This window comes from Myxocyprinus asiaticus, chromosome 15 (genome assembly GCF_019703515.2).
Source record: "Myxocyprinus asiaticus isolate MX2 ecotype Aquarium Trade chromosome 15, UBuf_Myxa_2, whole genome shotgun sequence".
Lineage (NCBI taxonomy): Eukaryota > Metazoa > Chordata > Actinopteri > Cypriniformes > Catostomidae > Myxocyprinus > Myxocyprinus asiaticus.
In genome coordinates, this window is record NC_059358.1 from 6,341,740 (window position 1) to 6,485,918 (window position 144,179).

Sequence of the window (144,179 nt, forward strand, 5' to 3'; positions counted from 1 at the left end):
CATGTGTGGACCCTCTCCATGTAGAATAAAACGGCTTTTATAAGGTTACTGATATGACTGGAGTCTTCATTTTAATGCGAGTGGTCATGATTTCCTACATATGTTTCAAAATTATAATTTGTTTCTTAAGAAGGAAAATATTACATAGTGCACCTTTAAGCTTATTATATTTATCATTATCAACAATGTTGCTTACAACACATTTTTTTCAGCAAAAGCTTTCTGACGGTATTCGGAGGGCAGAATTAAATAAATAAATAAATACTTAACTTGAAATAAATTTTGAACACAACATACAAAACCACTGCCAGAGAAAACAGATTTGTGTAACTGGAATTTATTATTTTTACAATACTTTTCATGATATAAAATATTCTACACTGTGCATTGAGGCTTAATGTTTGTTTTTACCATGTTGCTTGTCATAATGACACTAGACTAACATAACATACTTTTTTGTGAATATTCAAGAGGAAGAACATTTCCTGTTGAATTTCATCACTGACGGGAAAACAGCTCCGCCCACAACATGCGAAGGGAGAATCGATGCTTTCTGATACTTCGAATCAATTGAACCAGCTTTGCGAAATGATTCAAAATGAGTGCTCGAAACACGCACGCTGAGGATATCTGCTGGTCAAACGAAATGGAAACGTTGCTTTTGTGTTTACTGTACGTATAGGTGATATGCAGGAAATCTACCTTGTCCATCATCCCAAACTTGTTTGAATCAGTTTATGAACAATAGCATTTACAACACTGACTCGAGAACAGTTTGGTCATACATTTGATTCGACAGTTGGAATCGACTCCTTCTGGCGTCAAACGACTCACACTTCGAAACGAAACCTGTGCTGGTGATAAACAGGCTTCAAACACCTCGTCGATTTTGCTGAAACCACGTACCTTTCTCGGTTTGATTCGCTCTGAAGTCTTTCGAAATAGTGTTTTTCAAACTTTCCGAAGCGCTGTTTATTTCAGGATTGTTCTCCACTAAAAGAGTCGAACTTGATTCGTGACTGTTACATACAGAATTACACGCAAGGTGAGTCGGAGAGTGTTTTTGTTATGATCTTTGAAATATATAGGCTATTATTGGGAAAGAAGAATTCCGTGAATAAACATTGAGACCTGAATCTCGACAACTTCCTTGTAGCAGACGTAACGCTGGTAGAGTACGCACTTATTTTTTATCCAACAAACTTTAAGGCGGTGCAAGAGAGACTCTTGAAAAACAACAATCAACAAAGCTGTTTTAATAATCAGGCATGTTTAGAACTTGCTTAGCAATAAGGAATGAAATGTGATGCATTTCCATAACTATTTTGGCGATTAAAAAAAAAATAAATAAATAAATAAAAACACAAGACGGGGAAGTTGTCACAAGGCCTACTATATGTTGTTGCTATTTTAAAGCTGTTAAATCAAAAGTCCAAATGCACAAATGTTTTTTTCTTCTTTTTCTGGTAGTATGGTAGGGTCACAAAGGCACATCTTTTCTGGTCACAAATTGTATGAAGATTGAAAAACAAAATATATATATATATATTTTTATTCTTTAACGATGGAGCAACATTATTTGTTTGAAAATATATAATAACGGAAGGTTATTTGGAGGGTTATTTATTATTATTATTATTATTATTATTATTTATAAAAAAAAAAATGTAAAAAAAATAAATAAAAATAAGGCCTCCAGGGGGTTGCAGTGATAGTGTGTAAATACAGGGATATAAACAGTTATAGTGCACATTTTGTCCACTTGAGACAGCATGTTGCTTTTTTGAGTAACAAATGAAGGTGATTCTTATTGAACTACTTCAGAAAAGTGTTAACTATATCCTGTTAATTTCAAACACATTTGGCATTTCATAACATCTCAAGTATTCTATAAAAAAAAATGAATCTCCATTGTAATTGGATCAGTCAAGTTGAGCTCACTTTCAACATTTTTCATAACAAATCTGTTCGCCTCACTCAAGAAAAACAATGTGTTTTACTGGGGCTTTTGACCCCTGCAACAGTTTTTTTTTTTTTTTACCCCAAATACTATCCTTTAACTTATTGGACAGTTATTGAAAAACGTTTGATTTAATCATCTTGCACAAAACTGAAAATAACAAATAAGTATTTTGTCTCAAAATAAATGCGATAATTTCAGAATTTTTTATTAGCGACATAAATTTGCACGATTTTAAAAATGATTAAATATTAGATCAAATTACCTCAAAATCAACCTTTAGATGTTGCATGCAATGACCTCATGGATCAGGAAAATATGCAGTGCATTATAGCAAACAGGTGTTAAGGAAAGTTCTGTAGAAGTTTTTATTTAGTGTTATTTGAAAAATGTAAATAAAATGTGTCTTTTACCCTGGGGGACCTAGCCCCATTGTATGCTACAATCTCATACTTCAAAACCTAAATTAGGACATTTCTGTGAATTCTACAATCACATTGAGTTAAATAATTTAGTTTAAATAATGTATTGTAAACATATTGTAGATATTGTCAAATTGCTTTTTTAACTTGAGTTAGTAGATCATATTTCAAAAAAGGTTATTCTCATATAAGTGTCAATAAATTGCAGGCTTCCATTGTCACAACTTACCCCATGCCACTTCATGCACTGCTATGCCAATGTGTACTAAATGAACTGTATCTATTTTCTTTGGCAGTAATGGTGTAAATGTTCAATAGCTGTAGAACACCCTTCTTTCACGTCTAATTAAACTGTTGGTGAATGAGCTGTGCTTGTTTCTGCTCCAAAACCTGATCACTCGATCACTTCCGTGTGCTCACAGCTTCAGGATGTCTCTGACAATTGCTAAGGGTGAGGGGGTGACTGTCCTCACCATCAGCTCAAATCCAAAGAGCAAATGGCCCCTTCTGTGTCAGATTCTGGGTGTCCTGTGCTACAGTCCAGTGTATTCTGTATCTCGAGATATGACGGGGAAGTTGAAGAACACACAGACAGCTCTTGGGGTGAGTTAGACAATTACACTTATTATCTATTTAATATTTTCATAATGTCTTGGGATTTGAGGCTGGTTTGGATGTATTTTGGCACTTTTTCACTGCATGTTATGGTTCGACTCGACTCGACTCTGCTCGCTTTACTTTTCTGAGCTTGCTTTTCCACTGCAGTTTAGTGCCATCTCAACATGGGTGGGATTATAGGCTGATCGTCATAGTTGCGCCACCTCTACTGCCGTGACATCATCTTAAACGCGACACAAACATTACTGACCATAAACAATAACACGACCGCTAGCTGTTAGCTTCTAGCTCTTTGTGCTGCATAAAACAGTTGTTGCATGGTGATTTTACACAAGTGTAACAGTTAAATTGGCCTGGTTGTTTTAGAAGCAAGCTTTCCAGTAGCTGGTCAACTAAATAAAGTGAAGCTTTCAAACAGAATATAGAGTTAACTTAACAAAACGTTCCATCCTTCATCATGGACTCCAACAATGCCGAGTCCAGGGCACTCTATCCCACCCATTGCTCACTGGTCTGTTGCCATAGATAGCGTCCATTTGGTCGAACCACTTCCACTTTCTTCTGTTTGAACCACTTACGTTTTTTTAACTTTTCCCTACACTGTTGGTAGGTCCGGTGGTAGCAGTGTGCGGCCAACAGCTGAGACACTTCCTGAAAGACTTTTCGTTTGTGTCGTTTCGTTCGTCGCTAATGAGAGGAACGTCTGCACCTCGTTTATTGCCCACGGCGCACAGCCATTTCTTTTTACAATTCGAAAGTCACGTGAACAAATGATATTGCTGTTGCTAACTTTAAAACTAGCGGGTTGATGTCCCGTGTCGCAAATCCAATGACGCTGGTAGTGACGATTCTCTCTGACCAATCAGTGATCTGCAGGGTTTTGACGTCACATTTAGTATCGGCTCGGCTCGCTTGGAACCTCGACCGAGGTGGTACTAAAAAACGTATCAGGTAACAGGTACTATCCACAGCGGAAAACCCCAAAAAAGTGAGCAGAGTTGAGTCGAGTTGAGCTGTACCGTGCAGTGGAAAAGCCCCATTTGATAAATGTACCCTTCAAACCCAATAAAAAAAAATAATCAAAATTGGATTTTTGTAGCTTTTTGTCTATGCCTGTAAACGTTGAGGTCAGTAATGTGCAAGTGTATTTCTAAAACTTGACAACATGATCTTTTAGCATATATATGTTTAAAAAAAAAAAAAAAAAAAATGTAGTCTTTCTCTTCTGGGAAAAGGTACTAAAATATTGATTGATACCAAGTAGGAAAAACTACTGTGTCTTATTCCATAGATTGTGCAGATAATAGTTGGAGTCATCAATATCGTGGTGGGGATTTTCCTTGCAAGTGTCTGGATATTTAATGACCTTATGGACACTAAAGCTCCTATTTGGATTGGTAGTGTGGTAAGAATTATCACTCATTCTGCTCATTCTAATGTTTCTAAATCAGTTGATGTTGTGAATTGAAAGTAAATTAAATGGGCTAGTAATGATGACGAACTACATTTTTTTTCAAATATATTTCTAATACTTTAAAACAAAGCTGCTCAATACTTGGGTCAATTTGTTTTTTCAAAATGGTAATAAAAGATTATGAAAAAAATTCCATTTGATTTTATGGTGTCTTTCAGGATACCTGACAATTATTTTCACATTCGTGTTCATGTGCTGTTTGATTTGCTAGTGGTGTAGGTAATTAATTGAGATGGATGTTTTGTTTGTTTATTTTTTTTACAATAATGTGAAATCTGGTGGTTTGCATTTACACTTTAAATTTGAACAATTGACATGTATTTTGTTTGCTTTGCTTTTAGTTCCTTCTAGTTGGAATCATGTGTGTTCTCGCAGCCAAGTTTCCCAGTTCATGTCTGGTAAGTTTGCATCAAAGCCATCTTACGTTCCGATTTTTTTTGACAGTTCTGTTTTTTTTTTTTTTAAATCACCTGTTTATTTTGTTTATTACAGCTGGTCATTGCAATGATCCTGAACATTTTTAGTGCTGCACTGGCCATCACAGCTGTTGTACTTTGTTCAGTGGACCTGGCCATGGGAAGTAATCAATACTGTGAATATTATTCAGATTTTAGTTACCATGAAACACCTTCCCCTGAACAGAGGAAGGATACTGAGATGTGTCTGTACTACAAAAATCTGAATCAGGTAATGATTTTCTTGTTATTATTAGATGGTGTACTTTGCTGCATCAAATTTCTTGCAATCCAACAGTTATTGCATTTGTACTAGCTAGCTGTACCGTGCTATCAGAATACTTTAAGATTCACGTTCATTTCAGACTGGATTAGAGCTGGTGCTCATTCTGTGTTTCTAACACACTGGTCTTTTCTCACCTCTAGATGATCCTCGGAGGACTAGATATCATGTTGATTGTTTTTGCAGTCCTTCAGCTCTGTGTGACTATCAGTTTCTGCGTTTTGACTGGAAAAGCTTTATGCAAGAAGGGTGGGGATGCAAAGGTATTGTATTATCACCACAATTGCAACAAACATGCAAATTCACTCTGATCATGAAGATTTAAGAAAGCTGATCTGTGTGCCAATGCTTGTTTTTGGTTTTGCAGTCTGTGGAGGACCCACAAATTCACAAGCCACTCCTGGAAGAGGTCACTGCCAGTCCTGCATGTTAAAAAGACAAGATACAAAGCCAAGGATACATTGTTGTTAGAACATGTTTCCATATTTCTCTTAATACATACAGTCTACTACATCTGCAACACCATTATCAAGTTAAATGTTTATTCTTACTTTATTTTCTCTAAAATGTTGTTACTGCACAGTTTTTTTGGTATAAATAACTACATCACTTTGGCATGACCCTTGTCCATGTATTTTTATCCACACCTGCATACAAGTTTTCCAGTGAATTCATCTTTCACAACTGATTTTGGATAAAGCAGCTTCCTTTCATGATGTGTTAAGCAGGTTTAGCCCGGTCACTCGCCTCATTTGATGTTCTAGACATTACGTGTATATGGGACAGTGGGGTAAGATGAGCCACGATTGTATCGGAAAAGTATCTCCCTTTTAGTAATGGAAGGATACAAACATTATTTCAGAAACCAAATGACTTTCTTCTTACATTTCTTCTCTGGCTCTTTGCACAATTCTACCACCAGGTGGCATTAAGAGGTTTAAGTATCAACAAATCAGTGCCACTGAAGGAAGGAGAGGAAAATGCCAGAGGAGAAATGTAATTGCAGTGCCAAGGTAACCACACAGACGCCTTGAGCAAAAGATGATAGAACCATGACACAAGCGCATGAGGGTTCAAAACCTATGAGACTGACAAAAGGATCTCCTCCAAATTTAAAAATGCTGTTGGTCTTTCTTAGGCTGCTCTGAGGAAGCTCAAATATAACATTTTTTGATTTAGGTACACCATACAGTAATGGTTCAGTGATTAATAAATCAGGATTAAGCTGTTTGGCATATTACAGTAAAACCTCCCTGACTTTCCTCCCACGTCAGTTTGTTTCTGTGACTGGAGGATCAGAATTCTAGGCCAGGATTAAACATGGCTATTTTCAAACCATGCAGATATTAAGGTAGCTTTGGTTGCACCACAGGTATGTCTGAGGTTTTGCTTTTGTGGGATTACATTGATGGTACTGCTGAATCAGTGGGTGGGACCTTGTTCCTTATAGGATAGTCACTAAAGGATCTGAAATAGTCAACAAAAGCCAGAGCTTCAGAAAGTATTATTTTTCATTTGCTAAATTCAGGGTCTACTATCTTGAACATGATTTTAAAGGTTGGCAAGTCACTTTATCAGCATGTCAGTACAATATCATTGGCAGTATACAGTATGTTTAACATGATACACACAGGGTTGGGAGGGTTACTTTTGAAATGTATTCCACTACAGATTACAGAATACATGCTGTAAAATGTAATTTGTAACATATTCTGTTAGATTACTCAAGGTCAGTAACGTATTCTAAATACTTTGGATTACTTCTTCAGCACTGGTAGATTTTTTCACTTGTTTTGACTATAAAAACTCTGCCAGTACAGTAAGACAAAATACACGTTAAAAATACATTCTCTGAAAAACCTAAATATCTTATGCAGTGTTGTTTCAAAAAAGTGTTGTTTTAAGGATTTTTAGATATTTTTACAGGAAAACAATAAAAAAATTATCAAGAATACGATTTTTGACCTAATATCAAAGGTCTTACTAGAAAAAAAGAAATTATGATCTAATGTGAATTTTCTTGATAAAAAAAATATGATTGTGCCTGGTAACGTGCATGTAAAATGGCTAGAAAAAGCATTTTAGCTTAGCTTAAAGCTGACAATTTACACAAGGTTTATTTCTATTTCTTCTGCTCCAAACTTACTTCAAACTTACTTCTCTGTCTGCTCGTATGAATGTAACACATCATAAGAAAGTGTTTCACCGCTGTTCAAATGCACTTTGGATCGCATCATTTATATGTATAAATGTTTTCCATCTGAAAGGACTAAATATTAAATGAAATAAATGACAATAAAATGCAAAGTAATCTCTTCAGTAATCAAAATACTTTTTGAATGTAGCTGTATTCTAATTAGCAATGATTTAAATTGTAACTGTAGTGGAATACAGTTACTTATGTTTTGTATTTTAAATACGTAATTCCATTACATGTATTCCGTTACTCCCCAAACCTGGATACACAATGTAGAGCAATATAGCACAACCTTAAGTAGGTTTACTCAATAATACAAATATTAGGACACACATTTTCATCAGAATATTTTAGCAAAGTAATTGAGCACCATCTTTCCGCTAGTATAGTCCCATCGTGTAAACTTGTTGGACTCTTTTGGTGCTGCTCAACGATAATACAGGTGTGTCACATCACAGCTGTTTGTTAGTACATTTATATTGTGTATTTTAGCAAAGATGGAATGAGGCTTTGACCAGTGAGCATCCAGGACTGGAACTATTTGTTTTTATAAAATCATGAATGTACATCTGTAACTCTTAAACATGATTGTTAATGATGTCAACACCCACTTTGCACACACTACAATATTTTATTGTTTGACAAAGAACAGATTTGCATAACTCTCTGCACACTCTTCCTGTAAACCGTGTGACTTGCCGTCTATGTTAAATTCCTTTACAGCTATCTGGTACTTGCACATTTTGTGAAGTTGCGATTATACCATGCAGTTTATATGATCTGTGTGCTCTGTGTATTTATTTATTCAGCACATATGGAGTTTAAGCCATTCAGGGCATGTATCGAGAAATACAGGTGCATCTCAATAAATTAGAATGTCGTGGAAAAGTTCATTTATTTCAGTAATTCAACTCAAATTGTGAAACTCGTGTATTAAATAAATTCAGTGCACACAGACTGAAGTAGTTTAAGTCTCTGGTTCTTTTAATTGTGATGATTTTGGCTCACATTTAACAAAAACCCACCAATTCACTATCTCAAAAAATTAGAATATGGTGACATGCCAATCAGCTAATCAACTCAAAACAACTGCAAAGGTTTCCTGAGCCTTCAAAATGTTCTCTCAGTTTGGTTCACTAGGCTACACAATCATGGGGAAGACTGCTGATCTGACAGTTGTCCAGAAGACAATCATTGACACCCTTCACAAGGAGGGTAAGCCACAAACATTCATTGCCAAACAGAAAGAAAGTTGAGTGGAAGGAAAAAGTGTGGAAGAAAAAGATGCACAACCAACCGAGAGAACCGCAGCCTTATGATTGTCAAGCAAAATCAATTCAAGAATTTGGGTGAACTTCACAAGGAATGGACTGAGGCTGGGGTCAAGGCATCAAGACACAGACATGTCAAGGAATTTGGCTACAGTTGTCGTAATCCTCTTGTTAAGCCACTCCTGAACCACAGACAACGTCAGAGGCGTCTTACCTGGGCTAAGGAGAAGAAGAACTGGACTGTTGCCCAGTGGTCCAAAGTCCTCTTTTCAGATGAGAGCAAGTTTTGTATTTCATTTGGAAACCAAGGTCCTAGAGTCTGGAGGAAGGGTGGAGAAGCTCATAGCCCAAGTTGCTTGAAGTCCAGTGTTAAGTTTCCACAGTCTGTGATGATTTGGGGTGCAATGTCATCTGCTGGTGTTGGTCCATTGTGTTTTTTGAAAACCAAAGTCACTGCACCCGTTTACCAAGAAATTTTGGAGCACTTCATGCTTCCTTCTGCTGACCAGCTTTTTAAAGATGCTGATTTCATTTTCCAGCAGGATTTGGCACCTGCCCACACTGCCAAAAGCACCAAAAGTTGGTTAAATGACCATGGTGTTGGTGTGCTTGACTGGCCAGCAAACTCACCAAACCTGAACCCCATAGAGAATCTATGGGGTATTGTCAAGAGGAAAATGAGAAACAAGAGACCAAAAAATGCAGATGAGCTGAAGGCCACTGTCAAAGAAACCTAGGCTTCCATACCACCTCAGCAGTGCCACAAACTGATCACCTCCATGCCACGCCGAATTGAGGCAGTAATTAAAGCAAAAGGAGCCCCTACCAAGTATTGGGTACATATACAGTAAATGAACATACTTTCCAGAAGGCCAACAATTCACTAAAAATGTTTTTTTTCTATTGGTCTTATGATGTATTCTAATTTTTTGAGATAGTGAATTGGTGGGTTTTTGTTAAATGTGAGCCAAAATCATCACAATTAAAAGAACCAAAGACTTAAACTACTTCAGTCTGTGTGCATTGAATTTATTTAATACACGAGTTTCACAATTTGAGTTGAATTACTGAAATAAATGAACTTTTCCACGACATTCTAATTTATTGAGATGCACCTGTATGTGTTTTTGTATTTTTATAGGCCATTTTCCTTTAAGTCATCTGTGTGATTTTTACTCAGAATCTTCAAAAGATTCTCTATTTTTAGTGATATAGTCATGACGACCTTAGACACTTTCCTCTATATTTACTTTCTTAGATAAAACATTAACAGATTAGTTCTTGTTTGTGGGCCTATACTGACTTTGAACTGATAGTTCACCCAAAAAATGAAAATTCTCTCATCATTTACTCACTCTCATGCCATCCTAGATGTGTATGAGATTCTTTCTTCTGCTGTACACAAAGATTTTTAGAAGGCTTTCACATTCTTCTTCTGTTTTTGGTGATTGCATTCTTTGTGCATATCGGCACGTACTGGGCATGAGGAGAATTTATAATAAAAAAGTCTATCTGTTTCTCACACACACACACCTATAATATTGCTTTTGAAGATATAGTTTTAACTACTGGATTCGTATGGATTACTTTTATGCTGTCTTTATGTGCTTTTTGGAGCTTCCAATTTTGGTTACCATTCACTTGCATTGTGAAGACCTAAAGAGCTGAGATATTCTTCTAAAAATATTATTTTGTGTTCAGCAGAAGAAGGAAATTCATACACATCTGGGATGGCATGAGGGGGAGTAAATGAAATCTTGGGTGAACTATTCCTTTAAACTTGATATTCCTGTATAAAATGTATGAAAACCACTAACCATAATTAGTCCTTTTTGAACTAGATTTTTCTCAATTTAACGCCAAATCTGATTCATTTTCAAGCACATCCCAAGACAAGTTACCTCTAGAGTTTACTTGTTTCCAGATCTTATTAAGATGAGCCATGGGTTCTTCTGAAGGTAAACCAAGTTAACCCTCTATGTAGACTTTTTTCCTTTCTGTTTTCAGCTTGTTAGACCAGGAAGAACCTCAGCATATGGAAAATTTTCCATGTCTGCATCAAATCCTCTTTGGTTAGCTTGTGCATTGTTGGCGCCTCTCTCGTACACCCATTTACTGGTTCTTTTTCCAGATAAAATTGGTCTGAAATGAAATTATTTCAATAAAGACTGCATTAAGGATGAACTAAGGTAACATTGAGGCGATAAATGGCAGCACAATGTATTTCTGCATCTGATGCGAAACCGTCCTGGTGCACGTGATGTTTTTCTGCGTTCCTGAGGTCACCTGATGGGGCCGGCCTCAATGCGAGGCTCTGTGGCCAAATCATATTCATGGAAAAGTCATTTTGGTCTGATTAAACGAATCTCCTAAGCTATTTACAAGGAGGGTAGGTCAATGCCCCTCCCAAGGCTAAACAGATTGCAGTCAGAGAGGCACATCTTGAGCACTTCTGCACTTTCTTGGCAATTGGTTGGTCACATTTCTAGAGTATGCTACTCTGCCAATACATCTGTTTTAATCTAAAATAAAAAATTTAAGACTATTTCACTTGCAAAAGACTGGAACCTGTTGTTCAAAAATGAGATCTCTTGCCCTTGTCAATGAAGCCCTTCATTGACAGGAATATGCCCCTGTCCAATTTAATACAAGTTAGTTGAGTTAAGCTCCACCGACAGGATATTTGTAGCATAATGTTGATTTCCACAAAAATAAATAAATAAATAAATAATAATAATAATAATAATAATTTCATCTTGTCCCTTCTTTTCTTTAAAATAGCAAAAATCTGGCACTCACAATGGAAGTTAATGGGACTAATCTACAAATGTTAAAATACTCATGTTTGGAAAAAAGCCACAAGACACACAATATGCATGTTAACATCATTTTAGTGAGATAAAAATGCTTACTAAATGTTTCTGTGTAAAGTTATTGCCAATTTTACAACTTTGTTGCCATGACGTTGTAACACAGTAAACCCTGTAATTCTGAAAAATTACAATTCAGACAACTTTTACAGCTATTCATGAGTTTTAACAGAAGAATTAATGTAAGTGCTATAAAAGTTATAAGCTTCACATTTCTGCATTTAAACCCTCCAGAAATTGGCCCCTTTCACCTCCATGGTAAGTGCTCTGTGTTACCTCTTAAACTTTTGTAACCTTTTAATTTTTTTAAGAACTTCTGCCATAATTTACTCACCCTCATTGTACCAAACTATATTCTTATACATACTCTTATTTTATTTCCATGAAACACAAAAGGATACATTTAGAAGAATCTTTACGCAGCTATTTTCATGAATGTAGGACAGTTTATAGTGACCAAAAAGCCTTGAAAGAAGTCTGTACAACTTCAGTGCTATATTCCTAGTCTTCTGCAACCATACAAAACATTTGTGTGAGGGAAAGAACAAAATATATGTTGCACCAGCGTTGACGTCATTGATGTCAAACAGCACTGGTTCTTGCAATATGTTTAACACCGATCAGCCACAACATTAACACCACCTGCCTAATATTGTGTAGGTCCCCCTCGTGCTGCCAAAACAGCGCCAACCCGTATCTCAGAATAGCATTCTGAGATTATATTCTTCTCACCACAATTGTACAGAGCGGTTATCTGAGTTACCGTAGACTTTGTCAATTCGAACCAGTCTGGCCATTCTCTGTTGACCTCTCTCATCAACAAGCATTTCCGTCCACAGATCTGCCACTCACTGGATGTTTTTTTGTTTTTCATCATCCATGTGATTATCTAATCAGCCAATCGTGTGACAGCAGTGCAGTGCATAAAACCATGCAGATAGGGGTCAGGAGCTTCAGTTAATGTTCACATCAACAGTCAGAATGGGGAAAAAATATGATCTCAGTGATTTGGACCATGGCATGATTGGTGGTGCCAGATGGGTTGGTTTGAATATTTCTGTAACTGCTGATCTCCTGAGATTTTCACAAACATCATTCTCTAGAATTTACTCAGAATGGTGCCAAAAACAAAAAGCATCCAGTGAGTGGCAGTTCTGTGGACAGAAATGGCTTGCTGTTGAGAGGTCAACTGAAAATAACCAGAATGGTTCAAACTGACAAAGTCTACGGTAACTCAGATAACCACTCTGTACAATTGTGGTGAGAAGAATAGCATCTCAGAATGCTATTCTGAAATGCGGGTTGGTGCTGTTTTGGCGGCACAAGGGGGACCTACACAATATTAGGCAGGTGGTTTTAATGTTGTGGCTGATCGGTATATATATATATATACACACACTCACAACCACTTTATGAGGTACACCTACTTATTCATGCAATTATCTAATCAGCCAATTGTGTGGCAGCAGTACAATGCATAAAGTCACGCAGATACAGGTCAGGAGCTTCAGTTAATGCTCACATCATCCATCTGAATGGGGAAAAAATGTGATCTTAGTGATTTCGACCATGGCATGATTGTTGGTGTCAGATGGGCTGGTTTGAGTATTTCTGTAACTGCTGATCTGATTTTTACACACAACAGTGTCTGGAATTTACTCAGAATGGTGCCAAAACCAAAAAACATCCAGTGAGTGTGTGGCAGGGTGAGCAAGAGACAGACACAGTGGGTGTGGCATCAAGCCTCGGAGAGGCATTTATTGGAAACAATAATAAACGTAAAAGTGTCCAAAAGGGGCAATAAATTGTCCAAGGGGGAAAATATATATATATATATAGTACTGTGCAAAAGTTTGAGGCACTTGTGAAAAATGCTGCATAGTGAGGATGTCATTAAAAATAATGCCATAAACAGTTTTCATTTATCAATTAACGTCATACAAAGTCCAACATAAAAAAAGCTAAATAAATATTTGGTGTTCCAAGCTTCTTGGTGAATTCACCACAGTTCTTCTATCTATTTAAGTTTCAATTGCTTCTGTCTCTTCATGTAATACCAGACTGACTCGATGTTCAGTGGGGGTTCTGTGGGCACCATGCCATCTGGTGTAGGGCTTCCTGTTCTGTTTTATTCTATTTGCAAAATGAATATTTGGGAGTCTAAAATGTATATTTCCTATTGACCTGACATGTTCACAAATCCAAGTCAAGTCTTTGAGGTGGAGTCCAAGTCAAGTCTTAGTTTATTTTATTTATTTATTTAGGCTAATTCAATTTTGAAATATTGAAACTGACTACTTTAAGGGATTGCCTTGTTTATTTAAATTTGTCTAATAAAATACATAAGGTTTTACTTTACTCATGGAAACAATCAATAAACTATCTTTTTATTTTATTTTATTTTTTTTTTTGCATTAAAAGAGAACAGATTTTACACACAAGGAAAACTAGCTGTCCGTAAATCTTTAAAGCCCTTTATTCCATTTTGCATTTGCCCTTATGAAAATGTATTATTATATTATTATATATTAAATATAGCCTATTATAAATTTAATAGAGCTATAGTAGTACAGTCAATACAGTTAGTGTTACTATAGTAAATTCATGATAAAGGCGGTGATGTGAAAAGTATGCTAATTTATGTCTGTGCATGTCACAATATTTTCTCAGCATCAATGCTGTATTGTCGGGCCGTTTAATGTTTGCTCTCTGAGAGGTTTGCACCAGAGAATGCAATGTGCCGTGCTTCTCAATTGTCCTCACAGCGCTGTAACGTGAGATGTGAGGTTGAGAGCTCGAGACTGCTTTGTCCATTCAGAGAGACAGAGAGAGAGAGAGAGAGAGAGAGAGAGAGAGAGAGAGAGAGAGAGTTGGCCAACTCTGTAGTCACACCGGTGGGAAAAACAGTCACAAAATGACCTGATTTTGAGTCCAAGTCAAGTCTCAAGTCAATTGTTTACGAGTCCGACTTAAGAGTTTCCATCTCTGCTATTGACACACTAAAGCAGAAGATATAAATAATAATCTTAAAAGAATAGTTCACCCAAAAATTAAAATTCTCTCACACTTACGTCATCCCTGATGTGTACGACTTTCTTTTATTAGCTGAAGTCAAAGATTTTTAGAAGAATTTCTCAGCTCTTTTTGTCCATACAATGCAAGTGAATGCAGTGCCAAAATTTTGAAGCTCCAAATATCACATAAATCAGCGTAAAGCAGCCTAATCCACAAGACCCCAGTGGTTAAATCAATGTCTCAGAAGTGATATGAGGGTGAGAAACATCAATATTTAAGTCCTTTTGTTTTTTACTATAAATTCTCCTCCCTGCTAAGTCAATCTCAGTCATTTTCATTTTTGGGTGAGCTATGTTGAGAAATGTTTTGTGAAACATCTTATGTGCCTAAGACACACACACACACACACACACACACACACACACACACACAAAGTTATCAGTTTCTCTGGATTTACTATTTATAGGTATTTGTTTGAGTAAAATGAACATTTTTGTTTTATTCTATAAAGTACTGACAACATTTCTCCCAAATTCCAAATAAAAATATTGTCATTTAGAGCATTTATTTGCAGAAAATGACAACTGGTCAAAACAACAAAAAAGATGCAGTGTTTTCAGACCTCGAATAATGCAAAGAAAACAAGTTCATATTCATTTTTAAACAACACAATACTAATGTTTTAACTTAGGAAGAGTCCAGAAATTAATATTTGTTGGAATAACCCTGATTTTCAATCACAGCTTCCATGCGTCTTGGCATGCTCTCTACCAGTCTTTCACATTGTTGGGTGAGTTTATGCCATGCTTGGTGCAAAAATTCAAGCAGCTCGGCTTTGTTTGATGGCTTGTGGCCATCCATCTTCCTCTTGATCACATTCCAGACGTTTTCAATGGGGTTCAGGTCTGGAGATTGGGCTGGCCATGACAGGGTCTTGATCCAGTGGTCCTCCATCCACACCTTGATTGACCTGGCTGTGTGGCATGGAGCATTGTCCTAATGGTTATACGGAGACCTGGATAGGCCTACAAGCCACAGTGTCTCGCACCCACTGTGAAATTTGGTGGAGGATCAGTGATGATCTGGGGGTGCTTGTCTAAAAATGCAGCTGGAGAATCTGCAATACAAAAATGCTTAAGTTATTGATAATATGTCCTATACATCTGTGACTTTCAAGGCACCATAACGTCATGTCTAATGATCTAGAACAAATTCAGTTAAGCACTGAGAAAACCTACTGAATATTTAATGACTTCAAAGATTATTTCTCAGCAGAAGAGGAATAGGTTAAAAATAATAGACATTTATGAATTCATGTTTTTCTACTGCTCTTTCAGTTGCATTGATTTTTTCCCCTCCAACCACTGAACTGCACACACAGGACTGTAGCATATTGAAGCATGTTCTGCCTTCAGAAGCCACCAGATGAAGGCATCTTAGTAGACAGGATGTTACGAGAAAAATTACATTCGGACGTGCTTTGATGCTTTCCTGTTTCTGTATACTGCCTGTAGAGACAGCATTTTTCAGGGTTCAGACACAGCCATAGCCACTGTGCAAGGTAAAAGTGGCTATAAATAGTTAAATATATTTACATATACATTTAGTAGACTCTTTTATCCAAAGCGACTAACAGTGCATTTAAGGCATACACCTTAAATTATAGGTATACACAATGAAATACAGTACATGTAGCCTATATCATTGTGTGTGTTTCCTGGGAGTCAAACCCATGATCTTGCTGTAGTTAACACAATGCTTATGCAGTTGAGCTACGGGAACCAGAGCAAACACAACTCAGTATGCAAACAGATGAAAGAAAGTAGACTAATCAACATTCTCTCAACATAAGCAAATTGAAGATTTTCAAACTTTAACTGTAAAGTATGTAAGGGATAATGTACAGTCAGCTGGTTGTTATCGCACATTATTACACGGCTCACTGGAATACTCATTTCTGATTGGTCAATGGCGCCATCCAGCGGTCAGATATCACTTTGTAACAACCGCACATCCGGGGATTTAGACGTTTCAGACCGCTCATCCCAGTTTTGCATTCCATCTCTCCTGCTTCTCAGATCACTGTGCAATCTCTACAGTACAAGTAAGCTAATAAAATAATTTCCACTCAAATCAATTTTCATGTGCATTTATTTATTTATTCAGCAAGTAGTCTTGTAATAGTCTGAATAATGAGGAGTCAGATGGTCATTTTCACAAAATAAACACCAACAGAACTCTGATGTTTATGTCTGGGTTTATGTAAGGGCTAATGTATAGTCAGACGGTTGTTATCGCACAATAAACCCAGACAGGGTGATCAGGACCCCGACGCAAAGCGGAGACTCTTGTTTATTTTGTGATAACAACTACCTGACTGTACATTATCCTGCTTATTACATGGCTACTAACCAAATAAATACATGGACATAAAATATTTATTTGCGTTGAAATTATGTAATTTGAGAAGAAAGAATTCACTGAACAGCTGAAATTAACCTCCGGTTTGCATCGGAGTTCTATTGGTGTTTACTATGTGAAAATGACCATCTGACTCCTCATTATTCAGACTATTACAAGACTACTTGCCAAATAAACATATAAATGCACATGAAACACTGATCTGAGTTGAAATTATTTTATTAGCCTACTTGTAGAGATCGCACAGTGATCCGAGAAGCAGGAGAGACGGCTCGCAGAACCCGGATGAGCGTTCTGATACGTCTAAATCCCCAGATGTGCCGTTGTTTCAGAGCAGTATCTGACTGCTGGATGGTGCCTTTGACCAATCAGAATCAAGTATTCCAGAGAGCCGTGTAATAAGACATAATAAAGCATAACCAAAAATAGGTAGCACAGCTAAAGGTGACATTATCTAAAAAAAAAACTACGTTTGAATGTATGTTGTGGTTTGGGTTGAATTAAAGTTTAAGAATCTAAGTTCAAAAATTAGAGTTGGGAGTTTAAAATGAACCAGAATGTTTGAGAAATATCAATATAATGCGAAAAGTACGGTACGGTACAGATATTGAATGTTTCACTGTTCCAAGGAGCAGAATCTTTTCAGAAACTTTAGTGTCCAAATCTAATAATGAGGTGGGGAGTGGGTGATTTTGTATCTCTACCATGAATGCTTGAACAGTGAAAATGTTTAACACACAACACTTTAAAAAATTGTTTCATTGATTGTTTAATTTATTAAACAATAGCACAATCAAAAAAAATATTTTATACATTATGAAATTGAAATGTGTAAATCTTAAAAAAAAAATAAATAATTTGTAGTGCAAAAGAAAACGTAGGTGTTCTTCATCATGTCACGGCAATTAGTGTGCTCTCAACAAAAGCCAGAATTTGTTTTTTGCTTATATTATGTTGTAAACATTCAACTCAACATGAAATGAAATTTAGTGAAACAACATATTCAACAACAACAACAAAAAAAGGGTGGGACTTGATTTTGTCAACCAGAAATGTATTGGATTGTCAAAAGTGGGCATTATACACTGGCGGCCAAAGGTTTGGAATAATGAACAGATTTTGCTGTTTCGGAAGGAAATTGGTACTTTAATTCACCAAAGTGGCATTCTACTGATCACAAAGTATTGTCAGGACATTACTGATGTAAAAAACAGCACCATCACTATTTGAAAAAAGTCAGTTTTGATCAAATCTAGACAGGCCCAATTTCCAGCAACCATCACTCCAACACCTCATCCTTGAGTAATCATGCTAAATTGCTAATTTGGTACTAGAAAATCACTTGCCATTATATCAAACACAGATGAAAGCTATTTGGTTCATTAAATGAAGCTTAACATTGTCTCTGTGTTTGTTTTTAAGTTGCCACAGTATGCAATAGACTGGCATGTCTTAAGGTCAGTATTAGTTCAAAAATGGCAAAAAAGAAACAGCTTTCTCTAGAAACTCATCAGCCAATCATTGTTTTGAGGAATGAAGGCTATACAATGCTTGAAATTGCCTAAAAAAATAAAGATTTACAAAGGTGTACACTACGGCCTTCAAACACACAGGACAACTGGCTCTAACAAGAACAGAGAGAGATGTGGAAGACCAGATGTACAACTAAACAGGAGGATAAGTACATCAGAGTCTCTAGTTTCAGAAATGGACACCTCACACGTCCTCAGCTGACAGCTTCATTGAATTCTACCCGCTCAACACCAGTTTCATGTACAACAGTAAAGAGAAGACTCAGGGGTGCAGGCCTTATGGGAAGAATTGCAAAGAAAAAGCCACTTTTAAAACAGAAAAACAAAAAGAAAAGGTTAGAGTGGGCAAAGAAACACAGACATTGGACAACAGATAATTGGAAAAGAGTGTTATGGATCTTAACCCCATTGAGCTTTTGTGGGATCAGTTAGACTGTGAGGTGTGTGAGAATTGCCCGACAAGACAGACACATCTATGGCAAGTGCTACAGGAAGCGTGAGGTGAAATATCATCTGAGTATCTGGACAAACTGACAGCTAGAATGCCAAGGATCTGCAAAGCTGTCATTGCTGCACGTGGAGGATTTTTTTGATGAGAACTCTTTGAAGTAGTTTAAGAATTTCTGAACATTTTTTTCAAATTGTAATAGTAATTTTTCACAATATTAATGTCCTGACTATACACTGTGATCAGTTGAATGCCACTTTGGTGAATAAAAGTACCAATTTCTTTCAATAAGAGCAAAATCTGTACATTATTCCAAACTTTTGGCTGCCAGTGTATACCAAAATAGAGTCAGGTGATTGGAGTTCAATTGACATCAACAGAAAAGCAAAGGCATTTTAGAAGTGGATCAATTGATTACATTTTGATAAAAGATTACAATATGTAGTTTTTAATGTGCAAAAAAACAATTGTGCTAAACAAGACCAGATCGTGCATTAAGAAAGTAAACAGGGTCCATTTTGTTCTCATGTTGACTTTAATATATATTCAATCTGCAAAGACATTTGGAAGGACAAATGATTATATAATGTTCAAACATAAATATATTTTACAATTTTGGAACAACACTGTGTGGGTCCAAATTGGTGCTTAGTCAGTCTATTGTCTACTTACACAGCTGTTTTTTCTTTCTCTAAATCTTAGAGAACATTAATTGCAGGGAAATTCCATCTACATTAGTCTCACGAAGCCAGCTTGTTCTGGCCAAAAACCGCCCACTTAGACATGAAGAGACCATCTGACTACATGTAAAGAAACCAACCACAGTTTGGTTTGTTCGTACATGCCATTTAAGAGAGGTAAAAGATATTTTACCATAATAATAGACCAGTGCAGAAAAAAACTCCAAAATATAGAGCGGCATCCTGCATAAATGGCTGTATAGAAAACATTAAACAAGCATTTAATTAGCATTAAATATATGTAGACTTTGTAATCAGATTTCACAGGCATAACTCAAAGCGACAATTCTTCTAATCAATACATTGATTGCATGCTAATAAATGTGTCAAGTAAAACTCTAATAGTGTTTATTTCTTCCCCGACCCCGATTCCCAGAAGTTGCATTGTGGCTGGATAGTCCTATTGAAGCTTTGTGAAGTTTTGCATGCAACAGTAGTCTGAGACCACCTCTATCTGAATTCAAACTTTTGTATTACCATCCCATCTACAAAAATGATCTATCACCCAATAGATACATGACACTAATAAGGGAGTACAAAGCACAAATTTGATATATTAAAAGTGTTCAGTTACAGCTTTAGAAAACAAGCACAAATTAAAAGTACTACATAAAAATGTATATTAGTCATTACAATTTTAATTAAAATATCTTTCAGCCCTGTAAAAATTGTCCTTAAAGTGTAATTATTGTGGTCCATATGTTTGATAAAATATGTCGTGAACACTTTCTACTATTTCCCTGCTATTTCTACTATTTCCCTTCTTGCATGCTTTAAGCAGCATGCAGGAAGACATAGAAGTTCTTAAACTCTTCAAAGTAGTGCAGCTCATCAGAAAAGCTACAGGAGAAGCCCATGTCTTTGCATAAGGTCTTGACTGTGTGGACCACGCAGAGTGGAATTGTCTCAAAAAGCTGCTCCGCCACTGCTATCACCTTGGGATTCTTCTGTTCCGAGATCAGGTTCTGTATCCGGGTTTTATCTATGGGTTCAGGCGAGGAGCTGTAGGAGATCACAACATTTAGCTTCTCGTCTGATGCCTGCACCTGAAACCGACTCTTTCCCACCAAACCCTGGAAGTCTTTCTTGTTGGTGAACAGGCCAGTGGGTGAATTAAAGACACGGACTGACCAGCACACCCAGTCGTACTTCTTTTTCAGGTGTTCCACTATCATGTCAGCCAGTTGCTGGTTGCTCTTGTCACTGTGGTCTCTCACGATACGTTTCGAATCGAGCTCGGCCTGCGTCGGGAAGCTGTTGATGCAGTCTTCAATAACGACGTTCATTTTAGCCTGGACTACTTTCATGTTTTCACTCCACTCTTGAAGCACCTTCTCGTCATCATCACCTTTCAGTGTTGTGTATCCAAGAAAGGCGATCAAACCAATGCAAAACAGTTTCTTCAGTCTAGCGCAGAAGTCCTCCAACACCCTGCGGCTTTTCTGCTCATAATTCAGAATGATCTCCAGCACGGACTCTCCAGAAAAGTTATATCCTGTTACGGCATTATACAGAACGTGCAAGTTTTTGTCACCGTCTGCCCTAGCGAAGTGCTTCAGGAACTCGTTCTTCCTGACTTCTCTGAATTTAGGCTTCGCATTAAGGACATCCATAAATTTGCGGAACTGGTTGGTCATGTTCTCCTCCACTGAGAAATAGGTGGCATCTACCCCACTTTTCTTGATCTCCTCAGTTATCTGCTGGATCTCCTCAGAGACGACTTCCAGGTGATCTCGTACCTTCTGGAACTGCTCCTTCATGTACACGGCCTCTTTACTTTCCACATTATCCAAAGCCAGCTTCACAATAGGAGCTGCGATTGAGAAAACAGGGAACAAATCTCCAGCAATGCTGGCCACCACTTCTGCGCCCTGCTCAAACACTTCCATGACAGTCTCGACAACATCCTTCTTCTGTGCAACAAGCTTTTGTAGCTGCTCGGCCATCCTTCAAGTGTTTCAATACCAAAAATGTCTCTGTGAAAAATAAGATACACAATAGTTTTTAGTCCAGCATGATACTGATGTTAAAGCTGTTTTAATAAAATGGCCATTATTTACTAAAATCTGCTTGTGCAATTTTACAAATTGTGTGTGTTCTTTGTTGGCATATTGCTGGTCATTTACTAAGAATAATTGTACAAATAGCCACACGTCCAAATAGGCTGGACACGCATATTAAAAGAAGGCTTTTGTGGTTGCTCTTCTCACAAAACACTAAGGGGTTTCGAGAATGATGATTGATATGCAAAACACCATACTGAATTTGCACACACAGTTACCATTTATGAAGTTGATTTTTGAATTGATGAAGTACTTTGTAGGTGCAATTTAAACTATTTGCACAACTATTTGCACAGGCACTGCCCTTTATTTTACACATTTTTATGGAAGCCCACCCAAAATTACAAATTTATTGAGGTAAACCTACAAAAACTGATAAAGCACACTATTATACGTATCTGAAAAATGCAATCTTCAGTAGACTATCTTAGTAGATCAGCTTAGACATATTTGCACGTGCTATTAAAGGAATATTTCAGGTTCAATACAAGTTAAGCTCAATCGACAGCATTTGTGGCATAATGCTGATTATCACAAAAATGTATTTAGAGTCGTCCCAGAGAGTCACATGACGCCATGCGACACTTTGCTAGTTTTAATACTTTTTATGATATAAACAGATGAGATTCGATACACTCTGTTCAATTACTGTTCTAGGAGGACAATGTGTCAAAGAATTCAAAATCCTCGGGCTCTGGAGACATTAAAAGACACTTACGTGCCTGATACCCCTGAGAATGCCATGGACCAGGGAGCTGATTTGGTCAGAAAGTTTCGGGAAATGCGGCGAGAAATGTTGAACATGTCAGCAATGCTGATGAAGGTCATTGCTGACTTGGAGGATCTTGCTGTGATATGTCGATCGATCACTGCCATGGAAGTGAAATTTACTGATGTGGTCACAAGAGTGGGGGATGTCGAGAAATGGATCAATTATCTGGAGTCATCCGAAAGGGAATTATCTGCTAATCCGCTAGGGACCAAGGTGGGTTTGGAGCGTGTCTGAGAGAAGTTGGAGGACATGGAAAACCATAGCCGGCAGAATAATGTCCGTATTGTGAGAGTCCCGGAGGGAGTAGAGGGACAGAATATGGTGGAATTCCTTGACAGGCTCTTTCCGAGTCTGCTTGACATAGCAGGCCATAAGCTGGAAATCAAGCAGGATCACAGAGTTCTGGCTCGACGATCAACTGAGGGAGACAGTCCCCGATGAAAATCTGGCCAAATTTCTGAGATCTGGTGTTACGTGAGGCAAGGAGTAAAGGAAGGCTTTCTTGGAAGAACCACAGCATTTTCTTGTTCCCAGATTTTGCGAACTCGACAAGAGAGAAACGCGATCGATTCAAGGAATGCAAGAAACTTTTACATCAACGGAAGTTCATTTTGCACTGATATTCCCAGCCAAATTGAGAATAGATGCCAAGGATGGCCGTAAAACATTCACATGCCCACAGCAAGCGATATTCCTCAAAGTTAATGGAGTGAGTGAGTCGGTGTTGTACTCACATTGCCGACGGGTGGACCGACTCACTGAAAATTCGCTTGACTGTTTGAAGATTCTGCACGCTCTTTTTGTGCTGGTTCCGCCTAGCGGCTGGAGTTTATTTTGTAGAGCTACATCGAGGGGGCCAGCTCACTGAACATCTGTTTGACAGTTTGAGGAACCTGCAAATGTTTTGTGTGCTGGTGCCGCCTATCAGCTGGAGTTTATTTTGTGGAGTATTTCTTGCAAAGTCATTGGAGTGAGTAAGCCATTTGCTTGTACTCATGTTGCAGCCGAATGGACCGGCTCACTGAACATTCGTTTGACTGTCTGAAGAATCTGCGCGCTCATTTCGTGTTGGTTCCGCCTAGCGGCTGGAGTTTATTTAGTAGAATAATACACATTTAGGACAGTGTTATGGATGAAGCTACATGCTCATTGTGTTTATTCTGCCTATTGGCTGGAGTTTGTTTTATAGGTTATCTTTTGCTGTGTAATTGTGTCTCACAGAATTTGTAAAGAATCACCGGACTTGAGCAATCCAACGGCAAAGTTGTTGTGGAGGTTCTTGAAGGCATGCATGTACTGTTTGAGTTTGGAGGGATGGATGCCAGTTGGCACTGTTGTGCGCGGGGTTAATGTGCATGTTTTTTTGTTTTTTTCTGTTTGTTTGGTTCTGGGAAATGTTCGGGGTTGGACAGTTGCACTAATGTTGGAATGTGATCTTTATAATCCTGTTTTTGACACACAATCTATTTTTTCTTACATGTCAAAATGACAAATGTTAATATGAGTGGATTGTCTCTCTCCACGTGGAATGTGAATGGGTTGGGGCACCCCACAAATAGAAGGTTATTTCTTTTCTTAAGTGTAAGAAATATGATATAGTGCTTCTTCAAGAAACGCACCTTTCCCAGCAGGAAGCTGAAATATTTGGAAAGATATGGGGTGGGCATTTTTTTTTATAGTGCTGGCTCGAGTAAGAGCAGGGGAGTCATTACATTGATAAGTTAACATCTACAATTCAAATGTCTCAAACAGAGTAAAGATAAATTAGGAAGAGTCATTATAGTTTTAGCTGAAATTCAGGGACAAAGTCTTATTTTGGCAAATATTTATGCACCTAACGTTGATGATTAGGGCTTTTTTATACATCCCTTCCAATGTTGCAAGCCGCTGGCACCCCTCATGATATAATATATGGAGGAGATATTAATCTTTTGATGGACTCAGTCCTTGAACATAGCGAAGCAAAAGTGTGAAAGCACCCTAGAGCAAAAATCTTGGTCTTACAGATATTTGGAGACTTATGAACCCATCTGGTAGGGATTATAAATTTTTTTCAGTCCATAAGATTTACTCTAGGATAGATTTTGTTTTTATATATATCTAAGTCCCTCATTTCATCTGATTGCTCAACTGGAAACATTTTAGTCTCAGATCACACCCTGGTGTGTTTAGAGGTGTTGCCACATACGGAAAAAAAGAAATCATATAGTTGGCACTTTAATGTATCCCTTTTGCAAAATCCTGAATTCCAACAAATGCTAAAGGCTGAAATCAATCTCTATATGGAGACCAACTGGTCCTCAGTATCCTCTGTGGGTGTGGCTTGGGAGGCACTTAAGGCAGTTCTTAGGGTTCCGGATTATACAGTATGCCTCATTCACCAAAAAATCCAAAGCACAAGAACTTCCCTCAGTGAAATCTGCTGGTGGTGAAATATTTACCTCGGCCATTGATATTAATAATGCTTTTAAAGAATTCTATCTTGATCTCTATAGTTCCACGTCATCATCTACTGATAAAGATATTAGAAACTTTGTGGAACCATTAGAAATTCCTAAACTGAAAACTGAGCAAAAGAATTCTCTTGATTCTGAGATAAACTTGGAGGAGCTTTGCAAGGTAATTAAGGCCTTGCCTACAGGCAAGGCTCCAGGGCCAGACAGCTTTGCTGCTGAATTTTTTAAATCTTATGCTACAAAACTGGCTCCACTTTTACAATAAATTATACGGAATCATTAAAGAATGGAAAGCTTCCGCCAACCATGACACAAGCCCGGATCAGTCTGATTCTTAAAAAGGACAAAGATCCAAACGAGTGTAAGAGTTACTGTCCAATTTCCCTGATCCAGCTAGATGCTAAAATATTGTAAAAAATTTTGGTTAACCGATTAAGTTATGACATCTCTTATACAAATCGATCAGGTGGGGTTTATTCGGGGCTGTAGCTCTTCTGATAACATTAGGCATTCATCAATATCATGTGGTCAGTGGCAAATGATCAGACTCCGGTCACTGCCATCTCACTGGATGCCGAAAAGGTGTTTGATATGGTAGAATGGGATTATATTTTTAAGATTTTGGAAATATACGGGTTCGGGAATGCTTTTATTGGATGGATTAAGTTACTTAACAGACACCCAGTAGCGGTGGTACAAATTTTTTTATTAATTTCAGATTATTTATTCTGGATAGAGGCACCCGGCAGGGTTGCCCTCTTTCCACATTATTGTTCTGTCTTGCCCTGGAACCATTAGCAGCCTCAATAAGAAAGGAGCATGATTTTCCAGGGGTGGTGGCGGGAGGTATAGCGCATAAGCTTTTGCTTTATGCAGATTATATTTTATTATTCGTCTCCGACCTTACTAGAGCTATGCCTTGCCTCCACAGAATTATTAATTCCTTTTCTAAATTCTCAGGATACAGAGTGAATTGGTCTAAATCCGAAGCTTTGGCTCTGACAGCATACTGCCCGGTAACGGATTTTCAGCCTGGCGCCTTCCAGTGGCCCAAACAGGGCATTAAGAATTTGGGCATTTTATTCCCAGCAAATTTGTGTGATTTAGTTAGAGTTCATTTTGACCCTTTAATAAAAAGGTTTTCGAGCGATGTGGGCATGTGGGCTTCATTACATTTATCTATGATTGGGAAGGTTAATGTTATTAAAATGAATTGTTTTCCAAAATTCAACTACCTGCTACAGTCTCTCCCTGTAGATGTCCCCCTCTCTTATTTCAAGCAATTTGATAGCATAGCGAAGTCCTTTATTTGGAATGGTAAATGTCCCAGATTACATTTCAATAAGTTGCATAGGCCAACTGACAAAGGTGGGCTAGGCCTACCCAAGATTTTGTTTTATTAGACATTTGCTCATTGGTCTCTTCCACCTGAGAGAGCCCCTCCCTGGTTTTGTACTGAACAGGAAGTTCTTGCCCCATTTCCCCATTGCGAAACCTTTCTATCAAACTAACCGGAGAAGTTAAGTTACACCCTGTTATCTCGCATTTGAAATCGGTATGGACAGAAGTGTCCAGAGTGTTTAATTTGGGGCCAATCTGTAAACATTAAAATTCTCACTGTTTCAAAAGTATAACCACAAGATGTAAACGATATGCGTGTTATCATGATTTTAGTGTGATAAAGTCGCTTACCTTTTCTGTGTAAAGTTATATCCAAGTTTACAACTTTGTTGATATGACGACTTAACGGCATAAACCTAAAATGACTGTAATAACATTAAAACAACTTTACAGCTCAAATAATACATGAGTTTTAACAGAATTAATGCAAGTGCTTTTAAAAATGTAGAATTCATTTACATTGTAAGTGTCTCACTGTAACTTTGATTTTTGCTTTTTTTTAAAGAAAAGGAGGTACGAGTTGAAATCACAATTGCTGTCGAATGAGCTTAAAGCGGTCATGACAACATTTTCCTTGATCTTTTAACATATAAGAGGTCACTGTACTGTATAAAATAATTTAAGTTTCAGAACTGAAAACTTCCTCTTTAATAGAAAAAGAGCATTTATTTAAACCAAGCTGCTGAAACACCTCATTTGTAATTTGTGTAACTTTTGACGTCACAAGGACCAAATACATCTGCATATGACTGCCGACATTGACTCATCATCATTGCACCCTTGGCCCTGCCCACTGGCGCTCAGTCACACTCACACAGGTGAAGAGGGGTGTCATGGGAGATTCATCTACACTTTTAAGGGGACTTACACAGGACACCTTCATGTGCCTGTTTGGATTTAAATGTTTTTCTACATCATCTACATGCACCAGACGAACAACCTGAATGAATCTCGTGCTGCTTTCAAAAGATGCGATGTCAAGTTATAACTCTAAAAACCTCCATTCTGTTTCATCTGCGCTGTGTCTTGCTGTTTTGAAAGTGTCCTGGACCATTTTGCACCCATCTGTGCAATGGTTAATTGCTAGTCTTTTGTAAACATGCACTAAATGGACGTCTTTGACCATTTTGATGCATTTCCGGCGATGTGCGCCGCATTTTAGGAGCAGTACAAGTGTCTCATTCTGCTGCTAACATTGACTGGGAGAAACACATGCAGTCCTGTGTATAAACAAACATGGAAAATGGGAGATGTTGCACCTGTGAAGTCCAGCGTCTCTGCTTTGGCCTGCTGAAGCACTCAAAATCATCATGGATTGTATTATGTTTGCGTATTCAGAAAATTTCAGGGTGGATTGCTTGTGAACCAGTCACAATATGATTCAAGCTTTGCAAAGGAATTCTTATTAAAAGGATGGGGCAGTTAAAACACTTTTGACCTGACCACAAATCCTTAAGTAAACTGTTTCATTCACGAATGTTTCAAATATCATGACTGTTGGATAATTTATGGCGCTGCTGTTCTTGAGTGAACAGTTTGATACAAATGTGTAGGATGTACGTTATGTGTTGACCCTAAAATGTAGTTTTATAAATGATAATGTGAAGCTTGTTCATTTTCTTCCGACTGAGTTTCAAATATGGCTGTATTAGAGGGGCTGCACAATGTTAGCCAATCATAACAGTGGGTGTTTACACTGAAATCTTAAAGGGCTGGAGAGCTTAAAACCGAGCTTTTCAGAAAGACGGGGTGGAAAACTATTACATATTACTAAATTATGACTGTTTTGGTACAAAACAACTTTGCTAACATTTTAAGTGGATCTCAGGGAAGATAATTAAATTATTTAAAAAATAAAAAAGTATGTCATGACCCCTTTAACTTGTACTGAACCCGGAATATTCCTTTACGTTTGTATGTGTTTTATATGAACAAGGCTAAAGACCTTTCTTTCTTGAGAGTGGTGTACAAAAAAGAAACTTACATGTGTCAGTGCTGGTTTCCTCTCAAACTTGGAATAGATAATGTGAATCACTGAATAAGATAAAAGAAAAAATAATTGTGTTATACAAACCATACAACTGCTGCTGAACACATCCGGAAAGCAAAGCAGCAACAATACCTCAACAACATACACCAGGTGTACGTACACATGCTAAGAGAGGTAGGATTTCTGACAACCACACCTACAGATTCGTAAAGAAAATGGAACAGATGTATTCATTCAAACAAACACATTCAAACATACACTGAAAGAAATTAACCATACAGTATGCAAAAGTTCAAAGCTACAATGTGGAGGTAATGTGTTTCAATTGGAAACAGTGGGACCAGTTCACTTGGATACACTTACGTAACACAAAGTAGTACTACAAAGCTTGCCTTTTGTGTTCAAATAACAAAGTAGTGTGTTATAACTTCCTACTAGAACAAGTACACTACTATTAAAAAGTCTGAACACATTTTACTGAATTTACGTTTCTCATGATCTTAAAAAACATTGTATGTATTTTAAAGCATTATGCTAAAGTGCTTTAAATTAGTTTTGTAGAGAAATATAGGTTACATTTTGCCTATCTATACATTTATTTTCAAAACTAATCTTTTTAATGGATGAGTTGGAACAGAGAGTGAAACAAAAGCAGCAAACAAATTCTCCTTCAAAAAAATCCTTCAATACTGTTTTAAAAATGTGTAACTGTTGTAAAGAAGCTAAAATATAAGATAGTTTTGATTTGTTTAACATTTATTTGGTCTCTGCATAATTCACATACTTCCATTTGTGTTATTTTATAGTTTTGATGACTTTACACTATTATTCTAAACTGCCAAACATAGTAATAATAAAGAATGAGTAGGTGTGTCCAAACTTTTGACTGGCAGTTTAACACTGAATTGATTTGCAGAAATCTGAAACTACTTTAAACAGATAATTGTTTTTCTTTTTTTGTCTATGAAAATTAGAACTACTTATCAATACCAAGCTGCTTGAAACATTTATATAAACCAAATTAGATATAGTAGCCTCTTACATGAAGATTCAGAAAGTCTGAATAAATCTTTACAGTAAATTAGTTTGATAACATCCACCAAAACTGCTTAAGATTTTCCATTAACATTTTTCGTTTGTGCAACACCATAAGTGTGGACATGATTAACAGGGTAGTTCAACTAGCTGAACAAGAACACATTTTCCAAAGCACCACAGTAACCATGGAAACGAGACAAGGCAAAACATTATGTCTGCTTCTCTCTCCAGGCACTTACATTTACCACCAAAATTTTGTATTAAGATCCCTTTCACTGGGCAGTGTTTCGAGACAAAATATGATTGATTCAAGCAATAATATTCCCCCTTTTACAAACCAAATTAGACTTGTATGCATATTTGAAATGTTGACAATCTGTTGTTAGCGTAGATCAAACCAAATGTATGTCTAATTTGATACACTAAATGGACCCATTATCTTAATGCCTCACTTGAACTTTTCATTTGAGCTCTTAGCACAAGGCTGAAAGCCAGACCTTCCAAAGGGTAACAACACAAGACGACACCATTTTAATGATAACACACTGGTAGAAGAATACAATTTTGTGGTGACCCTCAAGGGAATGTTCTGGGTTCAATACAAGTTAAGCTATTTTGACATGTCCCTCACTTACATAAAAAAATAAATAAAAATAAAATAAAATCATGATTACAGTCACACCTCGTCTACACCAGACGCGAGTGGCGTGATGCGACAAAAGCAAATCCCTCCCATTATGATCAATGATGTGGTCTACACTGGTAGCATCTGTGACACCTTGTCGCGCCAGCATTAAACAGATGCCCCGTTCAATTTTGCACTGCATGCGCTGGTGTTACTCTTGCATACAAGACAAATAAACAGTTTAGAACATTCACTTTGATGCGTCCAGTATAGACAGCCTCAAGGCGTTGTGACGTGACGTCGCTCATATCCGGTGTAGACAGGCAAGGACGGATTAAGAACTGAGAGGCCCATGGCTGGTACACCATGGAGGCCCCCCCCATGACATGACTACATTCACCTTTATGCGCTACAAGACACATGGCAAATTTGGTTGGATTTTTCAAATAGATGGAAAAGTTTGGAGCATTGATTACACGGCCAATTATATGTATTTTTTCATTATGAACCAATCCAAAATCATGCGTTAATATTAGGGAAGTGCATGGTACCTGTATTCAAATACCAAAATCGCTATTCAATTATTCTACACGTGTAGAGGTCTTCAACCCAATCTGAGCCCGATGGTACCCTACAAACCTTCAGGTTTTGGGCCAGTTTTTCAAGTAGGCTCTAGGTGCTAGTTACGGGCTGTTCACATGTGCATCTGTGCTGTTTTTCTAAGGTTTTTCTATGTAAACACGCACTGGACGGACGTTGTGCCACATCTTACTTTTTCAGCATACTGCGCAGGACTGTCACATTATTTTTAGACTCTGTGTTAAGTTAAAAATAACTTCAATATTTATAAATGCACCTCGAGACACCTGCGTTCTGTTTCACCAATTGTTTGTGTTGCATCAAGCTTTTTCAGCGCTGGTGTCACAAATCGACATTCTGATGAAGTTCAGGTTGCAAAGAGGGCTTAATGTGACTGTTACACATGATTCCAGATTAATTTTTCACCTCGTAAAGTTTCAGCACTTGATAAATGGTGAGCCAATGTTTTTTTCCCTCTTTTGCTCTGGTGTGCAGACAATAATTACACAAGTTAAATGCTGAATCATTTAAAAATCAAAGCATCCCGAATAGGTTTATAAACTGTAGCGTTTGCTGCCTCATGGAAAGTGAACCTGCCCAGGCAGAATTATGTATTTTCCATTGATTAAAAATAGGCTTATTTTGATTATGCGGCTTATGTGAGATTATTTTTGTTCGACTTTAATGTGATTTTATAATTTGAAGATCTATGTATTGTGATAGTGTGCTATTTACGTTCACAGCTCATTGTGCACTTTACTTCCTGTTAATCTGAGTTTGTGTTTGACGCAAAAAAAATTTTTATTCCCAAATCCCGACAAATAACAGAATAACCGTTCGTGAACTTTCACGGTTAACCAAATATTACAAATGGTTACCAAGCACATATTTAGGGTACTAAAAGGCATCTTTCGCTTTATCATTAAACATGAAATGCATGCAGGACTTAAACAATTTAAAGTCCTCCATACTGTTGCACGAATTCTGTCGCTTATATGAATTTAAACCATCAGCTTTGTACACAGCCAGGGTAAACTGCACCTTATCTTTATGTTTGAAAGTGTTTTCTGAATCAAGGATGTTCTCTGTTGTCCTTTAAATAAACGCGCTGCACCTGTGAGACGCAGATTCCCTAAGCACGCACTCTAATGCCTGTGCTCGCACTGCTGTCGTCCAGCAAGCATTCGGCCGAACAAATGATATTTCACATAAGGTTGAAATTTATGTGGATTTATAATAGATATCTCAAAATAAATAAAATAAATAAATAAATAAATGATTTGGAGCTTGAGGCCCCTTGTGTTTAGAGGCCCCTGGGCAATGGCCCAATAGGCCCAGGTGGTTAATCCATTCCTGTAGACAGGGTGTAAGACACTTACAATGGAAGTCAATGAGGCCAGTCCATAAACATTCAAATACACACTGTTTTAAAAGTATAGCCACAAGATGAAAACATTATACATGTTAACATGATTTTGATGGGATAAAATCAGACAATTACTGCCGTTATGACGTTTCCAGATTACAGTGTTGCACTGTCATGGCAGCAAAGTTGTAATATTTTAAATAACTTAAATTAGTAAGCAAATGTATCACACTTAATCATGTTAACACATATAATGTTCATCTCTTGTGGCTATACTTTTGAAAACTGTGTGTATAACGTATATAGACTGGCTCCATTCATTTCCACTGTAACCACAATTTTTTTTATTAGGGGGTCAGACAGCGAAACTGCTGGAACCCTATTGTATCTGAACTGATTTTCTTCTTTTTTTTGTGTGCCCTATATGTGTCTGGGCGTCACAGACCGTAAGTTGTGGAGACACCAAACTTAGCAGGATGGTTCCAAATCCCTCCCACTACTCAGGCGCACAAACGCACACAAATCTGACCTTAAGTGGTGCTATAATAAACACTTTTAAATTTGGGCTCATATCTCCGCATCCGTAAGGGCTAGAATCAAACTATTACAAGAACTACAAATTAAAGTACCTCCGATTTCATTTCCGTCTGTAATTTATTTCAGCCATTTAGATTTGTTTGAAAATCCTACTTTTTCTAACTCCTCCTAAACCGTTAGTCCGATCGACACGAAATTTGGTATACACCATTTACAGACCCCCTGACAAAACATCAACAAAAGAATTTGATATGTTGAATCGTTCCGAAGATATTAACGACAGTACCTTCAGTTTAATGTGATTTGAGGAACTGATCAATATCTACTCAACGTAAACTCCAAATGTAACCAAACTCGGTACACATAGACAACAGGATTTTAGAAGACGTCAGCAAAGTTTCGTACATTTCCACCTCTAGGGGGCACTACAACTAAAAAACTGTTATAACTTTGCAGCCATTTGAGTGACAAAGTTCAAATTAAATATGCATCTTCTTTGGTTCAAATGCTAACATATTCTTCACAAATCTATTCAACAAATTAACAAAAATGGCCACCAATGGCCAATAAAATTTCAGCACCTTATAACTCATATTGAGAATGGCTGAGGCTATGCACAAGCAGAGTATCTACACAAAGCCACATATCAAATTTTGTGACAATCCGCCAAACGGTGGTGCTATAATTAGCTAATTCATGTTTTTGCTAATAAGTCTGGAACCGTATAGGCTACAATAAAAATGTGTAGCTTCTCTGAATCCACCAGTGCCCCCAAATCATACTGTCACTTGAATTTCCATTTCTGCAAGAAACGTTTTCTACAATTTTGATTTATTCAAAAAAACCTACTTTTTTGAACTTGTCTTAGGCCATTTGCCCATTCGCACGAAATCTACAGACATTCCTGACAAAAATGTATCAAAAGAAATCTGATATGTCATATCGTTACGAAGATATAAGCAAATATGTTTTGGGGTATGGCCTATTATGACTAATTGACCCATATCTTGTGAGCACATATTTTAAACTTAACAAAACTTAGTATAGATGCACAAAAGAACATTCTGAGGTAACATGCAAAATTTCATCAATTTGGCATGGCTGTAACATAAGAAATACCTAATTTCTCAACTGTATTTAAGGCCTTAATAGGCATAAAAGGCAGTACTGTTTGTCCACCAGAGGGAGCTACATAACTATAAATCATTCAAAGGGTCTTCAAAGAGTAATTAAAGGTAGACTAAGGGTGGGTTGCACCAACCAGGATTAATCTTAAATTTAGATTAAATCAAGGTGTATCTGATAATTCTGTTGCACCAAACTTTAAACGTTGTTTAAAAAATAACCAGGGTAACTGTTAAATCATCATTTTTATTAAAATTTCACAGTAAATCTGAATGAACTTTAATCCTGTTGCTCCATTACTTTAAACTCTGATTTAAATCTCAGTTATGGATTAACCAATTTAGTTGAGGTGGTTTAAATATTAAACTGACCTACAATACAACATGAATGACTTTGTAAGAGAACAGTGAATATGCTGTCAGCCCTCTGAAGGCGGTTAGGGTTTGAGTTAGGGTTCCACAGCATTTCCTGTCAAATCAGATTATTTTTGACATTTTTCCATATGTGCTTGGCCCCAGATAATTGCCGCTTGTGGCTATATTTTTGTATTTATTTTTGTGTCAAGATAAAGTGAACAGCTTTCTGATATGAAAAACGCGGACATTTCAAGTTCAGTGTTCAATAGGTCATTGAAATTTCATGTTACTTATTTTAAAAGGGGACAAATTGGATTTTATGTATTTTGACCATGATGAATGTGGAAAACTATGCACAATTTTGGTTAAACTTAAAAAAGTAAGTAACCTGGTTGCCTTAAAATGGTGAGTTCATTTAAAATAAAATTTGATAATAAAATAAAATAAATAATAGTTTGAATAAAAAGGTCTAGCAAACTAACAATTAGTGGAACTAACTATTTATTTATTTTACATTATATCAGTGCATTGCTATTATGCCATTAGTTTACTCAATAAAAACAGATTTTTATGTTATTTGAACAAATTAGTAAATCTAAGTTGATCTGGCAAAAATATAAAGTTAACAAATCATGGAAATATTTTTTTTACAGTGTGGTATATCATGCTCTATTGAATACTAGACTATGTCTCAATGAAATTCAAACACAGAGGTAAAGTTGATCATTTTTAGAAGTCTTCTGTTTCATCTTCAATGAGTTCATATGTTTCTATGTTGTACAGATGACAATGTGGCATAAAAGTGAACTAAACAAACATGTATAAACAATGAGGAACTATTGCATCTGACTCTACAGCACAGGGGTCCTGCCCTTTGCGCATCTTAATTTCATGGAATACGGTGAAGAATGATAACATTTAGCATCTAAAACCTATTTTATCATATGACACAAAGACATTCAATATTGTATAATAATGATAATAATAATTATTTTTATATATATTTATATATAGGACTATTTAACCTAACTGTTTGCATATCTCACATGGACCTGTTTTTCTTAATTACTACCTTTTTTTTTCTCCCCAATTTGGAATGCCCAATTCCCAATGCGCCCTAAGTCCTCATGGTGGCATAGTGACCCGCCTCAATCCGGGTGGCGGAGGCTGAATCTCAGTTGCCTCCGCATCTGAGAACATCAATCCGCGCATCTTATCGCGTTACCGCGGAGACATAGCGCGCGTGGAGGCTTCACGCTATTCTCTGCGGCATCCACGCACAACTCACCACGTGCCCCACTGACAGTGAGAACCACATTATGGTGACCACGAGGAGGTTACCCATGTGACTCTACCCTCCCTATCAACCGGGCCAATTTGGTTGCTTAGGAGACCTAGCTGGAGTCACTCAGCACGCCTTGGATTCGAACTCGTGACTACAGGGGTGGTAGTCAGCATCTTTACTCACTGAGCTACCAAGGCCCCCTTATTATTACCTTTTATTTTGATCAAGACTTATGCAATATGGTGCTCCTTTTCACTTGTTTACCTGCAAGGCGCAGTGTAATCTATGCTGTAATGTACTGTACATTTCTTTGCAGATATTTTATTATAAATGTTTATTTTTCCATGTTATTAATGTCATATTCTTATTTTAAATTTATTTCGGGTATATGTTAATACAACAAATGAGTAAATATTTGAGAAGGTGCTTCCTTTAGTCAGTGTGTAAATATTACTAGTGCGAGAGGGAGGGAGAGGGGGTGGTGGGCCGATAGCGCTGATGTACACAACACATACTGATTAAAGATACAATTATTGATTTTATTTGATTATCTGCAGGGATTAATTTGACTACTTTTCACCAGCATGTTATATTTTGTGCAGGAATTCCCACATTATGAAGGCCAAACTTTCAGGAACGTTTTACACTGTGCAATACAATCCCGCGCCTTACTTTGAAGCTTATAACAAATTATGATAATTCTCTTCAATTGCCTGGTTCAGTTCTTAATGGCAAAACTGACCCGACCAAGTAATCAGTAAAGGAAGATGAATGAATTGAAGCTGCTATTGCGAGCAGCTCCCTCTGCTGGTCAAAATAAACAACACACGGTAGGCTTTGCTGCTCCGGCTTTCTTGCAATGTAATATTCTACTATGAACGCTGTCTTGTACGCTCGGGGAAAACCGGGGACATTTACAGGGACAGCTCCAGTTGGGGACAGGCCACCAAAAACCCGGGACTGTCCCTGGAAAATGGAGACGTCTGGACACCCTATGTTAAAAATCATATGATATGAGCAGTGTTGGGTAAGTTACTCTAAAAAATAATAAAATACTAATGACTAATTACATCTTCTACAGTGTAATTAGATTACTGTACTAATTACTCTGTCTGAAAAGTAACTGCATTACTTATTACTTTCTAAAACCCTTATCATCCTCGACCAGATGAAAAATAGAAGGATAGACATGAAACTGTTCTTTTAATTCTTTCAAATAAATCATATTAAATCCAATAAATTATTCATGAACTGGCCAAAGAATTTAAGGGGGCAGCGTTAAATTAGGGTACATTTACACGATGTACTAAAATCGGAAAAGTTTTTCCTTTGCGTTTTTGAAAAGTTTCGCATTCACACGAATCCGCGAAAACGCTGTATTATGCATGCCAGGCCATTAGTTGGCGATATCACTTTGTGAAGAAACACTACGCACCTGCGCACATAAGCATTCTTCCACAGAGCGGTGAACACAAACAATGAAGATGGTGAAAGCAGAGCAATTTTGTCTGGACGGACGATGAGGCTGCTTTATTACTACAAGTCTTGAGCAGCACAAACACAGTCCTGTAGGCCGCCATTGTAGTTTTGAGGTACTCGCACACATGCCTATAGACTGAACACGTAATATGTGTGCGCATGACATCATCGTTTTCACAAATTCGCGTTTTTGTATGTTTACACAGAGACGATAACGGCATCGTTTTCAAAAACTTGCACTTTGAAACCCGTTTTCAAAAGTTTGCGTTTTCAGGCCCCAAAACGCCGCTGTCGTGTAAACGAACAGCCAAAACACATAAAAAGTTTTCCGTTTTCAGTTGAAAACATTGTCGTGTAAACGGCCCCTTAGAAAACATATTTTAACATTAGACATTCAATTTCGATTTTAAATTAACTTTTGTTTTATATAGAATTGTTCTATAGTCTATACAGTATTTAAAACAATTACATCAGAAGTAACTAATTAAATTACTGAAAAATTAAGAGTAATCCCTTACTTTTTTTATGAACAATTTAATTACAGTAATTAATTACTTAGTAATGCATTACATCCAACACTGGATATGAGTACATAAACAAGCCCACTTATGATGAGACAAAACAAACTTAAGAAAGGTTTAGATAAAGCAGCATTTTAATTCAAAGCGTTATTGTATTGTTTTTATATCAGTATATGATTCGCTGTCACGGGGCATAATGTCTGCATACAGACTCGTGCGCGCGCAGATGATAAGGTAAGCTGAAGTCTCCAAATACTGTACAGTCATGCTTAGTAGTTCATAACAACATAACCAACAGGCATAGATGGCATTTCCGTGCGTAGATCCATTAAAGTAGGACATTAACGTCATTAAGTTCATATATTAGGCTGGAAGAGTGGACAGAATGCTACATGCAAGCAACACTTCCTGGTTCAGACTGCATAGGATTGGTCTTTGTCAAACTAAACTAGCCCTCAGAGTTTTTGAGAACGGGTCAATAACATATAAAAAGAGTACGTAATCGATCAGCTACGCAAAGTCACGAGTTGGAGAAAATATCACAGACATGGAGAAAACTCTTGAGAAGAAACGCCCAAAACTTGAGCTCTCGAGCAAACACTGAGACTACCGTACTCAGACGAACTTACGTTTAGAGAACAAATTATTTCTAATACGAATGAAACTCACCTGAAACCGATCGAAAAGTGGCATAGAATTAAAGAAAGCAAAAGTTCGCACTGTTCTGTCTCACCCAACTTCCGCTCACGTGGTCCTTCTTGTCTCTCTCACTTGGTGACACACCCATCAGAAAAGCAATTGTAAGTATTGTCTAGGAAAATGTACTATAGTTACCATAGTTTCCGTCTAAATACCATATGTATTACTCTTATTGTTACCACTGTAAAATCATAATAATTTGGGGCCTCCTTAAAACAGACAAAAACATCAGAATCAAATACTGACAGTAACAATTATGTAGCAACTATGGTAATTTGGCAGACACTATGGTTACCATAGTACATTTAGCAAAGGAAGTCAGTTAAAGGAATATTCCTGGTCTAATACAAGTTAAGCTCAGTCGACAGCATTTGTGGCATAATGTTGATTACCACAAAAAATAATTTGGACTCGTCCCTCCTTTTCTTTAAAAACAGCAAAAATCGTGGTTACAGTGAGGCACTTACAATGGAAGTGAATGGGGACAATGAAAGCGAATGTGGCTATTTTTAGAATGTGAAGCTTATAATTTTATAAAAGCACTTGCATTAATTCTTCTGTTAAAACTTGTGTATTATTTGAGCTGTAAAGTTGTTTAAATTGTCATTTTTACAGATGGTTTTGGGTTTGTTGACATTACATCGTCATGGTACCGAAGTTGTAAAATTGGCTATAACTTTACACAGAAAACGTTTGTAAGTGATTTTATTACACTTAGATGTGTATCATTTATGTCTTGTGGCTATACTTATGAAACAGTGAGTTTTTTAATGTTAAAAAATCGGCCCCCATTCACTTCCATTGTAAGTGCTTCACTGTAACCTCGATTTTTGCTTATTTTTTTAAGAAAAGGAGGGACGAGTCGAAATACATTTTTGTACTAATCAACATTATGCCACAAATGCCTTCGCTTGGGCTTAACTTGAATTGAACCTGGAACATTCAAGCTCAGTCGACAGCATTTGTGGCATAATATTGATTACCACAAAAATGATTTCGAATCGTCCCTCCTTTTCTAAAAATAAATAAATAATAAAAAAAAATACTTATAAACGAGGTTACAGTGATGCACTAACAGTGGAAGTGAATGGGGTCAATTTTCGGAGGGATTAAAAGGCAGAAATGTGAAACTTATAATTTGATAAAAACACTTACATTAATTCTTCTGTTAAAACTTGTGTATTATTTGAGCTGTAAAGTTTTTAAATCGTTGTTTACCGGGATTACAGGGCTTATGTCGTCATGGCAACAAAGTTATTAAATTGGATATAACTTTACACAGAAATGGTTAGTAAGCAATTTTATCAGACTAAAATCATGTTTACACACATATTGTTTACGTCTTGTGGCTATACTTTTAAAACAGTGCGTATTTTACTTCTATTGTAAGTGCCTCACTGCAACCCAGAATTTTGCTTTTTTTGTAAAGAAAATTATATTAAAGAGTCAAAATTATTTTTTTGTGGTAATCAACATTATGTCACAAATGCTGTTGACTGAGCTTAATTTGTACTGAACTCGAAATATTCCTTTGACTCGTATTGAACCCAGAACATTCCTTTAAAAAGCCTATATTCTTATAAATGGATGAATGAGAATGCTGTCGAGTGATACATTGTAACCACCTTAAATTCAACAGAATGGTTTATTTGTGATTACATACCATGAATCTTAAGAATAAAATGGACAGGATTCCTGAGTTACATAGACTATATAACTGTATAGATTACTTGAATATATATTTTTAAGAATAACTTTTTTTCAGTACAGACTTTTGCCGTCTTTAAGACAATTTTAACTGAAATGTTTTTTGAATGGAAACACATTGACTAACAATAAATTCTACAAATCTGTGTAGATCATTGAAATTTTGTCCACCCAACCTCTCTTAAATGAATTTCTATATGATTTCTAAACCATTTGATAACAAAACTTGCAAATGACAGTTCTTTCAGATGTTTTTTTTTTTATGTGCACATTCATGTTGTCACAGACACAGTTACAGAAATATACTGTAATTTTCGTTATATGTTATTTTTATCCATAGACATGCGAAAATACAGTGAGCCAGCGGTAATAAACTTTTTTATTGTAGTTGCTCCGAGGGAATTCCCATATTTTTTACTTATCTAATGCTGAGCTAATACAATCTAATTGTTAAAAGCAGAAACATAAAGAAGAATGATTGCCATTTTGATGTTTTCAGTCTTTGCATGTCTATTCAGAATGAATGCAGAGGTATGCCCTTCTGTGCATCCCAAAGTAGTAGCATTCCGGTTGGAAGTTGTTTTTCTCTTCTACTTTCTTATAGCGACTAACGGCATGCACTACGGTGTTGGGAAGAGTGTTGCACAGAGTCTGAGCCACAGACACCATGTTTCCCTTTAGCTTCTGTGACTCAATTTGATCTAGCAGCTGACTTTTGTTGATCGGTTTTGGATCGGCACTGAAAGAAACCACAATTCTGATGTTGTTCGAGGTCAAAAGGTCAAAAAAGTTGCCACCTCCCCCTCGTCCGTGGTACTTTTTGCCGGCGAGCCAATTCCAGAAGAATATGCCACTGTGGTTGAAGACCCGAACGGACCAGGAAACCCAGTCATATTTCTTGGCAAGGATATCCAGTAGAAATTTGGTAAACTCAGGGTCAACGCTGCCTTGTCGCTCTACAAGCTGACGTTCCACATCCGTCTTAGCCTGCTGGGGAAAATTCTCAATGCAGTCATCCACTGCAGCTTTCATCCGTTTTTCTACCTCCTCCATGCGATCCTGCCATTTCTTGACCATGGCCTCGCCTACCGCCCCCTCTTTTAGGGCAGTGTGACCCATGACAGCTATAATTCCAACAACAAACAGCTTCTTGAGCCTGGCACAGAACTCCTCCACCGCTCTTCTGCTTCGTTGCTCTGTGGTCACTACTGTGTCTAACATGGCATCTCCAGAGGTATTCTCTCCAGTTACGGCATTGTACAAGGCGTCAATGTTCAGATCTCCATTGGTGTTCTCATAGTGGCTTAGAAACTTCTCCTTCTTTTTCTCCTTGAACTTGGGCTTAGCATTGACAAAGTCTTGGAACTTCTCATACTGACTGATCATTTGTGCCTCACGGTCAAAGTTCTGCTTGTTCATGGACGTCCGCTGCATCTCCAAAGCAATTTTGTCGATCTCATCTCGGATGCCTTCAAGTTTCTGGTTGATCCTTTCAAACTGCTCTGCAAGGTACTTGGCCTCTTTACCATCTGGGTTGCTAAGGAGTTCAGCGGAGGCTACAAACACGGCCTCCAAAATGGGGTGGAACTGTCCCACCGTGGCTGCTAAAACCTCACAACCTTGCCCCATGATTTCCACTCCTTTCTCGATCTTGCCTTTGTTTTCCAGAACCCATTCTTCCACCCGATTCATTGTGGCTCAAAGGAGCGAAGCCGTCCTATTCTTACCTTTGTCTGCAAGAAATCAAAGGCACACATATCATGAAGTGGAAGCCACAACTTAAAAATCAATACTGAAATCAATGCAGCCATTTCTTAGGGTTATATTTGTTTGCACAAAACGGGACCTTTACAGTAACCTGAGATTCAATTGGACAGCCAGACCACAGAGGTAAAGATATCAGTGAAGAGTGCTTGTACATTTATACATGTGTTTTTCACATTTTTTTGTTAAAAAAAATGAAACAATTCTGGTCTTGTTCGGGCATGTCCTGAGCCGCAAAACACCCCGCCTGCTAAGTCTAGGCAAATAATGCGTTAATGAATGCAGACCACTGAGATCAGGTGTCTATTAGGTAAGAATTAAAAGTCACTCACTAAAGGTTTACATCAGTTCGAGGTACACTTTAAATTGTAATGAGCGGGCTGTTACTGTAAACAGGAGAGTTGTTCCCTCCTATTGTTTGGGGAATAATTTATCATTAAAACCCCAACTGTGGAGCAGATGTTTTCAGGAGGGTTTGCTGAGAAAGTATATTTGACTTCTGTAGCTTTTCAACATTTTACGACCTTTCTGGGCACTGTGATTACACAAGGGAGATGATCTCACAGTCATATCTAATTTCCCAAGACTCAGTATACAGAAAAAAGGCACACCCAGATCTGAGAAAATTTGTAACCAATACACTTGTTCTGCGGTAAAACCATATTCTCAATCTACAGTCTACATCAAAATGACTCAGATTTTTATATATAAAATAAGCCCCATTACATAAACAAGGGTAAACTTTATCAAAGATTACTTTAAAGATCAAAGACATGCCATTGCTCTTTTATGTCATGATTTCATATAATGGTTTTGTAGATTATGTGAACAATTAGGGGAATTCAGTGGCTTTAATACAGATAAGCATGTAGTGGAATTAATGACTCAATCCATCTTTAATGAGAACAATCTGATCTCAATGGAATTAGGAGCAAAATAATACTTACTGAACAATACAATGGTCCTGATTGTTGCAAGTCCTCCTTTGTAAGAAAAATTATGATGGCTTTGAAATTAAAACTCCAGGATGTATCCAATTTGAGAACAAAATTACTTCATAGGAGGAAAAAAGTATGTAATGGTATAACAGATTTTTATTTTATTTTTTAAAGAAAATTCAGTCTAGTGATTCGTTCTACTCTGAGTAAAAGGAAAGGAACCAGCCAACTGGTTCTGAAAAAGAGGAAAAGAAACCAACTGTCAAATCCACATCCCTTATTTCTAATCCAGTATATTCAAATGCTGCCTACAGCTTTGTGGCAGTCAATATTGACTTAAGCACAACATCCTGCCACAAAGAGTCCTCTCCCTCTGTTTTTGAAAAAAAACACAAAAATGAACAAAAAGTATAGAAGAAATGTTTTGCCTTTGTTGAATCACTTAGCCTTGGTTCTATGAAGTTTTTTATTATTATTTTTTTTTATTTGAAACTGTGCAAATAAAATAATAAAAGATGAAAAAAGAGAACAGAGAGGATTTTTAAAGGAAACCGACAAAATGGAGAAAAGGAGACTCACCGTTAGTCTGGTGACGTGTACAGAGGTGCTCTCTAGTGTTCCAACAGAGTCCAACTGTGCCTTGAAGCACCAGCCTCCCAGGGTCCACATGAATATATAGACTCTCCCCTCCGGCACTCCTCCTTCGGATTAACTCCATCCCCTGCTAGCATTCCTCTGAGCCCACACGAAGAGATGAGGGACAGGCACAGAGACAGATAACATCCTGTAAACATTCCCTTTTTGAAAGAATTCTGAGAAAATGGTAGTGTGTACTGTAGTGCCAGAAATGCTCAGTGGCAGACTTTCCTATATAAAACATGCTGCATGCTGCGTACTTCTACAGGTGTTGCCATGGGTACAAGTACTATTAGTAGCTGCGATTTGAGAGAATATGTAAACATCAGCCTGATCTGGTGAAAATGACATGACTGTGGCGACATTTTTGCAAAATCATATTACATGGTTGCACGTATCGCGCCACTTCTGAGGTGAAATGTCCACTGTGTGAAACCAAAAGTAAATTACATTTTCTCCCAAACAGATGAGACTAAGGTTAATGCTCTGTTGAGTTTTAAATCAACAAAACCTACCTCCCTACCCTAAACCTTAACCCTAAACCTAACTGATAGTGTCATAAAAAGCAAATGTGACATGAAACACACAATTGCTAAACTAAGCAACCATGTCATTTTGTGGTGCTTCTATGACACTTTCGGCTCACGTGACATCTCTTCGGGACTTGTACGTTGGAAGTGCAACGCGCTAAAAGTTGCGCTACCATACAACTTGATCATGCCTGAACAAGCTTGTAAATGTAGTTTGTTGTTTAATGCAAACATTTAAAGTCATACACTAAAGTAAATGGGTTTTAATGTCCTAAGATAGCATTGTGTGAGGAACAGGGCGAAATGTAAGTGTTTATGGCTTATGGCTAGTTTATGACTGATAATTTGCCATTTTACTCCTGATTTGTGTGATAGGAAATAAAATTCATTGTTGTTGTAGCGCCTCTAGTGTCATTTCACCAGGAAACTGCCAACCCGATCTCATGAAAAGTCGTACATGATTTACGATTTGATTTATTTCATATGGTCTCGCACGATGTTGTTCGCATAAACTCGTACGACTTCATCACATGCAAATTCCCAGATGTCTAATGCGAAGTAAGCGCAAGTTCCACGCACAAGGCGTTAAGGACATACTTATTAATATTATGCCCTAACCACTTATCTAAACTTAACCAATCAGTAGAGTGTGTAAACATGATAGGAAGCTGTTGTGTGTGACAGAAGCAAGTAATTGTCGGATATTAGATGGAAATGTCCAGCGACGTCATTGGCTGTAGTGAAAGTCATAGGAATTCAAACAAGTGCAGTCACACAATATCATAGGAATTAGCCAAATTTAGAAAAGGCGTACGAATCCTGACGATTTCACCGTGAGAGTGTGTAGAAACTGCAGCGATACTTAGAATGAGCAACATTATTTTCAATTTGCAAAAATGTAGGTATGATTCTATAAGACCAGATTGGTAAATATTGTTATTTAAAGGGATAGTTTGCACAAATATAAATATATATATTGTCATCATTTATTCACCCTCATTTTGTTCATCCAGTCACCATTCACTTTTACTGCATTGTTTTTCTCCATACAATGAAAGTGAATGGTGACTGAGGCTAAAATTAAGAACACAATGACATATTGTATAAAGAGGACAGTCATATAGAATTGTGTAAGTTTAAAAGATAATGACCCATGGTGGTTTGGAGGTAACATCAAACCCTGATTGCATAAAAATGGCCTGTAATGATGGACATCATCAGAGGGATAAAAGAAGAATTTTAAAGTTTAAACAAATAAGTTGAAGTCATCACATTAAAACTCTGCATTAAAAGGGAAATTAGTGTACTGTGGGGAGAAACACTCACCAAGCTAAAACTGTGAAAACTGCCCTGAGGGGGGGAGGGGAGACGATCCGTCTAGGTCATTTCTGTCACAGTGCTTTACATCGCAGAGAAAGACTCTACTGTTTTCTGTGTCCCCAGCATGGCAGGCGGACAAACCCAGAGCTTTTGTGTTAAAGCAGTTGCTGTGATACGCTGGCATGCATCGTCCACAGAGGAACAGTGAGGGTCTGTCGAGCCAGTAATTTAGCATTTCGATTTCAAATCTGCATGTCACTGTAAGATCTCGCACTATGCAAATCAGTTGTGCTCATAACAAATGATGTGCCCTCGCAGTAGCACAACAGTGTGGGGATGGCTGACAGACGTGCTTGATAATCAGTAAGCAGGGTCTTGAAGTGTGTTGTGGCAGATTTATGATCCATACAGAGTTTTGTTTTTAGCTTCAGTGTGTGGAGTGTATCACTATATGGCTGCAGGTTTATTTATGTGCTTATGTATGCTTATAGCCACAACATGTCACTTTTCTTTTTTTTTTTCCTCAGTTTGGAATGCCCAATTCCCAATGCGCTCTAAGTCCTCGTGGTGGCGTAATGACTCGCCTCAATCCGTGTGGAGGAGGACGAATCTCAGTTACCTCCACATCTGAGACCGTCAATCTGCGCATTTTATCACGTGGCTTTGTTGAGCACGTTACCGTGAAGACATAATGCGTGTGGAGGCTCACGCTATTCTCCGCGGCATCCACAACTCACCACGCGACCCACCGAGAGTTAGGTAAGGAGGTTAACCCAACGTGACTCTACCCACCCTAGCAACTGGGCCAGTTGGTTGCATAGGAAGCCTGACTTGAGTCACTCAGCACGCCCTGGATTCAAACTTGAGACTCCAGGTGTGGTAGTCAGCGTCTATACTTGCTGAGCTACCCAGGCCCAGATGTCACTTTTCTTGAGATATATGCCATGTTTGGGTGAAGTTATAGCATACAAAGCTAATGTATTTTTAAATGTTCATTTTATGAATCTGTACCAGTAGACAGTGCACCTGCTGTGGTTGTTTTCCCCTATGTAAACAAGCATTGGCATGTTGCTTGGAAAAGTTTCAGAGTCAATTGTGGGAATTTGTCTTTGTGGGAATTGGCTTGGGGCTGCGTTGACTAACATTTAATTTGAAATTATTCAGACAGGTTTGTCCTCTTAACTGAAACTAAATGTTCATTTAGATGGATATTCCGAGAATGACATAATTTTGTGGTTTGTACTGGCTACATAATGCATTTTGGCCAAATATTTCAATGGAGCGGTTAGAATACACGCCTCAGTTTAAATGCATCAACAATCAGCTTTTGGCAATTAAAAGGCAGACAGGTAAACATTGTCTTCTGTATCTATGAATGAGGAAATGTACAGCATTCAGTGCAAATAAGGTGCTAAATTGTGCTTTATTGTTTTGTAGTTTTAAGCGCAGATAATCCACCCATCTCTTCTCAAAAGCTGTCAATTTCTTTCATCAGGTTTGAAAGGCAACATTGATTAAAGTTTACTGAGATGAAAGTTTTTGTTTACTGAGATAATATTGCTAATAATGCTTATTAAGACTTTTATTTTGAAGGTCTCACTGTCTGAGAGTAATTACTGAATGCAAGTAAATGTGGACCAGTATGAAATTGAAGGTTTTCCTACTATACTGTAGTTAAAGGTTGATGCAAAATGCCTCAAATATGAATCACTTAATCCTATAAACCACCCAAAAACACTCTAGCGACTGCATAGCAACCACTCAGAAACCATCTAGTGAGACCATCGCAACCACCCAGAACACCTTAGCAACCATCTAGCAATTCCCTAGCAACCAACCAGAACACCTTAGTAACCACATAGCAATGCCCTAGCATCCACCCAGTGATGCCCTAGCAACCACCCAGAACACCTTAGAAATCAATTAGCAATATGCTAACAACCACTCAGAGCACCTTAGTAACCCTATCGTGGCGTGAGTTTTGCATGGGCAAGTACCACTCATATTCTGAAAAAAATATATAAAATCTAGTTTAATCAAAGGGATAGTTCACCCGGAAATGAACATTCTCTCACCATTTACTCACCCTCAAGCCATTCGAGACGTGTATGACTTTCTCTCTTCTGCAGAACACAAACAAAGATTTTGAGAAGAATATCTCAGCTCTGTAGAACTATATAAAGGTCTATAAAGTAAATGGTGACCAGACCTTTGAAGCTCCAAAAATCATAAAAATCAAATCATCCATAAGTGGTTAATCTATATCTTCTGAAGCGATATGATAGGTGTGGGTAAGAAACAGATTATATGTCTCTATAATATATGACTATAAAGCTCCACTTTTATATTTAAAAGTGAAAGTATAGATTTACATTAAAAAAGGACTTAAATTATTTGTTTCTCACCCACACCTATCATATCGCTTCTGAAGATATGGATTTAACCACTGGTGTTGTATGGATTACTTTTATGTGGCCTTTATGTGATTTTTGGAGTTTCAAAGGTCTGGTTACCATTTACTTGAATTGTATGGACCTACAGAGCTGTGGTATTCTTCTAAAACTCTTTGTTTGTGTTCTGCAGAAGAAAGAAAGTCATACACTTCTGGGATGGCATGGCGGTGAGTAAATGATGAGAGAATTTTCATTTTGGGTGAACTATCCATTTAAATGTATTATTATTATTATTATTATTTTAAATAGCAGGCTAAGTCCTTTGGGACAAACTCTTATTTTGTTGATCCTTTCCTTCTCTGTGTCAGAACACAGCTGCTTCCAGATCACAGGACAGACACAGAGAGGTTTCAGTGAACTGTGGAAAAACATGTCAATATGCCGAAGGCAGAGAATGAATCCTGCTGTAATGACAGACCTGAATATCTCGGTTTCCTCTGGTCTGAACAAGCTGTAGAGGAAATGACAGTAACAATAGATACTGTAATATTACAAATGAGGCCACTTTATTACTGTGAGAATAAGTATATTTTCTCTGTATAAGATAGCTGTGCTTCTTTTTATGCATCTCTTTAAAAATAAATCTCAAATCCATTCTTCATGGTCTACATGGTCACACTGACATACATACATTTTTACATAAGCAATATAGAGTAATAATTGAAGTTTATTACCTTGTATTAATAAATACAGATTTGTTTTTCCCCTTTTTTCTTTCTTGTTTTTACTGTATTATAAATTGTTTTGTGATTTATAATGGGTTTACATTTTGCTACTGAAGACAAGTTCCCATTGTGACAACTTACCCCATAAATAGCGTGGCAACATGCCATGGATGGATGTAAAAGTGTGACAACTAGCCCCAATGTTTATCATATTTGCAAAAGTTAAAGGGATAGTTCACCCAAAAATGAAATCTCTTTATCATTTACTCACCCTCATGCAGCCCCAGATGTGTATAACTTTCTTTCTTCTACAGAACACAAAGATTTCTAGAAAAATATCTCAGCTCTGTAGGTCCATACAATGCAAGTGAATGGTGATCAAACCTTTGTAGCTCCAAAAAATCACATAAAGGAAACATAAAAGTTATTCTTATGACTCCAGTGTATAAATCCATGTCTTCTGAAGCAACAGGATAGGTGTGGGTGAGAAACAGAACAATATATAAGTCATTTTTTACCCTAAATCTCCACTTTGTCTTTCACTTTCAGATATGAAAGTGAAACTAAACAGGCACCACATGTGACTTTCAGACGTAAAAGTAAAAGTGCAGATTTAAAGTGGGAAAAAAAGGACTTCCATTTTCATCTGTTTCTCACCCACACCTAGCTTCTGAAGATATGGATTTAAGCACTGGAGTTGTATGGACTACTTCTATTTTTCCTTTATGTGATTTTTGGAGCTATAAAGGTCTGATCACCATTCACTTGATTATATGGACCTACAGAGCTGATATATTCTTCTAAAAGTCTTTGTGTTCTGCTGAAGAAAGAAAGACATATACATCTGGGATGGCATAAGGGTAATTAAATGATGAGAATTTTCATTTTGGGGTGAACTATCCCTTTAAACAAAAGCAGGGTGTACCAAACCAGAGATTTGTGTAGTTCCCATCTTGACAATGAGTTTAGTAGTATTTTGGCTCCTAGCATATCTGTTTTGATTACAGTCAAGATTCCTTAAGAGTGTCTCCCTTGGCCCTTTAAAATCCTCAAGTCTTATGCAAATGAGAAAATGTGATTACCACCCAGGCAGTGATGAATGGAGAAGGTTACCGCTTTGCAGATCTTCATTAATGCGCGGCTGTTTTGTATCGTGAAGTTCACTGGAGTTAATTTATGCTCATTCTTATTCAACCTTAGTTTGTCATCTTGTTTTAGTTGTCCTCTCTCTCAGCAACAAAGATGAATCATAGTTGTGACTGGTAATTTAAAATAAGGTGTCTGAATGTCTGCACAGAATCCTCTTTGCTGTGTGAAAACACTATGTCATTGCATTCAGTTTCTGTCTGAAGAACATTTATTGTTGCTCATTTTTATCACAATCCAGGGTCACTTTGGTGGTCATGTGATGCTCCATCAAGAACACAGTGATAAAACACATCAACATAAATGTTTAGACTGTGAACACTGCCACAGATAGATAGAAGACCAGAGGAAGGACTGTGTGCTTACAGATGGCTTTTGTGGTTTTTTTCAGACAAGTACTGACACTGGAACCACTGAAACCATCTGTGTCCCTGGCATGTATGCTCATAGCCACAAGATGTCACTTTTCTTTTTTTTTTCTTTTCTTTATTTTCTCCCCAATTTGGAATGCCCAATTCCCAATGCGCTCTAAGTCCTCGTGGTGGCGTAGTGACTCGCCTCAATCCGGGTGATGGAGGACGAATCTCAGTTGCCTCCACGTCTGAGATCTTATCATGTGGCTTTGTTGAGCACGTTACCGTGAAGACATAACGCGTGTGGAGGCTCACGCTATTCTCCGCGGCATCCACGCACAACACACCAAGCGCCCCACCGAGAGCGAGAACCACATTATAGCGACCACAAGGAGGTTAACCCAATGTGACTCTACCCACCCTAGCAACTGGGCCAATTGGTTGCTTAGGAAGCCTGACTTGAGTCACTCAGCACGCCCTGGATTCAAACTTGCGACTCCAGGTGTGGTAGTCAGCGTCATTACTTGTTGAGCTACCCAGGCCCCAGATGTCACTTTTCTTGAGATATATGCCATGTTTGGGTGAAGTTATAGCATACAAAGCTAATATATTTTTAAATGTTCATTTTATGAATCTGTACCAGTAGACAGTGCACCTGCTGTGGTTGTTTTCCCCTATGTAAACAAGTATTGGCAAGTTGCTTGGAAAAGTTTCAGAGTCAATTGTGGGAATTTGTCTTTGTGGGAATTGGCTTGGGGCTGCGTTGACTAACATTTAAGTTGAAATTATTCACACAGGTTTGTCCTCTTAACTGAAACTAAATGTTCATTTAGATGGATATTCCAAGAATGACATAATTTTGTGGTTTGTATTGGCTACATATTGCATTTTGGCAAAATATTTCAGGGGAGCGGTTAGAATACACGCCTAATTTTAAATGAATCAACAATCAACTTTTGGCAAGTAAAAGGTAGACAGGTAAACATTGTCTTCTGTATCTATGAATGAGGAAATGTACAGCATTCAGTGCAAATAAGGTGCTAAATTGTGCTTTGTTGTTTTATAGTTTCAAGTGCAGATCAATCCACCCATCTCTTCTCAAAAGCTGTCAATTTTTTCATCAGGTTTGAAAGGCAACATTGATTAAAGTTTACTGAGATGAAAGTTTTTGTTTACTGAGATAACATTGCTAATAATGCTTATCAGGACTTTTATTTTGAAGGTCTCACTGTCTGAGAGTAATTACTGTATGCAAGTAAATGTGGACCAGTATGAAGTTGTGTCATTATATAATTTGTATAATTGAAAGTTTTTCTACTATACTGTAGTTAAAGGTGGATGCAGGTTTGCCTTTGTTAAAACACTTAGCCTTGGTTCTATTAAGTTTTTTTTCTATTATTGAAACTGTGCAAATAAAATAACAAAAGATGAAAAAAGAGAACAGAGAGGATTTTGAAAGGAAGTAGACAAAATTAAGAAAAGGAGACTCACCGTTAGTCTGGTGACGTGTACAGAGGTGCTCTCTAGTGTTCCAACAGAGTCCAACTGTGCCTTGAAGCACCAGCCTCCCAGGGTCCACATGAATATATAGACTCTCCCCTCTGGCACTCCGCCTTCGGATTAACTCCATCCCCTGCCAGCATTATTCTGAGCCCACACGAAGAGATGAGGGACAGGTACAGAGACAGATAACATCCTGTAAACATTCCCTTTTTGAAAGAATTCTGAGAAAATGGTAGTGTGTACTGTAGTGCCAGAAATGCTCAGTGGCAGACTTTCCTATATAAAACATGCTGCATGCTGCGTACTTCTACAGGTGTTGCCATGGATACAAGTACTATTAGTAGCTGCGATTTGAGAGAATATGTAAACATCAGCCTGATCTGGTGAAAATGACATGACTGTGGCGACATTTTTGCAAAATCATATTACATGGTTGCGTGTATCGTGCCACTTCTGAGGTGAAATGTCCACTGTGTGAAACCAAAAGTAAATTACATTTTCTCTCAAACAGATGAGATTAAGGTTAATGCTCTGTTGAGTTTTAAATCAACAAAACCTACCTCCCTACCCTAAACCTTAACCCTAAACCTAACTGATAGTGTCATAAAAAGCAAATGTGACGTGAAACACACAATTGCTAAACTAAGCAACCATGTCATTTTGTGGTGCTTCTATGACACTTTCGGCTCATGTGACATCTCTTCGGGACTTGTACGTTGGAAGTGCAACGCGCTAAAAGTTGCTAAAAACCATACAACTTGATCATGCCTGAACAAGCTTGTAAATGTAGTTTGTTGTTTAATGCAAACATTTAAAGTCATACACTAAAGTAAATGGGTTTTAATGTCCTAAGATAGCATTGTGTGAGGAACAGGATGAAATGTAAGTGTTTATGGACTGATAATTTGCCATTTTACTCCTGATTTGTGTGATAGGAAATAAAATTCATTGTTATTGTAGCGCCTCTAGTGTTCATTTCACCAGGAAACTGCCAACCAGATCTCATGAAAAGTCGTACATGATTTACGAGTTGGCAATTTCGTATGGTCTCGCACGATGTTGTTCGCATTAACTCGTACGACTTCATCACGTGCAAATTCCCAGATGTCTAATGCGAAGTAAGCGCAAGTTCCACACACAAGGCGTTAAGGACATACTTATTAATATTATGCCCTAACCACTTATCTAAACTTAACCAATCAGTAGAGTGTGTAAACATGATAGGAAGCTGTTGTGTGTGACAGAAGCAAGTAATTGTCGGATATTAGATGGAAATGTCCAGCGACGTCATTGGCTGTAGTGAAATCATAGGAATTCAAACAAGTGCAATCGCACAATATCATAGGAATTAGCCAAATTTAGAAAAGGTGTACGAATCCTGACGATTTCACCGTGAGAGTGTGTAGAAACTGCAGCGATACTTAGAATGAGCAACATTATTTTCAATTTGCAAAAATGTAGGTATGATTCTATAAGACCAGATTGGTAAATATTGTTATTTAAAGGGATAGTTTGCACAAATATAAATATATATATTGTCATCATTTATTCACCCTCATTTTGTTCATCCAGTCACCATTCACTTTTACTGCATTGTTTTTCTCCATACAATGAAAGTGAATGGTGACTGAGGCTAAAATTAAGAACACAATGACATATTGTATAAAGAGGACAGTCATATAGAATTGTGTAAGTTTAAAAGATAATGACCCATGGTGGTTTGGAGGTAACATCAAACCCTGATTGCATAAAAATGGCCTGTAACGATGGACATCATCAGAGGGATAAAAGAAGAATTTTAAAGTTTAAACAAATAAGTTGAAGTCATCACATTAAAACTCTGCATTAAAAGGGAAATTGGTGTACTGTGGGGAGAAACACTCACCAAACTAAAACTGTAGTTGCTGTGATACGCTGACATGCATCGTCCACAGAGGAACAGTGAGGGTCTGTCGAGCATTACAGAGGATCTGGCATGGACGAGCCAGTAATTTAGCATTTCGATTTCAAATCTGCATGTCACTGTAAGATCTCGCACTATGCAAATCAGTTGTGCTCATAACAAATGATGTGCCCTCGCAGTAGCACAACAGTGTGGGGATGGCTGACAGACGTGCTTGATAATCAGTAAGCAGGGTCTTGAAGTGTGTTGTGGCAGATTTATGATCCATACAGAGTTTTTTTTAGCTTCAGTGTGTGGAGTGTATCACTATATGGCTGCAGGAAGATGTTTATTTATGTGCATGGCGTAGTGACTCGCCTCAATCCGGGTGGAGGAGGATGAATCTCAGTTGCCTCCGCATCCGAGACCGTCAATCTGCACATCTTATCATGTGGCTTTGTTGAGCACGTTACCGTGAAGACATAACGCATGTGGAGGCTCATGCTATTCTCCGCGGCATCCACGCATAACTCACCAAGTGCCCCACCGAGACCAAGAGCCACATTATAGCGACCACAAGGAGGTTAACCCAACTTGACTCTACCCACCCTTGCAACTGGGCCAATTGGTTGCTCGGGAAGCCTGACTGGAGTCACTCAGCACGCCCTGGATTCAAACTTGCAGGTGTGGTAGTCAGTGTCTTTACTTGCTGAGCTACCCAGGCCCCAGATGTCACTTTTCTTGATATATGCCATGTTTGGGTGAGGTTATAGCATACAAAGCTAATGTATTTTTAAATGAATGAGGATAATGATTTTATGAATCTGTACCAGTAGACAGTGCACCTGCTGTGGTTGTTTTCCCCTATGTAAACAAGCATTGGCATGTTGCTTGGAAAAGTTTCAGAGTCAATTGTGGGAATTTGTCTTTGTGGGAACTGGCTTGGGGCTGCATTGACTAACATTTAAGTTGAAATAATTCACACAGGTTTGTCCTCTTAACTGAAACTAAATGTTCGTTTAGATGGATATTCCAAGAATGACATAATTTTGTGGTTTGTATTGGCTACATAATGCATTTTGGCAAAATATTTCAGTGGAGCGGTTAGAATACACGCCTCAGTTTAAATGCACCAACAATCAGCTTTTGGCAAGTAAAATGTAGACAGGTAAACATTGTCTTCTGTATCTATGAATGAGGAAATGTACAGTATTCAGTGCAAATAAGGTGCTAAATTTTGCTTTGTTGTTTTATAGTTTCAAGTGCAGATAAATCCACCCATCTCTTCTCAAAAGCTGTCAATTTTTTTCATCAGGTTTGAAAGGCACCATTGATAAAAGTTTACTGAGATGAAAGTTTTTGTTTACTGAGATAATATTGCTAATAATGCTTATTAGGACTTTTATTTTGAAGGTCTCACTGTCTGAGAGTAATTACTGAATGCAAGTAAATGTGGACCAGTATGAAATTGTGTCATTATATAATTTGCATAATTGAAGGTTTTCCTACTATACTGTAGTTAAAGGTTGATGCAAAATGCCTCAAAGATGAATCACTTAATCCTATAAACCACCCAAAAACACCCTAGTGACTGCATAGCAACCACTTAGAAACCATCTAGTGAGACCATCGCAACCACCTAGAACACCTTAGCAAAAATCTAGCAATTCCCTAGCAACCAACCAGAACACCTTAGCAACCACATTGCAATGCCCTAACAACCACCCAGAACACCTTAAAAATCACTTAGCAATATGCTAACAACCACTCAGAGCACCTTAGCAACCCTATCGTGACGGTGATTTTTGCATCGGCTCATAGTTTTGCACTCATATTCTGAAAAAATAACTAAAAACAAATCTAGTTTCTTTTTTTGTTGTTGCCCCTTTTCTCCCTAATTTGGAATGCCTAATTCCCAGTGTGCTTTTAGGTCCTCGTGGTCGCGTAGTGATTCGCCTCAATCCGGGTGGCGGAGGACGAATCCCAGTTGCCTCCACGTCTGAGACCGCCAACCCGCGCATCTTATCACGTGGCTTGTTGAGCGCGTTGCCACGGAGACATAGTGCGTGTGGAGGCTTCACAGCACCTCTCTCTACCCTCTACCCTCCCTAGCAACCAGGCCAATTTGGTTGCTTAGGAAGCCTGGCTGGAGTCACTCAGCATGCCCTGGGATTCAAACTAGCGAACTCCAGGGGTGGTAGCCAGCGTATTTTACCACTGAGCTACCCAGGCCCCACAAAAATCTAGTTTAATTAAAGGGATAGTTCACCCAGAAATTAATATTCTCTCACCATTTACTCACCCTCATGACATCCCAGATGTGTATGACTTTCTCTTTTCTGCAGAACACAAAGATTTTGAGAAGCTCTGTAGAACTATATAAAAGTCTATAAAATAAATGGTGACCAGACCTTTGAAGCTCCAAAAATCATAAAAATAAAATCATCTATAAGTGGTTAATCTATATCTTCTGAAGCGATACAATAGGTGTGGGTAAGAAACAGATAAACATTTAAGTCATTTTTGACTATAAATCTCCCCTTTTACATTTAAAAGTGACATTAAAAAAGGACTTAAATAATGATTTGTTTCTCATCCACACCTATCATATCACTTCTGAAGATATGGATTTAACCACTGGTGTTGTATGGATTACTTTTATGTGGCCTTAATGTGATTTTTGGAGCTATAAAGGTCTGATCACCATTCACTTGATTGTATGGACCTACAGAGCCGATTTATTCTTCTAAAACTCTTTGTTTTTGTTCTGCAGAAGAAAGACAGACATATACATCTGGGATGGCATAAGGGTGATTAAATGATGAGAATTTTCATTTTGGGGTGAACTATCCCTTTAAACAAAAGCAGGGTATATCAAACCAGAGATTTGTGTAGTTCCCATCTTGACAATGAGTTTAGTAGTATTTTGGCTCCTAGCATATCTGTTTTGATTACAGTCAAGATTCCTTAAGAGTGTCTCCCATGGCCCTTTAAAATCCTCAAGTCTTATGCAAATGAGAAAATGTGATTACCACCCAGGCAGTGATGAAAGGAGAAAGCCACTGCTTTGCATTAATGCGTGGCTGTTTTGTATCGTGAAGTCCACTGGAGTTAATTTATGCTCATTCTTATTCAACCTTAGTTTGTCATCTTGTTTTGGTTGTCCTCTCTCTCAGCAACAATGATGAATCATAGTTGTGACTGGTCATTTAAAATAAGGTGTCTGAATGTCTGCACAGAATCCTCTTTGCTGTGTGAAAACACCATGTCATTGCATTCAGTTTCTGTCTGAAGCAGGGATGGATTTCCGACCGGGCCAATGGGGCCAGTGCCCAGGGGCCCTTGACTACCAGGAGCCCGGGGGGGGGGGGGGGGGTGTTGGGTTTGAAAGTTGCGCAATCCAGTTTGGTACAGAAAACCCATCAACAATGAAAACAAATGTTTATTTATGCTTGAATATATGGCTATGGTTGATAATCTTGGGCTTGACCTATCCAATTGTAGGGGGCAGTTATACGACAATGCAAGAAACATGTCGGGAAAGTATAAAAGGGTCCAGGCACACCTTAAACGGAGAAATCCCTTAATCCATTTTGTGCCATGTGCAGCGCATTCATTAAATTTGGCTGGCACCAATGCTGTTGATAGTTGCAAAGTAGCTGGTAGTTTTTTTAATTTAGTTCAGTCAATTTATTCTTTTTGCGCATCATCCGCACACCGCTGGGGAAAGGTCTTCCATGATACTAACATCAAGATAACATTAAATCACTGTCGGATACTCGGTGGAGTGCACGAGCAGAGTCCTGTAAGGCACTTTGGAAACAGTATGCACAGGTCAGAGAGGCCTTGGGTAAAATATACAAGGACATGCACAAGAAACGAGAAACTCGCAGCGAAGCTTCTGCGCTGTGCACCAAGCTGGACACATTAGAGATGGCCTTCATGGCGCATTTTTGGAACATGGTTCTAGAGAAGTTCCAGGCCACAAGCCAGCAATTACAGAGGCACGACATAGACATATTTACGGCAACTCGTCTCATTTAGATGGCTTTGAAGCATTTGAAAGAGCAGCCATGAATGTGTCTGGCATTTCTTAGTGTTACAAGCGTGTCATCCAGCGTGCAGAAAAGCGCAAAACGTTGGCAGACGTTTTCACAGAACCAGATGTGCTGCATGATGGAAGGGATCAATTTCGAGTAGAGACATTCAATGTCATCATTGACAAACTCACATTCTGTCTTCAACATCGTTTGGAGGCTTACAAACACCTGACCAAATTGTTTGGTGTTCTTTTCATGCCCGAAAACTTTGACATTACGGCAAACGCCGACTTGCTCTCAGCCTCGTACCCGCTGGATTTGGATAAGAGCCTAGCAGACGAACTGACCCATTTCAGATAATTTATGCAAGATGAACAAAACATTCCCCTCAACATGCTCCAAACAATGATTAATCTGAATTTACAATCAACTTTTCCCAACGTGTACATTGCGTTAAGACTTTTTCTGACGCTGCCAGTTACGAACTGCACTCATTTTCCAAAATGTCTAGAGTTAAAAACTAACTGAGAATGAGAATGTGCCAAGAACATCTCAACTCTATCGCTTATGGCCACTGAGTCCGAACTCTTAAAAGAGCTCAGTTTCGATGAAGTGGTGGATGACTTCGCGAGGAGGAAGACAAGAAAGTAACTCCTGTAAGAAATTGTTTTGGTAACCATATGCTGGATTGTATAATTTTCAGGGCCTGCAAAAATTGTGTTTGTAATTGTGTGTTTTCTTAAATTGCATTTTCTTGCTTGATGATCTGATGTTTACAGGCATGTGATGTGTGTCACAGGGTAGTTTTATGGTGACAAATAATTTTTTGATTCATGTGATGCATTAAATACGTGTATATTTGACAGTTAATTCATTAAAGACGTGTGTTTCTTATGCCTTAATTTGCCGCATTGTTGATTATTCATTGTGTAGCTATTAATAGACTTGTAGAGAGAAAAATGATATCAGAAAAATGTATTAGTCCTATACCTTGATTCTGTAAACCATGTGATAATTAGAATACAATGCATACAGTATATAATTATTAATAATTGTATTTATTTATCACACATTATACATTTGCACATATACAGTGAAATTCTTTTTTCACATATCCCAGCTAAGCTGGGGTCAGAGTGCAGGGTCAGCCATGATACGGTGCCCCTGGAGCAGATAGGGTCAAGGGCCTTGCTCAAGGGCCCAACAGTGGCATCTTGGTGGTGCTGGGGCTTGAACCCCTGACCTTCTGATCAGTAACCCAGAGCCTTAACTGCTGAGCCACCACTGCCCCTCTATAGCAAGCAATAAACCACAAGTGGCCATGCGCCACAAAGATTTTACCTGGTAGAGGTGTTCTTAGGCACAACAAGAAGCATTTATAAAATGCATGCTATGCTGCTTGGTTGTTTACAGTTGCCAAGCAACATAGCAACTTTACATTAATTTTGTTTGTGCGGTCACAAGTGTGCATCATTTTACAATAACTTAGTTTAATAATTTATCCATTACATAAATCCTTAAATTATAAAGGATTTGAAAGAGACTAGTGTGAAAAAGTCCAAAACAAACTGCAGGGCAATAAATTCACAGATAAGCTATTACATGAACATTTTGGGAGATCATTCCCAGCACAGAGACAAAATACTCTGGAACACACCAGAGCTGTACTCTCCTGTCCTCTCCTCCCACATGAGCCCAATTGTTTATCTAGTTCCTGTCAGACAAGTTTCTGCTGTTTACTTGATCAGAGGGGCTCTATCAGTTTCATATTACTTATATTTGTTCGTAGTAGTTTGCTTGCTTGAAATACAAGCATATGAAAGAGCACCATGATTAATGAATTATTTGTATTAAACATTTGTTTACATTGTGTTATGCAGTCCAGTATACAGTTTACATGAACTGGGTGGGAAAAAATAATCCGATGAAAAACACTGGGACTGTCGTAACAACCTCTCTGCCAAAAGAAGCCCCTATTCTGTTCTGCTTGTCCAGTTTGCCGAATTCATGCTGGAAATATACAAGTGTATCGTTACATCTCTTTCGTACAAGAATACTCTGGCTTCAAAATATTTGGAAATCATTGTTATTATTAAAATATCCCTTTATTCGACCAAGCAATTATTTCTCCGAATTCCAAGAATGCACAGTCCAAGTTTTTTTCTCCTGATGTTCATTTCCCTCCTACACTTTCTCATGCTCTCTCTGCCCTTCACATTCAGACAATTAAACTCCCATCACAAAAAGGGGCAGATTGCAGAAGCATGCAGCTTAATCATGTAGCATGACATGTCTGATTTGGTATATATATGGCCCCAGCTGTTGATTTATATATAAAGGTAATGAAATTAAAAAATAGAATACGGAAAATGAAATATGGAAGAGGCTTATAGCCAAATGAAAGGAAAAACAGGGCATTACCCATATAGCCTACCCATATACTTCAACATACATCACCTTAATACATGCTTATATCATTCACTGCATTTTATGCATTTAACACATGCTTAAATCACTCAAAGCTTTTTTAACCAGGCTTTAAGGACATGCATAACAATAGAATTGTCATTACACATGTTTTCTCATATAAAACAAATTACACATTCACTGAACTGGAAAACACTATGGGCTATGAATCATTAAATAAGATATTATTAATGCTAAATTTACATACCCAGTCCTATATGTGCACAGAATGTGGTCGAATTCCACACATGCAATCCATATGCATCCTTCCAAAAAAAAAAAAAAAAACCCATAAACACTCAATTTAAACATACGACTCTTCTGAACACATATTTAATGCAATTTAACATTTTGTGTTGAATTTTATATTCACCCAAAGAATTCTCAACTGATGAACAAAACTGGGAGCTCCTTGCACAACTTATGTTTTCAGGTCTCTAGAGAGTGCAGGAAAGCGGGTGTCGCAAAACTCCAGTTCTTAAAGGGGCCATGTCCAATTTACGACTAGAGTTAAATTACTTGAAATTTCTCCACTTGGCTACATAGATTTTTTTTTTTTTTTTTTTTAAACCAATACCAATTTTTTTTATAATGAAGTGTCTGATTATAAACTGGACATATCTTTAATATTATTATTGGGGTTGGCTTCACCCCCTTACATATGTGGGGCACTGCACAATGTGCATTGTTCCCAAGACAATTTTTATTTTTTTTTCCCCATTCACATATTTCTGAATATTTTGGCTATTAAATTAATAGCCCACAAAACAAATGCACTGACACAGTAGATGTAGATGACAGCATTTCTCTGGATTTGGAGTAAGGAGCTTATAAAAAAAAACTTAGCAACTCCTTTCAAGCCAATTTAATAAAACAATGAACATTAACCATTTCATATCTATGACTAATGTTCTTTAAAATTATTACTGTATAATTAATAACGTTTTATTTAACATCAAGGCTATTTAACACATCCAGATATTATTTTTGTTAATATTATTATTAACTGCATTGTAGCATTTGATCATTTTAGCCCGTGCGCATGACACCGAACTTATTTAAACAAGAATACTTTTCGTGTACAAAATGTTACCTGTCAAAAATGTTAAACGTCCTGAGTTTTGAATGTAGCCCAATAGAGGGTTCTGCTTTTTTGGCCGGTGAGCGCCCTCTTGAGGAAGACTCCTTAAAATGTGAACGATTGTGTCAGAGGTGCAGGATTTTAAGATGCTGGTATAATTCCCAATAAATGTTGTATTTTGCACATTGGAGAAGAGCATCAGGATTAGAAAATAATATTTTGTCAGTAAAATAAGGCATTTGTGATTTTAAAAAAAAGTCATAAGTTGTAGGCTAAGCCTTAAGCCTACTTTGTTCAGGAGGACTACTTTTTCAGATATGTACTTGCTTGTATTATTATTGGGGATTTTTTTTATTTTGACCAATTAATCTTGACATTGCATCTTTCCTCCTAACCATGAAATCCTAGTGATCAGTTCTTAATTTGTTTATTCTTTTTTTTTTTCCTTTTTTTTAATAAGGCTAATTTTTAATATGGTGGGGCAGAGAAATAAGAAATTAGACTTGTTATGTGGTAATAATGTTATTTTGCCGGAGTGAATTTCTGACTTTTTCTTAATACCAACATTTTGAATACTATCCTTGCTATATGTACCTACCAACTTTCAAACCACACCTACGCGGTTGCAAATAAGTCTACTGACCTTAAATCACAGAGTAATCTAATGCCAGGGTTGGGTGCTATTCTTTAGAGATCCACAAGAAGGCATTTAGCGGTATAGCTGATAGTGATTAAATGGAAAGGTGAGAATATTGGTACTGTAAAAATCAGTCAGACCAATTATTATTGGTGTATCTCAAGACTGTTATTATACAAGCAGATCATCACACCTTTCCATGTGTGTATATATATATATATATATATATATATATATATATATATATATCACACATACATACACACACACACACACACACACACACATACACAGCCAAAAGTTTGGAATAATGTACAGATGTTGCTCTTAAATAAAGAAATTGGTACTTGTAGTCACCAAATGTTATAACTTAAACTACTTCAAAGAGTTCTCATCAAAAAATCCTCCATGTGCAGCAATGACAGCTTTGCAGATCCTTGGCATTCTAGCTGTCAGTTTGTCCAGATACTCAGGTGACATTTCACACCATGCTTCCTGTAGCACTTGCCATAGATGTGGCTGTCTTGTCGGGCACTTCTCACACACCTTACAGTCTAGCGGATCCCACAAAAGCTCAATGGGGTTAAGATCCATAACACTCTTTTCCAATTATCTGTTGTCCAATGTCTGTGTTTCTTTGCCCACTCTAACCTTTTCTTTTTGTTTTTCTGTTTCAAAAGTGGCTTTTTCTTTGCAATTCTTCCCATAAGGCCTGCACCCCTGAGTCTTCTCTTTACTGTTGTACATGAAACTGGTGTTGAGCGGGTAGAATTCAATGAAGCTGTCAGCTGAGGACATGTGAGGCGTCTATTTCTCAGACTAGAGACTCTGATGTACTTATCCTCTTGTTTAGTTGTACATCTGGCCTTCCACATCTGTCCTTTGTCTTTGAAGACTGTAGTGTACACCTTTGTATGAAATCTTCAGTTTTTTTGGCAGTTTCAAGCATTGTATAGCCTTCATTCCTCAAAACAATGATTGACTGACGAGTTTCTAGAGAAAGCTGTTTCTTTTTTTGTGCCATTTTTGACCTAATATTGACCTTAAGACATGCCAGTCTATTGCATACTGTGGCAACTCAAAAACAAACACAAAAACAATGTTAATCTTCATTTAATGATCCAAATAGCTTTCAACTGTGTTTGATATAATGGCAAGTGATTTTCTAGTACCAAATTAGCAATTTAGCATGATTACTCAAGGATAAGGTGTTGGACTGATGGTTGCTGGAAATGGGGCCTGTCTAGATTTGATCAAATATGACTTTTTTCAAATAGTAATGTCCTGACAATACTTTGTGATCAGTTGAATGCCACTTTGGTGAATTAAAGTACCAATTTCCTTCTGAAACAGCAAAATCTGTACATTATTCCAAACGTTTGGCCACCAGTGTGTGTATATATATATATATAGTTCATATATTTATTAGATATATTATATTAGAGCATGCAGGCAGTAGAGTGGGAGATATACTGTCAGTTTGATATACTGCAGTGCTGAGGAGACACTCACACTGTTAAGAGTCAACAGAGGAGTGGAGCTTATCTCACCACCAGAGAGAAAACATCAAGACAGAGAGAGATTCCAGAGTGTTGACATGTCCTCAGAGTCAGACAGTGAAAGATAGACGTGTGGCTATGCGCTTGGACACTTTAAGGGATAGTTCACCAAAAAATGAGAATTCTCTCATTATTTACTCACCCTCATGCCATCCCAGATGTGTATGACTTTGTTTCTTCAGCACAAGGACAGATTAAGAACTGAGAGGCCCATGGGCCAGTACAACATGGAGGCCCCCTATGATGCATCACGTGACTACGTTCACCTTTATGCGCTACAGGATGCTTGCCAGATTTGGTTGGATTTTTCAAATTGACAGAATTAAAGTTTGGAGCAATGTCTTCCACGGCCAGTTATATGTAATGTTTTATTATGAACCGATCCAAATTCATGCGGTATTAATAGGGATGTGCATGGTATTCAAAAACTAAAATCACTATTCGTTTATTCTACACATGTAGAGATCTTCAACCCGATCTGAGTCCGACGATACCCAACAAAGCTGCAGGTTTTGGGTCAATTTTTCCAAGTAGGCTATCCACTTTATTTTGCAACTCGGAAGTAAGCAGCGACTGCATTTCCAGCGAATGTGTATACGTTCTGCTGGCATTGACCGTAGTGTAAATAAACAGAAGGATAATAATACCAGAGTTAGTGATCTGGGCTTACAAACTATAACACAACCACAGGATATACAGCAGAATTATGTGGCAATATCTGATCATTTCTAATGTCAGCATTTATAGTAAAAGACTAAGTAAATCACTCACTTGTTGCTGTGTTGTTGTATTGAAGAGATGGTAATAAAATCTTCTATGCTTCTTTCTTTACCGAGATCGAGACGGTGCAGTCGTTCACGTCTTAATGTAAACCTCCATTTATAAGCCATGCAGAATGAGATCTGCATGTCCGTTTGTTTACTTCCCTGCCCCTCTAAAAGAGAGCGCATGCTCTCTGACAAGAACGGAGAGTAAAATGCGTTTATTATTTATTATTAAGATGAAACAAGATGCCGTTTTGGTGCAAAGAAAGTTGAAACAGCATGTCCCTGGCAGCTTTCTCCTCTCTGCTGGTTGTGTAAAGTTTGTCAGCACCTGATTTCATTTATTCTGCCCGTGCAACATTGTGTGATGAAATGCTGGCAAAATGCGATCAAAACCAATGTGTTTATGAAAATTAATTAATGATAATAATATGTTGACATATATTGCCAGCCTGTAATCAATAATGTAGTGTTTTTGTATAGCTGGAAGTAGGTTATACCGGAAGTGGTACACATTCACGGTTGATAATGGCGGCGCTGAAAATTAAGGTGGATAGTGCGAGTTACGAGCTGATCACACATGGGTCGAGGCCATGTAAACACGCACTGGAATGACGTCTTTGATCATTGTGCCACAACTCAATTTTGTTAGTGTACCGCGAAGGGCCTTTGCATTTTTTAGACACTGTGTCAAGTTTAAAAGAACTTTAATATTTATAAATGCATCTCAAGACACCTGCATTCTGTTGCACAATTCGTTGTGCAGGACCGTCACATTTTTTTTTTCAGATACGGTTAACGTAAAAAGAATTTCAATATTTATTAACGCATCTTGAGACACCCGTGTTCTGTTTCACCATTTGCTGCGCTGCATCAAGCTTTATCAGCGACATTCTGATGAAGTTCAAGTTGCAAAGAGGGCTTAATGTGCCTGTTTATCGCCTGGCAAAGTTTCAGCGCTTGATAAATGGTGAGCCAATGTTTATCCCCCTTTTGCTCTGTGTGCAACAATAATTACACAAGTTAAATGCTGAATAATTGAAAAATCAGAGCATTCCAAAGAAGGTCTATAATCCATAGTGTTCGCTGTCTCAAGGAAAGTGAACCTACCGGGTAGAATTACGCATTTTCCATTGGTTAAAAATAGGCCTAATATGTTGCAGGTATAACCAGTACAGCTGGACCCACTCTGAACGGGATTCAAACCAGCATCCCTGGCACGGGAGACAGGCATGCTAGCGAGGAGGCTAAAGGCCACAGCCCCTAGCGACAGTCACTATTGCGCCTTTTGAGGCTAGGGAAGTGAGGTTTTACACCAGCTGGCTGCCAGTGACAGATTATTTTTGTTCGAATTTAATGTGATCTTATCATTTGAAGATCTATGTATTGTGCTATTTAGGCTCATAGCTCACTGTGCACTTTATTCCCTGCTATTTGAGATTGTGTTTGACGCATCCATGGCAATAACTGTTCTTTATACCTGACTCCCTACAAATAACAGAATAACCGTTCGTGAGCTTTCACGGTTAACCAAATATTACAAATGGTTACCGTGCACATATTTAGGGTATTTAAGGCATCTTTCGCTTTATCATTAAACATGAAATGCATGCAGGACTTAAACATTTTAAAGTCCTCCATACTGTTGCAAGAATTATGTCACTTATTTGTATTTAACCCATCAGCTTTGTAAACAGCCAGGGTAAACTGCACCTTATCTTTGTGTTTGAAAGCGTTTTGTAAATCAAGGCTGTTCTCTGTTGTCCTATAGATAAACGCGCTGCACCTGTAAGATGCAGATTCCCTGAGCACACACTCTAGTGCCTGTGCTCGAGCTGCTGTCGTCCAGCACGCATTCAACTGAACAAATGTTATTTCACATAAGGCTGACATTTACGTGGATTTATAATAGATATCTCAAAATAAATAAATCATTGATTTAGAGCTCGGGGCCCTTTGGGTTTAGAGGCCCCTGGGAAACGGCCCAATCGGCATGGTGGTTAATCCTTCCCTGCTTCTGCAGAAAACAAACAAAGATTTCTAGAACAATAGCTCAGCTCTGTAGGTCCATACAATGCAAGTGAATGGGTACCAAAGTTTTGAAGCTCCAAAAAGCACATCAAGGCAGCATGAAAGTAATCCATACAACTCCAGTGGTTAAATCCTGTGTTCAAAAGTGATATGATAAATGTGGGTGAGAAACAGATCAAAATGTAAGTCCTTTTTACTATAAATTAATTATAAATTCTCTTCCCTGCCCAGTATGTGGCAATATGCACAAACAATGCAAATTGCCAGAAACAGAAGACGACGAATGTTCAAGTGAAAGTGGACATTGAGATTAAAAAAAGGATTTAAATATTGATCTGTTTCTCACCCACATTTATCATATTGCTTTGAAGACATGGATTTAACCACTGGAGTCATATGCATTACTTTTATGTTGCCTTTAAATGCTTTTTGGAGTTTCAAAATGTTTGGCACCCATTCACTTGCATTGTGAGGACCTACAGAGCTAAAATATTCTTTTAAAAATCTCTTCTGCTGAAGAAAGTCGTACACATCTGGGATGGCATGAATGTGAGTAAATGATGAAAGAATTTTAGCTGAACTATTCCTTTAAGTCATTCAAAAAATGTCTGTGCCTCATTGTATTAGATACAAAATATTAAACCAAGTGGCATGCAAGCAAACAATAGTATGCATATGGCTGCTGAAGGTGAGCTGGTGCGTCACAGTACAAATGTTTTAATGCTTTTTATCAGATCAGACCACTTAAAGGCAGCAGGCCGATCGATGGTCCACTCTGATGAATAGGTAATGTTATTAACTGGCAGATTCAGCCAGAGTGAGGCAACCTGGGATTGATTGACCGCCCCTGGCACTACTATCTTGTTGGGTCTCTTAAAATCACTTATTGGTTTATTAAATATTGATATTGACTTTACTGGAGTATGCTTAGATTTTTCATAATCTAAATGCAGTTTGTAAATGTTGAATTTAAAAAAAAGTTCTCATTTTTTACTAGCCCAGTGTCAGGCTATATGTAACTTCATCCATTATTGGCAAACTCAAAATGAGTAGGATAAAAGGAAAATAAATCAATGAGGTCACCATTACTATTGCTTAAATTAGTGTGTTGTTAGCGCCCTCTGCCAACAGAGTGTGTAACAACAAAGGCTAGCCTATTTCTCTTTTATTTTTTAAGATAATTAATTATTGAAGTCCAGTAAAACTCAAGCACATCACTATGTCATACTGGAATCATGTACATTTGTTTTGGTCTGGTAACAGCCAGGTTTAAGGTTTAGCTATTGAGAAACCTTTATCAGAGAAGGAAGCAAGATGGATCAGTAGCTCCATCCAGGACAGATGCCACAACCACTAATGAATATATGAGTTACTATAATACCTGAAGAGGACAGTCTGTCAGCATTCCCATTTATATCAAGTAATTTCACCAGACAGAAATTTTAACCTCAAAGGTACACAAGAAGAATGTTAATCTGTCTTGCAATTAATTGTTAATACAAATAATTTTGGCCTAGTGTTTTAAAGAGCATCAGTTGTTTTTGTAGCAGTAGTGTGCAATTGAATAGCATACTAGCTTAAGGTCCTCCTGAGTGTAAAATAATGAATTGTTCCATCACTCTGCACCTCAGTGTCTTAATGACTGGATCCAGAGCGCTGAACACAGCATTCTGGAGCTCGTCTGCTTCGTATTATCAGAGTGAAAGGTTACTCACCCTCTATTACTGCAGCCCTTGGTTAGAAAATGCTGACTTGCATACAAAAGCACTAATTTTATTAAACATGGCTTTGAGTGGTATACAGTATGTGTCCACTTCAGCAAGTTAATAGCAATGAATGTCAACAATTTCTTGTAAGTCATGTAAATGTGAAACATGCCAAACAAAACAATAAATTAGATTTATTAGAGGCTGTGATCTAAATGAGCTGAAATCAGTAGGAATTTTCCACGAATAGGATACAAAATAAGGCCTGGAATTAATGATAACAGAATGCAATTAATGTAAATAGTGAAAAGTGGTACTTCAGAAAACTGTCAATCTCAGGAGGTCAAGCTATTTGTTACATGAGCTGTTTTATTTTCTATTCCGTTTCTATGAGATCTGCAATTTTTTAAACCATAAATACAGCTTAAAACTCTGATTTGTGGAAGGTTAATATGTTATAGCAATTAAATAAAATAAAAAAACTCTGCCAGAATGGGTAATAGGGTTGCCAGCAGCAGTGTCAGGAATTAACTTTATAATTAAGGTGCAATATTTGCCATCTGGAATTGATTTTCAGGGACATTTTTACCTTTTATGAGGGCATATTTTTTTCTAACCATATTAAAACACAGTGTATGCCATCCTTCCATTTTCAACTATAGTCTAAAAAAAGTCTAATAAGTTAATGAAAATATCTTTTCAATACCTTTTCAATCTTTTCAACCTTTTCAAGTTGTACTGTAAGGTTGTTACCTATAAAATAAATCGGCATCAACTCATATTTTGTATAAAAATGTATTTAATTAGGAATTCATTACAGGGCATTTTTTTGCTTGTATACAGTATTTTTAATTTTGCGGTCATTTTTGTCAGTTGAGGTGGCATTTTTGCGCCGAGCCCCTGTTAATTTTTGAGATTTTGACTAAGGCCAGCAGGGTTTGTGTAGTCTGATTAATAAGTTATTAGTTATCCAATTACTTTTTTAGTCAAAAACCAGTATAGCACATTGCATTGTAAATTCTAATCAGATTACAGTTACTGATTTTCAATTAAGATTACTTTTAAGTACAATACACATTTCTAAAACAGTATTATGTAGAATTACAATCATGAATCATGTTTATATGTACTTCTGTTTACATTTCTTTGACAGTTGAAGGGCGTATGCCTCCTAACGAGTCATTATAAGAGAGAAACAGTTTTATAATTTGTATGCAAAGACGAACAAGGAGAAAATGTAGACATTATTTCACATTATCTAAGCAAAAAAAATTTTGTTTTAGAAAGTAGCTTAAAGGAATATTCTGGGTTCAATACAAGTTAAGCTCAGTCGACAGTATTTGTGGCTTAATATTGATTATCACAAAAATTTATTTCTGGAAAAATACAAATAAAAAAAATAAAAAATCTGGATTACAGTGAGGCTCTTACAATGGAAGTGAATGGGGGTACATTTTTGAACATTAAAATACTCTTTTGTTTCAAAAGTATAGCCTCAAGACATAAGCAAAATGCCTGTAAACATGATTTTAGTGTGATAAAATCTCTTACTAACCTTTTTGTATAAAGTTATAGCCAATTTTAGAACTGCGTTGCCATGACGATGTAATGTAAACAAACCCTAAAACGACTGTAAAAATTATGATTTAAAAAAAATTACAGCTCAAATAATACATGAGTTTTAACAGAGGAATTAATATAAGTGCTTTTATACAATGATCAGCCACAACATTAAAACCACCTGCCTAATATTTTGTAGGTCCCCCTCATTCCGCCAAAACAGCGCCAACACTCATCTTCATTTTATTCTTCTCACCCCAATTGTACAGGGTAGTTATCTGAGTTACTGTAGACTTTGTCAGTTTAAACCAGTCTGGCCATTCTCTGTTGACCTCTCTCATCAACAAGGCATTTCCATCCGCAGAACTGCCCCTTTCTGGATATTTTTTTGTTTTTGACACCATTCGGGGTAAATTCTAGAGACTGTTGTGCTGTTTTGTAAAATTATAAGCATAACATGTCTGCCTTTAAACCCTCCAAAACATTGGCCACATTCACTTCCGTTGTAAGTGCCTCACTGTAACCTCGATTTTTGCTTTTTTTTTTTAAAGAAAAGGAGGGACATGTCGAAATGTTTTTTTTTTTTTTGCAGTAATCAACATTATGCCACAAATGCTGTCGATTGAGCTTAACTTGTATTGAACCCAGAATATTCCTAAAGTAATTAGTAATGTGATTACTTTTCTATGAAGTAACAAGTAATCTGATTAAAATTTTAGAGAAGTAATTAATCATTTCTAGTGGATTATTTTTTAGAATAACACACCCAACACTGGTTGCAGTTACAGGATTAACAATTTATCCAGTGTAAATTCATCATTGAACAGACATGAATGTTTAAAGGATATGCTTTAGTCTTAACATCATGATGAGCTCTGCTGGGCAACACATCATCTGGATAAGTTTCCTGAGATGTCTTTCCATGTGCTCTTTTTATGGCTGTTGGGGAACAGATACTGTCAGCTCTGAGTAAACCAGAGCACATTATTATCGCAAAAGCTAAATGGGGAAACAATTTTCTTAGCCAGCATTTTCTCTTTGGTTCCTAAAGATTTATTTTATTATTACAAACCATTTGCCTATACAATGCCACAACACTTATCATGTTTAGCCTATTATCTATTTCGGATGTTTTTGGAGAGACATTCACATATAACGACTTTAAGATATAAGAAATTCAGTATACACATGCCTATTTATAATGTGCAACAATAAGTCTACTCTGAATGCACGCACAGATTTACATTCTTATGTTTCTCCCAGTAGTGGGATTCTTCAGGAAAACTTGAAACAGCAAAGCTCTCTTTGTGGCGACTGACAGCGTGAACCAAAAACCCAGCTAACTGCTTCTTCAGAACCTCAACTACAGCTTTAGCATGTCCCTTCTTTGCAGGACCTTCCATTATTTCTTTTATGCTCTCATCGGGCACAGGCTGAGGGTTGTTGCAGTAGGACACCACCAGGATGGTTTCAGACCCTTGCGGTACTTCAAAATATTTCTGGCCAGCCACAAACTGAAAGTTTTCTCCAGCTCTCCAGTTATGAATTTTGCCCAAGTTGGTAATGACTCGAATGGACCAGCTTACCCAGTCATACTTCTTGACCAGGAAGTCCAGCAGTTCCTTGGCAATTTCCTGGAGGTTCCCATCCTCTCTTTCCTTCATAAGCCTCTTGATGTCCAGTTCAGCTTGCTCTGGAAATGTATTGACACATTTCTCAATGGTTTCCTTCATTTTCATCTCAATTTCTTGGATCTTGGTGCTCCACTCTTGCATCTTCTCCTGTTCTGCCTCTTCGCCCTGATTTAGGAAACAGTATCCGAGGAGAGCAATTATTCCCAAGCAGAGGAGCTCCTTCAACCTAACACAGAAGTCTTCCAGGACCCTCCTGTTTCTGGCCTCGTATTGTTCCACAACATCCAGAATTGGCTCCCCAAATGCACTGTTCCCTATCAAAGCATCATAAAGCACACAGAGGTTTTTCTCTCCTCCTGTTATGATAAAATGTTCCAAGAACAAGCGTTTCTTGACCTCCTTGTACTCAGGTTTGGCCTCCAGAATGTCTATGTATTTTCTGAACTGGTTGCGCAGATTCTCTTCCACAGAGAAGAACTGAGAATCCAAACGTCTCCTCCTAATCTCAGAGTCAATATCCTCCAGTTGAGATGAGAGGACATCTAATTTGCTCCTCACAAGTAGAAACTGATCTTTGACGTATATCACTTCCTTGCTTTCGACATTGTTTAAGACAAGCTTGAGGACTGGAGCGGCAGCCTCAAAAAGAGGTGATAACTCTCCAACAGCACTGGCCAGCACCTCAGCCCCCTTCTCGAACATTTCCATTACTGCTTCAATAGCCTCTTTCTTCTGGGCTACCACCCGTTCTAGTGGATTGTACATTGCTTTAATAGCAAAACCCAGATAGACAGAAAAAACACAGAAATTATATTAATAATATTGTAAGAAACATTTTAAATGGTTCACTTTTGTTTAATCGACATGCAATTTCAATGGCATATGGCAAAATACAACTATTGCTGTAAACAACAGTATAATTAAGCCAATGTGACGTTAAAAAAGGACCATTCACCCAAAAATAAAGTTAAATATAGCTGCAAGCAGCAATGCAGATTCCTCCTCAAAATGGCAAATAATTTAAAAATTGATCAGTAGAGGGTTGGGGTTAAACCCTCCCGATGGAGGAATCTTTCTGTCTGAATCCTAAATAAAATATTATGGCTATGGCTAGACTTGAACCTCTGACCCTTCACTTACCAGCACAACATCTTAGCCAAGTTAGCTATTCACATTGCTGAGTATTTCTGCTTTAAGTTTCTGTATAAAAAAGAACCAGTGGCTAGCATTGTCAGATTTGGCCCAAGTTCAAACAGCTGTAATTCAGTCATCCTTTGACATATCAAGGTGAAATTTTGCATGGTACTTCAGAGTGATGTCATCTTGAAGCATGTTAGGTTTGAAAAACCATCAGTCAAAATGACATTTGATTTATTGACACATATATATTGAGGCAGTGTGGACATTTACATAAATATGCCCCTTTCAGCCATTTTGTATTGTATTCATTTTTGCTAAGTAACAAATTGAAAGACATCAATTCTACACATGGGTACCAAATTTCAAGTCAATTGGATCTACGGTTCAAGAGAAAAAGATTTTTGTAGGTTTTCCCAAATTTTCTCTGTACAGGAAAATCCATCATGGCGGACCTTATGGGTCCTTGAGGCTTTTTTGTTCCCCATGAGAAATGAGGCATGTACACCAAGTTTCAGAAGAATAGGACAAATGGGGTGGAAATGCCATCACTTTGAAAATGGGACTTTTGTGCGTGGCCTGTAGCACCCCCTAAGGGCAAATGTGGGCCATTCTTGGTGTGGGGGTTCCCGGTGGCCTGTAGTATCAATGTGCCAAATTAGAAAACAATTTTACACCAAGAGACTGGTGACTTTTTGAGATATTGGGGCACAAGGAGAATAATAATAATAAAACCACCAATAACAATACGTTTCCTCCTACCGGAGGAATCCTAATTATGATTAACGTGATTTAATAATAATGTTGTTCCAAACCTGTATGACTTATTTTCCTCCATGGAATACAAAAGGAGATGTTTTTGTCAGAGAGCAAGAGCGAGACAAAGAGACCCAAGAGCAGAGGAACTATTATTATAAATAATAATAATCACTGTGCTGACGAAGTCCGAGGATCCCGGCACCAGCTGCTGGATACCCGAGAAGCGTGCATGCCTTGGCCATGCAAGGGGCAGTCCGTGAAGAGTATGTTCGAAGATGAGTGTGTGCATTGTGGAAGTCAGAAATAGATTTGTGGAATCCTCCGTTGAAGCTTAGTGAGGTGCAGAACGACGGCTAGCAGAGTAGGGTAATCTTTCTCCCGACACACGGGCAGACACAAGGTACCCTCCGTTGAAGATCAGCTGACACGCAGCAAACTGGAAGGCAACCACATTCCCAACACGTGGGCAGAGACGGGCAACCAAACAGATACACAGACAGGACCAACTAGGCAGAGAGAGTGAGGTAAGTTACTTTACATCAAACAACAATCTAGCAAAGATACTGAGAACACGAAGGGCTTAAGAAGGGAGTGAATTAGAGGAGAACCAGGTGCTGCTAGGCATGCTAATTTGAGGCATGATCAGCATTCCCCTTTCAACAATCTGGCAAATCAATGTGCCCATGGAAAAACTGATCAGACATGCCGGCAGCGCCTTCGAGACATGAGGGAAAGAAAATATCAAAACATACAAAACAAACCGTCAAACTCACCGGAGCCATGACAGTACCCCCAGAATTACCTTGCCTGAGGTGAAACTGATCTATGAGGGCATGGGCCAGGACCCAACATCTCTCCTCAGGTCCATACCCTCCCAGCCAACCAGGTACTGGAACCCTCTGCCCCTCCACCTGATGTCGATCAGTTTTCTGACTGTATACGCAGGAGAGCCCTTAAGATGCGGAGGAGGTGGGACGGGTGTGGTGGGGTGTAAATCAGAACATTAAAGAATTCTGCCCAAAAACGGGACACAAATTGGGGGCCTCTGTCAGAAACCTCATTGACCAGGAGGCCATGAATGTGGAAAACATGGTTAATGACTGCTGCCGTTGTCTCCCTCGCTGTAGGTAATTTTGAGAGGGGAATGAAATGAGCCGCCTTCGAGAACCAGTCCACTACATTCAAAACAACTGTGCTGTCATGGGAGGGGGGGGACCAGTTACAAAATCCATGGCTATGTGTGACCAGGGTCTTGAAGGGACTGACAGCGGTTGGACGAGCCTGGCCAGGGGTTCACAGGAAGTTTTATTAGTCGCACAAACGGGCAAGTGCTTACGAATTGACATACATCCTGCGCAACAATGGCCACCAGAAACGCTGTCTAATGAGCATCTGGGTGTGAGTTGCCCCTGGTGACAAGCGACGTTGGATGAGTGACCCCACTGTAGGACGTGTGTCCGAACTGATTGCGGAACAAATAACTGGCCCACTGGGCAAGCAGCGGGGGGCGTGGTGTTTCGTAGCGCAGCATGGACTTTAGCCTCCACCTCCCAGGATACCATTCCCACCACGTGAGTGGCAGGTAGAATGGTATCCGGTGGGACGGTGGAGGTCTCGACCTCAAAACATAAAGACAAAGAGTCGGGCTTGACGTTTTTAGAGCCCGGGTGATACGAAAGGACAAAGTTAAACCGAGTGAAAAATAGTGCCCAGCAAGCCTGTCGAGGCATTTAGCGCTACGAATGTACTCTAGGTTCTTTTGATCAGTCCAGATCACAAAAGGTACTCCCGAACCCTCTAACCAGTGACGCCACTCGTCGAAGGCCAACCGGACAGCCAGCAATTCTCAGTTACCAACATCGTAATTCAACATCGTAATTCAAAAAAGCACACGGATGCATCTTTCCATCTGAAGAAGAGCGCTGTGACAGGACCGCTCCAACACCAACCTCAGAGTCATCCACCTCCACCACGAACTGACTTGCAGTGTCGGGAGTTACGAGGATGGGTGCAGTAGATAACCGCTTCTTTATTTTAGAAAACACGGCCTCAGCTCACGGGGACCAACAAAAGTCAATGCGTGTGGAGGTGAGATCTGTCAGAGGCGCAGTGATTTGTTAGTAATTCCTAATAAACCTCTGATAAAAAACCTCTGCAATGCCTTGCAAGAATCTGGGGTTGGCCAATCGGAGATGGCTCTGACCTTAGTAGGGTCCATGTGCACTTCCTCGGACGAATCGATGAACCCCAGGAACGGAACCAACTGTGCATGAAAAGTGCACTTCTCCACCTTGACGAACAGCCGATTCTCTAGCAGTCACTGAAGCACCTGCCTGACGTGCTGAACACGGTCCTGAATATTCTGGGAGAAGATAAGCATGTCATTAACGGGCCCCTGGAAGACGTTAGTGGCATTGACCAATCCGAAAGGCATAACCAAATATTCAAAGTGCCCCCGATGAGTGTTAAAAGCCGTTTTCCACTCATCCCCCTTCCTAATCCGGACAAGGTGTAAGCATTGCATAAGTCAACTTCGTAAAGACGGATGCTTCCTGCAAGAGTTTGAAAGCTGAGGACATCAACGGCAAAGGATAGCGATGCTTCACCGTGATGTCATTCAGCCCCCGATAATCTATAAAGGGTCTAAGTGAGCCATCCTTCTTCTCCACGAAGAAGAACCCGGTCTCTGCTGGCAATGAAGAAGGACAGATGAGACCGGCTGCCAGAGAATCATTGATATACCTGTTCATGGCCTCCCTCTCAGGAGCCAAGAGCGAATACAGCTGTCCTGAGGAGGCGAGGTGCCGGGAAGCAATTCAATTGCACAGTCGTAAGAGCAATGAGGAGGAAGGGTCGCGGCGCAGGACCGGCTAAACACCGCCCTCAAGTCCTGGTATGTCAGTGTTACTCCGGGTAAATCCGCCGGTTCATCCTGCAATGACACACAAGACTGGACAGGGGAGACAGCAGAATTAAGACAGTGCAACAAACAGTAAGGACTCCAAGCAAGAACAGTGTTGGTTGACCAGTCTATGTGTGGGTTGTGCGTTACCAACCAAGGATGCTCCAACGGTGCCGATGGAGATTGGATCAGGTAAAAGGACAACTGTTCCGCATGATTTCCAGAGAAGAAGGTGACTTGATTTGTGGACTGGGTGATGATGGACAGGTGGTGTGCCACTGAGTGTGTGGGCAGTGATAGGTTCATCCAACTGGACCATAGGAAGCCGCCATTTAGAAGCCAAGTCGAAATCCATAAAGTTTCCTTCGGCTCTGGAATCCACCAGGGCTGAAACCGTGTGACAGGCAGATCCATACTGCAGCCAGGCCGGGAGAAGTGTCCGAAGTCCAGGGGTTTTGTTCATTGGTGTTGCACTCGCCAGTAACCCCCTACCATCTGATGAGCGGTGTCTTTTACCGGACAGGAAGCAGAGAGATGACCAGACCGAGCACAATGAAAGCATAGTCCATTAACGAGGCATCGCTGTTTCTCCCTACGTGAGATCTGAGTTGCATGAGTTCAGTGTCGGGCCATGATTCTGGTGACCTGTCTGAAGACGACACCGGGTAGAATGGCCAGCCACAAGGGTAGGTGGAGAGTGGCGTCGATGGTGGCCATGGCGTTGGGTCAGGCATTGATCGACTCTGATAGCCAGATCTACCAAATCGTCGAAGCGTGGAGGCAGATCCAAAGAGTAAATCTCGTCCAGGATGTCGTCAGAAAGCCCATGCAGAAACTGATCACACATGGTGTGGTCATTCCACTCACAAGAAGCAGCCAGGGTGCGAAACTCGATCGCATAATCTGAGACTCGTCAATCTCCTTGGGACAGTCCAGATAAGACCCTCGCAGCCTCCCGACCTTGAGCCGAGCGATCAAAAACTTGGTGGAGCTCCATGGAGAAAGCGTGAAAAGAAGCGCAGCAGGGATTTCTGTTGTCCCACATCGGCCCTTCCGGTGAATACGGGGCTGGAGGGGGAATACAAGCCTCTGAGTGTCCAGAAACATGGGGAGCCACCAGAGCCAGTGAAGATGCTTAGTGAGTGGGGCCAGCATCGGAGATCTGTGGAGTTGCTGCACGACAGAGGTAAGCTCAGCGAGCTGCGAAGCCATCATCTCCAGAGCCCGGTTAGATGCGGAGATTTGATCCTGCTGACGTCCCAGTAAAGCTTCCTGCTGAGAGAGGGCGGAGCGAAGAGTTGATTCCTTGCTGGGTCCATACTTGGCTAGATTGTTCTGTCAGAGAGTGAGAGCGAGAGCGAGACAAAGAGACCCAAAAGTAGAGGAACAGTTCAAAGGATTTATTCACAATATATAATAATAATCACTGTGCTGACGAAGTCCAAGGATCCCGTCACCGGCTCCAGTAGCAGGAAGGGATGTCCGAGAAGTGTGCACGCCATGGCCGTGCAAGGGGCAGTCCATGAAGATTGTGTTCGTAGATGTGTGTGTGCATTGTGGAAGTCAGGAATAGATTCATGGAATCCTCTGTTGAAGCTTAGTGAGGTGCAGAACAACGCCCAGCAGAGTAGGGCAATCTTTCTCTTGACACGCAGGCAGAGACGAGGTATCCTTCACTGAAGATCAGTTGACACGCAGCAAACTGGAAGGCAACCACATTTCCGAAATGCGGGCAGAGACGGACAGCCAAACAGATACACAAGACAGGACCAACTAGGCAGGTCACTTTCATTATGGGGAAACAAAAATGCAGTGTGAATGGGGACTGAGGCTAACATTCTGGTAAACATCTGCTTAATTGTTCCACAACATTTTATTAAGTACATAATGACAGAACTTTCATTTTGGGTGGAACTATCTCTAACAAAATGCTATTTTGTTTATGGCTTATTTCAAACACAACCAACCAGCTTAGATAGCTGACATTATGAATGCAAATTTAGCTTGTTTTGTTTTTATAATACATACTTTTTATAAACAAGTTAAATTTACGGTGAAATACCGGCAGCTGTGGCTGCCAGAAATTTACCATAAAAACTACGGTGGCCACGCTTTACGGAATATGATTTGGATGACTGTATATTTTACGATTATATATTTAAATGACATAAACTTGATATACTAACCTTCTGGAACTTTACAAGTCTGCTTTTCACTTTAAAATGTATTTTTAATCATCATAGTAACTACAAAAGGCCACATGATGACTAAGTGCATCAAGAGTGACCCAGGAGCAATAATTAATACACATGTAGAGAAAGTGCACACAAACGCAAAACACCATCAGGGTAACACATGGGACACTAAAATAATGCAATAAACATTAAGTACTGCAAAAATTATAACATAGTACACCCTAATGTACATAACTGATATTAAAAATAAGAAGTAAAATAACAATTCCCATATAATATGTTGAAATGTGATGGGTCACGCAGGGACTTCATGGAATGTCTGATTATTGTTTTTCACTTTAATTTTAATAGTTCAGTAAAAAGTATGTATTCTCTTGTAAAACATAATATAAATGTTTACTGTTAATTATATGGTAAAATCATACTTTTTACATCTAAAAAAAGATACATTTTTACAATGTTTTAAAATTACATTTATTGTCTTGTAAAATATATTATAATGGTTTTACCTTTTATGTTATGGTAACAACCCGTTAACCAATGACATTTTATTCACTGTAGCATTTTAACATTCTTTTAACCCTTAAAATTACAGATTTTTTTTTTTTACAGTGTAGGCCAGGCCTACATATGATGAAACGTATTCCCATAAATGCATGTTGAAAAGCTAATGCATTTTAATAGGTGGTTTCTATATTGTTCTGTACAGCATAAAGATAAATGACTCTTTTAATCTGTTGTCTTCTTTAAATTGAATGATCAAATCATCATCTTAAGTCATTACATAAGGCCCTATTAAATACATTTTAAATACTGTAATAAGACATGAATTTGGAATAATGTTGCTCAATAAAGTCACATATATGTACATCATTGATCATATAAGGTTACTGTACATGCAGGGCACACCATGAATGATGAATATCTCTAATGCCTCATGGACGTGTCTTAAAAATGCGCATCCCTGACATCACAGCAGCAATATTTAAAAAAAAAAATGTTTATTTTAAACGGTTTCTCACCCCTGGCAAGGTAAACAGCTGTTGAAATGACCTCCAAGACCTTCAAATTTCCAAATTATTCCCACAGTGTCTAGATCGACTTTGAGGAAGCTTGTCGTGATCATACAGTATGCTCACTGAGGAAAGAAGTGATTAGAGAGCGAGAGAGAGAGAGAGAGAGTTGCATGCACTAAGGAAAGGTTTTGGAGAGCCCTTGGCATCTGTCGAATAAATGTCTACAAATAGACTGCAGTGGATTTCTAGAGGTTGCTTACAGATAGAACTATAATGTGTGCTTCAGAGATGAAATTCTAAATGAGACTGTTTAAATACAGATTATTTTTTGCATCATACGCAACACCTCACTGCTCCAATGAATTGACATGAATGTGCACAGATTTAGGATTTGCGTATCCCAGGTTACCCTAAGGTAATTTACAGACTACTGCTGTTTTATATCACACATTTTATACTATTATACTATTCTATGCTGTAATTTGTACCAATACTATTTCGACACATAACACAATACTCACGTATTTAAAAGGGAGTGGATGTATAGAGTATAGTGGGCAAGGAACTGTATTAAAATACTGCTGAAATTATTTTTATTTATTAATTTATAAAGATTTTAGCATGTGCCAGTTATTCATCACTATAGTTTACGTATGATCTAATTAGGTTTTCATTGCATCATTTTTGGTCTTTTGTAAATTACAGAAAACTGACTGAGAAACTCATTTGATGCATCTCCAAGGCATTGAATAATGTATGTGTGACCTTGTTCTAGGATTTTCAGTCAGATATTTTGCAGTAACAAAATTTATGCGGTAGGCCTAGGGGCACTAGTTATAGGGCAACATTTTTCAACTTATGCAAATACTTTTGAAACAGCAAGATGCTTTTTTGAGTAACAAATTAAGATAATACTTATTCAAAATAAGCAGAAAAGGGCACCATACGTTTCCTGTTCATTTCAATCACGTTTGGCATTTCCCATAGCTTTCAAGCATTCTTTAAACAAATGAAACTCCATTGTGATTGGATCAGTCAATGTGAGCCAGTGTGTTCCCAAAGTGGTTGAGTAGACAAGTAAACATAAACTGGGAAATGTTAAGAATTTTCCATATAAACTATATAATGATGATGATAATAATAATACAGATTTTACTGCAAACTAAAGGTTGGATTGTGTTGGCCAGCAAAATGTATTTACATTTTTGTATGTTACCTTTTCCAGTTTTGTACTTTCATGAATTTTACAGTGTTTTGTATTTGTTGTATATTTAAATTTTACTGAAAAGCCATGAAGGAGCCTATAATACTGTATTTGAAACACAGCTATATTGAGGAAGAAGACCTTTTTACTGTCTTTTTCTTATTTTTAACTCACAGTATTTCATATTTCTGAAAGGTATTCTTATCAAATCAGTGTCGATAAATAGCAGGTTCCCTCTTTAGCAACTTATGCAACATATTTTATGTAGCCAAGACTTTCAGGTATGTACCTATACAGAAGTCTTCCCAATTAATTGTATTAGTTATAACATCATACTAGATTTTAAGTTGTCTGAGGAAAATGTGAGTGGTGCTTGCCCGTGCAAAAGTTGCCACCACGAAGCTTGTGGGTGGTTGCCAGGGTGTTGTTAGGTGGTTGCTGATGTGGTCTGAGTTTTTCAGCATCTTGCTGTGCGACTGCGAGGATATTCTGGATGGTTGTTGCTAGGGCGTTGCTGGGTTGCTTACTGGACTGAGTCGAAAGAGCCCACCTACAAGTCTCTTTAATATTCTGGTCTAGATATGGCTCGTGTCCCTCCTTCAATTGAAGTCTACTGGAATCTATGGGTCTTTAACAATGTTTTACCATCAAAGAAAAGACTCTTTGTCAAATACTGAATCATTTTGAATCTCATCTTATATTTATCTCTAAAACACGTGCTCTTGCTCTGAGTGGAAAGTAAAATGCACATATGCCCATTAGAAAACATTTATGCATTTACTTCTTTCGTTACATTCTTTTTTCAGAGTCTAAATGTTCATGTGTCCATATGAATGCCTCTCCGTCTTGATGCGAGAATCTTCACATCATATTCTGTCAGATGACATGTAATGGTGCTGACCAAGACTAAACAGCTTCTGTCTGCTGTGGTCTCACAAGGGGTAATATAACACTCTTGTTTTCCTTTTTTTGAATTGAATAAAACAAGAAAATAGGAAAGTAGTTAACACTGAACTTAGCCTGTGGTCTTTTACTGTCATCTAGTGGCAGAAGATGACAGCACATACTAAAAGGCTAATAGCGTCAAGCCCAGCTGCCCAAAATTCTGCTCAATCTTGCACTTTTTTTCCCAGTGAGATATACATATAGATCCATTAATACATGAAGATTTTAGCCACCCTTTGTCTAGATTACAGCTCTGCCACCAGAGGTGCCACCAGAGATGCTTTTGAAACAGTACTGGAGAAGTTCCCATGTATGCTAGACAACTGTTGGGTGCTTTTCCTTTACTATCTGTTCCAAATCATCCATTCAAATAATAATAATAATAATAATAATAATTTCAAGTATTCATGCATGAATGCATTAGATCAAAAGGTCTTTAAAATCATAAGAAACATAAATTCAGCCAAGTGTGTCTAAACATTTGTCTTAATATCTATTAATCAAATCAAATCACTTTTATTGTCACACAACCATATACACAAGTGCAGTAGTGTGTGAAATTCTTGGGTGCAGTTCCGAGCAACATAGTAGTCGTGACAGTGATGAGACAATTTACAATAAACATCAGATTTACAACATAGTTTAAAATCTAATATTCACATAATTATACACAACACAAAATACAAATAATAACATACAATGTACAGTATACAATACACACAATATAGAATACACATTATACAATAAAAAAATAAATTAAAAAAAAGTATATATAGATTGTACAGTAGGTTGTATTGTACTGTATTGACATTCAGGCTGTCAGTTGATAGTAAGTTGTTAAGAGAGAATATAATATAATAATAATATAATTTATGACAGTCCGGTGTGAGATATAAGAGTAAGAGTAATAAAGTGCAGTGCTGATGTATTTTGATCGTGAGAGATCAAGAGTTCAAAAGTCTGATTGCTTGGGGGAAGAAGCTGTCATGGAGTCGGCTGGTGCGGGTCCTGATGCTGCGATACTGCCTGCCTGATGGTAGCAGTGAGAACAGCCCATGGCTCGGGTGGCTGGAGTCTCTGATGATCCTCCGAGCTTTTTTCACACACTGCCTGGTATATATGTCCTGGAGGGAGGGAAACTCACCTCCGATGATGTGTCTGGCAGTTCGCACCACACTTTGCAGGGCTTTGCGGTTGTGGGCGGTGCTATTGCCGTACCAGGCGGAGATGCAGCCAGTCAGGATGCTCTCTACAGTGCAGGTGTAGAACCGTGTGAGGATGTGGCGGTTCATTCCAAATTCCAAATTATTAGATATATTTGTTAAAGACTACTGTATTCAGGTATCTACTCTTACTTTAAATTGTGGTAAATTGTGACAACATTGTACATCTGTAAGTATGGTGTCATGGATGAGTGGGATGGATCCATATGCAGAGTAGTTAATAGACATACAATAATCCAAACGCAACAGGCAAAAAAAAAAAAAAAAAGGTAACAGTCGAAAAGAAAAGCTGATTAATCCAAAGACGTAACACAAAGGCAAAAACCAGGGGAAAATCATCAGGCATATATAACCTCCAATACTTCACAAAGAGCAGTAGTCAGGGCAGCGTATATGTATGCATGAGTGCCAATTGGAAACAAGTATTTCTGTATCATTAATTCAGTATTCAGACTATAGTGACAACTGCGAGATGACGAAACTGCGGTGGATGACAACAGCAGTAAATTCCAAAGAATTGTGTAGATGAAAACTTATTTGAATAATGACTAGGAAGGTGATAATTATTTAGACATTTAAAAAAAGCATTTACTGTATATATTCCAGTACTTTATGGATAAATAAATGTGGAATAAACATGATTATCCAGAGTTGGATAAAACATGCTGCACTGTAGCATAAAAGCACTTCACTGTCTGGCAATTACATCAGTAGAACCATTTCATGTATCCAAAATAACAAGATCAAAGTAATGCTAAAAGAAACCTTATGTATAGATGTCAGTTCTCATAATAAAATATACTGTATACTCTGATAATCTGTACTGACACCAGTTAATGGTGAAAAAAAAAAAATATATATATATATATATATATATATATATATATATATATATATATATATATATATATATATGTATAAAAAGAATCATAATAATAACAGTTATAATAATGATAACTATAAACATGTGAAAACTTCCTTGAAAATAATTCTTATTTTAATATGCACAGACAGACGGATGGACAAATAGATAGTTAGATACATTTCATTCTTTAAATTCTTTCTTTTTATTTTCTCAATAATTATTCAGGAAACAAGATGTTCATTATGTAGTGTTGAAGGTGATTTTAATAATTTTTATGTGTGACATTGCTTATGACTGCTTATGCATATATTCACAGTTAGGGCACTTTGAGCTATATTTCTTTTTCATATACAGTTGTGCTCAAAAGGTTCAGAAATTGTGAAATTTTGGCATTGATTTTGAAAATATGACTGATCATGCAAAAACACTGTCTATATGAAGCCATTTATCATCACATAGTTGTTTGGCTCCTTTTTAAATCATAATGGTAACAGAAATCACCCAAATGGCCCTGATCAAAAGTTTACATACCCTTGAATGTTTGGCCTTGTTACAGACACACAAGGTGACACACACAGGTTTAAATGGCAATTAAAGGTTAATTTCCCACACCTGTGGCTTTTTAAATTGCAATTAGTGTCTGTGTATAAATAGACAATGAGTTTGTTAGCTCTCACGTGGATGCACTGAGCAGGCTAGATACTGAGCCATGGGGAGCAGAAAAGAACTGTCAAAAGACCTGCGTAACAAGGTAATGGAACTTTATAAAGATGGAAAAGGATATAAAAAGATATCCAAAGCCTTGAAAATGCCAGTCAGTACTGTTCAATCACTTATTAAGAAGTGGAAAATTCAGGGATCTCTTGATACCAAGCCAAGGTCAGGTAGACCAAGAAAGATTTCAGCCACAACTGCCAGAAGAATTGTTTGGGAAAAACCCACAGGTAACTTAAGGAGAAATACAGGCTGCTCTGGAAAAAGACGGTGTGGTTGTTTCAAGGAGCACAATACTTGTTGACCCCTCTCCAAACATAGCGCTTATAGTTGTGACCATAAAGCTCTATTTTGGTCTCATCACTCCAAATTACAGTGTGCCAGAAGCTGTGAGGCGTGTCAAGGTGTTGTCGGGCATATTGTAACCAGGTTTTTTTGTGGCATTGGCGCAGTAAAGGCTTCTTTCTGGCAACTCGACAATGCAGCTTATTTTTGTTCAAGTATCATCGTATTGTGCTCGTAAAGTAGAGTTTAGCATTTAAAGTGTAAAATATGTTTGTCATGTAGTCTTAAACTAAAGCAAGCCATAAAAAATGTGTGATCCTGTGATTAAAAAAAACAACAATTTTTTAAAAACAAAAATAGATTATAGGACAGGAATCCATTGTAATCATTTTTATGTATGGAATTCTTTACGAATCTCTTATATATTCACAATTAGTGCACTTTGAGCTACAGTGCATCCGGAAAGTATTCACAGCGCTTCACTTTTTCCACATTTTATTATGTTACAGCCTTATTCCAAAATGGATTAAATTCATTATTTTCCTCAAAATTCTACAAACAATACCCCATAATGACAACATGAAAGAAGTTTGTTTGAAATCTTTGCAAATTTATAAAAAAAAAAAAAAACGAAAAGAAAAAAAAAAATCACATGTACATAAGTATTCACAGCCTTTGCCATGACACTCAAAATTGAGCTCAGGTGCATCCTGTTTCCACTGATCAACCTTGAGATGTTTCTACAACTTGATTGGAGTACACCTGTGGTAAATTCAGTTGATTCGACATGATTTGGAAAGGCACACACCTGTCTATATAAGGTACTACAGTTAACAGTGCATGTCAGAGCACAAACCAAGCCATGAAGTCCAAGGAATTGTCTGTAGACCTCCGAGACAGGATTGTATCGAGGCACAGATCTGGGGAAGGGTACAGAAAAATGTCTGCAGCATTGAAGGTCCCAATGAGCACAGTGGCCTCCATCATCCGTAAATGGAAGAAGTTTGGAACCACCAGGACTCTTTCTAGAGCTGGCCGCATGGCCAAACTGAGCGATCGGGGGAGAAGGGCCTTAGTCAGGGAGGTGACCAAGAACCCGATGGTCACTCTGACAGAGCTCCAGCATTTCTCTGTGGAGAGAGGAGAACCTTCCAGAAGAACAACCATCTCTGCAGCACTCCACCAAGCAGGCCTGTATGGTAGAGTGGCCAGACGGAAGCCACTCCTCAGTAAAAGGCACATGACAGCCTGCCTGGAGTTTGCCAAAAGGCACCAGAAGGACTCTAAGACCATGAGAAACAAAGATTGAACTCTTTGGCCTGAATGGCAAGCGTCATGTCTGGAGGAAACCAGGCACCGCTCATCACCTGGCCAATACCATCCCTACAGTGAAGCATGGTGGTGGCAGCATCATGCTGTGGGGATGTTTTTCAGCGGCAGGAACTGGGAGACTAGTCAGGATCGAGGGAAGGATGAATGCAGCAATGTACAGAGACATCCTTGATGAAAACCTGCTCCAGAGCGCTCTGGACCTCAGACTGGGGCGAAGGTTCATCTTCCAACAGGACAACGACCCTAAGCACACAGCCAAGATAACAAAGGAGTGGCTCCGGGACAACTCTGTGAATGTCCTTGAGTGGCCCAGCCAGAGCCCAGACTTGAACCCGATTGAACATCTCTGGAGAGATCTGAAAATGGCTGTGCACCGATGCTCCCCATCCAACCTGATGGAGCTTGAGAGGTCCTGCAAAGAAGAATGGGAGAAACTGCCCAAAAATAGGTGTGCCAAGCTTGTAGCATCATACTGAAAAAGACTTGAGGCTGTAATTGGTGCCAAAGGTGCTTCAACAAAGTATTGAGCAAAGGCTGTGAATACTTATGTACATGTGATTTTTTTTTTTTTTTTTTTTTTTTATAAATTTGCAAAAATTTTAAACAAACTTCTTTCACGTTGTCATTATGGGGTATTGTTTGTAGAATTTTGAGGAAAATAATGAATTTAATCCATTTTGGAATAAGGCTGTAACATAACAAAATGTGGAAAAAGTGAAGCGCTGTGAATACTTTCCGGATGCACTGTATCTGCATTGTCTTTTTTTTTTTTTTTTTGTAAAGAAGAGTTTAGCATTTAAAGATAAAATAACAATGTCGTGTAGTGTTAAACTAACGCGAGCCATACAAGTGTGTGATCCTGTGCTTAAAAAAAAACAAAAACTAGATAGGATAGGAAGCCGTATCATCATATGTACGTCAACATAATCTGCAGGCATGGCGAGTGTAATGCTGCATTAGATAGCTGCAGGTCGATAATGAAAACGTCCATTAAAGCGAGAGGGGAAAGCAAAAGCACACACCTAGGAAGGCAACAAAGAGTATTTTCATGAAGGCTTTGGTTTTGTAGAAAGGCATTGAGATAAATCATTCGCACTTCCTCAGCACCTCCTGCATATTCTCCTCCCACTCCTCATTGCGAGATTCCAAGTCATCCCCTACGATGCCGAAGTAGCCCATAAGAACGATGAAACCGATGCAGAACAGGTAAGCAATTCAAATGCAGAGGTTTTCCATGACGTGCCGGTCACCCTGTGAATGCTTCAAGTACACGTCCAGAATAGGCTGACTGAAGAGCTTCCTCTTCCCAATTACACCTCCATCAAGCATGTACATGTTCTGGACATCTTTGTTGTTAATGAAACTAAATCTTCCTTCTTACGCTGCAGGGCATCTGGATTTGCCTCTACAATCTCCATGAATTTGCAGAACTGATGCTTAATATTTTCTTTAGCCTTGTGGTGCTGCCTGTCCACCGTTTCCTTCCTGATCTGCAGCAGGGCTTGATGGTTCTTATTTGAAATTTCATCCAGGGCTCGATTCACGCTCCCATATTCCCGCTTGAGTTTCTGAAGATCTTCATTGTTCACATGTTGCAGCACCAACTTGATCAGGGAGCCAGCAATGCCGAAGATGGGATTGACCACTACTGCTGCGGACGAGATCTTTCGAGAACTTTCACAAGGCCTCTCTTCAGCTTTTCGGGGTCTTCGAATACCTCATGATCATCCATTGCGACTTGAGAAAGTTCTTCTTAATGATGATGTTCACCTGAAGAAGGAATCGGATGACATTTTGAAAGTTCTAAATATTTCTGCTTTCTTCTAAAAGCACAATATATTTATTTCCCAGATAGGCTTAGTAGACTGACCATCTATGGCAATCCAGTCTCTGAAAACATCGGGCGAGTTTGCATTTAATGCAAATCAGAGCAATTTCCATATTCACCTGGATCCATGCATAAATCACAGCCCTTTGTGCACTCATATCATGAACTGACTTGACAGAAATCACATTTTATTGGACTGAATAGTAACTGCCACGATTCAAGAGAAAAAACATATAAATTTATTGTGCAAAGAATACCACAAAACATAATGAAGCAAATGATTATATAACAATGATTGTATCTCACGTCAAAGATTCAGATATCACACAGACCTACACATAATTTGGACCCACAACATGCTTTTAAATGGAATGGAAAGCAGAACAAAAAAGCTTTCGTGGAGACATTTCTAGAGCATTGCACTACAGGGACACTCTAGTATTGCATTGAAAAAAATTACCCACTTTACAACCCTTTACCCACACATTATATATACACTACCGGACCAAAGTTTTGGAACACTTGACTGAAATGTTTCTCATAATCTTAAAAATCTTTTGATCTGAAGGCGTATGCTTAAATGTTTGAAATTAGTTTTGTAGACAAAAATATAATTGTGCTGCCATATTAATTTATTTCATTATAAAACTAAAATTTAATAAAAATAAAAAAAACGTTTTTGAATTTGGACCAAACTTGGACCAAATAATAAAGAAAAGCAGCCAATAAGTGCCCAACATAGATGGGAACTCCTTCAATACTGTTTAAAAAGCATCTCAGGGTGATACCTCAAGAAGTTGGTTGAGAAAATGTCAAGAGTACATGTCTGCAAATTCAAAGCCAAGGGTGACTACTTTGAAGATGCTAAAATATAACACAGTTTTGATTTATTTTGGATTTTGTTTAGTCACAACAAAATTCCCATAGTTCCATTTATGTTATTCCATAGTTTTAATAACTTTAATATTATTCTAAAATGTGAATAATAAAGAATGAGTAAGTGTTTCAAAACTTTTGACTGGTAGTATATGCTTCCTGATTCAAACTTTCAGAATCTGAAAGGGATTTGTCTCTGCAATCTTTCAGTGCAACATTTCGCCTTCAGTTTTTCTCTGTACATTGGTCAAGAGCTTCTTGCATCTTGGCTTGAATATCGATGACCCTTTGGGCCCATTTGTCTCTCACTTCATCCTCGTCATCTTCGGTGACAGAGGTGTAGGCCATCAGTGTCATAAGACCAATGTAGAACAAGTGAGCCAGGTGAGAGCACCTGGCCTCCATCACCCTTCTGTTCTTGTTGCAGTGTTCCAGGTATACCTTCAACATGGGCCTCCCAAAAAGAGCCCCAGTGCCTATCACACCACGATAATACACATCTAAGCTCAGGTCACTCTTGTCCCTCTCGTAGATCTTCACAAACTCTGCCATGTGACGATCCGAGTTCTCAGGATCCAGCTTTACTTTTTCCATCATGGTGTTGAAAGCTCCATACTGATGCTTGATGAACTCCTCATATTTCCCAAACGTCTCGTTGATTTCATCAATGTGGATCTGTCGAAGGGTCTGCTTGTTCTTCTCCGAGATGTTTTCCAGCTTATCATGGATCTGCTTGAAGTCCTTGTCCAGTTCATGGTCCTCCTCATCCACTAGGCCTTTCCTAACCACCCCAACTACAGAGGTTACGATCCCAAATAGAGGATCTATGGAGGCGGCAAAGGACGAGATCTTCTCCACATAGCCCAGCACTTTGACTGCTGTCACTTTGATCTGCTGTTTGTCTGCCATAGGAGGGTCTGAAACTTGGGCTTTGGTCCCAAAGTCTTTTCAGTCTTGTTTGATTCTGAAACGAGAGGAAAACTTAAGTTCTTAATGACCCTCTTCAAAAAGCAAACAATAATGATTCCACTATTTTCTGTCCTTAACGTTCAAGTTTGAACTTAACATGCTTGGCCTGATCTCATGAAAATTACATAGCTGTGGCGACATTTTCGCTAACTGATATTACGTAGTTCCTTACACGTATCGCGGCAGATCTTAGGTGAAATGTCCACTAAGTGGCGTTAAAAGAGAGCTAAATTTTCTTCTAAACAGTTGAGGTTTTTAAAGTCAGTTCTCTGTGTTTTAAAATCAACAAAACCCACTTACCCAAACCAAACCGATAGTGCCAAAAGGAGCAAATGCAAGATTGCAATTGCTGAAGTAACCACGTCATTTTGTGGTGCTTCTTTGGCACTTTCGGCTCATTTGTCGACTTGTGTGTTCTTTAGGTCTCGTACCCCAGACCATTGCAATCGCAACACTATCAGTTGAGCAACTGTCCAATTTGATGACTCTCGAACTAAATAATTAATGTAGTTGGTGATGTAATACTAACATTAAAATGTGTTGCCTTACAAGTCATGCATTATAGTAAAAGTGTTTAGATGTCATAAGATGGCATTTTGTGGGGAACAGATTGAAAAGTAAGTGTTTATTAACTGATAATCTGTCGTTTTATTTGTGTTTTGTGTGAAAGGGAATAAAAGTTATTTTAGCACCTCTATTGTTCATTTCACCAGGAAACATCCGCAATACGAACAAGCCACGTAAAAATCATTTTGCAAAAATGTAGGTATAGTAATGTGATTCTATGAGACCAGGTTGATATTTTTTTCTTTCTGCGAGTGCAAAAAGTTGCTCCAGCTCTAAATCTGCAGTGTCTAGTGATGTAGTTTCCCATTTATACCTTTTAAAAAAAAAAAAAAAAAAAAAAAGATTTTTACACAAGGCAATGCTATACAAAACATTTAAACTTTAAGACTAAGATTAAACAGGTAATAAGTCACACATCCTTTCGTTTGGTTTACAAGTTTTTGTGCTTTGACAAAGAAGGTTCACAGGAAGTATTGACTCATCCTTATATTCACATGAAAAAGGGAACTAATTTATCAGTTCACTAATCAAAACCGGTTTGCAGATTAAAAACAAAGAAAACTGGTAATTCTACAACCAAAACAATGCAGTTGAGAAGTTTTACATATTTAGTAAACCACATGGAATAATAAATGATATCATGATTGTGGTTTTACTCGTATTTTCCTCGCTTTAAACTAAAAGATTTCCAAATGCAACAGATATTCTCCTGTAACACGCAGCTGTCTCTGTCAGTACACTGAATGAGGTTTCTGGACTGAATGAATGCTGAAAAAAGGCACGGCCCACAAGCAGGCTAACATAATTAGCTCAAGACAAGATAAACAGTTAAAGTATTCAGTTACACAACACATTTAGCAGCAAAATTATTACAAATTCATGTCACAGGATACACATTCAGTACACCTGAGAGCAAGAAAATGGCTAAGCTACGAATCTTACCAGTAATGCGTCTGTAGCTGCTCAGTTCCTGAAGGTGCTGCTTCTATTTTTGTATAAGCAGCCACCATTTCACTGTCCCGACTGAGAAACAGCTCCTCCCTTATAAAGGCAGGGTGTAGGAGTGACTCATACCAAAGCATTGCTGATTGGCTTAGAATGGTGGGGGAAAAAAACTATGCAACTTTTCCGCATTCCCTCATGAAACACGTTTAAAATGATTGTGTACATTGTTTGTAAAACCATTCTGTCATTTAAGTCAATGCAACAATTTTTACACTATAGTACTTCCTGTCATTTTTCGTGAATGAGGCCATGTGTGTAAAAATTTAGGAAGCAGGTATTTCCTGTTGTGGCTCATCTGGTTAAGTTAAAAAAATACCACTGAACCATAAAACAAAGGATGAATAGATGTAAAAGCCGATAGGCTGTCTGGCAACTGTTCATGTCAGCTCCCATTTAAACAGCTGTAAGGGAGTCGAGTCAAGTTCATGACAGATGAGGCTGTGTGTTGTGAGCCGGGCTTTTTGTGGTTTCATTTTGCAAACACTCTAGTTAAGACAGGAAAATGAACTCTTACGTTGCAGTGGCAAGGAAAGGATATCCCATATGGAGCTCTTGGCTTTTCTTTCCAAGTAGTACAAGACAGAACAAAAGAAAAAAAGAAAGTCAAAATACTATCAGTCAGTGGCGATTTCTCCGAGAAGGCAGAGGAGGCAGTGCCTCCTCAAAAATTCGGGTGGGAAAAATAAACAACTGTACATAAATTAAACAAATAATATATAACGAAATATGAGATCAAACAATGTTTAAAGCTGTCATCTTTATGAAGTCATTCGATTAAACAGCGATACCAATGGATAAAGTTTTAGTGTCTCTCAAGTCTCCCCTCTGCTCATTGCAATCATTGAGCTCCTAAAGCATGGTGTGAATGTGACTGCGGTAACCGCCAAATATAGGCGAAAAGTCACATGAGGGGAGACATTGGCTCCGATTAGCACTTATTCGTTCATTACGCTGTTAATCAATCAATGCAATAGTGCCCACCTCTCATGCTCTAGACTGTATGGAAGTGGAGAAACTATTTACACAGTGAACAACTAACGACATGGACAACAGTACTTTTGGTCACGTCCCGGTCAAAACGAACTTGAAATGGCTTGAAACATGAAATGGTGTGCCAGTGAGCCACTTGAGCGCTTGCTCTTGCAGTAAATGTGGCAGCTCGTGCCTTTATGAATCTTGCAGAGTTTAGCATGGAGTAGATGACAAATTATCCGAAAATAAGATAACAAACAGATAAAATATACATAAAATACGGTTGTTGCTGTATTCTTGTAGGTATGAAGCAATGTAAAAATAATAAATAAAATACAATGCATACACTTGATGAGTCTTTGATATGCCTTCCCATACAGAAATCTGATATATGGCAGTTAACTTACTGTATATATAATAGTTAATTTTGTTTGGGCACCTTTTTGTGCCTCTAGTTAAAGGGATATTTCACCCAAAAATGAAAATTCTCTCATGATTTGCTCAGCCTCATGCCATGCCAGATGTGTATGACTCTTTTTTTCTGCAGAACACAAACAAAGATTTGTATAAATATAAATATATCAGCTCTGTCCTCACAATCCAAGTGAATGGTGCCCAGAAGTTTGAATCTCCAAAAATCACACAAAGTCAGCAAAGAAGTAATCCATACGACTCCAGTGGTTAAATCCATGTCTTTTGAAGCGATGTGATAGGTGTGGATGAGAAACAGATCAATATTTAAGTCCTTTTTTACTATAAATCTCCACTTTCAGTTCCACATTCTTCTTCTTTTGTTTTTTGGCGATCCACATTCTTTGTGCATATCGTCACCTACTGGTCAGGGCTTGTCAAAGGTGGAGATTTATAGTTAAAAAGGACATAAATATTGATCTGTTTCTCATAAGATTTAATCAGGATTTAACCAGTGGAGTCTTTTTGGATTACTTTTATGCTGACTTTGTGATTTTTGTAGATTCAAAGTTCTGGCCATCATTCACTTGCATTGTGTGGACCTACAGACCTGAAATATTCTTCTAAACATCTCAGTTTGTGTTCATCAGAAGAAAGAAAGTCATATATATCTGAGATGGCATGAGGGTGAGAGAATGATGAGAGAATTTTCTTTTTGGGTAAACTATCCCTTTAAAACTATTAAAATATTAATACATTTAAAACATATTGTCTTTAGATTCTTATTTTTACTTTAACTTGTGTGTTTCTCTTTTATATACATACCGTTTGAGCATTGTTGGAGGGACCCTTAGATTTAAGACTTTCATTGCCAATGACAGCACTGTAATTGTTGTGCACATGACTAATAAAGAACTTAAGTAATGATGTATATATATATATATATATATATATATATATATATATATATATATATATATATATATATATATATATATATACAGGGGCAAAAACTTCACCCCAAAGTGCAACTCTTAGGTGTGCAGTTGGCATTTCCCCAACAGCAAAACTGCTGGGCCATCGCAATTCACATGGAATGAGGGGAAGACTTACCTTCACCAGTGACCTGTACGGTGGGAGTGCCTCAGACAAGGCAATAAGAGCTGACTGTGGACTTCTCCAACATCTACAACCAGGTGATATTGTTATGGCAGACAAGGGCTTCACAATTCAGGACATTTTGCTGGAGGGAATTTTGCTGAACATCCCATCTTTCCTTGTCAATGGATGGTTCACACAGGAGGAAGTGAACAATAACAGACTAATCTCCAGTGCTAGGATACACGTGAAGCTTTCCATTCAGAGGCTGAAATTGTTTTGCATTTTGGACCACATCTCATACCAGTTCAGAAAAAACATCAACAAGATACTGAAGTATGTGTGTGTCTTACAAATTTGCAAACACCCATTCTCCACTAAATTGAATAAATTAACTGAACTCAGTGTGTGTTGAACATTGTTGAATAACACTGATTCATGCCTGTTAAGGGAGAGACAGGTGTGCTTTGCCCCCTTGTGGGCATCTTCCCATCTTCCTGTTCTTTTGACTGATTTATGCCTATTTATGCCCGAGCAGGATTCGAACTGGCGTCTCCGGCATGGGAGACGGGCACGCTAACGAGGAGGCTAAAGGCTACAGCCTCTAGTGTCAGTTGCTAGCGTGCCTCTTGAGGCCAGGGGAGTGAGGTTTTTACATACCGCACAGCTACCTACCAGCTGGCTCCCTTACACATATGCATTCCATGTCAGTGTGGGACATATTCTAGCTAGCTTACTGCTAACTTCTAACTCACCTCAATCTCTTAAATCCTCTTTTTCACGGATGCCTGGACTCTACCCTTGATTATACCACCTGGGAGAACAGCTGCACTAATCACTCTGTTGGAGTTGAAAGAATTTAGACCATTTTTAACCCTCAATGGTGCCTTACTAACGAAGGAATTGATCGTGAAAAGGTTCACAGGTTCCACCATTGTTGTTTGCTTTTAGGATCTGAAGGATCATTTGGACCCGGAAATAGCTATTACATCACACGTGACATCAGACTTAAATGGATTGGTGGGGGACTTTTTATTGGAAGAAAGCTTTAAATAAGAAATTAAGGGTTGGAATAAACCAAATTTGTGAAAATAGCTTACTAAAATATGAGCTATCGATTGGTTATGCTAGAGCAGATTTAAAAAGAACGACTCTCAAAAGGTCTCGGTGTGACCAGTTACTAACATGATAAAAGGGAGTTCTAATGGGCCTTAGCAATAGAATTTAAAATATACATTAGGGTATACTGACTAAGAGGGATCGAAGTTCTGATTTGAATCTGAATAACTGCTTTACATCAGTATGAAATACCTGTTTATCAATAGATGCTTCTTTTTTACAGATCATCCCAGGGAACAGAGGTCTCCAAGCTATTGTTCATCCAGAGACAACAAGCATTCTCCAAAATGGGAAGTTTATTTGATACATGGAGAATCAGCAGACAATGAAAATAGCTTGACAGTAAAGAATACGAATTTTAATTTGGAGAATATCTGGAGAAATAAGAGTAGTCAAGAAGATGAGATCTCTTAAATGTGTCACGAGCAAAGAAGCAAAAGAGAGCTGGATAATTTGAAATAAGAGGTAATAAAGGCTAGTATTACAATGCATGTGATACAATGTATGCCTATTATCCAATAAAAAGTATGACATTTTGAACAACCTAATGATTTCCTGTGTGATCAAGAGTATAATGTAAAAAAAATTAAAATAAATTATATATAAAATATATATATATATATATATATATATATATATATATATATATATATATATATATATATATATATATAAAACATACTTTGCATTCGTTCTAGATAGAAAAACAGCATATGTGTCTCTTCAATGGTGCAAACAAAAACGTGTTTAAAGTGTGATCACTAGAATATATGGATCTCTTAAAATATAACTTTTTCTAAAACTAGCATTACATGCTTGGGGGGGGGACACTTACCAGCGTGGTGCAGAGACAGCACAAAGAAGAGCAACTGCTTGTGGATGGGTTGATATTTAGTGGATAGGACTACTCGGTTCCATTGATGCTCTGGTAAAATGAAAAAAATAAATACAATAATAATAATAAAATAAAACAATAAATAAATATCCCCCAAGTCCCAGGCCAAACACAAAGCCAATATATTTTAACCATGAAGCGCAATATGCTATACAGGACTTAATACCCCAATCGTACCAGTTTTATTATTATTATTATTATTATTATTTTAAGGATAGGCTAATTTAGTCCAGCTTTATAAAGACAATTTCATTTTTTATTTTTTTATTTTTTATTTTCAAGAACACAACGTGGGCTATTCCACAACATACAGGCAAATTATAATCACAGAGGTAAGTAAAATGTTTCTTTATTAATATTTTTGTATATTTTTAAGATTTACACATTTCAATTTCATAACAAAAGTCCATTACATTGTGTAATATATAGAATATTATTTAAATGATTTTTAAATATACAAATATTTTTATTTATTTTATTTTGTAAAAGATTACTCTATTTAATTTGATGGAATTTTGTTATATAATTTAAAAGCGTAAATCCTAAAATTATTATTTTTTTTTTTTTCAGTGTGACCTAATACTGTTTCCCAAGTTCAAATGTGTTTGAGTTTACTTATGTGTTTTGTTTTTTTAAATAACGAATATATAGAAATATGACTGAGCAAGTAGTTGATCATAAATTAACAATCAACTATTATGATACATAATATGTTGCTTTTGCCTGTTCATCAAAACTTTTGGTAGACCTTCCTGATGTCTTACTATAATAGTTATATTTATTTACATACATGTACACGTATATGGATGGATTATATATATATATATATATATATATATATATATATATATATATATATATATATATATATATATATATGGAGCTTCTTTTTATTTGTTTTAAAATAAAAGGATCTATACTATTTCCTCATTACATCACTGAAAGATTTATTGTAAAACATAAAGGATTTTTTTTTTATTTTATTAATGTGACGTCTTTCATGCTTTCAGGTAGGATGAAATGAACATCATTCAAAAAGTGTGAAAGCCCTTTAAAGACTTCTTAGTCACTCACTCATGCAATATAATAAATTTCAGACCATGTGACAAACTTTAGGAGGCCTGCCTGTGGGTACTGTCCATGGTGCTGTAAGATTTTGGAGATTGAAATCCCAGGGATTTTTTTTCTGATTACTTAAAATTTAGGTTAAAATTTGATTATTTTGACTTTCTAACTCACTGATATTTGTGCTTCAACAATGATAATACATTGTGGCGAAACTGCGCTAGTCAACAGAAGCGCGCAGATTGCACGATGCAGAACAGTTTGAGCAACGCTGTCTCGTACATAAAAGCCTCTGCTTTGCGTTGGTCGCTTTGTGTGTAGTTGAGCGGATATTCTGTATGGACAGGGTCTATCTGTCTGTCTATCTACATTTACATTTATATTTATTCATTTAGCAAACACTTTTATGTAAAGCAACTTACAAATGAGTAATACAGCAAAAGCGATTTGTCATAAGGGGGCAATAACATGAGAAGTGCTGCAATACAAAGCAGGGATGAAGGTGAAAAAAGGAGGTGAAAAAATTGAGTGAGAATTATTTCTATTTTTTGGGAGAAAGAAGACTATTTTATAAGTAGGATTGTGTCATGTGCTCACGAAAGAGATGCATCTTTAGATGTTTCTTGAAAGTATTTAGAGAATCAGCTGAATGGATGGAGTTTGTAAGGTCGTTCCACCAGTGTGGAATGGTGGCAGTGAAAGTCTGAGAAAGCAAATTTGTGCTTCTGTGAAATGGCACCACAAGGCGCCCGCTGACTGCAAGCTTTTGGAGGGCAAATAGACTCATAGTAGTGAGTGTAGATAAGGGGTGCAGAACCAGTGGCTGTTCTGTAACCGAGCATTAATACCTTGAACTTGACATGGGCAAACATTGGCAGCCAGTGCACTTCAATGAAGAGAGGCATGGCACAAGCTCTCTTGTGCTTGTTAAAAATCAAACGCGCCTCCATGTTCTGGATCAATTGCTGTGGTTTGACTCATGCAGTAAGTCCTTGAAGAAGAGCATTGCAGTAGTCCAGCCTAGATATGACAAGAGTTTGGACAAGAAGTTTTGTAGCATGCTCAGATCGGAAGGGCCCAAGCACTGAACCCTGAGGTACACCAGTAGCTAGACTTGGACACCATTCCCCTAAAGGTCACCCTGAAGGACCTACTTGTGAGGTAAGACTCAAACCAGCAAAGTGTGGTTCCTGTGATGCCCTTTGTCGAGAATCTGGTGGTTAACTGTACTGAAAGCAGCGGACAGATCCGTCAAAGTGAGAACAGATGATTTGGATGCTGCTCTCGCCAGCCTCAGAGCTTCAGTGACGGACAGCAAGGCAGTCTCAGTTGAGTGTCCGCTTTTGAAGCCAGACTGGTTGCTGTGTGGCAGGTTTTTCTGGGAGAAAAAAGAGGAGACCTGGTTGAACACGACTATTGAGTGTTTTTGGTAAAATATAAAAGGGAGGAGAGAGACAGGTCTGTAGTGAAGGGTTTAGTGTGGGTATCAGTAAGGAGAGAAGTGTTAATAATGTGTGTGAGTGGGGGCCTGGGTAGCTCAGTAAGTAAAAATGCTGACTACCACCCCTGGAGTCGCACGTTCGAATCCAGGGTGGGCTGAGTGACTCCAGCCAGGTCTCCTAAGCAACCAAATTGGCCCGGTTGCTAGGGAGGGTAGAGTCACATGGGGTAACCTCCTCGTGGTCGCTATAATGTGGTTCGCTCTCGGTGGGGCGCGTGGTGAATTGTGCATGGATGCCGTGGAGAATAGCATGAAGCCTCCACATGCGCTATGCCTCCATGGTAACGCGCTCAACAATCCATGTGATAAGATGTACGGATTGAAGGTCTCAGACACGGAGTCAACTGAGATTCGTCCTCCGCCACCTGGATTGAGACGAGTCATTGAATGATAATTGAATGGTGACCAAAACTTTGAAGTTGAAAAAAGCACATAAAAGCAGCATAAAAAGTAATCCATGTCTTGTGAAGCGATACAATCGGTTCTGGATGAGAACAGACCAAAATATAACTCCTTTTCTGCTATAAATTATGACATCAGCAGTCACCTTGGCGATCATGATTTCAAGCTAGATCATACTTCCTAGTGCCATCTTGCTCTCTGTGCATTCGTGAAGCCCTAGGAAGTGTAATCCATCTTGAAATCATGATCATGCCTTTATGGCACTTTTCCACTGCAAGTTTTGGTTCGACTCGACTCGGCTCTGCTCGCCTTACTTTTCTGAGCTTGCTTTTCCACTGCAGTTTAGTGCAGCCTCAACGTAGGTGAGATTATAGGCTGATCGTCATAGTTGCGTCATCCCATCCAGCTCTCGTTGGATCCTCTCCTCGGCTACTAACGAGAGGAACGTCTGCACCATGGTGTGGTCAATCGCACAGCCATTTCTTTTTACAATTCGAAAGTCGCGTGAACAAATTCTACTGCTATCGCTGTTGCTAACTTTAAAACTAGCGGGTTGATGTCCTGAGTCACAAATCCCGTGACGCTGGTAGTGACGATTCTCTCTGACCAGTCAGTGATCTGCAGGGTATTGACGTCACATTTAGTATCAGCTCAGCTCGCTTGGAACCTCGACCGAGGTGGTACTAAAAGAAGTACCAGGTACCAGGTACTATCCACAGCGGATAACTCCCAAAAAGCGGGCAGAGTCGAGTCGAGTCGAGCCATACCGTGCAGTGGAAAAGCCTCATTAGACTGCAATGGTAAGATGTACAGTGAAAAAGGAGTTACATTTTGGTCTGTTCTCACCTAAAAATTATTGGATTGCATCAGAAGTCATGGATTAAACCACTGAAGTCTTATGGATTATGCTGCCTTTATGTGCTTTTGGAACTTTAAAGTTTTGGTTACCATTCAGTTGCATTGTATGGACATACAGGGCAGAGATATTCTTCTAAAAATCTTTGCTTGTGTTCTGCAGAAGAAAGGAAGTCATACACGTCTGGGATGGCATGAGGGTGAGTAAATGAGAGAATGTAAATTTTTGGGTGAACTGTTCTTTTAAGCATATTGTATTTCCATGAAGTAAACATTTTGTGTGTTCAAGAATACAGTATGCTGATGTCTCGGCCCATGTCTCCTTCAGTGGATCAATCAGAGTCATTGAGAGGTATTGCGTCTACATCACAGCGCCTCCCAGTGGGAAACATTGAGCTGTTCAGTCGATGTTAAGAACTTCAGAGAAACAAAACATGTAAATGGACCTCATTTGGGGTAAAAAAAAAAAAAAAAAAGAAGTTGATCTGACAATAGCCAGTAGTTGTCTTACGTAATAAATATTCAAATATAGCAAAAACCGTTGGGCACCCAGTGTTCTCATGTTAAAAGAAACGTTCCGATTTACTGCAGAACAATCAAATAACAGAACAAGCCACACGAGGATGTGCTTTATTTTGATTGGGGTTTTTTTCCCAGTACAATGTGAAGCTGGGTATCAGAAATGGTCATGGCCGCTGCTGCCAGTATTGTCAGTGTTGCCATGGTTATACTGCTTTTAGTTTAAGTATCGCCCGGCAATACAACTTTTCTCCGTTATTTTGGCTTCATTAACCTGCATTTTTAGCTCTGGTAAATTGAAACCAGTCCTGACTTTACCTTTCGTGTTGTGATTGGAATCGTTGTGACTGGTCAAAATCAATTGGTTGCCCTGCTGCTTAATTGAATGTGCTGCTTCAGAGCCGCTGTATTTCCCACCAGGAGAAGATGAGAAGCGTGAGCAATGAATGTGAGAGGATAAAATAATCTGTAATACATAGTAATTATTTGTTTATAGCATATTATAGATTTATACTTTTACTATTTAATTTTTATATTGTATTATTCTAAAAGACTAACATTTAACCATATCAGGAGTAATAAAACAAAATGTGGATTGTTATAGTAGCCAAGGGCATAGATTTGGCTTGAACTTTGACGGGGTTGCAACGTGAAGGATTTACATGTTTCCATTGATCATGGTATAAATATTGGGGGGGGGTTGTACTTGCTTGTTTTGATTATTGGGGGGTTAACTCCCCCCCATCCCCCCTGGAATCTACGCCCCTGTTTTTAACATTATGTAAATTGCTTGTATGTTTAATTTGCTTGCTAGCTTGTCAAATGTTGGCTGTTAACTTTTGAGCTTTTTCTATGCAGGTGTGGATAATGCTGGCTAGTTAGGTTTTTGTGAGCCATTTCCAAAGCTACCATGAAGCGCTCACATGCAGCTCAAAAAAGCATAGTTTATTTCTTCAAAAGATTTGTCAAGGGATGTGGGAGGCTAAAAGATAATGTCATGAAACAATTTTAAACAGGGCCGTAACCACCATAGACATTGAGGGGGACATGTCCCCCCCAATATTCATCATAGTGGTCTACTGATATTGGGGTTTTCCATGGTTGATTATTAAATTATTACATTTGCATCCTTGATCTTAAGTGACCTGAGGTGGGGGATATACCGATTACTTTGATATACGGACAGAAATGTGTCAACCTCAAGAACGTTTTGTGTATCCTTGCTATTGCGGTGATGCAAAGTGCCGCAGTTTGGTAAGGAATGTGCATTTGTAGCCATCGTTAGTTGGTTTTGCGTTATTTTTTCATTTAAATGTGCACTTTTCTCAGCATACAGCGTGGGGAGAGTGAAGACACCTAAAGATGCTTAAAATGAAAACTGACTGAAATTTAAAAATGAAAGCAGACATTGATAGCATTTTATTCAGCAATATTTAAATTCGTTTTGTAAATATTGAAACAAAGAGCTTGATAACTAATTATTGAAAACAATATTTTATTTAAGTCCTTTCATTGGACATAGTGGATATGGAACTTCTACCTTTACTCTGGACATTGTTTTATATCAAAAAGGAACTTGATTCTTCCAGAAGTTTAATCACTTTCCTTATAAAATGTGTATTTTGCAATACATGGTTAATCAAAAGTGTTAAGAATTTCACAGTACAATATTTGCTTATATCGCCCACCCCTAAAAGTGACAATTACAACATCAAACTTAATGAGTGCAGTAAGATGTCAGGTCCAAATGATTAAGTGGTGTTTTTGCAAACAGACAGAAGCAGCAAGTGGAGACAGATTAGAATCATTAAACCTAGTGAGTGAGTATGTTCGGTCCATGATAGTAACTATATATGAGTAATTGGTGTTTTTGTAAACAGACATGAGCAGCAAAAGGAGACAGCTGGTACCTCATCACCCATCAGTGAGAGTTTGAACAGGTGAGTAAATAGTTTAGTAAGTTAGATGAAGTACATGTTCAAAAAAAGTAAGTTTAATGATTATTAGAATCATTAAATCTAAAAACACCTTAAAATAATGCAGCAGACAGTGAAATTTTTTTCACTATTATGATCCCCTCAAAAAGAAAAAAAAAAGTATTCAGTCATCTATATTAATATATGATTTTATGTTGCTTGAAAAAAAAAGTAAAAAAAAAAGTGGCAGTACTACTTTGTGGCATGTGATGGCACCCCTGCATGCTAAGAAGTAAATCTACCAAGTAAAAAAAATGTGGGCTGTTAGAAACACATCTTTCTTTTTCCTAACACTCAGGAGCAGGTGGCAACAGATATCAATGATATCCAGATACAAGCTGTGGAAACGTTTTTAAGCAGGCCAGTAGACAACATCGTAAAAAACTGATTGTTATGGTGTCATAAAGAAGCTAAGAATGAATTCAACCCTCGCTGAAATTCTAATGTTTTTAATCATTATAATAGGAATGGGAATTGTATTGGTTTTAATGGAAACTATAATGGTTAAGCCTGCTCTGAGCCTGCTCAAATTTCTGTGTAAAGACACAAAAGCCTGACTAAATTAAGCTTCTTTGCAGTGTAAAAATGGCTCCTGTTGGTCTCTTCTGGCATGTTATAGTTAATACCATTAGGGACCAATACATCTATACAGAAACCAATACAAACCATTAAATTCTAATATCTATGACACAAAACAAACTCAGAAAGCCCCAGAGTATGCCCCCCCCCCCCAGCAGGGTACTCTTTTAGGCCTACATGTGATGGTACCCTTAACAATGTGATGAATATCCTGAAACCCCAAAGAAAATGTAATAAAATAATATAAAGTTCTGCAGAGAAAGTTTTATTTGGGAAAATTTTGGGTTACACTATCAACCAACAAACCACAAGAGGGAAGTATACAGCAGACTAAACAGAAGTGGTCGCATAGGGATTGAAGACCTCATTCCTCCTTCACAAATATTGATTAATTTAACTAATTTCTAATTAACTAATTTCAGACATGCATTTGACCTTGGTGGTCTCACTCATGAAAATTGTAAAAGCACTTAATCAGTCACTCTAGATGAAGTGTGCACGCTTAATGCCTTCAATGTAAATCTCAAAGAGTGTGTGGTGATAAAATTTGAGTTTTTGTCTAATGGTTTACTTTGGACATGCTCTTTTCTATACTTTGAGTGGCATTGGCTGCAAAAAAAACTACTTTAAAAGTATCTTAAAAGTAGTCATGACTTGTGTGCAATATCCCAAGTCTTCTTAAGCCATACGATAGCTTTGTGTAGGGAAAAGATCAAAATATAACTGACCAAAAATCTTTCCCTCCACTATAGTTCTCATATCTCATTTGCTTGAATGTCCATTACAAGTCTTATGGACTATTTATATGGTGCTTTTATGTAATTTTTTTATCTTGACAGTGTCCGTCCTTATTCACTTTTACTGCGTAGAACAAAGCCTGTTGAAGATTCTGCTTAAGTTATCATTTTGTGTTTTGTAACAAATTAATTCATACAGGTTTTTGGCTAAATTAATCCTTGAAATTTTTTTAAAAAGACCAAAATCCAACTTATTTGTGAAGTTTTGTCCAATTTGTTTTACCAAAACTTTCTAGTGACACTTGTATATTAGCTGGTGAAAGTGTTCTTTTTTTATCAAAGGATGCACTACATGTCAGAAGGTTTTATCACTCTCCAGGCTGTTTTGCGTGGTTGTTCAGTGAAGTGACCCGAATTCTGAAGCAAAGTGGTGGAGGTGTTGTTGAGTGGGAACAGGGGGGCTGTTTTGTTGGATGAGAGTGGATTAGAGATGGGGGGTGTTACGGGTGATGCAGTATTGCAGCTGTACGTGTGCTTGTGTTCTGTGTGTGATTATGAGGGGGTGGGGCAGGAAAGGTTCAGAAGTGTTGAAGCAGAAAATCTCTGTTCTCTCTCCTCTTTCTCCTTCTCTTTCTGTCACTGGGCCAGACGTAAAGCAACAGCAATTTGTGCGATTTCACAGTTCACTGGACCCCCCCAAAAAAACTCTGACAGCCTTACACTGAGAAAGGAAGAGAAGCGAGAAGATATGGACAGGCAGAATGATGTTATGAACCAAACAGAAAAGGATGGGAAAAATTTGGACATTACTACTGTAAACTACGGTACCTGTTGGAAAGCCAGTGAAGCCTGGCAAACATGTTAGAATAATCAAATTGGTAAAAGCAAAACTGGCTATGATAAATCCAGCAATACTTGTTGATGGGAGAGTTTTATTTAAACCAAACCAACGCGTTTTAGCACACATTACTTTTATTCCGGGTTCAATAAGTTAAGCTTATTTGACATGTTTGTGGCATAATGTTGATTGCCACAAAAACTAATTCCGACTTGTCCCTCCTTTTGTTTTGTTTTTAATACAAAAAAAGCAAAAATTTGGGTTACAGTGAAGCACTTTTAAAGGAAGTGAATGAGGCTAATATGTGAACATTAATACTGTTCATGGTTATATAGGTAATTGCATTTTATTATTGCCATTTAGTATTGTTTTTTTTCCCTGCTGTCAGCAACCCATTTTTGCGTCATTTCCCACAAGTTGAGAGCTGATGAGATTTTTACAGAGAACCGAGATGTTACTTCAGAAAGGCAATATCATACATATTAAATGTCTACAAAGCTCATTCAGTTTTGTTTCTTTATATTTATCTTCTGTTCTATGCCCTCCGTTTGTGAATCCATATTGGCTTTTGCAAGAATTGAAAAGGCATTTGCCAGCATGATGGAGCACTTAAAAGAAGTGCCTCTTTAGAAGAGCTCAAGTGCCCTCAAGATAAGACGTGTCACCTGAGTTCTTTGTCTCAAAGGGGTGTGGGACATCTGGATTGGCTTTTAAGGTCAGTCACAGGACAGGAAGCCCCTTTAATCCCTCCAGCTGTAAAGTGAGGAGGATATTCCCTGGGTTGCTGAATAGTAGCTGACCACAGTCTTGGCCAATCACAGCACATTACCAGTCTTCTTTCTCCCATCCTCGAAGAGTATATTTATAGGAAGTTCACCCAAAATATGTGTCATCATTTACCCTTGTGTCACTTAAAACACATTTTCTGCTTAGTTGCAAAAAGCATCATAAAAGTAGCCTATACAGCTTAAGTGCTGTAAAGTCAAAGTGTTCTAAAGCCATATTGTAGCTTTGTGTAAGGAACAACAGAACGAAATTTAAGACGTTGTTCTCCACCAGATCTCTGAAATCTTCACACTTGTATTCAAGTAGAAAATTATTATTTTAGACGTGTTGCTCCAGGTTTGACATCATTGACGGAAAACGCAATTGGTTTAATTCGCAACATAGCAATTTTAATTAACGAGTCCGCAAATGAGATTTGAGAGCTACAGAAGAGGGAAGATTATCAATAAGGACTTAAAGGAATATTCCAGATTTAATACAAGTTACGCTTAAACGACAGCTTTTGTGGCGTAATGTTGATTACCACAAAACTGTATTTCGACTCGTCCCTCCTTTTCTTTAAAAAAAGCAAAAATCTGGATTACAGTGAGGCACTTGCAACTGAAGGAAATGGTTTTAAAGGCAAACAATGTGAAGCTTATAATTTTATAAAAGCACTTACTGTATAAACGTTTTTCTGGTAAAACTTGATTTGAGCTGTAAAGTTGTTTAAATCATGGTTTTTGTGGGATTTGTCGTCATGGCAACAAATGAGTAAAACTGGATATAAATTTACATAGACAAGGTTCATAAGTGATTTTATCAAACTAAAATCATGCTAACACACATAGGGCCTATTGTTTAAGTCTTGTGGCTATACGTTTGAAACAGCTAGTATATAAACACTTACGGATTGACCACATTCACTTCCATTGTAAGTGCCTCACCGTAACCGAGATTTTCACTTGTTTTAACGAAAAGGAGGGAGGAAATTCATTTTTGTGACAATCAACATTATACGGCAAAGGCATTCCATTGAGCTTAACTTGTGTTGAACCCGAATATTCCTTTAAATATAATCAACATCATATTTAAAGGAAAACAGCTTAAATTTCAATCTGTTTCTGAACACAACGGTATCATATGACTTAAAGCTGAAATATGTAACTTTTTCTGTGTTAAAATACCTTCTCCTATCCCAGCTTAATATGCAGAGACAACTGTAAGTAAGCCATTTTTAGGTTCTTTTTCATGGAATGTGTAAGCACTGTCTTTCTGTGGCACTGTTTGTTCTGAGCAACCTGTTTAGACCCGCCCCAACAATGTTAGTCAACCAATGGTGTGAGCTGGGGGCAGGACAATCTCTTTGTTTGTCCAACGGCAGAGGGGGGCATATTCAGAAAACTGTTATGAAAACATTGTTTATTTTTGCAGTTCTGTTTGGTGGCGCAGAAATTACATGCATAAATCACTATCCACTTTCCATAGAAAATAGCAGTGTGTATATCCTGCTTTTGTGTTTAAAGCTGAAGTGTTTCATTTCTGCGCCACTAGCGTCACCAAACAGAATTGCAAAAATAAACATTATTTTCAAACAGCTTTTTCGAACACTCCCCTCCGTTGATCGAACAAACAGATATTCTCACCCCAACTCATGCCATTGGTTGAGATAATGTCAACTGCTCAAAACAAACAGCAATTTTTAAAATGCCACAGAGACTCAGTGTTTACAGTTTTCAAGGAAATTAACCAATAAATAATTACTTATAGTTGTCTCTGAATAATAAGCTGGGATAGAAGAAAATATTTAAATGTCAAAAAGTTATAGTGTTCAATCTTTAACAGAAGAAAGACAATAATGCAGGGTTTGAATGACATACAGCTGGGGTAAGTAACAACCTAGTCTCATTGAATGAACGTTACTATGACGTAATTTTTGAAAACTGACTTTTATGTGCCAAATTCTACATTTCGTCACAGTTTCCTGGTGAAATTAACAATAAGAGGTGTTTTTCACACAAATCACGAGAACAACAGCTGATTACGACTTTATATGCACTTATTAAAAGTGTTTACACCTACATTTACACACTCCAATGTGGTTAGCTTGCACAGTAGCTCACCTGATAGAGTGTTGGACTTTGGACTCTGAAGTACGCGGCTGAGACCAGTCAAGCACGCAAGATGACACATGAGCCGAAAGTGTCATAGAAGCCACATGAAATGAGATGATTGCTTCAGAAAATGTGCTTTTCATTTCGCATTTGCTTTCAGGACACTATCAGTTAGGTTTAGGTGTTGGTTATGGGTAAGGATGTCTGTTTTGTGTCTACATTTAATTTGCTTTTAGGACACTATTGCTAAGGTTTAGGTTAGTGAAGTACATTTTACTCATTAAAACATCCATCTAATATTCACCTTAAAAACCTCGTCTGGTTATGACACCATTTCACTTGCTTTTGGCGCCCCCCGCTGGACAATTCACTGGGAAACTACAGCCAAACGAGTAATAAGGCACGTAATTTAGTTTTGCAAAAATGTTGACACGGTCACAATGTTCATGAAAATATTTCATTTTGATTGAACTAAACCTTTAAGCATTGTTTCACATGATGTTCTTTAAGAATATAGTGCAGATTTCATGGAGATAAAGGACTTTATCTTTAGCAAACACTAAACTTATTAAAGCAGAGAAGCAGGTATAAACACTGTCTTTTTAATACATTCTGTGTGGCCCCTGTTTTCTCACATGACCATGAAATTAACATGTAGGGTGAGAATCCCCAAGCGGCCAACTGGAAAGCTTGGGGTTCAGAGGTCATGGAAAATCTGCTCAATTGGTTGACTTGTCATAGCCTACAAATCAAATCAGCTACTTGCTGTCCACTGTTTAAACTGACCTAGCCTATTAACAATGCAGGGACAGCAGACAGCACACCATTCAAAGAAAACAGCTACAATACAGTACTCCTAAAACATTAGTTTGTCTGTATTTTCATTTTGACCCTTTTTTAAAGGATTAGTTCAACCAAAAAAAAAAATAATAAAATAAATAAATCTGTCATAATTTACTCGGACTCATGTCATTCCAAAACCGCATGACTTTTATACTTCTGTGAAATACAAAGGAAGAGATAAAGTCATTTACTCTCAATGTATGGAATGAGGGTGAGTAACTGTTGACAGAATTTTCATTTATGAGTGAATTATACCTTAAGAGTGATGCTCGCAGATGTTACATTGCTACATGGATTATAGTATAATTTTATATTCCTTCTGAGACTTTGACCTTGTCTTCAGCACAAGCATTTGAAAGACTGTGATTTATCTGTCAGATTAATTTTGTTGGCTGCATTGAAATGTGTTTAAGATAGGGGTCACTCTTTGGGTCAAAGATGCCAGCCAATAAATTGAACGGAAAAAGCTGGGAGTGTGGTAAAAGCAAATAGTCAAATGGCAAAATAATTGAAAGTGTTATATTTTAGATTCATAATATTGCACAAAAACAATGCAGAATCTCTGAATTATTAAATGGTAAAAAAAATAAATAAATTATAATCTGGGTTTATGGGATTATGGAGTCTGTAAATAGTGTTAACCATTAAGTGTGTGTTAAACACCGCAATCAATAATTTTGCTTCATAGTAAAAATGCATTGCAGATGTGCATTAACTTGTAGGTCTTCTGTCGCATAGAGAAAGCATCTGTAGAATAGTGTGAATTTCTATAAAATCGCTAAGCTTTAAGAAAACACTTAGTAAGCATGTTTGTTATATTCAGATATGCATGCCTTGCATGCCTTGGTACTAGAAAATCACTTGCCATTATATCAAACACAGCTGAAAGCTATTTGGTTCATTAAATGAAGGTTAACATTGTCTTTGTGTTTGTTTTTGGGTTGCCACAGTATGCAATAGACTGGCATGTCTTTAGGTCAATATTAGATCAAAAATGGCTAAAAGAAACAGCTTTCTCTAGAAACTCATCAGTCAATCATTGTTTTGAGGAATGAAGTCTATACAATGCTTGAAACTGCCAAAACGTGGAAGATTTCATACAAAGGTGTACACTACAGTCTTCAAAGACAAAGGAAAACTGGCTCTAACAAGGACAGAAAGAGATGTGGAAGGCCAGATGTACAACTAAACAAGAGGATAAGTACATCAGAGTCTCTAGTTTGAGAAATAGACACCTCACATGTCCTCAGCTGACAGCTTCATTGAATTCTACCCGCTCAACACCAGTTTCATGTACAACAGTAAAGAGAAGACTCAGGGGTACAGGCCTTATGGGAAGAATTGCAAAGAAAAAGCCACTTTTGAAACAGAAAAACAAAAAGAAAAGGTTAGAGTGGGCAAAGAAACACAGACATTGGACAACAGATAATTGGAAAAGAGTGTTATGGATCTTAACTCCATTGAGCTTTTGTGGGATCAGCTAGACTGTAAGGTGCGTGAGAAGTGCCCGACAAGACAGCCACATCTATGGCAAGTGCTACAGGAAGTGTGGGGTGAAATGTCACCTGAGTATCTGGACAAACTGACAGCTAGAATGCCAAGGATCTGCAAAGCTGTCATTGATGCACGTGGAGGATTTTTTGATGAGAATTCTTTGATTTTTCACATTATTAATGTCCTGACTATACATTGTGATCAGTTGAATGCCAAGTTAGTGAATAAATGTACCAATCTCTTTCCATAAGAGCAAAATCTGTACATTATTCCAAACTTTTGGCCCCCAGTGTATAAATATATATATCTATACATTTCAAAAGGTTAGTGTATTTTGTTTACTTGACAAAAGTGTCAGTGAAGAGCAAACTTGAGATGAACTATGAGACAAGTGATGTTTGAAGAAAACAAAGAAACTTCAAGGTAAAAATCACTTATGAGCAGATTTTATATAAAAAAAAAAAAATGTTTATTGGGTGTAATTTTCAAAAAAGCTGTAATTTTGCAAAATTATGCAAAAAGTGTGAAAACATTATTTAATTGTGTGTATGTAGGGTGCATAAAATGTTACATATGAAATTAGCCTTAGCAAGACAGAGGAATTTGCCGGTTCATTTCAAAAACTTTAATAAATGCCATTTACATCACCATCCTGTCCACCAATTCAATGAAACAACATATAGAATTTGTGTACATTTGGTGGAAATTTCTGAAAGACAAAACAAAATTACAAAAATTACAAAACTAACAAAACTCTTGTGATACATGTACATACACTGTTGGACATTGTTAGTAGGCAAAGAAAAAAAAAAAGAAAAAAAAAATTGTGAGAGTGTTTTAACAAGTCTTTACTTTCTTGAAGTTCACAGTGCTAAAAGTGCCAGAAACACCATATAATGTTATTTAAACATTTGTAAAACACCATTTGTAAAAATGCCACACTTCTGTGTAACCTTACAAGTGATGATGCAAAAAGTGTTTGAAAGAGCTGATTCACAGAAATGGGTCAGACTTCCCAAACCTTCTTTTTTACTAATGCTACATTCAGAGATGCTATTAAAAATGACTCTACTAACACTGTCATACTCGCGAGTTGCATGACAAGGATGGGAAACTAGAAACTAGCCCACTGGCATGTCTATGAGAATTTAAAATCACATTAAGATCACTGTAAGATCCACACCACAGTGTTGCTTTATTTAACTTTGCCAATTGCCAGGGTTGAAACCAAATCTGTGCCCTTAGTCTAAACCATATTTGCTTGTGTTAGATTTCGAGAAATGTGTTTTATGTATTTTATTTTGTTTATGCATTTGTGATAAAATGAAATACTTGATCTCCAGATGGAGGGCCACGTTGATGGATGAGCTTATAAGGCAGATGTTTATGACTCGTTATTTACAAGCTCTTTAATCTGGCCAGTTTCCTTGCCCTTGGCAGTGGACTGGTCTATGGGTCGCTCCGTCTAAACCCAAGCACCAATGGTCATTCATCTCCTCGCAGGCAGCTAATGTGGGGGAGTCACTGGAGCGCAAAGCTGTCAAGGCTGTTTTTCATTCATCGTCTGTTTTTCTGCATACATTTCAATTAGAGGGGCTTCGGGATGCTACACCAAGTGAAGATTTTGGAAAAGCTCTCATTTAATACTCCTGTCTGTAAGATAAATATTAGCCCCATTGCTGCCCTCATCGATTTGCACTAAGGTTAAAAGCTTTGAGGACCTTAGCTTGAATATGGGTTGCTTGACAACTTCCCTTCACCCCCATGGTCAGATGATATGGCAGCCTGACCCAGACAGTCAAATCGTGGCACTTGATTTCTTCCCCCATATGTGATTAAATGCTGCCTCCCTCCCCGTCACCCCAACCTTAACCCTGGACCTCTCCGCTCCCAGGTCACTTAACCTTGAACCCAATTACAAGATAAGGTTACTTAAAGGTGACCCATGCTTTGCTTTACTCAGCTAATCAGACGGTCGAGAAAAAGGCCTGCGCAGCTGATCCGCTTCCAGCTAATTCACAGGGGTTGACAAAGGTCGCACTCAAGCCATAAAGAAGAGCTTCGATCTTTCATGCAAAATGAAACTCAGCAGTACACGAAGACAGGCCGGCAAACAGCCAAGTGTGCAGTCTTCTATTTAAATAAGAAATTTTTGATACATTACAGTCAACTTGAAGTGTTAACATTCATACACTTCCACAGTACACATATTAGCTCATGTCTCATTGACTTGGATATTTCACAGAAATCAGCCAGCAGTGGCTGCTCATCTGTCAATGTACTCCCTTTTTTATTAAAACCCTTTAAGGAATGTTTCACCCAAAAATGTAAGGAGAAAATACATTTTGAAACATCTACACACAACATTTCATAGTGACCATGCCTATCAATCAATACACAATACACCTAAAAACTCTTTGTCTGGTGCATTATATTTCAAGTCTTCTGAAGCCATACAATAGCTTTTTGTGAGGAGCAGACAGAAATGTAAGTTATTATTTACTGAATCTTCCTCGTGTCATAGCTCTGAACACTCATTCACGATTGTGGCACCATGACATGTCCCGTCTTGTTTAATGGCATTGATGCCAAAACACTATTGTTTCTTATGTGTGTCATTAGCAGACGCGACTTTATATGAATAACAGCCTAAATTGATGTCTGTTCATCAAATAAAGCTAACATATTGCTTCAAACGACTTTGTGTGAGTTGTAGTCACTATGAACTCAGTGTATGGAAACAAGCAATGTGAACAAATTTTTCTTATCATTTAGCAGATTTGCAATGCACTAATTGCAGAGACACTCCCTTTGAAGCAACCTGGGGTTAAGCACTGTGCTTAAGGGCACAATGCTGGTAGAGTGGATTGTGATCTTGATAACCCTTTAGTTTCTGGATCAACCAGCTTTTGTCTGAGCATTTCAGATCCATTAACATTACATTGCCACCAACTCAAATCAAATTATTTTTATAAATTGTATATTTGTTAAAGGTTATCTAACCCCTCATGTTGTTCCAAACCTGAGTTGAAAACTATCTGTTGAACCAGTTCACAAAACCAGTCTGAATGATTTGTTCGCAAATCAGACTGATCTGGTTTTCGAGTTCAACTCACTGACACAATAATCCAGTCAATGACGTAAAAGGCTGAAGCATACTCTACGCAGGTACATGAATGCAGGTGCTTCTAGCTATGCAAGCTCGATTTCGTGCATCGTTGCATTCCAAACGGTGTAAAACCGTAAATCACAACAGGATGCAAGTACACATTGCATTCTCAATGCTGCCACAAGGGGCACTACTGCAGACATTAGTGTGAACTCTCCGAATCTACGAGTTTCTCTTTCAAGTCAGCTAGCAACAGTTTGAAAAGAATATTGCTAAGCAAGTGGTTAAAGTCAATATATTTATAGTATCTTACATGAAAAGTAGTACATCCATGATAGTGACTTAATTTCAAGAAACACTTTGCTGTGAAGTCAAAATAGTTGTCTGAATAGTGGCAAATGCATCAGAATGCACCAGAGAGGAGGCTCTTAAAATTCCTTTTGGTAAAAAGGCGAAAACAGCGCAATATTTTACAAGGTGTTTCAGTGTATTCATTATTAATATCTACTGTAGATGTAGGGTTAAATCTTAAAGCATGTCAAGAATATTTCATATTTTGGTCATATTTCACCTCAAAAGAAATAAAAAAGACAACACATTTTGCTTAATGAAGCCTGATATATATATATATATTTTTAACCTTTTGATTTTGAGGTAAACTGTGATCAGGACATATATAAGAACAGAATAATAACTATTCCTAAGCAATGAACTGAGCATTTATGTAAATTTCGAGAAAAGACACAAATTTGCTTCAGTACATCAACTCTGATTCGTGCTTTTCTTAAAGGGTTAGTTCACCCAAAAATGAGAATCCTCTCATGATTTACTTACCTTTAAGCCATCCCAGATGTGTATTACTTTCCTTCTTCAGCAGAACCAAAGTGAAGATTATAATAAGCAGATTTCAGCTCAGTTTGTCCATACAATACACGGATATAGGTGCCATCAGTCTGCTGGCTGTTTGATGGTCCAAAAGGCATATTTAGGCAGCATAAAAGTAATCCACACGACTCCAGTTGGCCAATTAATGTCTTCTGAAACAAATCAATGGGTTTGTGTATAAAATAAATTGATAATTAAAACTTTATTAACTTTAAATAATTCGCTTCCTGCCAGCAGTCGGCACATCAGTGACGTAAGCGCAATGGCGCGTTCACGCGAGAAGTCAGAAGTGTGCGCTTTGTATGCAACAGAGGAACGAATGTCATGCGAGAGTTAATTTCCAACATAAATATAGCACTGGGCGGAAACAACGATTTAAGTTAAAAATGTTTTTATTTTCGATTTATTTCTTACACCAACCTATCGGTTTGCTACAGTAGACATTAATTGGTTGACTGGAGTCGTGTGGATTACTTTTATGCTGCCTATATATGCCTTTTGGACTGTCAAACAGCCAGCAGCCTGATGGTACCCATTTACATGCATTGTGTGGACAAACTGAGCTGAAATCTGCTTATAAAAATCTTCACTTCGGTTCTGATGAAGAAAGAAAGTCATACACATCTGGGATGGCTTAAAGGTAAGTTAATCATGAGAATTTTCATTTTGGGGTGAACTAACCCTTTAAGTCACATCAACATTAACATTGTCAATCAAGGGGCCTGGGTAGCTCAGCGACCCCTGGAGACGCGAGTTCGAACCCAGGTTGTGCTGAGTGACTCCAGCCAGGTCTCCTAAGCAACCAAATTGGCCATGTTGCTAGGGAGGGTAGAGTCACATGTGGTAACCTCCTCATGGTTGCGATTAGTGCTTCTAACTCTCAGTGGGGTGCGTGGTAAGTTGTGCATGGATCATGGAGAATAGCATGAGCCTCCACATGCTGTGAGTCTCCGCGGTTTCATGCACAGCGAGCTACGTGATAAGATGCGCAGATTGACTGTCTCAGAAGCGGAGGCAACTGAGACTTGTCCTCTGCCACCCGGACTGAGGTGAGTAACCATGCCACCACGAGGACCTAGTAAGTAGTGGGAATTGAGCATGCCAAATTGGGGAGAAAAGGGGGATACAAAAAAAACAAACAAACAAACAAAAAATCATTGTCAATCAAAAAACTTGAGATTGAAACTTAGCAACAGTCTCAGACAGGTGATAATGTTTTTGAAAGTGCAAGATTCTTTAATAGATAAAAGAATTGCACTAGTAGATTGTGGATGAGTTTGAAAAGCCTGATTCGTTTCCAAGGTTGAAATGAGGTGATAAGTGATTCTGTAATGTGTATTCATTGCTTCAAGGATTTTATTTGGCCTTTCCATCATGTGAAAGAATGCTGCTCAGAGCCCCCAATTGCTTAAACTTATCAGCTCATTGTTTTTAAGTTAAGCCTTGAAATAGGAAATTGCATTTTCGTAAGGAACAAAAGGGTCTCTAATGGGACCTGATATAAAGAGCAAAAAGAAATGCAGTGCCAGACCAGTTGTTCAAAAGATCTGCATTTGCCTGCAAGGACTACATAAATGATACACATAGTATACATTTCTCTTTTAAGAAAAACATTTAGCATATGCTTAAAAAGAATTAAGCACCCTTTCCATAACCAGCAATGTCGGTTTGAAAATTATATATTTTCAAAATAGACTAGTCATTGCGTTCCCTGTATAATTAGGCTGGTTTCAGGTTCACCGAACAATCAGAAACATTTCTTAGGTAGCGTTTACATAAAACTTTTCAAATACAGCTAGAAGGAGCACAACTGAATGGACAGTGCACACTCGTGATGAAATGTCAATGGGGTGACTTTTTGCCTGCACCACCAAAACATCACCCTTGATCCATATTTTTAATGTCACTCTGATTCCCTATTCAACTCATTTCAGAACATTTCATTACTTTACCCATGGTTAAATTTGACAAATAAATGACTTAAAAATACTGTCATTATTTACTCATTCATTTACATTTTTCATTTTGTTTGCAGTGGGATACAAAAGGAGATTTCAGAATGTCTCAGTTGTGGCTCAAAAAATTTGAAAGTCTCCATAAAATGATCACGGGGATGTATTTGAAAAAGTTCTTTGAAATTACACAATTCCGCTTTAACATTCTAAGATAAAGCATTCTCTTCTTTTATTTTATTAAATCACATTGCACATACAACAGAAAAAGAAACATATAATAAAGAATATCACATATAAACAACCACATATTACATAATACAAATGATTCTTAGACCACTAACCATACAGCTTTTCATTCTTCCCCTATAAAAAATAAATAAATGAAAATAAAACACTTTAAAGGGATAGTTCACCCAAAAATTAAAATTCAGCCATTGTTTACTCACCCCTGTTTTGTTATAACCTCATATGACTTTCTTTTAACACAAAGGGAGAAATTGTGAGAAAACATTGTGCTCAGTGATGTCATACAGTGACAGTTCATGGTGACCATCATTCAAGCTTCAAAAGGAAACAGTTGACCGACCGTTGCTGTCCTCTCCTTCATGAGACTGCATGACAGCAGCAGTTCACGCAGCCCCGCAGGCGAAATGGGCCGTTCAAGCAAAAACTTGTTTTGTTTATCTAAAAATAGGTCCACCACAGAAATGCTAACAACAGAACACAACACAGCAGCATGCAAGCTTTAAAGTAAAGGCACGACAGTTACAAATTTAAGTCTTGATGCAACAATCAGTGTTCCCATCTGCTCTAACAGTCAGATCCCGGTGACCAGATCCCGACCTACACTCATTGAAACATTCAAAAATTGCTTCCTCAAGAAGTGTTGTGACAGCTTTGACAACAGTGATTAAATTAAATCACTCAATGACAATTAAAACCATCAGTTTCACAGTGTCCCTCACATTGAGTGACTTTGGATGTGATATTCTGACTTTGGAGGACTTTGAATGCAGCATGAGTCATTTGGATTACTTTTATAGCGTTTTTTTGTCCATTTTTGAATAAATTATTGTCGCTGTACTTTTATTTGCTTGGTACATATATATGTTCTTGAGAACTGGTTAGGTTTAGGCTTAGGGGTGGTGTTAGGTGGTCAAAAACTGTATATTATAGTTTAATGTAGCAAATTATTGTAACTAAATTTACCTTTCTGTTACATGTTTTATATATTGTTTACAAGTGGTAAGTGGTATAGGGTTGGGTTAGGGGATCTAAAATACTGAAATGATAGTATAATGAAACTAAGCTAATGCATTTGTAAGTATAATAAAAACAAACAAACATGCAATAACATCCGAAGATTGCTGAGCCTATGACGGCATCGTTCAAACTAAGGTGAGACATTCTGTCTATGACGTTTTACAAAAAAAAGTCACTACGGTGATGCCTCCCTTGTGAGACTGACCTGGAATGGAATAAAACCTAGAGATCTCGAGATGCACTTTTTTAAATTAACAGTATCTTAGAAATGCAATGCTCATGGACAAGAAAAAAACAGCAGGAGTCATGACGGAATGGTCAAAGATGTCAGTCTGCATGTAAAGATGCTGCTTTAAAGGGGATGTATAGACAGGGTTTTACTGTGCAAACTGTCTAACAGCTAAAGCACAGCACTCTATTTACTACACTGCCACTAAAATATTAAAACTGAAAAAATATATAAATACAAAAATCTAAAACTAGTCAACCTCACTAATTGACTTGTCTGTTGTTGGATGACTAATCAACCATAATGTCCCAAACATATCTGCTGACTATGAAAGAACAAAACAATACAAAACAAATTGCTTTAGTTTTTAATACATTGTCAGTGTTGCCTGATTGCTTTAATGCCGGAAAACAGGGAGAGAATGACTGAGAGGTCGGAGAGGGAAGGAAAGACGGAGAGAGAATGAGTGAGAGTGCCCTGCTAGCGGAATAGCCGGTTGACCGCTGGTTGAACCTTCCACTGAACTGGGGATGAACCCTCAACTTGAGGAGCGTCGGTCACAGATCTCCCTGGGAGCTACAAACAGGGGCAGCCAGCTCTGGGACCAACACACAAGCACTTAATACACACATCTCACACTAATACACACCTGCGTACACAAGTCACACACTTTTCTCACTTTCTCACACCTTCGTGATTACTAAGACGCAAGCATACACACAACGACAGTCATCATTCTGCTTTCTGGCTTGTAACAATGTGCATGCATGCGGCACCTAGGGATACACATTGTAAATCCATGCATTGAATCTTTTGAAACACATGCTGTTAATCTTAAGTCTTTATAAGTATTTTTACTGTTAAGTCTTGTTTAACAGTAAAAATACTAAACATCCTTAAAACAAGATATTAAGTCACGCACAATAGCAACTAATGCTTTATCAAGCACATACGCAACAGCCCTGTAACCAACCCAACACGACACGCCCAGCGGGGTGACTGCAAAATGCAGAACAGGGGTCATGGACAGGTCAGTGTCGAACATACCATTCCTGTCTCTGTTTGGCATTCTGGTGCAAATGTCACAAGGGAGGATCTATAGAGATGTTTGGCAATGAGAACTAGCCATTCTGAGGTGAAAGCAGAATTACTGGTAAGAGTTCCATTAAACAACAGCATTGTGCCGTGAAGTGGGCCAAACATAAGCCTCAGGGTGTCAAGCGGGTGAATAGGAGACCTCATCCTGTAGGAGATGCACATGCTGGAGTACTAGAGTACTGACAGCGTGCTAGACATTGAAAGCACAGACATGTGGCACAATCCAGCGCATCGATTTTTTAAACCTTTTGCCTCATTCAAATGAAGTAGATTTAAAGCTGCACTATGTAAAATGTTTTGGTTATAAATTAACAAATTGACACTATTGATTAAGTACATAAACAATCAGTGTTCAAAACAATGTCCTTACCCCGATTCAGTACTGTAAGCCTATAAGAAGTATTTGTATTTTGAGCTGTCGGGTTCGATTTGGCAAGAAATCACTGGCTTATGACATTCATCCTTGTGTCATTACATCATATCCGCACACAAAGGAAAGAAGTGCCGGCTGTCTCTGGAGAAAGGAACTACGTTGTTCAGATCAGTTCAGTAACACTCACACAGTTCAAGACAGCATCGTTGCAGTCTACATGGATGTTTATATGTTATACATTTGGCAAAGTTGTTTACTTGCTATCAGGGCCGTAACCACAATATACATTAAGGGGGACATGTCCCCCCAATAATCAGATATGGCCAGATTGTCCCTCCCAATATGTGTTATCCTTATTGCTGTTCTGCAGCAGTTCATTATACACCGCTGTTTAACTGTCATTAAGTTGTTGCAGGAATAACATAATGGTTTAAAAAAAGTGAAATTTTTAGAGTGCACAGTAGTCTAACGCCACTCGTCAATGCCATTTGAGAAAGCCATCTCTTCATCAAATCGATGTGGAAACCTCGTGGATTATTCCAGTGGCATGCAGAATGCACACATCAATGTCAGTAGTTCAGGTTAAGAGTGTTAGTGTCATGTAAGATGTCAGTATATAACTAAACATGCAATATTTGCCCACTATTTTATGATTAAAGCAGTCATTTCCAGTGGTGCAAACTATTCACCATTTTTGCCGTTTTTAATTAATAATATGTCACGTACAGTACGTGATTCGTAAGTCATTCATAATTGTGAATGTGAAAACATTAACGGAGTAGTTTTCAGCATGTCAGGATTAAGACAAAGAGCAAATGTGTGTACATGGTAAAGGAATTGAATGAATGTGGTTATTTGGTAAGTTTCTGAAGTATCTTTTTAGGAAATTCACTTGATATTGTCTTAGAAAATGATTTATAACACAAAGTAGAGCATTTTCACCCTCAGATTAAAACTAGAACATGGTAAGACCTGTGACTTGTGGCTTCAATTGAGTTTTTAGGTTTTGGCAAGGACAGTGTCATATATTTTTACTGCAGATATTATTAGGTAATAATTTAAAATCAATAAAAGATTTTCTAAATAAAATCTATTCTTTAATTAATTCTGAATTTTGTACAGCATCTCCTAAGAGTCCTCTTTTAAAAGAGACCATTTTTATTTTGAGGATGAGGCATCAGTTAAAGTAGTTCACCAAAAAATGGAAAATGTACTTTTACTCACTCATTTACTCACCCTTATGTTGTTCAAAACCCATATGCTGTTACTTTTTCTTGGAACATAAAAATAGATATTTTAAGCAGCTCTATTCCATAGAATAACAGTTTATAGTGAGCAGGAGCTGTCAAGCTTCATAAAGGACAAATACTATAAAGCACTATTAAAGGTTCAGTATAAAGACATAACAGTAGTCCATATGACTCGTGCATTATATTCCAAGCTTTCTGGGACTTTATCACATTTAAAGCCTTTATTCAGAAAATTACTGCATTCAGAGCCTTTACTATTTTAAAGGACCAAAGAGGACAGTTATAATTGTGATCTCTAATCTTTTAGACCCTCCACCCCCAAAATGGTTTACCAATTGGTGAAATACCAATTGCAGTGTTGCCAGATCTCGCAAGAGAAACAAGCGAACTGACCCGGAAAAACAAGCCCAAAATAAGTAACTTGCCTCACCAAAATAAGCGAAAATAAGCGATACATTTTTTTACAGTGTGGTGGATTTATCGTCATAGAGGTCATAACAAGCAGTTAATTAACAGTTAAGTATAATTTTAGTTACAGATCTGCTTCTGAGTCAAAACCCGGCAGCATCAAATCTGTATTAATGCATCATATCTAACAATAATTCAGTGAAGACTTGGAAACTGTAGAAATGTAATTTTTTACCTCTAATAATGTTTTTCTTGTGTCTGGTTTAACCGTGCATGTATATGTAGTATTTATACATAGTTCTACATGTCTTCATTCAGAGAATGCGACATCCACAACGGGCAATTATGCAAATAACTGTGTGATGCTGCAGTTTCCTTCAAATCAAATCAAATCAAATCAATTTTATTGTCACACAACCATATACACAAGTGCAATAGTGTGTGAAATTCTTGGGTGCAGTTCCGAGCAACATAGCAGTCATGACAGTGATGAGACATATACCAATTTACAATAAACATCAGATTAACACAACACAATTAAAGTCTAATATACACATAATTATACACAACACAATATACAAATAATAACATACACTGTACAGTATACAATACACACAATACAATAAAAAGTATATATAGTATATATAGATTGTACAGTAGGTTGTATTGTACTGTATTGACATTCAGGCTGTCGGTTGATAGTCAGTTGTTAAGAGAGAATATAATATATTAATAATATAATTTATGACAGTCCGGTGTGAGATATAAGAGTAAGAGTAATAAAGTGCAGTGCTGATGTATTTGATCGTGGGAGATCAAGAGTTCAAAAGTCTGATTGCTTGGCGGAAGAAGCTGTCATGGAGTCGGCTGGTGCGGGTCCTGATGCTGCGATACCGCCTGCCTGATGGTAGCAGTGACAGCAGCCCATGGCTCGGCTGGCTGGAGTCTCTGACGATCCTCCGAGCTTTTTTCACACACCACCTGGTATATATGTCCTGGAGGGAGGGAAACTCACCTCCGATGTTGTGTATGGCAGTTCGCACCACCCTTTGCAGTGCTTTGCGGTTGAGGGTGGTGCTATTGCCGTACCAGTCGGAGATGCAGCCAGTCAGGATGCTCTCTACAGTGCAGGTGTAGAGCCATGTGAGGATGTGGCGGTTCATTCCAAACTTCCTCAGCCGTCTCAGGAAGAAGAGGCGCTGATGAGCCTTCTTCACAACGACTTCAGTGTGGATGGACCATGTGAGTTCCTCAGTGATGTGGATACTCAGGAACTTGAAGCTGCTGACTCTCTCCACTGGTGCTCCATTGATGGTGATGGGACTGTGTTCTCTGTCTTTTCTTCTGAAGTCCACCACAAGCTCCTTTGTCTTACTGATGTTGAGGGAGATGTTGTGCTCCTGACACCAGTGTGTCAGAGTGTGCACCTCCTCTCTGCAGGCTGTTTCATCATTGTCAGTGATCAGACCTACCACCGTTGTATCATCAGCAAACTTAATGATGGCATTGGAGCTATGTGTTGCCACACAGTCATGTGTGTACAAGGAATACAGTAGTGGGCTGAGAACACAGCCCTGCGGGGTTCCAGTGTTGAGGGTTAGTGATGAGGAGATGTTGCTGCCCATTCTAACCACCTGGCGTCTGCTTGACAGGAAGTCCAGGATCCAGCTGCACAGCGAGCTGTTTAAGCCCAGAGCCCGGAGTTTCTCATCTAGCTTGGAGGGCACTATGGTGTTGAATGCTGAGCTGTAGTCTACAAACAGAATTCTCACATAAGTGTTCTTTTTTTCCAGGTTTCCAGGAGAGCAGTGTGTATTGTAGATGCAATGGCATCATCAGTGGAGCGGTTGTTGTGGTAAGCAAACTGTAGAAATGTAATTTCTCAAAGCACATTTCAGGATCAAAGCACATGTTTCATTTTTTCAGACAACATGAATTGGTGTAGATCCTAAAAAAAGGTTACCAGCATTTAAAAATAACGTTTTCACTTTGGAACAACTGAAAATCACTTTGTTCCAGTTTTTGGTTATGTTCTGCTAAAAATTTCGTTCGTTTTTGGTTTTGTTCCTTGAACCGTTTTTAGTCCCTGGCCAGAACACGACTGATGTAATGTATTCTTCCGCAAATTTATTGCAATTTTAAGTTTCAACCACAGATATCACTAGAGAGCACAAAGTTACGTAGTGCAGCATTAATAGATATATACAATTTTATAAATATAACAAAATAAATCTACATTTTCAGTTTTATAACAAAATGAAAATAATCATATTATAAATAAATAAAAAAAAATAATATTACTTTTTTAATTATTAAATTGTAACGCCATCCTAGGATTATTATTATTATTTTTTTTTTTGCCTCATTCAAATGGAGTAGATTTAATAGCTGTATAATAGGATACTTTGAAAACAAATATCTAAAAATAAATAACATTTTTGGTTGATCAAAAATAAATATAATATTATTATAAATAAAAAATACATATAACTTTTAGTTTTGTTCTGTATCATTTTTTTGTAATCATTAAAATTCTATCAAATGTAATCCCATGTCAGGATTGTATCATATAGCCCACCCAAATCTGTATTTAACTTTGAATCTTTTAGTGTAAATACTATATATTCTCATGCTAGAATGTATAACTGCACAATTTGAAATATGTAACTTGCACTTTACTATGGGAGGTGAAGTTAAATTAGAGATATATTAGTGTTCTTTAAAGCAGAATCAACCTATCTGTTATGGAAAAAAAAACAAAAACATTTGCCTCACCTCCTGTGCAGGTATAGCAAGTTGTACTAGATATTCTGAAAAAAAAACAAAAAACCATATGCTACTGAATTAAGATTCAATTAACGATTTTTCAACACCAATAAATACGCTTCACGGCAAAATATAGGGTCTGACCCAAAACTTAGTGAGCTGCATTGCTGTCTACAGCCTACATAGGCAGCTGTCTTCTATGGCAGCATCCTTACTGAAATGATGCCTCATAAGACAGCGATTTGGAACGCTCGACATAGGCAGCAGCTCCGCGCATCATTCAAATAGAGCTCCTCACTCGCAGCACAGGAGGCTCGATTCGCAACTGATTTCAATGCAGGTGAAGCGAGGGAAACAACGCGATCCTCTAATGAGCATAAATATGCACAGCACACATTTTTAGTAAAATAGGTGGTTTTGTATCATATTAAAGTGTTATTTATCGATACTTTTCAGTATTTAATGGATTGTAAACATATTTATAATCAAAATTTCTCTCGCTTCGTCAGCCATCTTGGATTTACTTTTCCGCTGAGCTCATCACGGTGCATTCTGGGATCGCCTACCCAGGGAAGGATACATCCAATGCTATCTAGAATTTGGCTAAACGAGATATCTTAAAAGGCAGCATAATTAAGATACCTAGCTTTAGGAACAGCCTTCGCGACAGAAGCACGCCTATGATGTCTATGATGCTACCTCTGGGGGATGCTCACTAGGTTTTGGGACAGACCCATAATGTAGGTTTAGTAAATAAATATTAAAACAGAACAGATTTTTTCTTTCCATTGAATTCCCTACATTATGGATGGACAAAACCACTTATTTTCTTTTGGATCTGATACCAAGTACTATCAAGGCCAGTATGGCAGGTATCGACACCATAACCTATATTGAATAGAATTTCTCTTTTTGTGCGATTTCTGAGGATAAAATGGTCATTTATGTTTATCATTTATTAAAAACAGCAGAACATGATCAATCTTTTAAGAGATTTTAATTTAAATAATTTTACAACAAATGGAAATCAGGAGATCACTTTGAATCTTTTAAAACGCAAGAGTTCTTATGGTTGATAAATAATGTATATAAACAAAATAAATCAAATCACTAGTTTAGTAAAAACCTTTAGCGCAACAGTGCCCCTCCACTTTCCCAGGGGCCTGCTTTACGATCAGGATTTTTTCAGAGAGTTGCCTCTTGCAAGCCACATAAATTCCAAAAATATAATTATACTTTAGTTGATTCACCAGTGATTATTATTTATTTATTTATTTAGGGCTTTTAACGGCGTGAATTAGACTTGTGCTTTTCTATGTACAGTTTCCATCCTTGCATCCCATACACTTAATGTCAATGTTGCTGTGTCATGCTGGTCAGGATGTTCAAACAAACAGAGCAATGTTTTCATAGTGCCACAAAGCCGCAGTGTTTACACTTTTGGGGGTATAATCAACCTACAAACAGCTTATAGCTGTCCTCGCATATTAAGCTGGGATTATTGTAATAGTAGTAGTAGTAGTAAAATACTGTTTAAAAATCGAAAAAGTTACATACCTCACTTTCAAGGTAAATATTTACAGTAAACAGTAATATGCATGTTGAAAGCCGTGGCAAATACGCATTTTTATTTTCTTTTGTCTTTTTTTACCAGCCATAAAAGAACCTTTGATACTTCTTAAATCATTATGTTCGCATTGTACTGTAAAAAGGCCTAAAGCCAAGGATACCTTCCCACTGCGAAAACAAATGGGGAGACGACTGATATTCAAATGTCACTGAGGTCAGAACAGGTGCAGTGGGGACCAGTCAGAATCAGCTGGGACAGTTGTTCTATTCTTGTGTCTGGAACAGAGTCGGCTGACTGTGGATCCACTAAGACTAATGACAGATGGACAGGTGGGTGAGCCCTTGAACGTCCCAAAGGTCTGTGTTTTACACCGAGGGATCAAGGTTTGTATGGTTAGCAGTTAGCTCCTGCTGGTAGATGATGTAACTACACCATTCTGCAGGCAAACTGCACAACCTTTTCTTATAGAATCATGTTACTATACCTACATTTCTGCAAATTATTAACACGTGGCTCGTTTTATGTATCATTACATTTTTCTGGTGAAATGAACACTAGAGGCGCTACAAAAACACCAACTTTTTATTCACTTTCATACAAATCACAAATAAAATGGCAGATTATCAGTTTATAAACACTTTTCACCCCATTCCTCACACAATGCTAACTTAAAATGATATCTAAACACTTTAACTATAGAGCATGACTTTGCTATACATTTTAATTAGTTTGCATTACATAAACTACTGACTAAATTTTCAAGCTTATTCAAATGTGACAAGTTGCAAGGTAGCTCTGATAATACAGAGGACTGGGGTACAAGTCCAGAAGAGCGCACGAGTCTAAACGTAAGCCAAAAGTGTCATAAAAGCACCAGAAAATGACGTGGTTGCTTCAGCATTTGTGTTTTCATCTCAAATTTGCTTCTTATGTCTTGATCGGTTAGGTTTAGGTTTAAAGTTTAGGATAGGGAGGTAGATTTAAAATTCGATAGAGCATTTACCTTAAAGCTGCACTATGTAAGATTTTTTGGTTAAAAATGAACAAATTGGGGGGCCTGGGTAGCTCAGTGAGTAAAGATGCTGACTACCACCCCTGGAGTCACGAGTTTAAATCCAGGGTGTGCTGAGTGACTCCAGCCAGGTCTCCTAAGCAACCAAATTGTCCCCGTTGCTAGGGAGGGTAGAGTCACATGGGGAAACCTCCTTGTGGTCGCAATAATGTGGTTCTCGCACTCAGTGGGGCGCGTGGTGAATTGTGCGTGGATGCCGCGGAGAATAGCGTGAAGCCTCCACACGCGCTATGTTTCCGCGGTAACACACTCAACAAGCCACGTGATAAGATGCACATATTGACGGTCTTAGACGCGGAGGCAACTGAGATTCAACCTCCGCCACCCGGATTGAGGCAAGTCACTACGCAACCACGAGGACTTAGAGCGCACTGGGAATTGGGCATTTCAAATTGGGGAGAAAAAAAATAAATAAATGAACAAATTGCCATTATTGATTGAGTACATAAACAATCAGTGTTCAAAACAATGTCCTCACCTTACCACAATTCACTGTTTTTTTTGTGTGGATTTTTTCCCTTTTCTCCCTAATTTGGAATGCCCAATTCCCAATGTGTTTTAAGTCCTTGTGGCCGCATAGTGATTCGCCTCAATCTGGGTGGCGGAGGATGAATCCCATTTGCTGAGACTGTCAACCTGCACATCTTATCACATGGCTTGTTGAGCGTGTTGCCATGGAGACATAGCGCATGTGGAGGCTTCACGCCATCCACCGCGGCATCCATGCTCAACTGACCACAAGGAGGTTATCCCATGTGACTCTACCCTCCCTAGCAACCGGGCCAATTTGGTTGCTTAGGAAGCCTGGCTGGAGTCACTCAGCACGCCCTGGGATTTGAACTAGTGAACTAGCAAACTCCAGGGGTGGTAGCCAGAGTCTTTTACCACTGAGCTACCCAGGCACCCCCATGATTCACTATGTTTCAGTTTAAAGTTTCAACCACAGATGTCGCTAGAGAGCAGAAAGTTACGTAGTGCAGCTTTAAAAAAAAAATAATAATAATGTTTGGGAGAAAATTGTACTCTCTTTTAGCACCACAGAGTGGACATTTGACCCCAGATGTGAAATTAACCATGTAATATAATTTTGCAAAACGTCGCAACAGTCACATATTTTTCATGAGATTAGGCTGAAAATCATGTTTCTCCACTGATGGCCATTCAAAAGTAGCCAGTATTCTGACCAAAATAAATGTTTGGCAAGCAACATAAAAATGGCAATTATTTGAATATACAATAGTAAATGTTTTAGCAGTGCCCCCTTTGTTTGGAGGGTTCTTAAAAGGATAGTTCACCCCCCAAAACCTTTTTACTCACCCTCATGTTGTTCCAAACCCTTTCTTTCTTCTGTGGAACACAAAAGGATGTGTTAGGCAGAATGACAGCATCGATCACTATTCACTTTCATTGTTTGGGTAAAATATGCAATGAAAGTGAATGTGTGACTGAGGCTGTCAGTCTCAAACATTCTGCTTAACAGTCATATGGGATGACAACATTTTTATTTTAGGTTGAACTTATCCTTAACTACTAAAGAAGCCCACAGAAATTAACATGAAATTGATTGTCTGATTCTAATTGCTCATAAATACAAAATCCATCAAATGTTTGTTTCTAATTATGTTTTGATGTTTTTTGGGGAAAAAAATATTCACTCTGATGAACAATATCCTCACACTCAGACTCATGGAAAAACACTGCGAATCATGCAGCTGCAACACCCCGCGCCAATTAACATGACTGTGACCTCACACATCCGGGTCAGTGCATCCGAGCAGGAGAACAAAGGCAGAGCTGGTCCCAAAATGAGAGTTCCCAATTACCCTTCAGTGAGATCCGCAGAGCACAATGCAGCAGGTGAGAAGTTGGACAGGGCTTCTGTGAGAAGCTGGCAGAGACACATTGAACCTCTGTGGCACCGACTCGGATTCACCGCATGTCTGCGATGAAAAATGCTGAGGGCACGAGACAAAATAGTACACAGACTAATGAATTCAGTGCGTGTGTAATTTATGACAAGCAGACGGACACCTTGATTCCTCCTAGTGTTAAATTGCATGTTGAAATTGTGCAGAATGCCGTAAATTATTTGTGTTTTTAAGAGCATTTGAAGTAACTGAGATCGAGTCATGTGAGGTCATTAATAATGACATGCACATTTCTGAACTTTTTGACTGTCAACCACTGGTACACACGTAATAGTGTCTTAAAGAGATAGTTCACCAAAAACAAAAAAACAAAAAAAAAAGAAAGACAATTTTTACATAATGTTTTCACCCCTATGTAGTTCTAAACCTGCATGCAGTTTTGTTTTGTTTTTTTCTTGACTGTAAGCAATATTCCCCCTACCTTTTTCTTTGCTGAGCAAATCCTATTTCTGTTGGGCAGAACCTTCGGCCACCTGAGCAGAATATTTCACTGGTATGTGTAACAACACATACCACATACACATATGTGTATGTAATATGTAATATGTAATATATATATACAGTTGTGCTCAAAAGTTTGCATACCCTGGCAGAAATTGTGAAATTTTGGCATTGATTTTGAAAATATGACTGATTTTGAAAAAAACTGTCTTTTATTTAAGGATATTGATCATATGAAGCCATTTATTATCACATAGTTGTTTGGCTACAGAAATCACCCAAATGGCCCTTATCAAAAGTTTACATACCCTTGAATGTTTGGCCTTGTTACAGACACACAAGGTGACACACACAGGTTTAAATGGCAATTAAAGGTTAATTTCCCACACCTGTGGCTTTTTAAATTACAATTAGTGTCTGTGTATAAATAGTCAATGAGTTGTTTAGCTCTCATGTGGATGCACTAAGCAGGCTAGATACTGAGCCATGGGGAGCAGAAAAGAACTGTCAAAAGACCTGCGTAACAAGGTAATGGAACTTTATAAAGATGGAAAAGGATATAAAAAGATATCCAAAGCCTTGAAATTGCCAGTCAGCACTGTTCAATCACTTATTGAGAAGTGGAAAATTGTTCGGGATACAAAGAAAAACCCACAGGTAACTTCAGAAGAAATACAGGCTGCTCTGGAAAAAGACGGCGTGGTTGTTTCAAGGAGCACAATACAAAGATACTTGAACAAATATTAGCTGCATGGTCGAGTTGCCAGAAAGAAGCCTTTACTGCGCCAATGCCACAAAAAAGCCCGGTTACAATATGCCCGACAACACCTTGACACACCTCACAGCTTCTGGCACACTGTAATTTGGATTGACAAGACCAAAATAGAGTTTTATGGTCACAACCATAAGCGCTATGTTTGGAGAGGGGTCAACAAGGCCTATAGTGAAAAGAATACCATCCCCACTGTGAAGCATGGTGGTGGCTCACTGATGTGTTGGGGGTGTGTGAGCTCTAAAGGCACAGGGAATCTTGTGAAAATTGATGGCAAGATGAATGCAGCATGTTATCAGAAAATACTGGCAGACAATTTGCATTCTTCTGCACGAAAGCTGCACATGGGACATCTTGGACCTTCCAGCATGACAATGACCCTAAGCACAAGGCCAAGTTGACCCTCCAGTGGTTACAGCAGAAAAAGGTGAAGGTTCTGGAGTGGCCATCACAATCTCCTGACCTTAATATCATCGAGCCACTCTGGGGAGATCTCAACTTGCGGTTCATGCAAGACGACCAAAGACTTTGCATGATCTGGAGGCATTTTGCCAAGAAGAATGGGCAGCTATACCACCTGCAAGAATTTGGGGCCTCATAGACAACTATTACAAAAGACTGCACACTGTCATTGATGCTAAAGGGGGCAATACACAGTATTAAGAACTAAGGGTATGCAGACTTTTGAACAGGGGTCATTTCATTTTTTTCTTTGTTGCCATGTTTTATGATTGTGCCATTCTGTTATAACCTACAGTTGAATATGAATCCCATAAGAAATAAAAGAAATGTGTTTGTCTGCTCACTCATGTTTTCTTTAAAAATGATACATATATTACCAATTCTCCAAGGGTATGCAAACTTTTGAGCACAACTGTATATATACAAAATGTTTATTAGTACCTATACCAGTTAAATTTCACAATTCTTGACATTTGAAATTAAATACCACTGTAAAAATGGATAATATGCTATTATGCTATTGAACACCCTCCATTTAAAAAAGTTAAATACTAATGTAAATATAAACACATTAAATCAAAACAATGGCATGTTGCCTTAATGTTTCTAAATTAAGTAAACACTGCTTCCTTTTTTATTATTATTATTATTCAGGAAAATAGTCATAATAATAAAAAAGAAGTAGCCTAAGTATCTAAAAACATAGTAGTAGGCTAATTATAACAAATAAATAAAGATCATTCTGTGGCTTTCTTTTTAATATTGGGCAGTGGCAGATCTATTATGCTGCATTAGTTCGTTTACACAGCAAAGTCTTTTGCACAGATCGGATAAATTGACACATACCTGATCGGTTGCACCTGTTTGCATTCACGTGACTTTTTATGTTAATCACTCACGCGACGGGCATTGACCATGAAGCACATTTAATCGTTCGGGCGCACAGCTGCATTTCTGCATTTACCAATAGCTCGCGCTCCATGATAAATGTGGTATGTGTTTTGAAACTCAATGTGTATTTCCACCTCGTTTACACACAAGATTTCACTCAAAGCTTCAGCTCCACACAATATTCAAATGGACTCTAGTTGAAACACTGAGCATACATTTGCTCTTATTCAAGAAAATATTTAGGTTTTTACCACATGCTTGAGTACCGCATCTGCGCGGGTGTTTTTTTTTCGTCTGCACAGAAGCAACATCAGAAGTGTGCGGCTGCGGATGTGCGCATCTTAGAGGGAGCAGTGACTGTTAGGCTTTAAAAAGGGTGAAAAACACCAAAGAAGCAACATAAAAGTAGTCAATTTGACTTGTGCGCTATATTGTGACTCTTCTGGAGTTATATGTTGTCTTTGAATGAGGAAAAAAATTAAATTGAAGTTGTTATTCATCGATAATCTTCCCCTCTGTGGAAACTCAGAAATCTTATTCAAATTACTGGCACCAAACAGCATTGTTTCATGTTTGTTGTATCCAAACATGTCTTGCCAGCTCAATTAAAATAGATTTGAATAGAGAATGACATTTGAGAGCTGTAGCGGAGAGGAAGATTATCAGTGAATAACAACTTGTTCACATGGGAAGTCGCCATGTTGTTTCCAATAGTGCTGGTACCCTAGAATCGGACACATATATGCTGCATTAAAACCAGGAAGTAATTCCATTTGCATTATCTGTGACTAGTATGATTCGGATGTTGCATTTATCCCTCTGACATTAAATTTTTACTCCACTGATGGTTAGGTTTGGGGTTTGTATTAGGGGGGAAAAGTTGATAAAATATGCATTCCTCCTCACTGTATTATATCCTAAAACTCGCTTTTGTTGCCCCTCGGTGGACATTTCACTCGGAAAATGGAGCTCACATGTGTCCATACAGCATAGGGGTTTGGAATGACATGATTATAAGTAAATGATTACAGAATTTTCATTTTAGGTGCTCTGTTCCTTTAAAAATTAGTTACCCAAATATATTAATAGATAACTGCTCAGGCAAACAGTAGCAGATACAATCAATTGCAAAAGTGAAGTGTGGAAAACACATGATGGGAACTTTGCCTCAAGGCCACGAGGAGTGAACGTTGTTTCTCTGTATCTCATCCCAACTCGTTGCCTCTCTGTTAACAGCTCAGTGGCATCTCATCTGTGCAACAATAACCCTGCCCTTACTGTACTGTGGAGCTCAATAGAATATAACTGTGATCTAATGTAGTAGATCCATCATTCTGGTGTCATTGCCGCAGAGATCACACAGGGATCAGGGGTCAATGTGCAGCTCTGCAAAAATATACAATTTGTTAGTGATGTGCAGGCCAACATTGCTTCATGACAACTTGTAATTCGTATGAGATGGCGACATCTTAAGATATCATACGACTTGGCTCATTGGAAAAGGTATGACGTTCATTCCCATATAGAGACCAACCAATCAACAAACTGAATTTCAAATCAATACAATACAGGCATCAAATTTTAGTTAGCCTGCTATCTGACAAATTTTTAAGAATCAAATTTGATTACTAATTCCATATTTATTAATGCAATAAAAAACTGATATGTGTCAATAACCTGTAATACGCTTTTCTAGTCTCGTTCCAAACGTAATATTTACTTTTTCTGTATTACACATACGTTATTTTCCTCTTAAAATAATGGTTAGGTTTAAGGTTTGGGTAAGAGATAAAATGTTATCATTAGGTTAAGGTTTGGAATAGGGGTTTAAATGTAAAAAAAAAAATAAAAAAAGTTAAATAACATTATTCGTTAATACGTTTATTTTTCTCTATGGCAGTACAAGTTCATACTAATCATGCTATCAATTCACTGATATAACACATCCCCATGTTTATATTATATATATATATATATATATATATATATATATATATATATATATATATATATATATATATATATATATTCCATCTGGGCCTGGTGAAGTGCATTAAATCATGATTCTTTGAGCAAATAACATCAAGTTAACCAATAAAGAAATGCTGCATTGTGACAGTTTGAGCACTTTACATAAAGACTTTTTGAACTTGTATGTACTAAAATAAAAGGGCTAATAACCACCAGTAGTCCTGCAGCCAAGTTCTCTTGCCTTCTACTAATGGCACATACCGATTCTTGGTAACATCGACAGGCCTTTAGGCCATATGACGATGACTTTTGGGTGAAATGGCGCTCAAGGCCAAAACAGACAGAAAGGCGGAGAGAGAGAGAGAGAGAGAGAGAGAGATGGAGGAGAACAAAACAGGGGTGGGAGAGCACACACAAAGTGGAAACAGGCGTGTCTAAAAATAACCATCTGAAATATTTAACTTACTGACCCAGAAACAGCTTCAGTGTAATCATATCTACTGAGGGGTCGTCAACAGCATGAGTATGATATCATTAATGCAGAGTATGGAAATCATAATGAAACAGGAAGCAGAAAACCCTGGGGAAATTCGCTAGCAAACATCTACAAAAAGCCTGCATATGCGGGACATTTAATCGCTCCGTCCACTCTCATAGAATTGTCTGGAATCAGTGAACTTCAAGCGCTTTGAATGTCACTGGGCTGTAGTTCAGTATATGAATCAGTGAGCACTCGTGAACAGAAAGAAACAACTGAGCTGTAACTGTTCAGTTCATGAAACAGTTAGAAGTCTGACTGAAATAACTAGAATTTCAAAATTTCACTGGTTACATTTATGTTCTTATGGTGTGTATATACATCACAAATATGTAGGTTATTTCAACAGAATCTATTTTGTGCTTTAGAAAACACCACAATTTATCCAACCCAATAAATGGAAATTTATGTTGTTTCAAAGACTTTTTTTCTTCTGTGGAACACAAAATGAGAAGTTTAGCAGATTGTCGTTGGTGTTCTTTCTCATATAATTGAAGCATACAGTGACCTAGGGCTGTCAAGATCAATTTATTCCACATTAATGTGCAAATTACAAGTCTTCTGAAGCCATTCGAAAGCTTTGTATGAGGAAGAGACTGAAATCCAAAACCTGGTCTCATGACAAGTCTTAAAGGGGTCATAACATGTGAAAATTACATTTTCCTTGATCTTTTGACATATAACAGCTCATCGTATTATAAAAACATACTGTAAGTTTCAGAACTCAAAACTTCCTTCTCACTGCAAAAATAGCATTTGTTGAAACCAAGCTGCCAATACGCCTCATTCTCTACATCCTCTACATTGTGATGTCACACTGTGGTAGACATTTGTATCTGACCGCCTCCACAACAACACATCAATGCCTACTTTACCTTATCACTTTTGTATGGAAGGAGAGGAGAGACCAGGTCAGTCAAGAGCAGAGAGCCAGTCATTATAGTGGCCATTAACCAACAATGTTATTAAGATTTTTTCCTAAGTTTAACCTCTGACCCAAACCTAAACATAACCATGATAGAATATGAAAATCACTGTTGTGTACCATGGAAAAAAGATAATCATTGGGGTTTGGAATGAGCATTCTTATGATTTTTCCAAAGTTTATCTCCTAAGTCAAACTCCAAACCTAAACCTAACCATGATTTTAATAGGAAAATAACTTTTGTATATCGCAAAGCAGGAGCACCTGCAGGATTTAATCTGAGGGAATCTGCCTAATAAACCTTATATCATGCTCCCCCAGGAGATTTGTGTGTGTGTGTGTGTGTGTGTGCAAAAAACAACACCAAAGCATTCAATTCTGGTGACTTTGAGATAAGCATTTGTTTTATTTTTATTCGAGTATGAGTAGCATTCATGTTCCAATTGGCTAAAGCATTTCTTCCAGCAACCGTTCAGACAGACAAAAAAAAAAAAAAAAAAAAAGGCTAAAAAAGCAAAACACACCACAATGAACAGAGCAGAATGCAGGTGTCTCAAGATGCATTTTTATCAGATGAAGAAGTTTATTTTTAACTTGACAGCATCTAAAGCTCCTGTGAGAGATACTAAAAACACAGTGAAACGTGACGCAGTTGTCAAAAGACATCTATCTAGCGAATGTTTAAATGGAAAACGATTGAAAAACAGCACGAGCGGACGCAAAAACATGTTCGGTTTGAACAGCCCCTTGTTCACATGATACATCACTAGCTCAAGTTTCTCAAAGTTACCTCTCAAAAAGACAGACTTTTGTTTCAATTGACTGTAGGTGAATTTACACTGTATCCAGCGCTGTATTCGTAAATATTCTGATACTGTTTTACTGTGTGAGAAACCGCTCCAAAATGATTCAGTGAGAGAGCGGTCTGAACTAATTGTACTGAATTACGAATCGATTCAGACCGTTTTGCAAGCCGTTTGGCCAATTCACAGAAAAGAACCGACTCAAAAGAGTTATTCATTCACAAATTGGGCATTGCTAGTTCTTTTAAACAGCCAACATAAATATGGGACACATTTCACGATTGGTGAAATATTCTGAGAGTAAATATTTCTCAGGTCAGACGGAGCGCCATGGTACGCACAGTGCGTACGGCCGTATAGCTGCAGGCGCCCCTGCTACAAAGGAAAGAAAACATTGGGGTTTGGAATGATACGAGAGATGCGTATTACAGGTTATTGACATAACCTGACAGTTATTTGTATTGCATAAATAAGCCAAGTCTTACGTATTTTACGATTTTGACGTCTCTTACCAATTATTACAAGCTGTCATGAGACTATGTTGGAAATTTAAGTTGATATTCACTGAAAGTCTTCCTATCAATCATAGCTTGCACTTCTCTTTCTTGCATTTGAACTGGTGTGTCACGATTAGTCACAAGACATGTGAGAACCAATGGCATTTGGCATAATTGACGTGATGATTTTGAATCTGAACGCAATTGGGAATTTTGGGGAACTGTTCCTTTAAGAGAACTCTGGCAGGCTGATACAGTTTCGTTATGATATAATATAGGCTACTATTTTTTTTTAATCATTTAGAATTTTTACAAATGAGTGAATCAAACAAATGGATCAGCTGGTGTCTAGAACCATCAATTGAGAATCTAAAAGTTTTAAATTCAAAGTAGGGAGATTTACAAATCATTAAAAGATTATCCCTGTTTATTTGGAGTTGGTAATGCTGAAACTCTTGCACTTTGGTAATTACTATCTGAGAGTTGCCCTGGGGCAGTTGGGAGACAGCACAACACACACACAAATTGCATGGTTACAAATGGTTCAAAATGCTGCTGCCAGGCTTTTGACTGGTGTACCCAAACGCAAATATATATAACTCCTGTTTTAGTTTCCCTGCACTGTTTGCTGATTCGTTACAGAATTGAATTCAAATTATTACTATTTGTCCTTAAATGGATTAGCGCCATCCTATCTCATTGATCTATTGTCTGCTCACCAGCCTGGGAGATCGCTCAGGTCCTCCGATCAGAGGCTTTTGAGTGTCCCCAGGTCTAAATTGAAATCGAGAGGTGACCATACCTTTGCGGAAGTGGCTACTAAGCTTTGGAACTGCCTACCTGTTTTTATTAGAACTGCAGTACAAAATTTTAAATCAAAGTTAAAAACTCATTTATTTTCACTAGCTTTAATCAATTTTAGATGTATTTTGATGTGTGATGCACTTTATTTCTGAACAGTTTATTTATTTATATACTGTAGATATACATTGTGTACCTCTGTGTGTACTGATGAATTATGAATGTTTTTATATTTCAATTAACTTTTATATTGCAATGATTGTACAGCACTTTGGTCAACTGTCGTTGTTTTAATTGTGCTATATAAATAAACTGACATTGACATCTCTTGTATTGTTCCAAACCCAGATGTTTTCTTTCTTCTGTGGTACACAAAAGTAATTTTCCTATCAAAATCATGGTTAGATTTGGGTTAGGAGTTAAACGTAGGAAAAATCTAAATAGCATTGTTCGTGGGTCATTTATTTTTCTTTATGGGAGTCAACTCATGATTTCTTACAATTTCGCCATTTCGTACTATTAGTATGACTTCTCAAAACACCAGATTGATATACAATATACACACATATATTGACTATTAATGTAATCTAATGTTAGATGACTAATACCCCATATGTTGTGTGTATGATAATATGGGTAATTCATGCTGTAAAATGCTATGTGTTAATAAAAACTACACTTACAGCAGTTCTTTTTGTATCCTGTTTGCTACATCAACTCAAATTCAGGAACTGACTTGGAAATTAAAAGGCATTCTCAATACAATTCCGAATGGCACTCAACGCTGCTCATATATGCAGTATGGCTTAACACACTTTTTGGAACAGCCGTAGGGCAAGTGGTGCATTTCAGCAGCTGGCCTTCTGACAGTGAGCCAACAAAACGAGAGACCTCATATGCACAAAGACTGACCTCAATTCAATATGATGTCTCAACTATTGATTTGAACAGTGCTGGCTGGCCAGCCCTCCCAGAAACAGACCGCTCGCTTGCCCTTGTGGCCAACGTTCAAGTTTACAAGCTATAGCTGCAAGGCGTCTTCATTGTTAATGTTTGATAAATGCATTGCCATAGTGCCCTTCAAACAATCTGCACCCATTTACTTCATCCAGGCCTCTTGCTTGAGATTGAGTCATATCAGATAGAAGTTTGGAGGTTAAATCTGAGTGACTCAAGCACTGCCATTTGCACAGAAACAACACCCAATTTGTTTGCTACAGCAGAGTTTAGAACAATCACTGTCACTTCAAAATGATTTATGGGGAGTGACACAAGACTTGTCAGTTCAACCAGACCGAGACCTCACATGTCTATTAAAACGTCACAGAGAATCTAAACAATAGTAAGATTACAACTAAAAATAGTTCAGTGCAGTGGCATGTTGAATTTTGATCAAACCGAAGATGTAAAATACAATAAGCATCCTTATTGTTGCTTCAAATGTGATAAAAACCAATACTGATATTTAACTTAGCTATTGGGCACACATGGCCCTGCAAATGTATTTTATATTCATAGTAAAGTAATATTCAATGGTGTGGTGGTGGAGAGGTCACTGTTGAACTGGGAGTGACAGTTCTGAAATGAAGGTATAAGTCATTTTCATACTAGTCGCTCTTGTCCTATCCTGATGCTGGAAGGGCTCTATAGACACAAGGTCACAAGCTTGACTTATAACCCTGCCAACAGATTTCTGCCTAAAGAATATGGACAATATCAGTGTGAATGACTGCTTGATACAATATTCTTAACATTATGCATTATAGTGAATATTTTCAAAAAGATATAGAAAATATAAAGTAAAAAATTATAAATAAAGAACATTTCTCATTCTGAAAATAAAATTAGTAAATTACTTAATTGATAGCAACCTAAATTGAGTTAGGTATTCAATTAACTTGAAATATAACAACTACATTTCCACTGGCGCAGAGCTGAGCAGGCATTTTATATTCATTCTCAATGAGAGCTAAGTGACAGGCTCGTGCAGAGGATTGCATGAGCGCCAGCGGAGCAGATTTGCTTTGGATGATGGTTAATTTTCCAGTGGGACAATGCCTCAACCCATTTGCCAAAGACTGAGAGGGAGTGAAAATGTAAACATAGGCCTAGAAATAGATAGACCTAAAATACCCCAACCATAATAAATCCCCTGCAGTTAAATTCAAATAATAGTGCTAACACATTATACAGCAACAAAACAACAGCAGTAATTCTGTGCAAGACACATTTTATTTCATGAATTAATTTCTCCAAACCTAAAATACAGAAAAAAATACCTTTATAGAAATATTTTGTGAACTAATACAACAGGTCCTGCTTTCAAAGGTCCCAATGGCTTATATATCCAAATGCTGCCTTAAAAGCTGTAGTGCCATGTTACAAATGTGACAACGGGGTTTAAACATATTCAAACGAGCAATAAAAATGAACAAAAATACTTGATACCTATGCATTATACCTGGTCATCAAAGGCAGACTGCTGGCATTGTTGAAGTCTTGAGATTGTTGGTATTGGGTGAATTAGGGTAATCTGGGTCATTTTGGATTTTTTTTTTAAAGTGATAGAGCAACTGTCGTAGAGATAAAAACCTGCATTTATCATGACTGACATATGTTGTGCTTGACACCGCAACATTCTGTCTGAATACTGAATATTTGGATGTAGCTGAGAAGAGCATGGAGAGTTGAGGGTATCTTGCTGGTTTCAAGTGCCTCTTTCAAGTCTTCTTTGTCAGAGACCTAAATGCAAATAAAAATCAACAACAAAATTGACAAAATTTCTCCTCAGTCATAACTTCCACAAAATACTTCCAGGAGTTCTGTTGCCTGTCCTGCTTGGGCAATGGTTTTCTCTCCAATGAGTTCTGCGAGAGTCTTGCCGGTCTCTCGTTCTTTTGGGTGACCATAATACAGACTTCAGCCATCCTGAATTTAACAGCTAGGATCAACTTAGTTTCAGTTTAAGTCACCACGCACATATGGACAGAATATTGATGTTGTCTTTAAAACAAATGGTGCCGTTTCCGAGGTCCATCGACAGTCAATAGCTTTTCTGGTAATAATTTTGGAATCAGCTGTAATGGCTTCTGGTTAGGTCAAAGTCAGGAATGGACACTGAACTTCTGGCTAAACTGTCCTGTAGCCAAGTTCTCTATCTTAGTGAACTCTCCAGTATGTATGAGGTGGTCCATTCACATTTTCGGGACAGGTGGCTGATGCTTCAGATAAGTGAGCGGTGATGATGTAGCAAAAAGGGGTGTGGCTCACTGACAGATTCTCTGTATTGGCCATCACCCCACAGCAGCAAGGGTGTGATATGGATTATGAGGCGGGATCAAGGCCCGTTCTCGTTGTAATGTAGGGAGATGGGGCGGTCTCTCTGGACGGGCATGTAAGGCCAGTTGTAGCTGGAGCCAGATAGCAGCATGTCCCTTAACAGGGTCTCAATGGGTGTTTTACCTACCAGGCGAACAAAGAAGAGCTGTTCGATGACAGGAGAGGAGACAATGCGCAGGGAGGGCAGCCGTAACAACAAACGGCCAAATCGGTTGGGTTGATTGGGATACTGGTTCCGCACATACTCCTCAAGAGCACACTGAGACTTTTCCTGGATGCTCTCCACATGGGCTACATCTGAAAGACCCATGGCATCTAGAACAGAAAGTAAAAACAGATGACAAAATCAGTTGATAAAGATCTGAAAGTTCTGAAGATCCTCCAGACACCCTTTTAGTTCACTAACAAACATACGTTTAGTTCCTGCAAGAACTCTAAAGAACTCTAAGGACTGTCAATGGTTCCTTCAGTAGCCCCATCAGTAGGGAAAGGTTTTGAAGCTCTTGAAATATATAGTATGCTATGGAGAAGTAATATTATTATATTACGTTGTTTAAGTACATAATTAGGATATTTGAGGCTCCTTTTAAGGGTCCCTGGAGAATCTACAGAGGGCTCCGCTGTTGTGGCAGCTTAGGAACCCCAAATGAGCCCTTCTGAGCAGGGAGTTTTGCTATTTCAGTCACAATCATTCCTATCAAGTGTATAAAATCAAGCATACAGCCATGCAATCTCCTAGCAGAATGGGGTGTACATTTTTTGTAACAGATAATGCCCCTGTGCACAAAGCGAGGTCCATAAAGATATTGTTTACTGAGTCTGGCATGGAAGAACTTGACTGGCCTGCATAAAGCCCAGACCTTAACCCCACTGAACACCTAAACTTGACCGATGACTATGAGCCAGGCCCCACTGCCCAACATCAGTGCCTGACCTCACTGAATGGGAGCAAGTCCCAACAGCCACGTTCCAACATCTAATGGAAAGCCTTCCCAGAAGGCACAGTAGAGTTGAAGCCGTTATGCAAGTAAAGTCACATATGGGTGTGGCATTCAGCTGTCCACATACTTTTGGCCATGTAGAGTATTTTACTCAAGTATGTAAAATTGTCTGAGGGGTTTTAACCCATGACCTTCTTCTCTATTCTCTCTGTCACGCTACTGTCATTGGTGTACGCATACACTTAGTCCTGCTGAGCTTTAGTTCTAATAACAATAGATTAATTGCTTCATATTTCTATGAGTGCGAGGAGACCCACTGAGCGGACACAACTGGCGCTTCTGTTTATACTGCATGAGTCCAGATAAAGACATCTACAGTTACTACAGCCACCGTTTTGTAAGGAGGGGGCACTGATTCATCAGTCTCGGGCATAATGTCACTGCTGACAAGCCTTGCGTGCTTCTACTGCAGTTCTTCTAGTGCCGGCGTAGCACTCTCTCCCTTTGTGTCTCACAGTGTGAACACATGCTGAGAACTGCCACCACACCGCGTCGGGCAATCGGGGCAACTGGCTGATATTAGAGGTCCGTCAGGGGATATAAGGTGATAGGAGGTTTGAGCCGAGGTTCCGGGCCACAAGAGTTTGTCTGTCCCTGTTAGCTCATGCTGGTGGGTCTCATCAGGGGGTGGAGGGGGGCTTTGGCTGCAATTGCAGCATGGATCACATTGATGCCCTGGGCTACAGAGGTTATGTAGGTCACGGCCAGACTGAGGCAAATCTATCTAGCAGCAACTCTGCATGCATAATTCAGTTGTGTTGGTTGGAGTCAGGGTGGGGTGGGGTTCTTCTTGCCTGGTTTCAATAATAGATGGAAACGTGGAGGATTGAGTGATAAAAAAAAACTAATCGAGAGCGGTGGGTTCAGTCATCCATTTGGAAAAGTGCAGCTCTGGACTGGAAAAGGGTTTCTGACAGGTAGAGCAGGGAATCAGAAATAATCTAAACCAGTGGGCAAGAGTCATCTCAGAGTCTGGAGTTCTGTACTTGAGTGTTTGGCATTAGCAAAGGAAATTCTACCCATCTTGAATGTTGCACCCTTAGTGAAACATTACTGTGGTGATAATCCGTTAGTACGTTTACTTGCACTTTAAAAGTTAAATTTCAGTCCGACTAAAACAATAATTAGTCTTTTTATAATGTCACATATGATTTTTGCAAAAGTTGGATTAACAGTCCTAGATAATGCAATTGTAGCTCGGCTTCGTCCAGCATGTAGTTAATTGGATCACAGCTGCATTCTGCGTTGTGCACATGCATGCTCCAAAAGACAGGTGATGGGCGAAGTGTATTTAACCTGCCGTATTTTTCGTCCTTCCATCAAATATTCGATTAAGGTTTGCGTTATGTATACATGAACAGACAGGTGAAGGCTTTAGCTTGACTATGCAGAAACCCAGTTACAATTGTAATTGCACATGTAAATGTACTGTGTTGGGGATAACAAGTTACAAGTAACGCATGTTATAATCAGGTTACTTTTTGGAGTAACAAATAAAGGGATAGTTGCATGCAAATTATGTTGCATGATACATTTTTAATAAGAAACTTCTAAATAACAAACTCCTTTCTATCACTGATGGTGAGAAATGTTTTCAAATGTTGGTCTATACACACATGCCTCAGATGGACGTCATTGGCTGCCGTGTCTCACAGTTTTTTCAGCATCTTGCCGAGCATTCTGTTCCATTCCGTTGTGCTACATCTAGCCATTTTTGAATGTAATAACGCACCCCATGTGAATGGCCCCTTATGCATTACTTTACATAATAAGTAACAATGTAACTTAGTTATTAGTTGTTTTTATTAGGAGTAACATTATAATGTAGCACTATGTTTCAAAATGAACATTTCCCAATACTGGTGATCATTGGTCATCACATTGTACATGTTGCTGTGGGAAATAAACCACAATCACTCATCAAGGCTAATTCGATCCAAATAGACAATACTATAGCTCATTTTAGTTATTGTTATCAAAATGAATTCAGAATTCACATACTGTAAATGCTAATCAAATCATGTTATGTTTAGTTTTGTTATTCTTACCAGACGTGAAAAGTACAATGGACTTCAGGCAGGAGTACTCGGCCGTGTCTACCTGAAGGGCTTTCAGTTTCTCCACCTGCTCTTGGAAGACACGTATGTGGTCCATGAAGGCCACCACTCGCTCGGCTGACATGGGGGAGGCATGTAGACCAGCTGCAGCCAGCAGGGGAGCCACATGCAGTGGCATAGAACACTGAGCAGCATTCAGAACAAACAACTCACTCCATGACATGCGTAAGAGCGCCACCTAGACACAAAATCATGGTAAACACATATGAGAAACAGCACAAGCATTCATATAAACTTTTGCAAATGAAAAATTACATACATACTGTTCATGAAATCAACAATATGTACAGTATTTTTTTTTACGTAAAGTCAACATGAAATCAAAAACAAAAATAGATAGTTCCGACTCTAAATTCTTGATCAAATGCACTGTCTTCAAAGCCGTTGTAAAATACACACCTGTGACTGCGCATTCTATATGAATTTAGATTATAAATCTATAAGTTAATACATTGCTAGGCAACTGTAAACAGCCTACAGTTCAGGAAAATGAATTATATATTGACAGAATATATTATATAATATATCATATTGGCAGAAGAAATGTTTATTCTGATCTTTATAAATGAATTTCACTTTTCATTAAACTTTGTTTTTTTATCATATTTCTGTCACTATTGTTTTATAAATCAATAAGTCACTCAAGGTTGCATGTTACAGTGATTTTACTACAGTTAAAGAGGTTTTAGGGGGTTTGAGAACATCCCTTACATGTTATTCCAAAGAAAACAAAATGCTTGTCTTGGTAACTTTTCTTTTTGGCTGACATAATGAAACCTTCTTATTTATCAACTCCTTCCCTCTGACTACCAGTCAGATAGAGACCACTTTTTACAGTATGATTCTTTGAATTTGTGATGGATAAAATTAAGTCCTGAGATTTTTTTTTTCTTTTTTAATATCCTGTTTCACTCGGAAATACACCAGTCAGCCACAACATTTAAACCACCTGCCTAATATTGTGTAGGTCCCTCTCGTGCCACCAAAACAGCGCCAACCCGCATCTCAGCATAGTATTCTGAGATGCTATTCTTCTCACCACAATTGTACAGAGTGGTTATCTGAGTTACCATAGACTTTGTCAGTTTGAACCAGTCTGGCCATTCTCTGTTGACCTCTCTCATCAACAAGGCATTTCTGTCCACAGAACTGCCACTCACTGGATGTTTTTTGTTTTTGGCACCATGAGTAAATTCTAGAGACTGTTGTGTGTGAAAATCCCAGGAGATCAGCAGAAACATTGAAACCAGCTGTCTGGCACCAACAATCATCCATACGATTATCTAATCAGCCAATCATGTGGTAGCAGTGTAGTGCATTAAATCATGCAGATACGGGTCAGGAGCTTCAGTTAATATTCACATCAACTATCAGAATGGGGAAAAAATGTGATCTTAGTGATTTGGACTGTGGCATGAATGTTGGTGCAAGATGAGCAGGTTTGAGTATTTCTGTAACTGTTGATCTCCTGGGATTTTCACACACAACAGTCTCTAGAATTTACTCCGAATGGGTCCAAAAACAAAAAACATCCAGTGACTGGCAGATCTGCAGATGGAAACGCCTTGTTGAAGAGAAAGGACAACAGAGAATGGCCAGACTGGTTCGAATTGACAAAGTCTACGGTAACTCAGATAACCGCTCTGTACAACTGTGGTGAGAAGAATATCATCTCAAAATGCTATTCTGAGATGTGGGCTGGCACTGTTTTGGCGGCACACGGGGGACCTACACAATATTAGGCAGGTGGTTTTAATGTTGTGGCTGACCGTGTATGTCACATTACAAGTAAAATGGGTTGGGAACCCCATTTCATGTTGAAATTTACCATATATTCCTGACCTATGAACCAAGCGGCTAGATTAGAACATGTCTAAGAGAGTAACATTGGTTCTGAAAAACTTGCTTTACCTGGTCCATGAGTTGTAGGTCAGGAAAGAAAGGGATGTTCTTCGCCCACTCCACAGCACTAAAGAGCAAACGGGCGGCCAATTCACAGATGTTTTCGATGCCCATAAGGTTATTGGACTGCATGCACTGAGCTCCATATCGGGAGGTGGGGTACGGCTCGGCTCGCAAGAGCAGCGAGATGAAGCCAGAAAGATAAGGCTGTCCGTTGTATGGGTCACTCCCGTTGGTCAGGTACTGTCCTGGACTGGATTGCGAGTTGGACATACGACCCCTTTGGACAGCTAAGGAAAGGAAAGTAAAAAGCAAAGTGCCATTAGAAGTAGATATTAATGTGTTTACTTGTTACACAACACTGTAATAAAGAAAGGTACAGGCTTACAAACTAAGCCTTAACCAACTGCCAGTACAGATCAGCCAAGTCCATTCTAGAAGTTTTCTAAGATACAAATACAGTCTGCATAGAATTTGTGAAACACATTAAGGAGACAACAACTCTTTTGCTTTTCATCAATAAGTAATGAACGAGTGAACACTATGAGTGTAATGGGGTTTTTGATACTTCCTCAAACAAATGGCTCGGCAAAACAGGGGACATTCCTGCAATGATGCGGCTCAGAGCCCATTTGGGTAACGCCTATTTAACTATCCTGCCATCTGGCCAATAACTCCATTTACTACTAAACAGAATGAGCATGAAAAGGACAGAAAATACGGAAAGAAAAAGAAAAAAAGAGTGTGTAAGAGAGAAAGAGAAACCCAAATGAAAAAGTTCTCATTTATGTTTCATTTAAGTATCAACTTTGTCTCAGAATTTTCTTCCTACGGGGATGCTCCAGAATATGACTTTACATCGCACATTGACAGTCATAGGAATTACAGACATGGACCTATTTTACACAGTACTGGAGACCACAGGTGTCTTTGACCACAAATCGCACCTGAGATTAAGGGTATGCCAAATTACCCAGATATGAAATACATTCATTTTCTCTTAGGGAGGAAAGGACTATGAAGATTCAGAATCTTTTGAAAAGCCGCCACTGTATTGTTATGGAAATGAGACTTTCTAATGAATGCTCCAGTAGAGGTTTATAATTTTCAAATGAAAGGATTACAGAAGCCTTTCCTATTTCTTGCTTTACACTGTTATCCACAGTTTTCCTGAGCAACTACTGGATGGCACCATGTTGATTCTAATTGCATGTTTTCTGTTTCTGGTCTCGTGACGCAATGTAAAGTGTTATTTGGAGTAAAAACTAATTTCAGGCTCATCTTTTGCAGTTGTTGGCTGTCATAACAACTCAAAGTAGTTAATCATATCAACATAACTAACCTCAGACCATAGCTTCATGTCATGAACAAGAAATTGGAAACAGGCGAATCGTGGAACACTTCCACATTCAGGAAAAGACTAAAGAATGGTGTT

General features: G+C 38.1%; 6 protein-coding genes, 1 long non-coding RNA gene and 1 pseudogene across 18 annotated transcripts in view; 2 read left to right on the top strand and 6 right to left on the bottom strand.

Moving 5' to 3' along the window:
- Nucleotides 1-815: 815 nt before the first annotated feature.
- LOC127453211 (transmembrane protein 176A-like) lies at nt 816-5,827 on the top strand. The gene is made up of 7 exons (XM_051719456.1): nt 816-1,045; nt 2,805-2,985; nt 4,292-4,405; nt 4,816-4,872; nt 4,967-5,161; nt 5,356-5,475; nt 5,580-5,827. Exons 2-7 carry the CDS (start codon nt 2,812-2,814, stop codon nt 5,643-5,645), a joined length of 726 nt encoding a protein of 241 aa, XP_051575416.1. The 5' UTR covers nt 816-1,045; nt 2,805-2,811; the 3' UTR covers nt 5,646-5,827.
- Nucleotides 5,828-19,475: 13,648 nt separating this feature from the next.
- Nucleotides 19,476-38,066, bottom strand: LOC127453170 (protein rapunzel-like). Of its 2 annotated transcripts, none has more exons than XM_051719381.1 (3): nt 28,383-28,432; nt 26,690-26,763; nt 19,476-21,682 (listed from the first exon to the last, which is right to left on the bottom strand). In XM_051719381.1, exon 3 carries the CDS (start codon nt 21,650-21,652, stop codon nt 20,480-20,482), a length of 1,173 nt encoding a protein of 390 aa, XP_051575341.1. In that variant the 5' UTR covers nt 21,653-21,682; nt 26,690-26,763; nt 28,383-28,432; the 3' UTR covers nt 19,476-20,479. The 2 variants fall into 2 exon arrangements, with proteins under 2 accessions (XP_051575341.1, XP_051575340.1); XM_051719380.1 differs by lacking the exon at nt 26,690-26,763 and adding an exon at nt 37,969-38,066 and having other exon boundaries at nt 19,477-21,682.
- A 1,558-nt stretch (nt 38,067-39,624) lies between these two features.
- LOC127453166 (uncharacterized) lies at nt 39,625-63,629 on the bottom strand. Of its 10 annotated transcripts, none has more exons than XM_051719375.1 (5): nt 63,450-63,629; nt 51,002-51,157; nt 42,987-43,142; nt 42,417-42,452; nt 39,625-41,438 (listed from the first exon to the last, which is right to left on the bottom strand). In XM_051719375.1, exon 5 carries the CDS (start codon nt 41,395-41,397, stop codon nt 40,216-40,218), a length of 1,182 nt encoding a protein of 393 aa, XP_051575335.1. In that variant the 5' UTR covers nt 41,398-41,438; nt 42,417-42,452; nt 42,987-43,142; nt 51,002-51,157; nt 63,450-63,629; the 3' UTR covers nt 39,625-40,215. The 10 variants fall into 10 exon arrangements, with proteins under 10 accessions (XP_051575335.1, XP_051575328.1, XP_051575330.1 ...); XM_051719368.1 differs by having other exon boundaries at nt 42,417-42,642; XM_051719370.1 differs by lacking the exon at nt 42,417-42,452 and adding an exon at nt 59,610-59,667 and having other exon boundaries at nt 63,450-63,627.
- LOC127453252 (uncharacterized) lies at nt 43,198-94,318 on the top strand. 2 transcript variants are annotated; one of them, XR_007899380.1, is made up of 3 exons: nt 43,198-45,652; nt 80,393-80,527; nt 94,019-94,318. It is a non-coding gene; the product is annotated as an uncharacterized LOC127453252 (long non-coding RNA). The 2 variants fall into 2 exon arrangements; XR_007899381.1 differs by lacking the exons at nt 80,393-80,527; nt 94,019-94,318 and adding exons at nt 49,549-50,488; nt 54,064-58,939.
- On the bottom strand, nt 67,699-78,514 carry LOC127453168 (protein rapunzel-like). Its single transcript, XM_051719378.1, has 2 exons — nt 78,389-78,514; nt 67,699-71,140 (listed from the first exon to the last, which is right to left on the bottom strand). The coding sequence occupies exon 2, from the start codon at nt 71,136-71,138 to the stop codon at nt 69,957-69,959; it is 1,182 nt and encodes a 393-aa protein (XP_051575338.1). The 5' UTR covers nt 71,139-71,140; nt 78,389-78,514; the 3' UTR covers nt 67,699-69,956.
- Nucleotides 85,781-86,909, bottom strand: LOC127453223 (protein rapunzel-like; annotated as a pseudogene).
- LOC127453216 (protein rapunzel-like) lies at nt 86,995-90,264 on the bottom strand. Its single transcript, XM_051719460.1, has 2 exons — nt 90,133-90,264; nt 86,995-88,618 (listed from the first exon to the last, which is right to left on the bottom strand). The coding sequence occupies exon 2, from the start codon at nt 88,561-88,563 to the stop codon at nt 87,880-87,882; it is 684 nt and encodes a 227-aa protein (XP_051575420.1). The 5' UTR covers nt 88,564-88,618; nt 90,133-90,264; the 3' UTR covers nt 86,995-87,879.
- Nucleotides 94,319-136,604: 42,286 nt separating the features above from the next.
- The window catches only part of LOC127453165 (nuclear receptor subfamily 2 group F member 5), a 15,444-nt gene continuing 7,869 nt past the window's right edge, over nt 136,605-144,179 (bottom strand). The window contains exons 2-4 of the mRNA XM_051719366.1: nt 142,754-143,034; nt 140,774-141,020; nt 136,605-138,039 (exon numbers count right to left, since the gene is read on the bottom strand). Coding sequence (XP_051575326.1) covers nt 137,723-138,039; nt 140,774-141,020; nt 142,754-143,034 — 845 coding nt within the window. The 3' untranslated portion in view covers nt 136,605-137,722. The remainder of the gene's footprint in view (nt 138,040-140,773; nt 141,021-142,753; nt 143,035-144,179) is intronic.

Bases quoted from the DNA above. Each gene is read 5' to 3' on its own strand.
- LOC127453168 (XM_051719378.1), bottom strand. From the start codon at position 71,138: ATGTACAATCCACTAGAACGGGTGGTAGCCCAGAAGAAAGAGGCTATT.
- LOC127453216 (XM_051719460.1), bottom strand. From the start codon at position 88,563: ATGGCAGACAAACAGCAGATCAAAGTGACAGCAGTCAAAGTGCTGGGC.
- LOC127453211 (XM_051719456.1), top strand. From the start codon at position 2,812: ATGTCTCTGACAATTGCTAAGGGTGAGGGGGTGACTGTCCTCACCATC. The intron at 2,986-4,291 runs GTGAGTTAGACA...CTTATTCCATAG, and splicing joins ACACACAGACAGCTCTTGGG to ATTGTGCAGATAATAGTTGG. The intron at 5,162-5,355 runs GTAATGATTTTC...TCTCACCTCTAG, and splicing joins ACTACAAAAATCTGAATCAG to ATGATCCTCGGAGGACTAGA.
- LOC127453170 (XM_051719381.1), bottom strand. From the start codon at position 21,652: ATGGCCGAGCAGCTACAAAAGCTTGTTGCACAGAAGAAGGATGTTGTC.
- LOC127453166 (XM_051719377.1), bottom strand. From the start codon at position 41,397: ATGAATCGGGTGGAAGAATGGGTTCTGGAAAACAAAGGCAAGATCGAG.